The 144,179-nt window shown below is 36.2% G+C and overlaps 1 protein-coding gene across 3 annotated transcripts; it reads left to right on the top strand.

The window, feature by feature from the left end:
- Nucleotides 1-62,311: 62,311 nt before the first annotated feature.
- On the top strand, nucleotides 62,312-115,646 carry MDFIC (MyoD family inhibitor domain containing). 3 transcript variants are annotated; one of them, XM_050324800.1, is made up of 5 exons: nucleotides 62,312-62,384; nucleotides 64,406-64,561; nucleotides 75,733-75,864; nucleotides 99,095-99,370; nucleotides 112,072-115,646. In XM_050324800.1, the coding sequence occupies exons 2-5, from the start codon at nucleotides 64,471-64,473 to the stop codon at nucleotides 112,317-112,319; spliced, it is 747 nt and encodes a 248-aa protein (XP_050180757.1). In that variant the 5' UTR covers nucleotides 62,312-62,384; nucleotides 64,406-64,470; the 3' UTR covers nucleotides 112,320-115,646. The 3 variants fall into 3 exon arrangements, with proteins under 3 accessions (XP_050180757.1, XP_050180756.1, XP_050180758.1); XM_050324799.1 differs by lacking the exon at nucleotides 62,312-62,384 and adding an exon at nucleotides 63,879-63,943; XM_050324801.1 differs by lacking the exon at nucleotides 62,312-62,384 and adding an exon at nucleotides 66,228-66,267 and having other exon boundaries at nucleotides 64,469-64,561.
- The last annotated feature ends 28,533 nt before the right edge of the window (nucleotides 115,647-144,179 follow it).

The raw sequence follows: 144,179 nt of genomic DNA, 5'->3' as shown, positions 1-144,179 counted from the left end.
ATGTCTCTACATGTCAGAATTAAAATCTATCTTTTCCTTGAAATGAAAACCCTAATTGAAATAGATTTGTAAATGCAAGAATTCTTTCTATCAAAGACAGCATGTTTAATGTTTTTTTGTCCTTTTGGCACAACCCCACATAACAACTTGGAAGACCCTAATGTAAAATAAAGCTTACAAACACAGCCACAGCTAAACAAAGAAATTTTTGATGTGATGATGTCTTGATGCAACCATCAAGAAAGACAGAGAAATACAGATTTTATTTTAGTACTGTGGTTATTGAAGATGTTCCTTATGTTGCAGAAGACCAGCTCCATTTGGTCTATTGCTCTTTTTATTTCTCTTTTTTATTTCTCTGTAGATAGATACATTTTAAATGGTTGGCATAAAGCAGAAATTGATTTATGTTAGAATCCACTGCTGTGAATGCCAAAAAAAATGGAAGTGGTCCAGATTCAAGATTTATCAATTTTTCGTCTTTTATGAAAGATAATTAACATAAAATCCAAAGAGAATAGGCAAACTAGCGTTGAAGTAGAAGCAGAGAATTGAGTCACACCCATTCACTCCTTGCAGAGAGCATTGGAGAAGATGTTCTCTCCACTAACTTGGAATACTCTCATTCTGCTCATGCTCTCACACTCCCTAAGCCTCTGCTGACACCATCAATCTGCGAGCCTTCCTGTGCCTTAGCCTTTACGGTTCCTTTTCTACCATCGGCAAACGTCAGGCTCAACAAGCCACCGCCTGCAAAGCAATTGCATCTGGCAGTTCACATGAATGTAGCATCTCTTGGACATGTGAGGTACTGCAGACATGCAGCAAATTCCATCACATGGGGATCAACGTCTGCACCCGGAAAACTAAGCTGACAGGTACAACTCTAAAAATACTGGAACAATTTTTAGCTTTTTTCTACACGAAAGGAGACAGGTGGAAAAGCAGTAATGACAGCCCCAAACAAGGAGTGGGCTGTTTCTTTTTATTTAACACTTTTTCCTAATATAAGGGTATTTTATTTCCAGTCAGTTCATGAGCCTTTGCAACTTGTATTTTCCAGATTATTCTTCACAGAAAAGAAGGAATAGAATAAAAAAAATTACCTTTATGAGTGAAAACTTATACACATATGTAATATGATGTCTGAAGCATAGGACTTAAGAAAAATGGCAAATAACACAAAATTTGGGATTAACTGAAAAAATTGAAAGCACTGCAAGCAGCAGGACTTATTTTGAGGATTTCCCTTAGAAATAATTTTTTAAAAAAAAATTTTTTTGGGGGTGGTTTAAGTTCTTCAGATGATGCAATACTGAAATCTACCCAGTGAAAGCTCTAGAAAAACATTCTGAGACTGATAACCTCATTTGGAAAGTTTTGTTTGATTACAGAGGTTGTTCTTTTCATAATAACTTAGGTTTTCCATTAATTTCTCCTTTTCCTAGAAGTAAAATGTATCAGAAAAGAAGCTTAGAAATAAAAGTACTAAAATTAGAATGAAGTAGAAGTTTCAGGTTTTGCTTGTGGTGTTAGCCTGGTTTAGACAACGGATGGAGTCCTTTCATGTAGGAGTTCCTTTTTGTGTCAAAAGCTCTATTCAGTTATTTCAGCTAACTGAATCCATTTTTTGGTTTTTTTTTGGGGGGGGGGTGTTTTTTTTTTTTTATCCCTGTGGATATATTTTAAAAAATATTTTTATTGTTAATGACTTCACAGTTGCAACTTTACAATTACTGAAGGAATGTAGGTTTTTCTCCCTGAAACTGTAGTTCTATTTTGTACACTAATTTCTCCTTACATCACATTTTACACTGTCCAGTCTCCATCAATTTGGTACAAGAATGTAACCAAACCCATGAATCCAGATCCTTAATCACTTTCTAACTTCACTAATCTAATGCAGTACTTTTAGGAGTGTTTATTTTTAATGATATGAGTGCAGGAAAATGTTCTGTAATATTCACGTATATCCTTATTCTGGTCTTCTGAGTTTTAGAAGCCATGCATTTTTTAAGGACCTTTGTATTTGGTGTGTGAAACTTTTCTAAATAATTTTGAGAAGATATCGTATTTGGAAGAATAAACTATTTAAAGCTGCACCTTAACCTTAATCTTTACCAACTTTACAGCAAATAATTTCCCTCTGAACCACAGATCAGTGATATATTAAATTTAAGATTGCAGTTAGATTTAATTCTAAAACAAGCACAATACCAGAGGCAATCTGAAACTCAGGCCATTAATTGGATGCCGATTTTGTTTAATTTTAGTGAGAGTAAACTGTGAAGTACTGACAGAACACAGAACCTACTACATGCAACATTAACCTTTCTCCTGGCACATTAAGAGACAGGCCCTGGGGTAGCCACTTTAAGGTATTGACTTAGAGTGTTGTCATTAGGAAGTTGTAGGTGCAAAGTCCAACGAACTCTATGTGCACAAAGCCACAGGCTTGTCATTTTGTTTTATCTCCAGTGGCTGGAAATCTTACATTACTCAAAGAGTTAACCTGGTTAGACACATTTGAGAATTTTAGCCACAAGGGAGTTTTGTTTGCATCTAGGCAATTCTTTTACAAACTGATGTCTCTGAAAATGCTTCAGCCATGCTGACTTGCAAATTGAGCAATGCTATAACCCACATACCACTCATTCCAGTTCCTCCTCCTCACAGTGTAAATGGGTGTGTAAGCAATAGTTTTATTTTAAAGACTGTGCTTCATGGCTGCTCCTGTACTACATAGCTACCTAGCCATTATGCAGTACCAGGCAAAGGTATTTCTCTTGTCTAATTTGTCACATAATCACCACAGAAGACTGAATCCTTCAGAGGGCTGAAGGAGTCTGAGGCATCTAATAAATTCACCCTTTGCACGGAGAAAATGTTTCACAATGAAATAATAAAATGCTATTTCAGTTAGGAAAAAATGAGATAAACTAGTGTAGCAAATAAGTAAAGATTATACACATAGGCAACCCACTGATCAAATATTTCTTAGGGCTATCGGGAATTTATCAAGGATACTGAGCCAGTTAGATAAAGAAATTACTGAAGAGTGATTTACTGAGTTGTTTAAGAGTCATGTTAGAAAGATTAGTTTGCTCACAGCAATGTGCTAGCTCTGTTTTATTTAATGATTAGTTAAAAGCTGAGGTAGAATATCTCATAAACGAGCTACAGTCATTTATTTAACTATTGGCTATGCTTACCCCTACACTGCCAACCTGAAAATATTAATCATGTTATCAAAACCTTAGCTTCAGGAATACTTCCTCTACTCAGAGTTAGCATTAAAGCAATGCTGTACATTAAAGAAAACACCAGCATGTCTCAGGAAATTTCCATTTTAGTAAGAGACTTCTGCTGCTTGGACTTTTGAGTCTGTTGTTTGGACATTTGTATCTGGCCAATTTGGACAACTGGCCAGAATAGATCTGAAGAAATTGTCTGTACTTTGAGTCCCAGGAATCAAGAAAAAAGGATAATTATGATGTTGATTGCTGTGTATTGCTGAACAGGCAAAAGGACAGTGTGCTTCAGAGAACAATCTCCAACTGGTCGCTCCCAATGCTGACACGGTCCCCATTCTGCAGATCACTCATCCCCTGGGCCCTGCAAATTGGAGCAGCAAAGAATGACCACTTTCAAGAATCAGTATTTCCCTTAGCAATTCCCTGTCTGAAGTCAGTGCCACCTTCCTCTTTGCTGCTAGACACAAAGGGAAGCCTTTGGCCCTGATTAGCACCTATGATTTCAGAATTTCTGATATATATCACTTTCTTTCCATTGTTACTTGTGCTTAATGTTCCCCTTTACTTCTATGTATCATCATGCAAAAAGAGAAGTGGAATTTTCATTTGTGTCTTTTTTTAATAGGCATCAGAGGCTACTTTTTCTCTTTCTGCTTCAAAACATTAACATTTTCCTGATTTTTTTGTTTATTTTTAATTAAATCCACACTAGTTTCCTGAAATAAGGGAATCTAAAGCCATAAATTTTTGTTTTCAGTCTTCAGTCTTTTTATTCTCTTTCACAGCATAAGTTGAGATCTAAACTTATTTGAGACCTAGTTAAAAAAGTTTTGACAAAACATGCTTAAAAAAAAAAAAAAGAGAAAATGAATTTGCCTGTCTGTAAATGTACCTCATGACTAAGAAGTAAGTATTGACATGTTTGTTTCCTATAGAGCCCTCAAGTAAAAACTCAATTGCCCAAAACTCCTAATGATTTCTAGTAAACTATTATTAGGTAAGATTAGCTAAATTCTGAATACATCTCATCTTAACCTTCATGATATGTGCCTCCAGATTTTTAGGAGTTACATGTGAGAAAGTCATTAACTTCAATTTAGGAGCCATTTTTCTTCTAATTTGCTTTTGGATCACCCTCTAAGCTACGATGAAGCACAGGGGCAACTTTCACATTTGCCCACATTTGTGACACTAATTTGTTGATTTCATATAGATGAACATGCTCGTTACTTTCAAAATCATAGGAAGGGATCTCAGAAACTAAATGACACCAGCATTTCAGCAAATCAACTTAAATAGCATATATACATATATACATAAGTTCTGGAATGAATGCATTCTAATAACAGATATTTCCAGACTCTGGATTATGATGGATGTACCCAGCAGGGATAAATTACTTCTCTCCACAGCATGACTGTGCCTAGGAGACGCATGCTCTGCCTTGTGTACTTTTATCTTTCATTATACGTCACAGAATCAAAGCAACACCAACATATAAATGTTCTTGTTTGCTCGCCCCACAAAAAAGACAACATGCCACTAAGCTGGTCCTTGCAACCTAGGGACATACCCACTGAACTGTATGCCCTTCTTCACAGGTAAGTGCACAAGTGCATTTCATTTTGATGTTAGGTTTACTCTGCTGTGTTTTAGTTATTCACTTGGGGCTGGTATCTAACGTAGGGGACCTTGACAGTTAATGGATGGTGTACATGTCCACATCCCAAGTCTTATCCAGCAAACACATATAAATAGTGGCTGAGCCATTTAAAAGCTAGCAATGAGGAAGGGACGTCTGTGAGGTTATGTCTTTCTGCTGCTACCGTTATTACATGGGTATATCCATGAGTGTTTAAGTTGTGTTTCCTTGCCCATGGTTGGAAGGCTGAGACCAAGTTTAGAAAAGGAAAATATTGCTAAAGGCCAGTGAGTATCTTGTACTTGTTGAGACCTTTTAAGATATGCAGTAGCCTTCCAAGAGAAACAGCAAAGGTCCCTTTACTTGCAACATGTAAGTTTGTAAAACAGAGAACATGCAAGAATGAATCATTTTCTATTCTTGGGAAGATCCACGTCCAATAACAAGCCTCCCCTACCGTTAGTTTTGTGATGTTAGTTCCTATTTGCGTATCTCCATATTTAAGAATCTTGTAAGCAGTCAGTTCTTGAGGAGATTACATACTTTCTTAGTATCAGCAGGTAGAATGAGAAGTCAGCAGTAATATTCACCTTTCAGTTCCAATACAACATTATTTTGGTGAAAACTTCCACTTTGAACAGGCTTCTAATACAACCCTTCAGTGACTTGGGCCATAGGGCCATGAACTTCTGTCAAAGGAAAGGAAGAAATTTCACTGATTGTACAGATATTGTCAACTACAGAAGTGCTTGAACTATCCTTTAAAGCATAGGCTTTGAAGATAAAAACAAACAAATAAAAACATTTACAGCCATGACCAAAGTAGACAGCAGGCTAGAAGTACCACTAATACTGACAGAGTTCTTTTCCATACGGGTAACAAAAAATTCAGTTGTATCTTAAGTTTTTTGCAGTGGGGGCATAAAGAAAGGGTTAGAAGAAAATAACCTGGTATCAAATGATCATCGATTTATTCAGCTTGGGGCTGGGAGGCTGCATCCTTTCCCATTAGCACCATGCAGTGTGGCATGGGGGCCAACTGATGTGCCAGTGCAGCAGCTGCACTGCAATGCAGCTACCACCCCCACCAGCACAGCTGCAACCAAGCTTGTAAAGGATCTCAATTTCAAAAAGATAAACTTTGAAAAATTAAGGAAACTAGTTAATGAGGTCAACCGGATTAAAGAGCTTAGGGATTTTAATGTGGAGAAGGCGTGAAATTTCTTTAAATCAAAGGTGCGAAAACTGTCTGGAACTTGCATCTTAATCAAGGAGAAAATCTTGTAGGCAATGGCTCTGGAGCTGACTGGATAAATAACCACTTCTGAAAGGGCAGAAGAAATAAGCAGTTTGCCTAAAGGGATAGGGAGTATTCTATGTCTGAGAGGCCAGGAAACAGAGAAGTAGAGATAAATACCAAAAGTAAAGCTGAATTAGACCTTGTACATTGAAGCAAACAGAACAAAAATGGGGGAGGGGATGGTATTTCTTTTTTCCCAGCCATGTATGTATAAATATAAAAGAGAACATAGGAGACACTCAAACACAGTGCAGTGAATAGGGGGTCAAGAAAAAAATGGTTCATCTGTGGCACCAAACTTAAATCAAATGTATTACTTTCTGTAACAACAGAAGTGCTGACTATGGGAGGGGAGAACGGGCAGTAAATTAGAATACTCAGGCTAAAATTATGGCTAAAAGCCCAATACAATTACATCACATAGACCTGACCATTTCCATCCCCAAAATAACCAAATAAGTAAGTAAATAGTACAGGTGCAGTGGCAGTGATCTGAGTGAATCTGTAAAGTGGAGTGACCAAGTTGCTGACAGGGATCAGCAAAGAAAGCCTTTATATTTCAGATGATGGTGGGGACATAGGGTAGCTTAAACACAGAGGCCAAATGTGTCCAATTCCAGTATTATACAAGGCTGTAGGGGAAGTCTTGAAAGAGAAATTAGGGAACAACGGGTTCTGCATAAAATGCATAAAACACCTGAACCTTCCAAAGGGATGTCTTGCCTGTATAAATTTACCTGTTTCTCTGCTAACTGATTCCTTAGACGAGGGAAATGCATCAGGTCTAATCTACCTCTTCTCTGTGGTAAGCAGAGACAGAACCTGAGGGAATGGTCTGAAGTTGTGTCAGGGGAGGTTTATGTTACGTATTAGAAAAATATGTAACTCTCTTTACCCGGAGGATGATTGGGCACTGGAACAGGCGCCCCAGGGAAGTGGTCACAGCACCAAGCCTGACAGAGTTCAAGAAGCTTTTGGATGATACTCTCAGGCACATGTGTGACTCTCGGAGATAGTCCTGTGCAGGGCTAAGGGCTGGACCCAATGATCCTTTTGGGTCCCTTCCAACTCAGTATATTCTCCAATTCTATCAGGAATTCAGTAAATAATTTGATGTATTGACACTAACAAAGTGTTTCAATGATGTTTAGCAAAATGCAGCTAAACAGGCTTCTCAAAATAAGAAAGAATAAATACAGTAACTATCACAGAAAAGCAATTCGCTCTCCTTTCCACCCACTAACTCAGTTTATACTATTGGAAAAAGCAAATGTAAAGTAAGCCCACCATGTTTTAATTTTGTTTTGCACTGTAACATAGAGTTAAATGATTTTGAGAGAAATGTGTGTTGCATTAACCAATTTCATGTTATATGTATTAATGCACTAGCTGGACACAATATTGCTTGTTTTTCAGTAGAATTAATGAAAGAAAATGAAATTTTATAATTAGAAAAATATGTTCATTTTACGTGCATCATATGGAAAATAAGAGAAAAATAGTTATATACCCTCTTACCCAAATTAATCAAGCATAGTAATGGATTCCAGAAAATTTACGTTTTTCGTTAAATGTATTAACTAGAGAGGCCAGCTGAGATTAGTATAGGCAAGTCATCCCTGGACACTGTCTCATTTACAGCACTGCCTTGGAGAATAACGTGCTGGCGCATATTTCTGTGTTGTTGACTGTGGTTCCCTCACTCTCCAGATGGGAACATGTGCTCAATTTTTTATTGGTAATGGGTGTTTTTATGCTTCTACTTTCTCTGTTTACCTGAGTGTTTGCATGAAGTCTACTTATTTCTGGTTGGACAGCTGACTGTGCTCAGACACTTTTGGTAAATCAGTCATCATGTTTCTTGATTTAAAAAAAAAAAAAAAAAGGTGGGAAAAAGGGGAAAAATAAAAGAAAAATGAAAAATGAGAAAGGCTTCTATGTATGTAATGTCCTTTCTCACAAAGAGCCTTTTCTCTCTTTCTGCCATTACCTAATACTGTTTGGTATATCTGCATTTTACAAAGACTGGATTTGGGGAAACAGTCAGTGATATTGTGAAATTCACCTTCCTTAGCAACAACTCCTGAAAACTGATTCCTAAAGACTTTTCTCTCACTACAGTTTTTCCTCATATAGGGACTGAAAATGTGATGGGATATACTGAATATTTTTAAAGGACTTAAAGCTTACTAAAACACTTTGTAATTCCCTTGCTTGCTGGAGATGCTCTGACACAGATTATGTTTTAACGGATAGTGATTTGCTAATAAATACTTGGCAAACAGTTGGGAGGAAGAGATGTGAAACAATCCATTGCATTAGCCACATTTTAATGATTTTTTTTCCTTTCAGAGAGAAGCTCAGCAAAATTATAATTTCTTTAATAAATAATTAACAGTGTATTATTTCAATAAATAAATTAGTGTTTATATAGTAAAGAATACAAATGTTTTGTGCATATATTATGACCCACTTCCCCAGTCCTTCTTGGCTGTTTCCCAAAGAATTATTTTTAAAAATTAATGATGAACATCAAAATATTTCTGTTTATAACATCATATCAATAGTAGTTAAATCTATAAAATAATTCAATCGTTTATCCTTCTTATCTTGGGAATGTTTAATCAAGCTTGATATTTGCTTTAAATTAGCACTGTCAAATGTACATTAGTATAAAATCTCCCAAATCATGAAAGATTTATAATTTGAAATGCATTTGGATTATTCTCTAGTTAATCAGCTAGATAAAAATTAGTGGTGCTGTAACTAGAACAATTAATTGGATTTAAAAATTAAAAAATAACCAGCACATACTACTTCATGTACTGCTTCACTTTGGAAACACAAATAATATCTTAACTATATCAGAGGAATTTTGTGAAGTCTTCACTAAATTGTAAATCCCTTATTTTATCTTTAACAGGTAAAAGTTGTATTTTTTTCTAAGAGAGTTTTGAACAAGAACAGGAGGAATACATTCTTTAGGTAATGATTCTATAAAATTATTTATGTACTGCAAATCAGTTAACCACATATGCATCAAATAAAACCTGAAACTTTAAATACAAAGAGTTTCATGTTTAGTTTAAGATCTTCCTTTCTTCATCATTATTGTAGAGGTCTTTAGGAGGTGAGGGCCATTCACAGAATACAGTAACTTTGGTCTGTACATTATTTTAGCTAGAAACCCTCATGTGCTTAGCATCATTAATGATAAAAATCAGCTTGTAAGTAAATCACCAGACTGCTGTACCTCCCTGGGAAATTACTTCATTTTTGACTTGCAGAGAATGTCTGATGATCAGGATAGCCCCTTTCTGTGAGGGCTGAGCTGGACTGGTAGGATAATGGTGCTATGGAAAGCTTCAAAGGTAGAACTACCATCTGTGAGCTGTTCAGAAGAGTGAGTCATGGAGTAAGGAGTTTGGTGTCTGGCAAGTAGACTCAAGGGGGAAAAGGAGGTTTAAAAGGAGGCACACGGCTGTTCTTCCTTGGGAAGGAAGCCATGGGTGAGGAGAGGCTTAAAAATATCCTCTGCTCTTTATACTGAAGGAATGCCAGAGTTCATAGGTTGTGGAGGTTTGGGGAATGATAATGGAGAAACATACTAGAACAAGAGACCGCAAATAGTGTTCTGATAGTCGCCCCAGATCCCAGTGTCTCTCATGCCAGCCTGTATGTCACAGGGCAGTGAATATACTTCTTTCTGTCTCACAATGCATTTGTTTAAAGGAAACCATCAAGAGAGCTGCCATTTGGTGTCGTGGTTGAGGCAGGATGCGACATGGGTTTCAGGATACCAGCAGCTTTTTTATTGCAACAGTGCCGCTACCTTTATACAGTTCTGGGGTGACACATGTACACACAGCATTGGTTTACCACTTCATAACAACTCATGATTGGACACACAGCCACATGTCCTAACACAATAGGCTGACATTCCTAACAAGAAAAACACTCTGTGTTACAGTCCTACTGTCCGTGGTTAACCCTCTGCCAGGTGTAAGAAGTTCCATCTTCAGGATTTCAGCTTACTGAGAGCCCAGAACCAGCTGGGCTCCCCAACAATTTGGGTGAGTAAGACTTCAGCCTGGGTAAGGGTTTCAGGAAACCGCTGTGGCAGAAACAATCACTAATGTGTCACATCTCTTGTGCTCTCCAGAACTGTTGCTGGTTCTTGCTACTATAAGCAAGTATTAATTTATTATCCTTCCACTCCTCTGAACTTCCCAATATCTTTCCTTGTAGTCCAAAATCTTAAACTGAAAAAATGTAGGTCTTCGCATTCACAGCAGGATGTACTTTACTCATTCTAGCAGGCTAGCTATGTATGCTTTGTGCTTTTCAATTATTTAGGCCTCACAGATAAGTCAGAACCTTTTTATTCAAGCCTAGTCTTGTACAGTATTTTTTCTTCTCACAATACTGGCATTAGTCATCACAGGCAAGCTTATGGGCTAATACAGACCTTTGTTCACCTTCTAGCATCAGAAACGCTCTCTTGGGCCTTCTAGAGCATTGGAAAGTCTTTAGGGACCTTTTCCAATACTCCAAAGCAGTTCAGAAAATTCTCTGGAGACGTGGGAAATTAACAAGACTATATAGGAAAAATGGAATTTCCTATAATCATTACATATACTGGGCAGGCTCTCTGCAGTCAGATCTAGGTTTCATGATGCGAAAAGTGCTATGGCTTTTCAGTTTTGAAGGTATGTTAAATATTCACAATACAAAATAAAATGGATTTTTCTGAATGCCAAATTAAAATAAGCACCTGAGATCATCTACTGAAATGATAGAAATAGGAATCTCTATGTCCTGAAGGAACAAGAAGAATGCTGAGTTATTGCAATTGATAGAGCCACAGTAAACTTCAGTGTGGTGAGGATTCAGTCAGAACCCTTTGCACTACCCTGTTAGTGTACAGGATCTATAAACCTCTCCTAAATAGGCAAAGGAGCATTTTGGATTGGACAGTCTGGCCTGGCAGTGGAAGGTATACTGCTATGCTGCTCTGCCCTAGTTGGTGAAATGGGTCCTCATTTGACTCATGAAGTCTTGAATACTGAGTGTGCAATTCAGATCATCTCTCTCCTCCTTGACGAGTGGAATTATGTCTTGTGCATTTACAGTTAATGCCAATGCCTTTTCCTGGCTCTGTGACAGATAAAAGATGCAGGTGCCATATCCACAACTGCAGCCTTGCACACATACCTCTGCCTTCCCTGAGATCCAGATGCAGTCATAGCCCAGCCTTCAAAGTCAGGTGGCTTGCAGAGGTCTATCAAATGCTGTTGTGAGTTGGAGTAAGAGCTGAAGTTGTTTTTAAGCAACATAAAATCTTGGAAGATTTCAGAAGACAAAAAATAATTAGGATGTAAGGGCTGCAGCTGCAATCTGGCCAATTTGAATGTCCTGCCTTGGAAGTATTTTATTATTGGGAAATGATAGTGTTGCTAAAGGCACACGCTTACAAGGAACAAGGGAAGGCAGTGTTGAAAGGATGGTGTTTGTCCTGAGTAGTCTGATCTGTTCATGCCCGCAGCAGGAAAATGCCATGAAAGCATTTTTCAGATACCTATAGAAGGTACTTTATTAGTTTTGTGAAAAGTTATACTTGAATCTGTATGAGGTTTCAAAAACAATTAAATAGGAAAATCCTTTTATTGCCACTCTAGGTGAAGGCTGTCACATTCTCAGATGTGCTTCTCTTCCATTTCCTTGAACACAAAGGACTGCCACCTGCAGAAAGACTGTCTTTTAACCCCCACCATTTTGAATGGCCCCTACATTTCTCCTTGTCCTCCTGCAGGGGTCAGCTGCATGTTCCATGCAGTACCTTTGATAGGTGTCTCAGATTGGCTGACCTTATGGGTCTCAGTGGGGTTGGAAAGCACACTTTAAATAGAGGAGAGCTCTGGCCTTCTTCAGACAATGTACAAATATCCATGTGTACCCTCTACTGCTGGAAAAGAAAAGAAAAATCTCAGAGTATCCTGTTGATAGATTACTGTCTGGGATCTGCTGATCTGGCAAGTTTTGTTTTTCATGACAGTGAGTTCTTATGCATTTTACCAATTTAACAATAGAAAATTCTGGAGATTGGTTTGGGGTTTTTGTTTGGGTTTGGGTTGTCCCTGTCCCCATCCCCCTTCTTTATTTTCCATGTTTTGGTTTTCTAGAAGTACAATTAATTTTTTTTTAGAGGAAGGGTAGTAGTTCATGTTTCTGACATCAGTGTCAAGATATAATGGTTTTAGTTTTCTGCTGTTGTGTATTTGCTCTGTGGTATGGCAACTGCTGCACCCCAGTACTTGCTTCCCACTACTGCTGCTCTCCAGAATTTTCTTATTCCTGACCATCTCTTACTAAAACATTTCATCTTAGTAGGCCCCAAAAATGAAAACATCCCAGTTGTTTGTTTTTCTTTCATGAAACTGCACGAAAGAGGGCTGTATATCAGCAGCAAGCAGCTGTGGTACTAGTGCTCAGGAAATACCACAAAGCAGAAATATCTACTTATGTCGGAGACACTGGTTCTCTGTCCCCATCACAGACCAGGAAATAGTGCACATTCTCTCTCTTCCCAGTGGTATTAAGGTCAGAAAGTAAAAAGTGATCTTGAAAGTTAAGCTTAGGAAAGCAGGCTGAGAAGTAACTTTCCATCTCTTGTCCCCATCCTCTCCACTTCACAATCTCAATACCCAGACATGCCATTCTGTGCTGGAGGAAGGACTTTGCAGGCCAGGGTTTTTCTACCACTGTGTTGTACTTCAGGCACGGTGCAAAGTTCTCAGCTTTAAGTGAGAAGTTATTAATGCTGTGACATTTGCGCTGCAGTCATTGATCAGCTATGGTGTGGTTTTCTTAGTGATTTCCCAGTCAAGTAATCTGTAGATAATATAAGAGAACATGACATAGTTGTACTTTTTAATGACTATTCAACATGATTGTTTTATTGGGAAGGATAAGATCCACACTGAAACATACCCACAGTTCTTCACAGGTTTTGGAGATAAATGCACTTTTGGTCTGTGGGGTTTTTATTTCACTAATGAGTCTATAAAGGCAGGCTTTATTTCCTAGATGCTGTACTTGTTCCCTATCAGACCAGCAGGTGTATGATAGATCTATGGGTTTAGATGTCAATTTCATATTTCGAGTCTCACTAAAATTCAGGGTCTCTGGGCACACTTGGGTTTGGGTTCTTCTGGTGGCCATGCCTGTTTCTCTTTTTAGACAAAGTGCAGCTCAAAATCTCTGATTATACAATTAGATTTCCCAGTATGATTCTTAGCTCTCTTTCCAGTCACCATACTACCAGCATTTTGATATTGGATTCTGCTTCCATTGTAATTTATAGCCTGGACAACATCAGTCATCTACCAGTTATCTTTATTTGTTCTGTATTCCGTGCTTGTTTTAGTGGACCTCTTTGCATTTGAAGGAAGAAAAAAGTAAGATTTCAAACATCAGCCAGGCTTTACCTTTGTAATCCACATTTGTGATTCAGCTGGTACTTTTGGTTTTCATCAAGGGAAGATGCATAATATATATACTGGTATATATGAAAAAAAGAATCAAAAAGTGTGTGCCAGTGGTAACCTATAGTCTGAAAATATCGGGGGGGGGGGACGACACTTATGCCCAAGGCAGCACATTTACCTGGTCTGTTTGTAGCAGTGGGCAGAGCTGTGCGGTGCCTGGGAACAGACCAGACAGCCTGCAGTAGTGTGTTGGTACTCACACACACTAGAAGAGCAAGGGGGATGAGGAATATGAGCCAAAAAGCTGCAGGGCAGATATCCCTGACACAACTGCTCAAGCAGACTCATAAACCAAATTTGTCTCAGAGCTCATACAAAGTGTGCTTAGTTCACAGTTTTCAAGATCAATTGTTTCAGCTGTTTAATTTGGTTTTTGTTATTTCAAATTAATTTAGGTGAAGGTTTTCAGCTGAGGAGCATGCACTGTCAAACGAAAGCACAACTTTACCTAGGTTGTTCCAGAGGAGACCGAATATTTTCCATTTTATAAAAATACAGTGCTAAAAATGTTTATTTTTTTTAATACACTGTTGCCTATAAAGTAACAAACACAGCTATAGTATTTCAAAGTTTATTGGTCTGGGTAGACTTGGATAAAAGGCCATATGTTTCTAGTGGTATCTCTTCAGACCAATAAACATAACGTTGCTTTGCTCATTCAGAGCAGTGAGATTCAACTGCATAACCATTTCAGTTTACTACAGAAGCTTTTCTACAGAAGCTTTTACTGTAGAAACACACTTTTATCCATTTGTTACTTGCTTTGTTTCCACAATGCTAATAATGTCTTCCTACTTTCTGGAAGTGTAAGATGATTATTACAGCTAGCTGGCACTGCCTCAGAATGCCAAAGCCTTCTCAACACTTACAAAATCTGTATTGGGTATTATTCATTTAGGTTTTAATTATTAGCATTTATATCTGTTTTTACATCTTTTGCATCTCATTCAGCTGTTCAAAGGGGGTATTCCCATGCTGCCAGTCTAAAGATCTTCTGTTTGAAGGCACCAGCAGCCCAGGGAATCCTCTCATGCACTCTCTGTGGCAAATCCAAAGAGATGCCAATTGGGTTCTGCCAGTGCACATTAAACTGATACCATTTTGAAAACACTTTATCTGTGATCTTAAAATAATGAGTTCAAAAAGATTATTTCAGTGTCTTTCTAACATATTATGCTTCATCTGGTCTCTCTGTTAATTCTTTTTACTCATACACTCTATATTTCCCATTACATATTTACCCTTTACAGACTGATATTTATTTTCCAAGTAAGTCACGGGCTGTTGTGATTGCTGTGGCTTGAAACCTCCTCCAGAGGTTGCTAGAAAGATAAAGTGCAATTACCAGCATTGGCTGAATAACATAAACACTGTGTTAGATGATATCTACAACATTTTTTGAATAAATTACCCAACATTTCTGCTCCTCCCTTCCCCAGTTTCTTTGTATGCAGAAAAGCATACAAAGCTGCAGCTTAAATGGGGTGTAAACAAAGGTTTTTTTACTTTATCCCTCTATTTCAGGGTCAAAATTAAATTCCATTCTTTAAAACTGTCCTTTTGATAGATAATTATATATTTTTAGATCTCCAGGGACAAGCTCTCTGCCAAGTCTTTATTTTCACTATTCCCACTTCTTTTGTTCTTAGTTTCATCTCTACAGACTCTGCTCACATTGTACACGTTTGTTTTATGTGTATGGAAGATCCAAGAACTATAAAACCTACTGAACTAATTAGCTGCAAATGCCTACCACCTTCATCAAAGTACTTGAGACAGATTCTAGTAATTTATCTAGTGTGGAAACAGTTGTAGTGTTAAACTTACTTTTCGTTAGACACCAGAGAATCAATGGTTAAGTTGTGGGAAAGAAAGAATGAACTTTTTCTAAAAATACTTTTACAAAACTGATGTTGTCACTGTATTAAAAAAATCAAACAATCCTATCTTCATGTATGTTCCTTTGTTTTGTAATTTTTTTTTTTTGACTGAAGATCATATCTTGATGTACATTTTTACTATGATTAAGTTATTTAGGTATTTTCCCCCATATGGATTGTTTGATATAATCAAATCTACTCACACTGCAACCTTAATATAATTAAATAAAAAATATCAACCAACACAATTTCTTTTGAAAGTAGTCTGTTTTAGTTCCGTGGTTCACACAACTCCTTAGTCCTTCTATTTGGTTTCACACTTCCTTTAGTCCTTGAATTCTGTAGCTTGTGTTTATATCACATTATCAGCTGCAGAATATAAAGCCCTTTCTGTATGACAGATATTTTGTTCTAGACATTCTATTTAGCCTGAAGTGTTGAATAGCTTGTCTGATGTTTAACAGAAAGTAAGTTTCTGCATGGGTGTTATTTTAGAGGAGCTAGAGAACCACAAACATGCACAACTGCATACCAAACACCCATGTGAACTGAACTTACTCTGCCTTGACTTACTGATTCTGTCTACAGGCTTCCCATCCTTCTTCATAATGAAATACATTCAGAACTTAAGTTTATATGATTTCTTTAAAATGTCTTTGTCTTGTCTGGTTGAAAATTTTTGACCAGCTACAGTTAGTGAGTGAACTTACAGAAGACCATATTGCCCATGTTTTGCTTCATGGCTTTTATAGCTTTTTTACCTAGTGGTGGAATGTTCTATGGGATAGAATAGTCCTCTGTGATTTCAGAAATTTTTTGTGGGTGTTACTGGCTGCCACAGCTGCTGTGACTGCATAATGAACTGCAAAAGCCCTGCTATGTGGGTGCAGCATAGGTCAGCAGAATTAGATTTTCTGTTGATGAAGTTCCACCAGTTTCCTGAAAATAAGCTGAACTCACTTCAAATAGTAAAGCTTTTTCAGCTGTGGGGTTTAATTTTTAGGATTTTGTTCCCAAAACACACCTGTAGCAGTAGTATGTTCATGTAGCCTTGTTATTTTTATTTGCTGTCATTAAAGTATATCTATTTATAAAAACTGAACCCAGCTAGAGTAAGTATCAACCACGGCCAGTCTTTCATGCATTCCTTTGTACTCAAAAAGGAAACACCATTAGAAATTATTTTAAGATCACAACTTTGCATTAGGTTTAAGATATCTCTGGTTGGTATTTTCATGTTGCTCAGAAAGCCCACAGGAGTGTTGTGTGGACACAATCCAGTTACTTATTTGCAATGAAAGATGCTTGATTATCTGGCACATGCCAATGAAATGGTAGTCTCTATTTCTTTATTGAGCCACTAAGTGTTATTTTTGTCTTTGCAACAGGCAGCTCTTTTGCCTTTTTGTATGTTTTTTGTTGATAATTTTTCAAAAGAAAGGTCCTATTAGAAGCTAATTTCTTTATTTTAATTATTACTTTTTTCCACCCTCTGACATCTCAATATCAATTTGAAATGTTTTTGTAATATTGAGACAAGTGACACTGTGAGCATCTTTCAGAGGAGACAAATCAAAAATTGAGTGTAAATAGTAATTTGGAAAACCTTACTTTAAAAGTTCTTTTAATCATTTTGGGTACCTACTGTTCCTTTTCCCTGGCTAATTTTAGTGACTGGAATGCTAAATAGGGAAAAAATGTTGAAGCCTTTTTCGAAATCTTTAGCGGTCATACCAAATACTCTAACACAAAAAAGTAAGAGATGTGGTGTAAAGCTGGTACAAGGCTGAAATCCAGCAACATGTAGGAAAAAAAAAATCTATAAGAGGAACTGGTTCAGAAACATCATTTACTGTGCCAAGTTAACTTACTAGAGCTTTGCAAATTTGAAACATGTGTGATGCACACCATCAAATAGGGGATTTCTTAAATTACAGTTGTATGCTAATTACTCACTTTAGGCACTGGTTTGTCTGAAGCAGTAAATGATCCCAGACTTCATGTCTTAGCAAGAAAAAAATCTTACCACTGAAATGTTGGGGACTGTTAGTCACCAGTGCAGGAATTGCCACTTTTCTAAGTCTTGAACAGAAATGAATTCAATAAAATGAAACATAATGACAGATTTATAAAAGCAATGTTCCTTTACATAACAGATTTTCTATTCTAATATTTCTTTACTATAATCCTTTAAAATTATGTGAAAAATTTATTATTTAAGTGATAGTAAAGAATTCATTAGAAGATTAATAGTTCTGGTTTACCAATTCACTTACCAGGTCACTTAATTATTTAGTTCATTAATTCTGTAAATGTCAGACTTACCATGAACTCCAGTGATTTGCATAAGTAAGGTTATAGTTCTGTGAGCGATTGTCATCTAACAACTTTAAACAAGAATTTGGCATTATTTCTACATTCCAAATGAAAGAAAGTGTGTTGTCTACACACACACGTGCACAAACACACACATATACTAATGGGAAACCAATATTGCTAAATGATCTATCAGAATGGTTTGGTGGAGGGGGGAATATTTTTCACCAAATCATCAAGAAGATACCCTCCAAATTACACTATATGAATAGGATCTCCTTTAGGAGCCACATTTCTCATTAAAAAAATAATCAGTATTTGAAGAAAATATGAAACCTTCTAGAACCTCATTTATTTATTTATTTAAAAATGTTACCTGTTGGAATAGTAAGATGATGGTTCATTGCAATTATCAAAGGGATCCTAGTACTAAGGTTACAAATAAAACATACATTTACAATATCCTGATGCTATCCCAACACTAGTGTTTACATATATAGATCTGTATGTATACACACAGATGCATATGTGTGTAAACACAGAACATTGGAAAATAATCTGAGTAGCCACTAATTGTTATTGAACCTTTAGCAGTAGCCATCTAGGCAAGACACTGTACAAGATGGCATGATGAACCTTCCTTTAGCATAGGTGAAGTTTTCCATTCACTCGGTAAGCCTGAGTGGAGAACATCAATAGCTGGTCATTATGCACCATGTAAAATAATTTGAAGTCCTGTGATGCATACAGACTAAGTAAGGCCATCTTAAATAATTTTTATTGTGGAATGATTTCTTCCATTACAGATTCTATGCACTGTAAAATAGCATGGGGCTGTAACAGTCACAAGCCAGTGTGTACACATGTATCTTGCTGCAGTGAATAGTTAAATGTGAAAATGAATCCTTTCTGGCAAGCTAAACTCACAGCCCTCTGTATTAGTGGCATCTGCTCTGGCATGTGAATCAGCCTTGCTCTTAGTGGGTGCCTGCCAAGCAACTACAGGTTTCTAGGGGGTAAAACATAATCTGTTCAGACCCACTTCTACAGCCCCCATGAGTGGATCTATTAAGTACAATTAGTCTCATAATTAAGGGCCACAGTATTAGACACTTCAAGCATTATTTTTTTCTCTTTTTGACAACACAGAATCAATCTTGTGACAGCTTCCCTGCCATACATTCTTAGGTCCTGATAAACAAAATGCGAGGATTATAGTTAAAATGATGTGAAAGGCAGCAAAGCATTAGATGCTTTTACACAAATCACACTTATTCAGATCTATGGAGTAAATAGATATAAATAGAGGGAGAATAAGTCTGTCATGTATTATTTATATATAGATGTAAAAAAATGAGAGTTTTGGAGACAAAAATATTTGGATATTTTCACCTAAGGCATCTACATGTGTTGGATATTTCCTGATGGACTAAATTGCATCTTTTGCAGTGTCAGTTATTTTGGGAACAGCTATATGAGTTTTTGTATGGTCATTGGGAACATTCAGCAGTTGTAGTATGAGGAAAGTAGACTGGAAGTTTTGCAGATCGATCAGCTACTATACGATTTCCTGGGATTTTCGATGTGTGTTTACAGACAGAGAGGTAGGGACTGGACTCTTCTCAGTGACTTTGGGACACAAATGGCCGTAAAATTCCTACATCCTTTAAAAAGTTCTACTATGTTAAAATGGGGACTTTGAAGGGAAAGAGATGAACAGAAAAAAAGCTAAATCAGTGTAATGACATGTAATGTGACTCACCAGAGAGCTGGCTGTGAACAGGATCCAGAGTTTATGGATATTCAACAATATCTGGGGACAAACTGAAATGATTCTCAAAAAATGGAAGATGTCCTATAATCTGCCCCTGCTTTACTTCCAGCTAAAAGGTCAGGGTTTTGTCTGTTTGGTGGTAAGCAATAGTTAGTCAAATATTTTTATTAGCTCTGAGACTTTTTGGGGAGAAGAACAGAAACCCAACCATACTGAAAAGCATTGAAAAGGGTTTAAACATGTTTACTTATAAAATACTTTAGACAAAATAGTTTCAAATTTACTTCTAGATTTCGAAGTTTCATCAATGCTAAATGAAAATATAGCAAATCTGAAAATGCTGTAAAAATCATCCACAAGAGCAGATTTTAAAAATCACCACAAAATCAGATACAGTATGGTAGTACTAGCGGCCTTGCTTGAGCTTCTGGTGCTTCAGTTCTTTGTATGTGTTGTCCCTGTGTTATCAACAAGATTCTTTATGGAATTATATGAACAATAAAGCAGTTGTTAATCATAATGAGTTTGTTAATATCTGATTTAAAATTAAAATAGCTGCCTTCTCTCAGTTCCTCAGTTGTCAGGGAAAAGGCAGGTAGAAGGATGGGCTGACAGCAACCTCCCCCATTTAGGTGAGAGGAAACAAGTAAGGTGGGATTGTTGCCCTACCCTCTAAAACATACTGGCTGTTATTCCCCAGATGAGATTATTGATGAGTAGAGAGCAGTTTAGATTTTTCATTTTCCTACATGCTTTGAACAATGACTTGAATAGTGCAAGCAGAATGGCAAAATACAATACCAAATCCTCTGTAGCTCAGTCTGGTTGCTGTGATGTTCTATTGCTAATAAGTATTAATTTTCTGATTTTACAGAACTTGTACATGCAGAAATTCTCAGAATATTTCTGACCCTTAGGACATATAAGAACAGCAACCTTAAATCTGGAACTGTGGTACATTGGTGTTAAGCATGTCAAATACCGAGGTGATACTGCACATCCAAGGCTAGAAATAATCCAGTTTGTGAGGCAGCCTCCCAGCTGCTTGCAGATGCATCTGGTTTGGGTTGGAGGCTGCAGCTGAAAATGAAGTGTGGCTGGATGCAACTTCTAAATACCAGGCCAGAAGCCCAGCTGATGTACACTGGCACAGCTCCATTGAAGTAGCTACAGAAGTTTATGCCAGTTAGGCTATTCCTCAGGAGCTTTTCTGATGCGCTATCTTCATGTTGTTGGAATTTGTCTTTATCACTCTCCTGATAAAATAATCCTGATTTCTTGAAAGTGCAATATTAGCCTCCCTGATGCAGGGACTGTTTGTATGTGTGATTTATCAAGTAAGAAAAAAAGCTGTCAAAACAAAAATGGTACTTCAGGGAAGTACAAACCTCACACAGTTGTTTTATGTTGAATTATTGAGCAGTCTGCAAAAAATAGTAGTGTTGGATTAAGTGTGTTGTAATTTGTAGGGTGTATTTTGAAGGCAATGGACATAGACATTTCATCAACTTTCTATTGGAGGACTTCCTAATGACTGTTAACAACCAATGAGCATATATTCTTCACTACCTACTGGTCAATAGATTATTTTGGAAATATGCTTCCATCTATTTTGGGAATATAAACTGGGTCAAAGCTCTGCCTTTTCTATCATTGTGGTCAGTCTTAGGCATTTCTGGAGAACAGCTACTCAGGCTTCCTGATTCTAATAGTGCTTTGAAGGGTGAAGATTTAATAATGCTTGTAAATTATGCTGTACACAAACTTCAATATTATAAATTAAAAATTGAGACAATTTATGGTTTTACAAATGTTTTACAAATGTTTACATTTGTAAAATGTCTGCTGTTAACATTTTGTTCTATATAAAAGTTCTAGATTTCTTTTACTGTGAAAACTGAAACTTGAAGCAAAAATATTTGTTCTGAAGAAGTGGAAATATATAACATATTCAATTCTATTTGAAATGTTAGAGATAGAGCACCACAAAATAATAATTGGATTAGTATTCAACCTGTGACTATACAGACTATTGCTCAGATAAAATGACAAAAACAAATGTGAAAGTTCTATGAAAAAACATTCAAGGCTGTGAAAACTTAAATATAGGGGACATATTCTGTAGTATCTATTCTCCATCTTTCTATGGTTTAATCAAATACCATGTTAATAACTTTGATACTGTAAGACCTTTTACTAGCTTGCTCTGATGTTTTTCTGTCAAGGGCTAACTAATAGTTTTAGCTCTCCAAAGAACAACATAACAAAGATAAGGCAAATGCCAGGAAATGTATTCATTAAATAGTCAAGAGAATGCCAAGGACAAGCTCACTGTATAATGTGTTAGGAGAACATCAATATTTGAGAAAAGGAAGATGCTGCTTTGTTATAACATATTTGTGGAAACTGGAATAAGCATGTTTTAGGCAAGGCTTCTCTTTAATTATTGTCTGAGTTTCACATAAAGTCTGCTTCATCAACTGGATAAATATTTGACTGCTGTTCAGTAAATTGCATTAGTTTACTTTAACTGTATGCTCAGCCTTATTCAGGCATCCTACATTAGGCAATGTAGTGTGTAATGCATCTCTGCAGGTGACCAGAGCTATTCTCTGTATGAGGTAAATTAAAACTCATATTTTAAAAATTAAACATTCTTGCACTTCATGATTTCAATATTTAATTATAACCTGTGTCAGGGCCTAATCTCTGACTGAGTCAGGCATGAAATTAATCAAAAACGAGGCACAAGCTTAGCAGTTCTACTGCACTGTAAAAATAATTTTTTCAGCATTTCTGTGATTCTTACAGAAGTTTTGCGAGAACGATGCTGATGAACACGTAGTTAGGGAAACAGTTAAAGGTTTGTAAGTAGCCAAAACAGTGATGATTTTTGTTAGTTGCCTTGGAAGATATCTGGCAAAACACTTTACTCCTGAGGCATGAGTGCACTGAGGACATTGTAACATTACATAGGTGATCAGAGAAGGAAAGGAATCTTTGACTCTTTCTTAATCTATTTCAGGAAGAAAACTCAACTATTTTAACAAAGCACAGCTTTAACTTCCAGGATAATACACATAATACAGGAGCAGATTATTTTATGTGAAGCAAAGTATACTGCAGCTATAGATAGTGCCATACACTTCACTTCGCAAAGATCTTGTGCAAAATAATTTGCTGTAAATGTACTGTTTGTGCTTATATTTTTGACTGATGGAAAAGGCTGGTGCCGAGCAACACGTTTCTTTTTCACTATGCATAATAACTATATCTTTCCTCCCTTTAAATTCAGTGAGTTCAGTGCCAAACTTTGTAGCTAAGAAACAAAGGAAATAGTGAGGTGCTGAAAAAGATTGAAAACAATTCTCGAAGTCTCATAAAAGTCAAGCTTTTTCTCTAAAGTAATGAAATTATGCTTTGTTTTTACACAAAAAACATAGGTTCAGTTTATTTTGGTTTATTTTCATGGATTTGTGTTGGGTTTTGCAGCCTCAGCACTTCCTGAACCAAATCATCCATAAAAACAGGAAGTGCAGATGTGACCAACAAAAGTGGAAAATTTTCCAAATGAGCTTCTAAAAGCTGGCTGAACTATTTTTTGCATAATATTATAAAGCATATAAATATGTTTGAACATACACTGTAATCTTTCTCCCATTCTGGCTCAAAGCTGACTGCTTCTGAAGACAGTCAGGTAGCAGGACCTGCAATTATTTTATTTAGTTCAGCTCTGTATTCGGCTCAGGCACAGGCTGTCTTTGTAGTTTTAGGCTAATCATGTGTAACCTCCTTAGTCTTACCTGTTGTAAAAGAGCTTGCATTTCAGATGAATTGTCTGAGAATTAGGAGGGTGTTTGGTATATAAAAAATTTCTTATTATTGCTGGAAGAAAGATTTGGAAGGCAGTAGCTGAATGTGAACTTAACTGCTCGTTTGTTTATTTGGGTGAAGGAGCTGTTCTGCAGGCACACATCTTGAAGTGCTGCATTTTAAAAGGAAAGAAAAATTTTGCAGAGTTTATTTGCATGAGTCTGATGCCCAAGGTGGCCAAGAACAAGTCTAGTCCCTGGTGATAGTTTGAGAACCACCAACATACACTCACTTTGTCCTGTTGTTAAGATTATCCCTTAGCCCTAGAATCCCCCTGGATCTCATCACCAAAAATACCTTGGCTAATTGCACCTAGAAATCTAGCTGGCTTCACCTAACCAAGGCAGTTTTCTCACGGAAAACCTCTTGCTCCCTCAACATACACGATGTGGGATAGCTGGTGTTAATATCAGTGCTTTAAATGCAGATGGGATCACTGCTTTCATTCCCATAAAATAAAGTAAGTACTATCAGACTAAGTATTTCTATCCTGTATTCAAAAGCCAATCCAGTTGTCTTGTGAGGGCTGTGATGACTTACCAGGTGGGACTTACTAGGCCTAACTCTGTCTGGTTTCCTGGCCTTAACTGAACCACACCACCTACACAGGATTTGCAGTCATTAACGTACCTTCCGGTGAATCTACCAATAATTTTAATGCCACGTATTCGTACTTTAGAAGTAATTTAATTTTATGATAACATTAAAGAAAATACAGAAATATTGCATGTAAAACAAGCTATGTGGTCTAATGCACTGGTAAAATAAATTATTACAAAGCATATTTGTTTTTAATAATGTTAGACAGCTTCCATTATGTGACATGAATATTACATATAGTTGTTGAGCTGAATCTGTTAAGAAAGGTTTAGCAGCCATGCTGAATATATATTTTCAATAGACTGGAATAGAGTATAGAAAATCAGAACTACGTTTTTCAGTTAAGAGCATCTTAATTAATACATTTTTCTGATTTCTTTCAGGATTTTTTGTGTTGTTTGAGACCTGTAGTCTTTCTTGTACTTTTGGTTATAGGATAAATCCGCTTCTCATAGGTTTCTAATGTGTAGTGAATGAAAATTATTTCAATGAGTTTAGTGAGACTATATTAGCCATTGTATCTGTTACCATCACTCAAGGCTTTCCAGATTTTCCTTGGAGATTCCTCAGCTGTTGATCAAGCAGAGTTCACGCAAACTTCTCAAAATCAGAATCACGTGTCTCATGCATGCTACTCCCTTTCCATGTGGGAGGAGAAAAACTTAGACCCACGTCTCATCTCAAAGATATTTCCCTAATATGTTGAATAAAAATATCAGCTTGGAACAGGCCTAAATTTTAAGTAAACTCAAATAATTTATTCTTTCTAAAATAATGTACATTAGCAATTGTCTTTAAATTTTTAGACTTGAGTTGATATCCTAAAGAATGAATGTGCAGTTGTATTTGGTGGGCCTTACACAATTACACTTTTTAGAACTTATTTTAATTTTTTTTCCTCATTTTGAATTATAAAAAGTACACGGTATTCTGAATATAGCTGCTTTGCTTTTAAAGAAAGATTTGTGACAGTAAGGATATTTTAATCCGTATAGTTATATTGGTAACAAGTAGAAGAAGATAACTGACAAAAAATATCCCCTCTTTTTCATGCAATTCAAAAAGGTTTTTCTTAGCAACCTGAGGGTTATTTGGTGTAACACCCTATTTACTGGGAAACTTCCATAATTTCCTAATATTTTCATTTCTAATAATGGCATAAAACAATTATAGTTTTAGGAGTTCTATAGCCCTCACTGCTCTAGAGGTTTTCTAAATATTTTCATTATCTGATATAAAATGGCTTTCTGCTCAGTATACCATACAAATCTGACCATGAAGTTACTTAGTAGGGTAAGTGAAAGGTGTTGGTCTGTGCTTTTATTGCCCTATTTATGGATTGATTGCTAAACCCGACAGTACCTCATAACCTCATGAATAAATCATGGAATCATTCACTGTATTTATAAAAATGTCTGATACTTCTTTCCAGTTTCAGGCATTTGAACATCTTTGGGTGATTGAAATATATAATTACTAAATGACAAGCAAATAAAGTTATCAGGATTGGCTTTTGTTGCTCAAAATGACTGCAAGTAAGGGTTCCCCTGAATTAAGGAACCCTGAACATCAAAGCTACTTCATCTATGTTTACACATACACATGTCCATATTCTTGTACTCATCTGACTAGGAAGAAGTTTATGGGTTTTCTTCAAATGCAGAGGCAGCCTTGCACTAAGAGGCAAAAATCTCACATTTGAAGCTGTGAAGCAGTGCTATGGCTCCTTTCTAATGCTTGCCTTCCTGCACAGCCTTTTGGACCAGAGGAATGAAGCTTATATGCATGAGCAGTGAAGGCAGTTCCTTAGGCAGGCTGTTGGAGCAACAAAGCAGTACCACCATGGGGCAATGACAGCACTGATGACTGCAACTCTGGTCCCATTGCATGCTGGCTCTGCATGGTGGTCCTCAGCTCCATCCTGCTCCATAACATCAGGGTTGGAAACTAGCAGAGATGGCAGCAGAGCTGCTGCGCAACAGTACTGCGCTGAGTTCATACTCTTCTTGCCCCGTTGAACCTGGCACCATCTGGGGCTTGAGGGGGTAGCAAGATCTTGTTAACATGTAAAGGCAGAATCAGAAACATGACATATGTGTTGGGAAACCTAATGGTGTTGCTAGGTCCTGAATGCTTTATCATGCTTCCTTCGACAGTTAGGTTGATACTGTCAGCTATTTCCTGTTGCATGGCTGAGTACATCAAGAAAATGGCTACAGCCATTTTGGCAAATGCAATGCAAACATAATGCTGCTTTAATGTTCCATAGACCCACACACTTGTTTTAAGCTGTATTTTGCATCTTTTATTCAAAATTCCATCACTTCTGTTCATGACTTTACTAATGTGCTATAGAAAACTGCGGCAATGATAGACAGTGTCTCCATTTGAAACAAATTGTTAGTGCTACCTCTTCCTAGAAAACAGGCCCTGAACACTCAGCAATCCTGGAGGTCTCACTGAGCCTGGACTTGCTAGTGAGTCCTGCAGGTGGTTGAAAAGGTTCTGTAACAGGTGTCACTTGTACTTCAAATAACCAGTGGATCCTGTGGACTGTATCACAAAGCTATGACACGTGGCTGTTCCTCACAGATTGCGTACTTGAGCCAGTGAGAGATACCACTTATGCTGTCTCTTTGACAGCAAAGTGTAGGAATATTGCTACTGATTCAGTTCCTTCACATAACCAGGCCAAAACCCTGTTAACTCTCCTGTGCCTAGTGGTAGTTTAAAAAGCTGATTTTGTTGATTGAAAACAAGTAAAAAACTCTCATAACAGGAACTGTTGCTTTTAACTGAGAAGATTTGAGCTGGTTAATTCTTTGTTATATCTTTGTTATATTTTTGTTTGGTACATATTTGGCTGTAGATAGTCTAGTACTGTAAACAGGAAAAAAATAAATTAGTTCTCATTTCAGTGCAGTAAAAAATAAGTTTAGATGATTTATCTTGAAGGAAATGTAAACATTTCCATGCAAATTGGGTCAACCTGGGACTCATATGAAAAGGATATGGGAACATTTATTTCTTTGAATGTCAAAGATATCTAACCTAACAAAATGTAGATTCAGTGCTTCTGACAGGCACAGACTGTTCCTTGGAGATCTTGTGAACAGTTTCTCTCTGTGTCTGACTTACCAAGAATAATTCCTTATTTAACTCCAGCACTTGCTGCATTGTTTCATTCCTCGTGAAACACTTGCTCTGGTCCTATTTTGAATTGCTTTATGTCTTCTGTATCATTTTATTTTAGGTTTCAGGTCCCTGAAAGTAAATTCCCAGGACAAATATTTTAATATATGAAAGTCTGGATAAATAGATAGATGGATAAATAGATAGATAGATAAATAGATAGATAGATAGACAGATAGATAGATAGATAGATAGAGCTAAATTTAGATACACAGATAGGTAACAGAAACTTGGACTTAAACATCATGACATTTTTGTGCACTTCTGTCATCTCTTCAGTCCTTTTCAGATATGATTTTCCATATTTGTAAGTAAAATAGATAGAAATTCATTAAAAATTCCACATTTGCCATCTTTCCCTCCCCACACGTACTGTAATGTTGTGTGTGTACACTTTAATATTAAATCTAATGACTGATTATTTTTGGAAGCATTGGCAGGGTTCATCCTCCACCTGCTTTTCAGCGACAATTTCTATGCTATAGGCGGTTTTTAATAGTTCCTGGTACATGAGAACAGAATGGACTCCAAATGTAGACAGTTTAAAATGTATGAAGAAAAAGTTGCCTTCCTATGTAACACTCACTTACAAAAACACCAGGAATGTGTAAAAGGCACTTCTCAAGTAATATATAGGCAAATGCATAGTTTTCCATGTAAATGAGGAAAAAATCCTTCTGGTATTCTCAAGTTTATTCTCAGAGAATTGGACGTCCATTTTCATTTACATAATTTCAGTTACTTGTTAAGATTCTGTTAATATTTGGTGGGCAGAACCAGTAAGAGGAACAAATATATTTTTCTTAGAGTTCTTCATTGTTACTGTTTTTCATCTGATATAAAATATCTATTGACAAATGCAAAGGGAGATTCAGAAACCAAGTATGGTTTATACTACATTTATCTTAAAATAAAGAACCATTTTGTACCAATAGGAATGTTGTTATTAGTTTCTTCCTCTGCTAGTGTCCACCCACATCATGTGGGCAGTCTATTACTGCTTTTTGGATGATGGCCACCTATATCTGCAGTGTCAGTGGAAATATACTAAAATGAGTTAATTTAGGGACTAAAGAAGTTTGTCTCCAGATTTAAAAGCATATTATTATTTAAAGGCAAGGTAATGTGGGAACTCACTGAGGCAAACAGAGAGCATACCTCTCCTATGAGGGAAAAAAACTGCAGAAGGTCTGAGTTTCAGATACACATTTGGGACATTATTTGTACACTTAGACATAAGATTGCAATCTTTCAGGGGAATTTTTTTCTGCCATGGAAATACAGATTCGTGATCAGGTTATCTTACCTGTAATGTGTCTCATTTAGTCTTCCCTGAATGTGGATGTAGAGCTATGTGATTGCGTAAGACTATTGGTACTCTCCAAAACCTCTCAACCTTTCTGATGCTACCAGACCTTTGGAATATTGGATGAAACAAGATGAATACTGCTCAAGCAAAACTTATAGTAGGAAAATTACTAATACAAGGGAAACCCAGACATACAGTAGCCTTGTTAAAATTCTTGTTTTTCCTTCAGAATGTTTCTGGTCAGATACTCTGATAAGAAAAAAAAGGTAATGTGAGATTAAATTTGTGGTTATCTTTTATTTTTGCAAACCTGTATTATTTTAAAAATAAAATACCTTTCTATAGAAAGTTAACATGAATTACCTGTATTGTAAACTCCTCAGTATTAGTCGTAATTGAAAAATTAGTCTCTCTGAGTTTAACTTCTTTTCTCGTATTTAGGGTCAACAGAAAGCCAAAAGTGTAGTTATTTTCCTAATATGTCTTTTTACTCTACTCTGCTCTCAAAACTTATAATTCACATTCATTTTAAATAGCAAAAACTGAATAAATATACCTTCATGTGACTTAAAGAACATTAAAACTTCCATTACCCATGATTTATGGGAGTGATGGCAATTTACAAAACAAAGTTACTATGATGTGATGTGGTACTTCATTTCACATATTGACAATATTTAATGAATAGCTTCATAGAGAAGCACTTTTACATCATTTTAGCTACTTCCTCTTGTGATGAATCTTGATTAATATTTCTGTGGTGACTGCAAGAGTCAAGTTGGAAAAAAAGGTTGTAAGGAAAAGCCTGTAATATATGTTTAGCCTTCTTAATGCAGTGGTATTGCAACACATGTAAAGAATCAGGCTGAAAAATGTAAGTTGTCATGAGATAGTATTTCAAATGTGCAGTGGTCAATTATATTTAATTTGTCTAGAGTCACTTGACAATCTCTGTGAGTAAATTGCTTGTCATATGAAAGAGCTGTTTGTGTTAGAGCAACAGAAGCCCTCAGCTGGTGGATCAAGCCTGGTGGCTGCTGGGGTGGGTGCTGAACCTGGAACCAGTGGGTGCTGCCATCCCCCATGTGCTTGTGCATGTGACCACAGATGCTTTCTTACCACAGCAGCGGCTGCTTCCTTTACTGAAACATTGCTGGAAGTGTTTTATGCCTTTTATTTTTCTATAACAAATCAGCAGACAGGTTTACAGACTGTTCAAAACTTAAGACATGTAAAGCAGGTTTCGGCGGTTTGTCAATGGTCTCTAACTGGCTCCATTTATCAGCCAAATAGTAAACAAATAGCATGCTGTGGGTAATGTTTTGCTGTTGGCTTTGGTTTTAGCTTTTTAATATATGGCACGAAGCACACTAGAGGACCTTACTGACTGCCAGACTGTGAATTACTGATCTAATGATTATAACAGAGATTTCAGAAAGAGGAAGTCTGGTATTTCTTCCTACTCTTTTCACTGGCTTTCTGTATGACCTTAACCAGATTGTTTCTCTCCTCTCTGTTTCAATTAACTCACCATCTATATTATAAATATATTCATTCCTACCTGTCTTGGCTAAATATCAATTATTATTATGCTGTGGTTTCATATGAATGTGCATTTAATAAGTAAGGGATATTTCATAAATAAATTAATTTCAATGACTTTCTTTTGTTTTGTGCTGTTAGTTAGATGCTCTCTTCAAATCTGAACATGGTTGACTGTCTCCTAAATCTTAAATGATTCTTCTGTCTGACAATCAAAAAGAGAGGAATCCTTCCATTTGTCTCTAATAGGACCATTTTTAAGATTAGAAAAGCTGTTAGTCTGACGCAATCAAACAACCTTTATATGCCATTTGGTATGAAAAGTAGCAGTTCTCTTTATTTACTGGGTGCCCAGAATGCATCCCGTATCTTTTATTACAAGAAAGGAAGTTGTTCTACCTTTTTCCTTCATTTTCTCTGCTTCATTTTCACTGAAGGAGCCGGTGGGATATGCCCTTGTTCTCACATAATGGGATGCTATAGTGTCTGAAATTTTTATTCCTTTTTATTTACAGGTGATTGCATAATTTCTTCTATTCAACTAAAATGGGACTGTGCACTTAGGTTTTCATAATACCATGATATAGACTAGCAAATAAGCTTCAGGATCCTTATTTTCCTTTTCCTATTTCAAAGTGATCAGATCATCAGAAACTCAGTTAAAAGACTTTGCAAGGGGGTTAGGAACATTTATCAGACTGTTTCTTCAGAAAGATAAAGGTTAACACTCTTTTTTTTTTTTGTTTTGCTGTGGGTGGCCAATTATGAAGACCTGTCTTTGGATGAAAGAAACAGGGAGAGAGAGGCACCTGCCTACTTCAATCCACTTTATGCAGAAATATTTTGCGATGTGGATCCTGAGCTCAGCTCGGTCTTTGTTAGCTGTGCAAGTACTTAAGTTTCAGCCATTGAAGAGGGTGGTGTGCTGATGCTCCTGGGTCCAGACACTTAACACCTGTCTAAATACCAACAAAATTCTCTATCTTGAGTCTGAGACACAGATTTAAACTTCAGAATTGTTCTCAGACCTTACAGGAACTCGACACTGCAACAGATAATATCTGAAAAGACTCTGACCTGGCATATATCTCAATATGTAGGACAGAACCTCCTTAAGACACTGCAATTAGTGTAAATTGAAGCAGGAATTTGAAGCCAAATTTCCAAATCTAGTGCCTTTAATGTTCTTACCATCTGGCTTCTCAAAAAGAAGGAAGAATTTCCTCAATATTTCCTGTTAAGGCTTTTAAATGTGTTGAATGACTAAATATGGATTAGAAGAAAGGTTAAAGGAAGAGGAAGCAAGGGTATTCTCTCCTAGTGAACTTATATTTACATACCTGTTCCAAAGAATGCTTAATTATTTATATGAAATGACGGTCACTTTGAAGAGAGGTTATAACTGACAGTTAAACATACAGAAAATGAGAAGACTGAGCAGGAGACAAATACATTGCTGTTGTGCCTTCAGACCCTGTGATATTTCATCTACTTGTTTGGTAGGTAATTTCCTTTTGATTAAATGGTGAAAAATAAGTCTTTTTATATTATACATTTGAGATGGAAATGATTTATCCTCACCCCCTTTTTGAAATCAAGCTGAATGTCATCCTGATATTGCATGGAGGGGCAGCAGGAGCTGTGATCTGGTAAACTAATTTCATTTGCCTGATTTACATTTAGCTGCAACCCCTTCTTGTGTAACCAGCACTCCCAGTGAGTAATCAGGGAAGGAAGGTTTACCTTTGAGTTTATACCAGTATGGCTTAGGCTGAATTAATGCTAGGTGTGCAGAGTATCATCTAATTGTCTAGTTTTCCCTACAGGGGTCTATCTCTGTTAGGCAAACGCTGTGCCAGCCCAGCAATGGCTTGAACCTAACCTGGGTAATAAGTGCACATGAAATTTAGTAGCTCAGCAGAACCCAAAGCTTTTGACAATCAAATGGTTAACCCTTTCACAGATCTGTTTCTTGGGAATTGAATAAATGAGGGTATTGTAATGTAAAGAACATTTGTTGGCTGAAGGCCACCATGAGGGAGATTAGTGGGGGGTATTAAAGATGAAATTATAAAGTCTCGGTGAAAGAGATTCAGTTGAATTCAATGATAAATGACAGTGAAAGGAAGAGAGGGATATTTCTGAGATGAGCTGTATTTCCCTAAAGAAAAATACTTGTGAGATCAGATTTTTAAAGAAGGAGTATTCTTTTTTTATTATTGAAAAGGTTAGATTATATCATTTTTGAGAGCTCTGTTCTACTGAATGTAATAAAAATTGGCATTAAATGTTTTAAGTTTGTTGATAATTCCATACTATTCTGACCCACTTTATCTGAATATCTTAAAATTCAATTTCACTTGTAGAAGGTATTCTCATATTATCCTGCTGTATAGGCTACAAAAGGCTGGTAAATCCATAGATGTTCACGACCACTCATGCAGAAATGAAATATTTAACTACAAGGGTATCTTGTATTTCAGAAGTTATTTGCTGACACTTCATTTTCTGATCCTTGTAGTCCATACAAAATGATTTGCACATAGGAAGTATAAGTAAGTGCCTTACAAATTGACTTTTTGAATATTTTCTCACTACTTCTAATAGATTTTATTAAGAGCTTCCTACTCTAAAATGTTTCAAAAGTTGGGGAGGGGTTTATCATTTGAAAGCACATTGCATGTATTAATCTTAAAGAATTTTTCAGTTTTCTTCAACAAAAACAATAAGGAGGTAGGGATGTACATTCTCATAATAAGACATATGAAAACTGATGTGTATTTATTATGTTTATTAATTTATGTCTAGTTAAAAGAAAGATTACTTATAATGATTTTATTATAGGAAAATATCCTTACATATTTCATCTTGGTCTAAACAGTTAGAAATCATTGATTTTTTTTTCCTTAGTTTGAGTGGTTATGAATCTAACTAATCTTCCTTCTTAAACATCTAGAACAAATTACAGTGCACATTTTATCCAGTAAAAATTCAGCCTCATGTCATTCTAAATCACATTAAGAATCAGTTGAAGTTGGGGAGATGGATGTTGAACTGTCAGATTTTAGAAAGAGTAGAAAAACTTGAGATCAGATTTTCAGCCTACAAATTCGGATGGAAGAATTTAATCAGCCACTTTCCATGTGCTTCGCTGACTATCAGAAGTTCTGTCTGTCACATACAGATGTGGATGTGAGTGTCTGATGTGTGTTTCCCAGCTCTACCTAATTGGATAACTACAGAACTGGTATTAGAATAGACAGTTAATAGTCAGTACTGCAAACTGGACAACAGTCAAATTTGGAAGAAAAGCTATATATTTTCAGTGTACCTTCTATGACAATAAACTGAAAAAATATTTAGCACTGAGTCAGCCTTTTCACATTAGATTTTAGGCTATGGTTTCTATTATAGAAAGTAGGTATCGATTGTTTGTTTGAAACCATAAATCTTCGATTAACATGTGTATTAATTAGCCTTTATTTTTATTTTTGCACACTGGAATGGAAGAAGAATAGAATGACCCTTAGAAAATGTTAGGAAATGCCTACCTCACTCCAAAGATTTCCATTCTTAGTCATATGCCCAGGTAACCCATAGGGAGTCCCAAAGTGTTAGCCACTGTCATGGATGGAAATGTGAACATTACAAATTTTACTACTGTAAAACAGTTTCTGAGCCTGCCTCCTGTGTTATACAAAGGCTATTACCGCATCCAACTCTGCAAGCAGACTGTCCTTTACTATGTGTGTGATAGCATTAGCATCACAGATAGCATTCATTTTCTTACTGATCCCCACTACAGGACACGAAGAAAAAAGCTTCATCATTGAGGCAGACGCTGTTCAGCAGGATTTGAACATTGACAGAGCAGGTTAAATAGTAACATACATTTCAGACATTGTATTGTAAAACTCCTGTAACACATCTGGTCAGTGCTGCTGCTAGAAGTCATAGCCTGACTCCACCAGGCACACTGTTTTGCCTCAGTTCAGTTACTTCCATTTAAATACAGCCTAGGCAGAATGGAAAGGCAATGAGATTTTTGAATAATTTGCTGGAGGGCTTAAAATATCTTAGTAGAACAAGACGACTATCTAAAAAAAAATAATTCTCCTGGGTGGCACATTCATGGCTTCATGACTAATTTGAGATGGCATAATTTTAGAGATACTATGACGAGGACAGAGCTGCTGCATCCTAAGACTTCAACCTACTGTCACAATGTGAGGCTATAAGGACTCCTGAAAGGGCACAATACTTGTCATTTAAATTAAAAGTGCCAGGATGGTTGTCCTTGTTGTGAGTTTCTGAAACGGCAATATCTCTTGGTTTTTTTCAGATGTCACCAAAACCCATGCTATCATCAATTCAGCTATGGAGCATTTCAGAATCTCTCTGGGGAGATAAATTTTAAATCAAATTGTTAAGTAAAGTAGAATATTAATTGGTTTCTGGTTCCTATTTAGTTTTGAGTAGAATTTAAACCTTTTGCTTATACAACTCTAAACAGTTTGAAAACAAATTACTTGTGAGGATATTATCTCTCTGTGAGACGTATTGCCAAAATTGAAGTTGGAAGGATCTTTAAAAGTTCAGTCATTTGAGCAGGGGTTCTGGTACATGGTGTTCTCCAAAGTGGTTCTTCGAACTAATTTGTTGCTTTGGTCTGAAGCAGTGCAAACAGATTGGTTTACAGGCAACACAGAAAAATCAGATCTTAGTTAGGTTCTGAGGAAGGTGAATTATACATAAAATGGCACTTTAAAGTAGGATGGAAAACCGACAGGATTTTTTTCTCTCTTTTTTTTTCCCCCTCACTTTTTTTTTTTTTTTATCTGTTGTAGAGGACTCACCTAAAGAATTTTTCTTTCAAGATAAAGGTAAAAAAGATAAGTAAATGTGTAATTTAGTTGAGGCCCTCAAGTTAATTTTTTTAAAAGTTAATTTATTAGGGGAGGAGGGGAGAAAGGGGGTTGTATGCCTTCTCCACACAGTGCTCATGTTCAGTGTCATGGCTGCGTCTTGAACATATTCACACTTTACTACTTGTAAGACTAAATAAACAAAGAACAAGTCTTTTTAGGAATTTCCTGGAAATACAGTGTTTCAGATTCTCAACTTTGATAAGATTTGAGAATACAGTGGGTCTTATTAAACTAGTGATACTACAGAGCATGTCTGAAATATTGATACTGAGGACTTCCAAGCTGCAGCTGTATTTATACTGCATAATAGTAATAACAATAAATTAAAAAAATATTAAGCAGCATTGAAATGCAACTTCTCTGGCAAACAAATCCTGGGTTTCTGATGGATTATTACAGTTGTTCTTGTGATGAATGTATTGTTTTACTGCCTTACCAACCACCAGATGGTTGGGGTTTTTAGCCAGCAATTTATGAATATTAAAAAATATTTAATGACACTCTAATCATGCTTATGAGTAGACTGGATTAAGAAATAAGGTCTCAGCCACCAATCACCTGTAAACAATGAATAACCCCTGAGAAAGAATGCCAGAAAAAACAAGAGAGTGCATATACCTTCCTGAAATTATGAACAGATTTCTAACTTGATGGAAATTCAAGTAGTGTCAAAAGTTGTGCAAAGAAAATGTGTAGAAAGGCTATATATATAATAACACAGAAACACAGTTATATTATATTTAAATTTAGCATGACAAGAAGTATGAAGAAATTGAGTTGAAGTGTAGCTAGATATGGAGATGGTGTTTCATTGAAATTTTTCACCTCCTGCCTCGAAGCAGTCTTTAGAAAACTTAAATAAGAAGAAAATGACACAAATATTATAGTGCTTGAGTCACACCAGATTTAAAGATGACATTTTCATGTTTTCTGAAAGTGTTAGAGATCTTGAAATTATGAGTAAGGAGCTGAGTGCAGAGAAGTAAAGACAGCAGAGTAAGGTAAGTACAAGGGACAAAAAAAATCAGGCAAACACAGTTTTTAAAAAAAATATATAATTCTGTGTACAAGCTCTTTACACTCAAATAGAGAGAGCTCATCAGTCATTAAAACTGATTCATGGTTCCCAAAATAAGAGCCTGTTTTCTTGTGATTTTGCCAAGGCTGAAACATCTGTTCTAAGATTTCCCATACAGACTAAATTTTTGGAAAATTTCAATCCCAACAGATATGTTTCTTCCAAGAACAAGATTAGATTGAAAAATGTGATGATTTATCCAAGGCTACAATGGAAAATTGAAAAAGATGAACTAAGCCTGCACCTTAGACATTGGAGCACTGTGGCTTAGTCACAAGTTAGTTCTTCTTTACAAATCAACATGATATGTATATTTCATAATTCAGTGTGATTTACTAAAAATCTGCACCTTTGGAGAGAAGCGCTTGCCAAAGTTGTTTTGTTTTTTTATATTAACCTCTCCCCACTTTCAATATATAGTCGTGAAATTGCAAGAACATAACTAAGTAACTGTAGTATCTCTTGGCTGCTATATGTTGCTACCTATCAAACTGTGATAATGTGGAAGCTAGAAAGGAGGGAATTGATCCTGAAGGGTTTTTTTCTTGGTGTATTTCTCATTAATTACCTTATATAATACAAATGCATTTTTAGTTGTACAGTGTTGGAAAAATAGAAACTGTGTCACAATATGATGGAGCTGCAGAATTACTACTGGGGAAGGTTTTATTTTTCTCACAAGAATGGTAGTTACACTAAGAGATTTCAGTTCAGTTGTCAAAAGAGCTGTCTAGAGTTCACTGCTAATAGAATTGGAGAGGAGCCTTATGGAAAACCCAAATTTAGCCGCCTCTGTTAGGAGGAAGCCTGGATCATGAGCCTGGCTTCACACTTTGGGCCCATTTCCATAAAATTCAGAAAGATTTAGTTCAACATACACTGTTTAAGATGCATCTAATTCAAATAGCCTTCTATAGTGAATCTTCAGTGCATTCATTCTCCCACAAAGAGGTTCTCCATAAAAGCTCTCTCTTTCAAGCCAGATAGCTCCTACACATGAATAACTTTCACCATAGGAACTCACTGAGGCAGCAAACCCTGATCTTAGCGTCTTTTCAGAAATAACAGGCTCTTGGAACAATATTCTCTAAGACCCCTTCGGAAGCAATTAACTGCTTCCAGTACACCTGGAGCGTATTAAACCTGGGAGAGGCCTTAAAGCTACAGTTCACATTTCACTTCAGTCTGGTAAGAAATCAAATAACAGGAGGAATTTCAGAAGTCAGGTAATGCTTATTCCATATTTCTGGCAAGCAAAATATTCTATAGAAGGTGCTTGCTTCCTTTGGCAAGAGAAACCCTATTTCCAGCCTAGGAAACTTCATATTGTATGAATATTTAATTTCCCTTCACCTTAACAAGAGAAAATATACATTAGGACATTTTAAAGGCTTTTCTCAGTTTCCAGCTGTATGATCTATACATCCACAAAAAGATCTATGGCATCTGCTAAGACTGTCTGCTTTCAGAAAGGACACAGGTGTAGCTATGGCCACCAGCTTGTCACGTATCAAGTTATTAAGTGATAACGGTATTTGATTATATACCTTAACTCAAACAACAAAATTAATGACAGCTGTGTCTCTCTAAATATTCCCTCTTTGGCTTTGAGTCTATTCTCAGCACATGGATGATTTGGAGAAAAATATAATGAAATTATTTAGTAACTGTAAAGTGCATGTACATTCCCTGCTAAAGTTTGTGTCCCCTAGACTATACCAATTCACAAAGGGTGGTTATTACCTGGATGTGAATTTCTCTTTCTCTGAGAAAATGAAAAAAAAAAACCAACAAACAAACAGAAAATTCTTTGGAGAGATGAAAAGCAATTAAAGAAATTAAAGAAGTTTTAGCTTTGTTTTAAAACTAGGATAACGTTTTTGAGTGTTCCAAAGTCCTGATAGCCAGGGGACAAGAAATGGCAAGTAAGCACACATGAGTATGTGGCATAGAGCAGACAGTTTTTATATGCTGATCATACCAATGATATCCCTGTCACATTTGATCATGCTCTAGGTAAAATCTCAAAGATGTGAATGAGAAAATGCTGAAAAAACCACGACAATTGGTAAACTGCAGGAATCTGAGACAGCTAGAATCCATCTAATAGGGATATCTAACAGAAAGATTAAAATACTGATTTCTGATATTAAAGAGCCATGACTTAAATGCAAGCACAATGCACTTCAGAATGAATGTGCTGACTCAGTGTGGTTGGCTTTATTAGCTAATAGAGGCTATAGACAGCAGATCAGCCTCTTCCTGGTGAATGTATGAGAACTGACCCGCATTTCATTCTTGTTCTGCAACTGGTTAGGAGCATTTATACCTGTTTAAAGACTAATAGGGTGGGGTTTTTTGTAGTTTAAAGGCTCTATATAAGGTCCAGATGGTGTTCTGTGAAGTGGAAAATAATGCATGATTGAGAAGCCAGTGACACTATAGGACACTAAACTGAGAGAAGCTGTTGTTCAGCCTGGAGGAGACTGAGGGGAGACCACATTGCAGTCTACAACATCCTCACAAGGGGAAGCGGAGAGGCAGGTACCGATCTCTTCACTTTCATGACCGGTGACAGGACTCAAGGAAACAGCATGAAGCTGAGTTAAGGGAGGTTTAGGGTAGATATCAGGAAAAGGTTCTTCATCCAAAGGGTGGTTGGGTGCTGGGACAGTTTCCCCAGGTCAAGTGGTCACAGCACCAAGCCCAATAGAGTTCAAGAAATGTTTACACAACACTCTCAGGCCCATAGTGTGATTCTTGGGGTGTCCTGTGTAAGGCCAGAAGTTAGCCTTGATAATCCTGAGGGGTCCCTTCCAACTCAGCATATTCTATGATTCTGTGATGTAGATATATATGAAATTTGGGTAGATAAACTTTCATTTGGAATCCCCTAATATGTAATCCTGTCTGAAAAACTGGCTATTCAACTTTAATGTTCTTTGAACATATTTTAAATAGGCACAATATAAATGATATTCCCTTCAACTGGTACTTCTCCTGGGATTTGCATGCCTTACAGCATTTTTAATAACTTACAGACATTATATGAATGTAATGGAAAACTGTCTATTGTTCTTCCACTGGCCAAGGAACATTTTACCTTTATAAGAGTACCAGGGTATTTTGTGACTCTTTCTCTCTCTCTCAAAAAAAAAACAAAACAAAAAACACCAAAAAACCACAAAAAACCACCAACAACAACCAAAAAAACACAACAACAACAACAACCAAACAAACAAAAACAAACAAAACCCCAACAACAACAACAACACCCGACAAAGCCAAAAACAACAACAAAAAAAACACAAACCAAAATAAAAAAACAGCTCCAGAAGGCTGAGAGTAGAAAGAAAAATATAAAAAAACCCCAAATGGCACTGGTTTAATCTTAGGCAACTTTTCAGACCTTACTATTACCAATAACTATTCCAAAGTTGGCAAGGGATTGCTCTGTGTGATTTCAGCACACTCAGGAGAAAACAGAGTCAGTTTGGGAACACTGGGGAGAGTGAGTACAAGGGTCTCAGGGGTAAAATTGGGAGGTTATTCTCTGAGCATGACTGATAGCTTGAAGAGTAACATCAAGCTTTTATTTAACTGTATTTAACTTTATTTTTTGTTCTCATCCCTTTTTCTGCCTTTTTGATAATTAGCTGAACATTGCCATAATGGAAGTGTCCTGGAAGTAATGCTGTGCTGACTCATGCCTTCTCAATCTATATTGTGTCCTAAATTTTGAAAGGATTTTTGTTCACTCAAGAATTAAATAAAAATGCATAATCATTTCAAAGGGGTTTTTTTGTTTGTTTCTGATATATTGGGTAGATAATTTTAGAGACTTCCTGTAATCTTTTAGAAGTTCATTGTTATAATGTAACAGAAATACAGCTAAATACTTTAAAATAGAATTGAAAAAAACTGTGTAGGAAAAAGAGTGGTATATGAACAGCACAAGAGACATAAGAGAAACTAGAAGAAAAATGTTTTAGAGTCTTGTAAATTCATTTCACTACAGCTTTGTGAAAAATGTATATTTTTGTGAAATTCTGTGTTTCACAACTGAGACAGAAAAAGAAAGCCTATATATTTGACAATTAACTTTATCAGCTGTATATGTTTGCATTTGTAACTGAAGAGGATGTCTCCTTTTGGAAGTGTTCAACTACAATAATTGCTAGAAAGTTCATGTTCAACTATACCAATAATTTTACATTTCCCATGTAATGTTTCTTTCTTTTTGCATTAGATTTTCTGGAGTCCTTCTCTCCCATTCCCTCAGATTAATTTATTTCTGTTATTTTTTTTAATGAGAGTTTAACAGAAAAAAAGAAAGCAGTTTAGATCTAATCTCTGAGAAAGTGGGTTCATTCAATAAGAAGTTGTCTTCTTTTAGCTTGTGTTTTTGTACTTATGCCAGAAAGGAAAAGGATGTGGTGTTAAGGTTTGAAGATTATGGCTTTCATTTTGTCTGCTTCGTGTGACGCTTTGTAGCATTCTTGAAAAATCACATACAAAATAAAATTACTTTAGCACTTATTTTGGGTACTGGTTTTATGCCTTAAGAGTGCCCAGCAGACACTTTTCCAGCACAAATGGATTTTTCACCAGTCTTAAGCTTTAATGCTTCTGGAAGATGCTCTCCAGGTAAGACTTCAGGCCCTGTTTCTGTAATTTGATCCACTGGAGTGAAATCATACTAAGGCCTATTCACTTTAAATAACTTTCAGGTGCCTAATATTTTCGGTCAGATCTTCAAAGTTATTGTTCTACTGCTGTTGTACGTGTTCAAGGTGCTTCCTCTAAAGTACTTGGACCACAACTAAACCAGCCCAAGGATTTCACAAATTTATCTTTTTTCCTATTACATTTAATCATGTTGATAACCTGCAATTGTACTTACCATACACTTTCTTGCATGAAAAAGACCTACAAAGAGGTTGGTTTTGCTCTCAGTTGCTCTAACAACTGCATCATTGAGAATGCTCTCCAAAGACCTAAGAGACTAAAGAGTTTCTGCTTCAGAGGTAGGATTCTAGTTTGAGTCTTGTGCAGGTGAGTGTTCTAGTTGGGTCTATTGCAGTACTTACACTCTCTAACTTACAACTCCCGACTTTCTGTTGTGACCATAGGGATTAACCTGTGTAAGTGCTTAAAAACTGAAGGGAGTTCACAACTGAAAACCTCAGGAGGGAAAAGAGTCAGTGAGTGTCCAGCCAGGAGATGGGTGTTCCCTGCCTGGGAGTGCTGATAGATATCCTTACTCACATTTCCTACCTTGTGTCATTTCCCACTTTGTGTCATTTCCCTGCCTTTAGTGGATGCTATTCTCACAAGTCTCTTTTTTCAGGAGCTTCAAGACAGCAGGAGCCCATGTGCCTGTCACAGAGTTACAGATTCCACCGAGCAGCAAGGTAATTAGGTTCAACATTGCTACAATTTGCTTTGAAGTCCATTACGTGGACATAGCCTTGTTAGTTTATCTCTGAAGACTGGAGAATGGAATACAGGGATAATTATCGGAAATGGTAGAAAAGACAATCCCATGAAATAACATCAGGAAAATTAGGAGGTCTCAAAATAAAAGAATTGACCTTGTAATCTATAAATAATGACAAACAGTGGGATAAAGGTTGTGCTTTTATTTTAAAAAATACAACAAAGGATTAGACAATACTCACAGACAAATAGAAGCATAACATCCGCAGGAGCCCCAGCTGTCAAAGGTCACTCTGGAGCTATATTTTACAAGTCACAGGCTTCAAGTCTCCTTTGGTAATATTTCACCAAATAAATCTGAACTTCCAAGATTTCTCACTAACTGTAGCGGCTATTCATCATTCTAAATCTCTGCCGGCACTTTCAGAGCTTTTCTGTCACAGTCACTGGAGTGGCAGGAAATTCCTGTATGGAGCTTGTCTTTTTACCCAGCAGTTCCAATTACTTCGGTCCTTGACTGCCGCTTTGACAGCATCAGTTCTGAGCCATCCAGCAGTGTGATAAAAATTAGGAAACAACAAAAACAACACGCGTCTTTTGAATAGGGTATTTCTTAAAAAGTGTTTGAATATGTGTCAGTTAATTACCATGCTCTGTGGTCATAAACCAGAGTGGATTTCACCATTTGTATTTCTTTCATCTGTAGTCAAGCGTTTCTTCTTCAAGACCTGTCACAATAACTGATACAGTTTCCCTGTGACTTCCTTGTGAAGCAGTTGGGTTTTTTAACTGTTATTGGAAATATCCTATACTTTACAATGAGAATAAATGGATTTTTAAAAATAAACAAGTATGGTCAGAAATTCCTTGATGTTTTTATTCATCAACACTACTACATTTTAAGTGTGAACAACTTCAAGTATGTGCATAAAACTATTTTTAAAGTATTCAAAATCTGAAATAGAAAATAATCTAATTTCAAGAGAAAATACTGTTGCTGTTTCACCACTATGTGCCATTAATTAATAGTCTGTGTTTTGAGTGTAACCATAGCCTTAATATTCTTTGGGAACAATTTTCGCAATAATAAAATTTATTAATGTATTTGTGTCCACTGGGCTTGTAAAGACCAATTTTTAACAGAGTCTGAATAAAACAATGACAGTCCTGCTGAATTCTGTGAAACCTTAAGACTTCGCTTCCCTTTGTTAAAAATCAAAATATGTCAGAAATCTACTGACTCAGAATAAAATTGCAAGTTACAATTTCACCCTTGGGCTTAATCAAACATGTGGTGTAATATCAAATTTATTGTGTACTTTTGCTTTGAGCTTTACTGACATTTCAATGCCATCAGCAGTAGAAATTTTGAAAAATGTGACTGTCTTTTTCTGCATTTGGATATGGTGCCACAGTTCACCTCAGCTTTAACAAGTTTCATAATACTGTCCATTTTTAAGCTCATAGAGGCCATTTTAGAGATCATATTTGTGTATCTAAAGAAGCTCATATCTCACTAAGGTTATTATCATGAAAAACTACAATACTACTTTTCACATGCTACTGCAGAGTTGATTTTACAGTCCACAGTACTTGATTATCATGTTTATGAATGCAAAGATTATGTGACAGAATGTGATATATATCTAAATAATATACTGGATACTTTTTTTCCTTTCAGATATATAATTGCTGCATTTTAGACCCCAAAGTACAGGGTTTTTTGTCTTAATCAAACAAAGAAATAAACCTGTACAAAATGTATACATTCAGTATCACGTTGCAATATACTTTGTTTTTCAAGCAGATTAACAGCTTTCAAGTGGCTAGGGCACGTACATTATGCCCATGCCTGTGTGTAATATATTTATATTGTTTTAATATATGAACATAAAAATAAAGCAGAGGTTTGAAATCTTTTTTTTTTTTTTTTCTGTATTATTTATATTGTGCAAAGCACTGTTCTTCTATATCTGGAATTAAAGTTGAGTTTACTGCTACTAATGTCTTAATTTATTCAGGCATCTCAATTTTTTGAAAAGGTCTTAACAGTGAATGACATCTTTTTTTGCATTGATACATAAATAAAATAGTAATTCTTACTCTGCAATGCCTTTTCTTCAAGAACCTCACATGCACTGGAAGTTAATTTTTGCACACACTGCTGAACTAGGTATTATTACTGTATTTTAAAAACACAAGAGGTGAGCCACTGTTAGATTCACAGATCTAGGTGCCTAACTGCATATCTGTGCTCTCATGCTGTGGCAATTGCAGCTCTCCTGTGTATGGCAAACCTTGCTTGTCCCCACTGCCACTGGTACAAGACACATAGGGGTAGCAACTCTTTATGATGCTTGTGTCTCTAAAGACTCTTTGTCATGAAGCCATTCCCTCATCTGCCATCTAACCAGGGTGGTGTTTGCACTTTTTTTAATAGAAACTTCTACCAGCTAAGTACCTGTTTTCACATAGGTCCAGATGTGCTTGACTCTATACTATGACCCGGAGGACATCCATCTGCTGCAATATCACAACTGAAAAATGTGTTCAGGCACAATGTTAATGTAGAACTGATATAAAATTTGCTTAAGCATGCACAGGATCTTATACCATAATAGAAAATACGCAGGTCTCCTGAAAGCCAGAGCTAAAACTTCAGAGCTGTGGGGTTTTTTTGTATTTTGCTCCTGATGCTCTTTAGGAAATCAAATTCTTTATTTTCTTTCTGTAACTATGAAGTCCATATGAAATGCTACTTATTCAGTGTCTTGTGAATATCAGTGATTACCTCCTAACATAAGTGCAATTGAAAAGATTATTACACTCTGATTAAGGCTTGTTATTATTGTTTGTTTCTAAGCTCCTGTTTTTCTGTAGATCCTCAGCTGCTGCCTACAGAGAATGCTAGATAGAACATGAAACAGAAATGAGCTTTAAGTGACATTCACACTTCCTAATCTGAGCTATTTGCAATTACTTTATAATCTTACAAGAGAAGCATTAACAGCTTGAGACTACAAATGGTGCAGGTAACAACCACAAGAATGTCATGGAGAGCCCACTGTTGCAGGTCTGGTTGGGATCCTTCAAACTGTAAACCAAATGTTAAACATTCTCCACAACTGACTAAATTCTGAACTGCTTTTTATCAGTCCTCCTAAATATGGAATGACTCACTGTAGCAGTGAGCATTGAACACTATCACATCAAACAAACTCCTGTGTCCAAATTCTTTCTTATCTATTAGGCAAGTAAAATTTACCACTCTATCATGTACTACCATACTGTAGCATCTCTTAGTTTTCTCAACCTTTCTGTGTAAAAGTCAGCAGCCATCTCTATCCCATTTAACATCAGTTTTGCCAGTGTAATCCTGATTTCCTCTTTCTAGTCAGTGTTTCCTGTTATATGTGGGTTAATACTTTGGGCTTTTCCACACAGGTTAATATGTGGGAGTCATTTGTCATCCCATCTGGGGGGGCACAGGCTCCATACAGACTCTTTTAGGTTGAAGGATAATCTTGACATCTGGATGGCAGGTTGGCTGTGCTTATGAAAAGCCCAATACAACGGCTGTGGCCCCAACATGCTGTCCTTTATTTCCTTTTAATAGTCATATTTTTTGCTCCATATCCAACACGCCACCTCAGCAAGCAGCTCTATACAGGGATTCTGCCTGTCACTGCTCTTCACCACCACAATGACCTGACTGCCTGAGTATATTGTGGCAAGACAATATAGATCAGAGAAAGGTGTCAAAAGTGAAGTTCTGGGAAAGAGGTGAATGTGTTGCCATGTGAAGCAATACCCCAGTGGTTGCTGTGAGGGCAATAATCATCTGTTCATCTCTAGTCCAGAGAATTGCAAACTGGTGCTGACAATAGTGCTCAGCTCAGCAACATGCATGGGACATTGTCCCACTGCCACTGGCTGGAGCTGATGTGAAGGTCAGTTGCACTGATTCATATTAGTTTTTGGCTACTGTAATTTTCTATTTTTGGAATGATAAAGAATAATTTTAAGTTCCAATATGCTATCCTAGTAGCATCATATCATGATCTCCCACCATCTTCTTCCTATGAGTATGCCCTTTACTAGGTATATCAAAAGTTCATTTAATTTCCTCCATATTAAAATAAAAGGTGTTAACATAAATGTTATTGCAGGGAGAATGATAGCAGGCTTTAATTTTTTAATCTTGATTTGCAATCAATATAGGAAGCTTAGAATGACAGAGTGGTCATAATGTACCTAATTTCAAAATCACTGCCAGAAAAACAAAGCCAAAAAACACACTAATTTTGGAAAAAAAGGGACTTACAGCAGAATGAAGAATCTTCTAAGAAAGAAGAAACTGGAAAGGATACCCTTAATATGAATTCAAGACAAACTTGTAAAAGATGTAAAAAGAGATTTTTTTGAAACACACAATGAATAAGAATCTTGCAAGAAATAAATAAGTTTGTAGAGATGTTAGATTATCAAGGTAGGAGAAAAAAAGATAGGGGGAAGATAAAACTGAAACTAAAAGAATTTTCTTGTTCTGTGTTAACTGTGGAGAAACTTGGTCCCATGTCCGAAGCCCTTGAAAAACAACGAATCTGATTCAACAAAAGAGTTTACAGAACAAAGTTACAAAATTAAGATTAAAAGATAACTTAGCATGTAGGAAATCAAGAATTTTAGAGTAATTTTGGTATGAAGATGCCAGATTATTTACTACACTGCACAACCTATTGTTTTAACCACTTTGCAAACCAAGGGATGAAATTTACATATATGTTGCTGTCTTAAAAAATAAATAAATTCCAAGGAGGATCAATGAACCTACCTGTTCTTGTTTGAACTGGGCAATTACAAACAGAATAGAAGGAAAGTATTAGTAGACATGTGAATAAATATGATATGTTTGAGGAGAAGCAGTGTTGCTTTTGTAAAGCAAAGTCACATCTAAAATCTTGCACACAGTTCACTGGAGGAGTCAGCAATCACACAGACAAGAACAATCCAGCTGCGAAAGTTGTCTTGCAATTCCAAAAGTCTTTTTACAATGTTCCTTGTCCTTTCTAGAATGTTCCTGTAAAACAGACTATGCTGTCATTGGGTAACAGGGAAGGTCTTTGAATGGATGAATAATTGCTGAAAATTTGGAGACAAAATGTTTATACAGTCCATATAACACCACAAAATTGTGTGGTAGACCTGTGTTCTTAAACATATTGGAAAATTGTAATGTTGGGGCCTAAAGGACTGGCCCTGAGCCAAAGCTGACCTATAAGATGAACTCTTCAACTTAGTATTGCATTTAGCCATATATCTGCTTATTTACCAAGATGTTATATAATCCTTAGTAATGCTTTAAGAATACACATTTATGTTTGTTAGAACAGTATATTATTAATAATTAGTAATGCTTGAATGTGTTATATGCCTTTCCTTTCCAGTCAAAACCGTAGGCCTCACGTAGTCGCAGATGGTTCATTCAGAGACTAGTCAAGGCCATGGGGCACTGGATAGCAGCTGTCCAAACTGACTCCCTGATTTTGCCTTGGGCCCTGACCAGGCCCAAGGGAAAAACCAGGGGCAGAATAATGCCAGATTGTTTTGTCACACCCATTAAGTGCTGATTTGTTTAACACTATTATATAAGCTGATTTGTTTAACACTATTATATAAGCTGGACCCTCTCACAGCAAAGATGAAGGCTTCACCTGAGACTGGACACACTGTGTAGGGTTTCCCAGTTACCGGAAAGAGGCTGACCCAACCAGCACGGGTTTAGGAGGGGCAGGTCCTGTCTGACCAACCTGATCTTTTGTGATCAGGTGACCCGCCTGGTGGATGAGGGGAAGGCTGTGGATGTGTCTATCTGGACTTCAGCAAAGCCTTTGACACCGTCTCCCACAGCATACTCCTGGAAAAGCTGGCAACCCATGGCTTGGACAGGGGCACTCTGTGCTGGGTTAGGAACTGGCTGCATGGCGGGGCCCAGAGAGTGCTGGTGAACGGGGCTGCATCCAGCTGGTGGCCGGTCACCAGTGGTGTCCCCCAGGGATCAGTGTTGGGCCCAGTTCTATTTAATATCTTCATTGTTTATCTGGATGAGAGGAGTGAGTGTACCATTAGCAAATTTGCAGATGACACCAAGTTGGGTGAGAGTGTTGATCTTCCCAGCTGAAGTGTGATCTGGATGATGATAAATACTTAGGGTAATTGGTAATGCATCTCTCAATCATTATAAGACTTTTTTTGTAGTAATGATTAGATGCATTGCTCAGTGTATCCTTTCATACACCACTGTTTCTTTTGTAAGTCTTTACTATTTTACACTATAGTAAACTTATATACTTATTCTTTAAAGTTGGTGTCTGTATTCCTTAAATCCATTCTTGTTACCAGGCAGGGCAGAGGGTAGGGGGGCACAAAACAGATTGGCAAAACAATGGCAAAACAAAAATGAAATGGAACAGTGGGTGGAAAGTGAGATAATAATGTTTTCTAATATCACAAACTTATTCAGGACAAGAAGGATGAGGACCAGCTGAAAAAAGTTGTAGAACACAATACTTGGTAATAAAAAAACAGTGAAATGAAATATAAATAAATGTTAAGTGATGTTCTTGGGGAAAAATAACTTCAGCTTTAACTATATATAAATCCTAACTTAACATACACAACCTCTCACTCAGGAATGAAATCTTCAAGTTATAAATAGTGGATAACTTCAGAGAAACAGTTCTATGAAAACGTCAGCTCAAAACAGAAAATAACATTACACCTCTCTGTAACTCCACAGTGTGCCCTCATCTTGAAACTGTATATATTTCTAGTTCACTTTTCTCTACTCCCTCCCCAATCAGAAAGATACAGAGAAGACAACCAGGATGATCAAAAGCATGAAACAGTTTCAATAGAATTTTAAATTAAACATCTTAAGACTCTTCAGGCTAGAAAAAAAAAGACAAATGAAGAGGAATGTAACAGTAGTTTATAAAATTGTCAAGGTTATGAAGGAGTTGAAGGATTGTGTACTGCCTCTTCTAGTGAGAAAAAGCTATCAGATTAAATTTGAATATGGTAAGTTCGAAACAACAAAAAAAAATCCTCTTCATGTAATTAAGTTATTACAGGACATTTGAGGTATTAAAAGTTGATAGATGCTTGAAAAAGAATTGGAAGAAAACTCAAAAAAGCTACTGAATAAGAAGAATTACCTAGTTTGGCTAGTTCTGAACTGCAAATATGAGTGGCCTGGAGGAGTAGACTCGGGAAGTATAACTTAATAACTTTCTCCGCAGCTCTGCAGAGAGACATGGTTGATGAAACACTCAGCATGAGCTGGCAGTGTGTACTCACAGCCCAGAAAGCCAATCCGAAAGGAGCGTGGCCAGCAAGTCAAAGAAGGTGATTCTCCTGGTCTACTATTCCAGACCCCACCTGGAAAACTGCATACAGTTCTGGAGTCCACAACATAAGAAGAACATAGAATTGTTGGAGCAAATCCAGAGGAACTTGAAGTTGATGACAGGACTGGAGCACCACTTCTCTGAAGACAGGCTGAGAAAGTTGTGGTTGTTAATCCTGGAGAAGAGAAGGTTGTGCGGAGACCTCATAGCTCATAGCAGCTTCCAGTATCTGAAGGGGGCCTATAGGGACGACAAAGAAGGACTCTTCATCAGGAACTGTAGTGACACGACAAGGAATAATGGGTACAAACTGAAAGAAGGGAAATTTAGGATAGATACCAGTAACAAGTGTTTTTACTGTGAGGGTGGTTAGACACTGGAACAGGTTGCCCAGGGAGGTTGTGGATGCCCTAACCCTGTGTTCAAGGCCAGGTTGGATAAGGCCTTGAGCAACCTGGTCTAGTGAGAAGTGTCACTTCAGGTGTTGATCTTTAGGTTCCACACCAACCCCTTATCGTTCTATTATTCTATGAAATATAATTGTTCTTGCATAGGCACCTTCTCCTAGATAATGTTAGAGACAAGATAATGAGGTACGTTGACCTTGGTCTTACCTGGTATAGAGATGAATGGTTTATTATGTTCTCTACTTATTTTATAAATTTAATTAAATAAACCTTCCTTCCCTTATGTATCTCTAAACAGAATTAATAAGTGTTTAATTTTGCTTCATGTTCTATTTGGTACAGTTTTCTTTCTACAAAAGTTTATTTAATTTATTAAGATATGCAAAAGTACCTCAATTTTCATGCTGTGGATGGAGCATAGGACATTGTTATTGTAGAAAAAAGAATAGTGACATTTTGAGTTTGAGGTATTCACTGTAATATTGCTATTAATAACTTTTGTACTAAGATCTGTTTTTGTACTAAGATCTGGCTTAAGACTGCTTATGTTTGAGGCACAGATTTCTAGGTGTTTCTTTTTTTTAAAGAGGTCCATTAGCCCCACAAATTAGAATTCAATAACAAAGTGAAACATGATATATGGGCTACACCTATACAGACAAACTGATCATCCTTTGTTTTGCTTGAGGGTCAAGTTTGTCTGATTAATGTCTTTGCATATACATTAAGTTCCAAACTGAGCTAAAAGTACTTTTAACAGAGAAGCCCAGGCAGGAATGAAGTAGAAGTTTATGCAAGGCTCAACATCTGACCTTCCATAAGGATATGGAAGCAGTGTGCACAAGTGTCCTCTAGCTCTGGGCCACAGGGCATTTTTCTACTGTGGATCAGAAAGAGAAGGCCATCCCTGAGACCCCCTCCTTTCTTCCCCGTTTTCTTCTGTGGGTAGCGACAAAACAAGTCAACAGACACCACCAGGTAGTTTCTCCTGGACAGCTTGCTAGCAGTACTCTAACTTCCACAACTGATATCTGTTTTCCAGCATATATATCACATGGTATGCAAATGAACTAATCTTCAGAGCATTCCTATGCTGTAGGTAAATGTTGCTCTTCAATAAAAAAAACCCAAACAATGAGCCATCTTGTCAAAAGACAGGAGACAGGCAGCAACAGGAAGGCTTTTGAAATTGCCTGGTGGCTGGGCTGAGAATTCAGGAATTCTTTTCATTCCTGGTCATCTTGCTCTTTGATGTAGCCTAGAAAATGAAATGAGCTATTAAAATCTGGGTACATTTCCCCATTAAATTAGAAACATTTACAACCCCAGCATTGCACATAAAACATAGATAGCACTTCTCATGACAAAACTGTAACCAGACTTTGTTTCTTTTTCATTTTGGATAGTGTGACCTGTAGTCTCTCTTTCTCTATTTCGCTTGTGGTTTACTGCATTATATAATTGTTACATCCACTTAAAGGTCAGTCAAAGTAAAATTATATTTTGTTGGAGGTGAGATGTAAACAAATGTTTGATCTTGTCCTGCCGTTTTTCTTAAGCCTTCTGCAGGGCTGAGTTACAACATGCCCCTATGCATTAAAGGAGATATATTTTAGAACCCAGATTGTATTGTTCATAAATTCTTCAAGGTATCTGCAAACCTAGGTCAAGAACTATCATGTCTCAGGAACTGCCTAAATAACTGCCTAAAAAGGCAGTTATTGTACACTCATTGAGTTCTTTACAGTAGAACTGTGTTCAAGAGCAACCGGACACATATGAATATTTATTTACAATGTCAGTTTTCACCACTACTTCCACATGCTATCTTGAAAGTAATCACCTAACCAAAGACAGCAAGGAATTCTTACAAATCTTATTGCTCTATATCGTCAATCTAAACACCAAATATAAATTACTGAATACTGTTTTATAAGAACTTAAGCATTTTTACTTTAAACAGATGCTGTAGATATAGATGTAGTTTTTTTGCATTTACATAGGGCTGGTGTTATTAAGAATATCCACATGAGAGAAGGTTACAAAGACGATCCTTGTAAGAAGGTGAATCAGATGGCATATATTGTAATATAGGGTACGTTTTGCTGTAGCTGATTGACACGTTTAGAAAAGCTGATACTTTGATGAGAAGATCAACTGTACAATATTCTCCGAGAATCTTCTCCAGAGTCTCAATGCAAACTAACATAAGGATGCAACGTATGTATCAAGAGAAATAAACACACACTAAATCAGTCATTCATTTTCCTCAAACTAAGCTCTGAAAGCATATGTAACAAAACACTAGGAAAAGGCAGAAATACCAACTTTACAGAAACAGTCACATTTCAGACAAAGAAAAGCTTTTATATGAAGTCGTATCGACAGTCCCTGACATAAAATATAGATAGTTCCAGCTATAACACTCTATAACTGAGAAGGTAGCATTCCTAGGAGACAATAACTCAATTTAAAAAATCCTGCAGTTCAACAAGTATTTAGTATTTGTAACTAAAAATGCATATCCATTGGCTAATATGTAGGAAATATGTTTGATGATTTTATTCAGGTACATGATCAGGGCTTAGAATAAAGAGCGTCATATAAAATTGCAAAGGACTAATGTTGAGCTCATATACTGAGTCAATAATTTATCTTATTTTTAATAACTTGATCTACCTATACTATGCCTGTTTTTCTTCTGAGGAGAACTCAAATGTTCTATTTGTTTATTCTCTGTTCTTGAAATAGTCTGGGAGAAACTGAACGGCATTGTTCTACTTCTACCCCTTGCTATATGCTGGAGGTCAGGGATGTCTGTTTTGCACAGGGCACCTTTACTTTACTCCTCCTCACCTCCCTACAATGTCCAGAAGAGGTGGTAAGCTGCTTTTGGTCACATGAACCTTACTATGTTCAATGGGAATAGGGAACTGGTTGTGGTCAGATGTGGGCAGCAAGTTGCCATTTAGAAAAGAGTTCCCAACTAATGGATAAAGTATTTTTAAGCATGCTGGAATGGTTCCACAGCCAAGTTGTTATAAATGAATAGGCCTTTTTTTATAAGCCTTGATCTCTTCCCTCCTTCCTCCCCTTCTCCCTCCCTCCACCTCTTTGTGAGGATGAGTCAATATCCTTCTAATTGAGTGTCCTTTCTGGACTTTTTTCCCAGGTTTTAGGCTTTAAGAAAGTTCAAATCCTTAAACTCATAGCCCAAGTGACCAGAAACCATTTTTTTCTTTAACAGATTTACTGTTTCAAGAGGTTATTCATTTCAGAAGGCTCAATATTATTATTATGGAGTTTTTTGCTGCACACAGAAAATGTAAAAAGAACTCAGTTGTGCTTCAGTGAAATGGCATTATCATCCCAAGAATGAACAAGCTGATTTCTTATGTCCTTAACAAGAAGCCAGTCAACTTCTAAATAGTGTTGTGGGATTGTTCTGAAACTGTGGCCCAGTATGCTTTCAGAGATAACTACCCTACTATCTCAATGGTAGCTCTGATTTTGTCATCACATCCTTTCTCACTGCCTGAGGAAAGCAAAAGTGGGTAAAGCCATCTCTGTCAATAATACCACGGATGAGATGGGCCAAACTTGAATGCTGATGGTTTGGTAAGACTAAAAATCTGATAATGGAGCCTTCTAATGGAGACTTCTAAGAAGGTCTTGGTGAAGATCATTGACAGGTATGTTTACTGATTTTGAAAATTCTTTGAGAATTTTAACAAGTTGAGAGTTTTAACAAATAATTTCTGCATGGAATTCACTGGTACCTGCCTTCCCAGGATCCCAGGCGAATACAACCTTCCTGAGAATCAAATACTGCCATTCCTATTTCATAGACAATAAAAAGTAGGCAGGCAAAGATTAAGTGCTTTGCTTGTAGAAATAGTGAAAGTTTGTGGTAGATTTTAGAAGAGAGTTGAGGTTTCCTGTGTTTAAAAAAAAAAATTCATCTAGGGCTCAGAATTTATATGCACTGAGACCATGTTCAGTTTAAGGTTTCAGTGCTTTTTAGAGAACCAAAATGAAATCCCTCATAATATTAGAGTGAAGTTTTTTACATTTCTTTGTGAAGAACAGAATGTAATGATTGAACTGGATAAGCCATTTATGTGTAGGGATAGTCTCTTATATGGACCAAGTCTGATGTCTAGGATAAAGAATCAGATTTGCTCTTTGCAAATTAACATAAGATCTCACTGTGTGTAGATGTGAAGAAATTATTCCACACTTTTATTAATGAATTTTTGTACCTATCCCTGAAATACATGATATTGCCTGCTCTCTAAGACAGGCTGCTCTAGGAAAATCTACAGAATGATTCAACATGGCAGTTCCTCAGGTCTACCCTCTCACTATGTGAGACTGTGTGTGTAATGGGAATTGTAGAGCATCTCTGAGCAAAGAGAAGTGAAAATCAGTGCCCCTCTGCAATGTTGTGTTCCTTGGTCTTCCTTCCTCCTTCTCCCCCTTCTGAAATTACCTAGGGAGAAGAAACTAGACTTTGAAATCTGTAGCAAACCTAGCAACTGTAAATAAAAGTACTCTTTTGCTGTTCAGTAGTGTCCATCTCTTACCTTTTCCAGAATGCTATTAAAAAACACTGTAAATATATTCACCAGTTCAGATTTCCTTCCTGTTACCTCTGTGAATCATTACTAGTGGATATGAAATGAGAACATCAGAAAACTGAAGACAGAAAACTGTTGGGGTAAATGAGGCCTTCTATTCTTTTTCTCAGCAATGGTCAGTGAAAAGGACAAACATGATATATTTCTTCTCTGACTAACAGTCAAGGAAGTACTAGTTTGCCAGTGGAAGCAAAGTTATTTTCTTGTGTAGTCTGCTTGGACAGACCCTCCAAACCTGCCCAACTCTTCAGCATCTTCCTTCCAATTTCCTTCCTCATTTCCATTAAATGAAAAGGTTGAATTTTATACAGTTTTAGACCAATGCATATGAGTTTAGAGGAAGAGAAAAAAAGAGAGCGATGATCAGAAATATCACTAGGCATGTACAAATTGGTTTCCGCAGTTCTGGAAGTCATCAGATTACAGACTAATGTTCTTGGGTTTAAAAAAAAAAAAACAAGTTCTCCAAATTCTCAACTTGAACTTCCTCTTCAAGCTCCTGGGAGGGTTTTCCACCAGAACCTCCCTTCTAATTCTGTAATGGCCTTTCCCTAAGGTGTCACTCCTTACTTCATCTATATTGTTCTAGGTATAAATGAAATAGGCTTGTTCCCACAAGACTGGAGAATTGTAACCACTCTGGACCTGATTCCAACATGTGCTAACAGGCCAGTTTCATAGATGATAATTGTTAACCTTTTACAGTAGCAATATGAAAATGAGTCATAAATCCTAACTCAAATCACCTATGTTCATACTACAGTCTCAGCCCTCAGTTTCCATGCAGGTTATTTGTCCTTAGCCCTGCTCTTAGGGAGAGGAACACATTCCTTCTGAATTCTATATAAATTTTACTTATGCCTGCCCTTCATGGAACATGAGCAGAGGCCCTCAACTGCTTTCAAACCTTCATTTACCCAGAAAAATCTGTCTTTTTAATGCTGTTTGTTGAATGTGCTTCTCTTACTGGCTGATGGGAGAAACAGTCATGTGGCTGGAATATTCCAGCAATAAATAGCTCTTGTGATTATTGAATACCTTGGATCCATTTCAGCATTTAATCACCCTCAAAAGCCATAAATTGCTTCATATACTCCTTTACTATGAACATTGTCTCTTAATCAAACTGGACTAATAAGTTTAAAAAACAATACCCACTTATATGTGATTTTTGGTAGGTTATGAGAATAATGAGCCAGATGTACAGGAGATGTAAAGATCAATATAAGTTGCAAGTCCATGACTTAGAGCTTATACAAGCTGAGAAGAGCAGAAATTTGTGACATTAGCAGAGAAAGCATCCAGCAGGTTCATGATCATTTACAGTCACTATGAAAATGTTTACATTATTTCTAGTCCTTAGCAGTGTCAAAGACAAGCTTAGACCTGTTGACAGGAGTAGGTTTCGGTACGGGCTGATACTTGGTACTGCCTATATTTTTAGTTGGGAAGGTCTTTGTATCCTAACTCAGAGTTAAAAGTTTGCTTCAGAAACTCTTCTTGTATTGACTTTATAGTGTTGTGAAAGAGATTGCTTAAAAGGTAATTGACATTATTGTCACTTCTGAAGTTTAAATTTATGTATCAATTACTATTATATGTTATTTATCCATACTTAAAGCAAATAGTCCAAATATTTGCTTTTATTTTTTATTCTATTCAGGTGCTGTAAGCTTTCTTGGTGACAGCTGTCCATAAAAGTCTACTGTACACACACCTTACCACGGTTTATTAAGTGCATTAGAAATTAAAGTTTTTAACTGCTTCTACTACATGGGCTATCACCCAGTGCGACACAGGCAAACCTCATCTATGCACAGCAGCATGGAGTGTGTGTTTGTGTTTTGAACATAAAGTTGTAACGAAAATATTTTATGGCAGGATCTTCTCAGTCCCAGCTCAAGATCTTCAGATCTGTGACCTATGGTGCAGGCTCTGTTATGCTAAATATAACACTGACATGATTTGGTAGTGTGTGTACTCACAACTGGAAATTAAAAATCTAGGTTTTGCTAGGGGATTGTAGGTATAGCCTGTGTTTTGCAAAGATAAGTGAGTTATCATAAGCTGAACGAGTGTAAATGTTCTCATTTTGCACAGAGTATAGCATAGGTGACAATAGTACAACTTTTCCAGTTTTAGTAGAGGCACATCCCCTGTAACTGATCTAGTCATATGATCAATCTCCCAAATTGCACATGCCATGTAGAAAACTGATTCTTTACCAACAGTGATATTTTACGAGATTGGCTGTGGATTCATAAACAGGCAGAATATTTTAAAAGGTAACCAAAATCAAAAGACAGAAAGACTTAAGTAGAAAGAATCTAGTAATAAATTAATGAAACTAAACATTCTTTATACATTAAAAAATAAGCTTTAGTATTGATTAAGGCAGTGAGAAGTACAATTCCATCCCATTACTACCATATTATTGTCACTTCAACCTGAACTTGCAATTTTCACAAGTTTCAGCATTTATCTTTGAAACTGTCACCTGTCACGCTTAATGAAATTAAGTGACAATTGTATTTCTTTTATTACATTAGTATAATTAGAGTTTTTAGAAATGCACTTCAGGGTTAAAATAAATCATAGAACTTCATTAATTATTGCATGATAAGAAGTCCATCTTGCTGCTTTTTTTAATAAAGTATTTTAGGTTTGTGTTACTGTTACTTTGTCTCCGTTAATAAATATTGATTAGGATTAAATACTTTATAACATATCTTTTTCCATTCATGAGTTCTAGCATCCACCTTCACAAATGAGGATAAATGTATAATCTCATGGTCTAGTGTAGCATATCCTTTACGCATGCACACTGTAAGTGTAGTTAACTACGGGTGTCTAGACAGATACTTAGACAGACATTAATGGATACGTATAGAAATCTGTTGTCTATTTCTTAAACCCTTACTTTGTTTTACCAAAGTCCCAAATTGTATATTTTCCCTGCGAAGTGTAGAGCAAATTAATGTAATAGTTTACAGATTGTTGTATCCATGTGCCAAGATTCCTATTTTGTTTGCATCATTGTGAGGCCTAAGTCACTCAATTGCTCCCAATTTCACATTTGAGAAAACGAGATAAAATATCTCCTGCTTTATTTTAAAAAGCAATAATACAACTGAAAGTATTTTAAAACTAATAGTCAGTATGGTGACTATGCAGTCCTTGAAATGATATTGGTAATTTCCTCTTGTGTCTTTCTAGTTATTTCAGCAACTCTATAGGATGACGAAGGGAACTGAGCAAAAGCCAAGTGGTCCTTAGCTTTTCTTTCTCTTCCTCAGGAAAATCCCTATCCTAGCAACATAGTCATAGAATTAGATCAAACCTAGACCCAAGATTTGTATTAATTTCATTTAGCAAAGTACGAAACTGAGGCAGATGACTATTTTTCCTTCATTCCTTGTTTTAGACAAATAAGGTGTCTTTTTCCATTTTTACTTGCATGGGTTGAAAGAAAGCTCATCTATCACTGTAGACAAACAGTAATTTTTTGATCCAAATGAAGTTTTGCAATCATGTTATTTTGTAACATTATTTTTTAATTTTAGTTCTGTTCAATGTAGAGAATTGTATGTTCCTGGTTGGCAAAAGCCCCCATTATTTTAGGCAAGTATACAAACAAACAAAATCATGATAGTTAAAAATACTAGTAGAACTGACTGAGGTTTATTTTCATGTTAGTTTTTCCTGTGACTTGCATTATACATGAACTATCTGAATGAGCACTTAAATGATAAGACCTTAGTCCAGTCATTTATATGGACACCAAAATGAAAAGCTAGGAGGATATATTCAGGCATTGAAAGAAAATATTGATTATGAGATAGAACAAAGAGAGGGAAAAAACAATCTCATGAAATACTTTACTTCAACAAAACTATAATTCCCAGAATTACTGTGATACTGGTTATTTTATTTTTTTTTTCAGTTGTAAATGTATGAGTGAGAAATAACTGTGTAAGATGGCACAGTTGTGAGTGAGAAGCATGAGAAAATAAACTCTGGTTCTATGTATAGCAATGACTTTTTATCAAAGATTTGTCAAAGGTTGTGCATTCAGTATTATGGACTCATAATATGCAAATGCATTCAGCTGTTAATACACATTCACAGAATACATGTTAGTGATTCCAAAGGAGCTGTTACAATATGTGCTCTGAATATGTATTAGGAATAATACACAATATGTAAGTAAGAGTATAGTAAGTAAGTATATTATGAAAATATAAGATAAAATGCACAATGTTTTTAATACTCATTCATAGTGTACTCTCCAACAGCTCAAAAGGAGCAACTGTACTCCGTATTATGCATTCATATTAAAGATGCACAAAATTAACCAAATTTTTATAGAACTCAGGATGCATTACCATGATTTCACACAGCAATATATCACAGTCTTCTGTTCCACTGCATTATTAACCAATTTGTAAAACATGCTTGGTTTAATATTTTTAATTTTAAAATTTTGGGGAAAATTTGACTAGGTATTCTTTTCACATGGAAATATTTCTGGTTTTTTGTAGAATTCTAGATATGGTATTTTTCTAAACGTCATTTGATATTGGTGATTAGTTTGATACTGCTGAGAAAAGGTAATGTAAATTTCATGAATAGTCACAATTGTAAGGAATGTGCATAAAATACTAATGTAGAATAATGCCAGCTTCAGATACTTCTCTGTTTGCAGAAGCAAAAGGAGCCTTGTTCACCTGAAAAACATCAGAAATATTTGGCTTAATTTTTTTTTGTATGCTATAAATACAGCTCTAGGATTGTTAGAACTTAATGTTTCAGGTATATTCATTACCTGATTATAAATTTACTAAGTGTCTATATAGCTCACATGACAATATTCTGTGTTCAGCTAGCTTTTTAATCAATATTCCCTTAAAATTCCTGCCCCATTAGCTCAAAAGATGCTGTTTTCCATTGTTTGCTTTTGCTGAGATGATCTTTAATGTGAAGGCAAGTTCCAAATAATCTTGAGTGCATTAAAAAAACAGTACTGAGTTTGAAATATTTTTTTTTTGCTGAATTTTAAGTTTCTTCTGAAATCCCAAATAAGCTCTTTATTAATGAAGGAACAACATTAACTGCGAACTGAAAAGCTGAATAACTGAAGGAATATATGCAAATAAATTAACTGTTGCAATCCAGTACATTTAGTTGTAATTGAATACTGAATACTTCTTCTTGACTTATTTGTAGGAAGGTAATGAATTACTAGTTGACATTTTGTTGTGATGAAACGTCATTTTGTGCACCTGAATATATGATCTGTTATTTTTCATGGGGTCTATTACCTGCTTGAGTGAGCTACTTGCTTGAGCTTGCTAAGTAATAGTTGAAACTACCATAAGCCATGTCATATGATGTGTTTCGCCCTAAGCAGGACAAAGCTTGTCGAGCTGAATTCATCTTCATGCAAATCCTAGGCCTTCACTGGAGTTACATCAGAAATAATTAATCTCAGAGATTTGTTTTACTTAATCATTTATCAATTTTAATGAAATCTTTACCACCTGTTTGAGACATTTTACAGAAACAAAATATTTATTATACTATTATACTTACTATAAACAGAAAAATAAAATGGAGAAAAATCCCTTTTCCTATTTTAAATTCATGTTTACACTGAGTTTAACTCACAAATGACTGCTTGAGTCAGCACAAAGCAGTCATTAAGCTTCATAGTCCCTTTCTCCCCACTATGGAGTCCATCCTGTGGTAGAAAAACATCAAACCTGGAAAAGTACCATTTATGGCAGAAAACCCTCTTGCTTCCAGGTCAATGTATAGCATTACTGGAACAAGTTGCTTCTCCAAAAGAAAATGTATTTCTTTATTCTGTTTCTGGTTACGGAAGGATTTAAATCAGCATGTCTCTAATTTCATTTCAGATATTCAACTATTTATTTGCATGTATGTTTGTGCACTTTGGAGGTGGATTTTTCTTTGGTCTAGAAGAGGTTGATTGCCCTATTAGGACCAGCTGGTATCTAAGACTGTCAATCCCACAGCACTTTATGCTTTATGAAGTACAAATCCTCATCTACAACACAGCTGCAACTAACTCTGCTCTGGTACCTGAGAAATTACATGGCTTTAAACAGGATGTTTTGCAGAAGGGTAGTATACAAGCTAGGCCACCAACATCAGGCACTAAAGGTACTCCAAAGCAGGCATTTTTTTTTTTTTTTACTGTGCTTTTATGCATATATGGCACATATTTCTGCTTTTGATCTAAATAAAAAAAAAAAAGAAAAAAATTTCTAAGCTTCACTTGTATATTTTTATTCACTTTTTATTTTATAATATAATTTGGTTTTAACCCCAAGTTTTTTTATTTAGCCCTTTTAACTAAAGCAGTCTTCCCATTTCAGAATTTCTGCACTATAAAATATTTAGGACAGAGATCCTGCCATGATCCTAATACAGCAGTGAAGTTTAGAACAATATAGATATGTTAAAAATGCATATTGCGAAGTTGAAAATCATATTCTCAGATATAGCAGAAGGCTAATTTAAATTCACAGGTACTAAGGTACAAGTAATCAATCACAAAAAGATTCAATAACATTATTGTCCATTTTTCAAAACTATTTAAGTAATCCAGGGTGTTAAGACAGATAGAAAATATTTTCAGCTTCCTCTGTTCCTGCTGACAGAAGGAAATCAGCTTCAGTTAAACAGTAGCCTTAGGGAGAAAAGAGTAATGTCAGGATAGGGAGAAAATCTGGGTACCTAGACCTGCATAGATCCCTAATTAATAGCTATTGATCATATTTTTTATTGGAAGACTTATGCACAAATTTTCCAGAGCATTGTTGAGATGAGTATCTCTGCTCTCCACAACTTCCTCCAAAACAAACTATCTGATATTCAAAAAGCACAAAGACTAGAAGCTTGCCTTGGAAAATTCAAGCTAGAAATATAGCTCCAGATTTTAATAATGTGAGTAAATAACCTTTGCATCAGTTAATTTTGTGATGTTGTGGCTTACTTTAAACAAAAAACTTTTGTCTTTCTAAAACACTTCCTTTTGTTCAGTGACAAGTCTATCTTGACTGGAGGTAATATCAATTGTATGGCTTACGTAGGAACTCAGGCTAGCAAATGGTGATAAACAACTTCCTCCTGAAGACTTATGATTATATTCTACATTTTGTGCACTTTTAATGGAAATGTGTTTTAATTTTTTTTTATAGAGAAAAAAATTGGAGGTTCTTTTGTTGTTGGTGGTGGAACGGTTTTATTGTGAGGTGTTTGTTTTTTGGTTTTGTGGTTTTTTGGGAAATTTTTACGTGCCTACAAACTTTTATTTTTTCCATTTAAAAGCCTTTTGAGTTTCTCTTGACATCCATCCCAAAATCTGCCATTACTTGCCTGTAAGAACTGAATTTTATGGTCTAGTAATGGAAGACTATATTGGAATACTTATGTGCAACAGCCTACAATTTAGTTGCTATAGTAAGATGCAGTATATCTCATATTTGTAGGCAACTTGAAAGGCTGCTGGTGTTAATACCTCAACTGCCCACTTTCTGAGAATTTCCAACATTTTAGAATGATATATATTATACAGGAAATTAATACAACAATTATTTTAGATTAGCTGAGTGTTTGTTAGAAGTATGTTGTACTGTTAGGAAGTTTTTATGCAATGAGCTTTGCCCATCTGTGATACCTCATTAACAGTGACTGCATCTGGACCCATCTTTTTAGCATTATCACAGTCTCTGGTATGTAATATATTATGTATTGCACAATATTTTTAATGTGCTATTTCAGTGAATTGTGCTTTTTGTGTATTGAATTCTCTTATCTTTTCTTAATCTGATTTTGTTTAGGATTATCTCCCACTATATCAGATGCAATGTCTGCTGGAGATCCTGTTAATTCATCTAGTTGCTGTAAATTCTACAACTGAACCTTGGGAGGATGAGCTCATCCGATGGTCTTTTAAAAGAAGATAAACTGAAAGTCATGGAGTTTACCATATGGTTTCATAGATAAGGTTAAAAAAAAACCCAAACACCAATCCGGCACAGTATCAGACCTTCATAGGCATTTATTATCCAATGAAATATTTTGAAGGCAGGGTGTGGCTGGCTAAATTATTGCTCCTCCCACTGCTCTCTGCTATGTTTCCAGTTTCAGAGGGAAAAACACAAGCTTGTATGTTGAGAGTGAGTCATAACCTCTCTTCTGCTACTGACTCACTTGGGAGTTTGAGGTAAGTCATTCTACCTTATGTCTCAATCGCTCTGCCCTCAGGACAGCAAGGAGAGGACTATGGAAAGTTATGCAATGTTTTCATAGATGAGAAGTGTAGATACTGAAACCAATATTATTATTATTCCACAGTACAATAATAACTTTGTGTGCCCCCAAATGGATTTTTTTACACAGCTTATTTCCTACAAAAAACATTCCTTTTTTTCCCCATTTTGTTATATAAAAATTTGAAGAAAGACTTAGGTTACTGAAATGTTTTAAAATTACAGTATTTCTTAGAGAAAAGTGTATGCGCCTTTGGTCACACCGTTCTCTTTTGCACCAACAATATCAATAATAATGCTATACAATGGTGCAAAATTACTGATGATTTCTGAAGTCTGAGTTGACCCTGAAGGGTGTGGAGTTAAACACAGAACTGGCTCCTAGTCAGGTATTTACACGCTGTTGTGGCTGTTTTGCAAACATGGCAGTGAAATGCTAAACTTTAAAAAGTGAACTTTAAATACCTGAGCATATTCCTTAGCATATGTGATATCAGAATAACTATCCATCAATTCTAATCTCGTATGTTAGAATGCAGCTAGTCTATATCTTGGTTGTCTTCCTGCTTCTGTTTCCCAAAAAAAGTATCTATCTAAATATCTCACTGTAATGAAACATATCAGTAAAGTACACTTACTAAACCATAACAAAACATCTGCTTGTAGATTTGAAGGAAAATACATTTTTAACATGGACACACTTTGATAGGGCAAGGTGACATACTGTGACAAGCAAGGCAAAGCATGTAGGCTGGGGACACCAGCACACACATGAGCAATAATTGCAGTACTCCATGGTGTGGGCAAGAACGGAGAATGCGGCTGATGATCGCATCAGTCTGTGCCATGGGAAAGAAATGTATTTCCTATATGGAGAAAGTCCAGGTAACACTACTTGGCTGATGACAGCACAGGAAGCAGTTTGCACTCTAGGGTTTTACTTTTGAAAGCTGTTTGTTGTATTCCTCGTGTTTGAATACTTCTGTGTGCCCGCTGTGGAGTCCTTTTTATGGATATATGTGCATGTTACAAGTTCGGGACAGGGGCAGGTGAGGGGTGGAAGGGCAGGCGGGGGCCTGCGGCGCTCCACGTGCCGCTGCCTGCGCCGAGGCGCAACTGGTTGCGGGCGATGACAGCGCCGCGGCCAAGCCGGGAGCAGCGCTCCGCCGTGCGCCGTGCCCCGCACCGCTGCCAGCGCCGCACTGCCACCCCTGCCGGGCCGGGAAACCCTCCCTTTCACATTATCCTGGGTTTTTTCCCTTCTCGCCTATTTCTGCCTCACGGGTTTCGGTCTCCTGGGGGAATTTCCATGGCTGGCGGCCCGGCTGAGGGCAGCGAGGCGCCCCGCGGCCGGCCGGCCCCCCAGACCCGGCCCCGCGCAGCCCAGCCCAGCCCGCGGGCCCGTCGCTGGCGGGCGGCAAGACCTGCAGAACCGCCGCCCGCCGGAGTGGGATGTTTCATTATCCGGAAATGATGGAGAAGGAGTGACTGTGGCGGCGAGGGGACAGCGGGTGTGAGTGTCAGGCTGTGCGCGCCACTGCCCGCGGGAAGGCCCGCGGGTGCAGGGCGGGAGAGCCGGCGGCTGCCGGGGCGGGCGGCGTGGCGGCGGCAGAGCGGGGAGACAGCGCCAAGGCTCCCGCGGCCGGGGCGCGGGGGAGGGCCGTGCGGCGGCGGAGCGGGAGGAAATGCGGAGGTAGGGCGCGCCGCGCTGCCGGCCCGCTCCGCCGCGCAGGACGGGCCCCCCCGGGCACCCCCGCGGCCGCCCTGCTCCGGCTCCGGGCCCGCGGCCGCCCCCGCCCTGGCCGCCGCCCCCCGGCCCCACGGGCGCTCGCCGCAGGGGGCGGGGGGCGCGTCCGCCGCCGCGCCGCGAAGTTGCCGCCGCTCCCTTGCTCCCCCTCCGCAGTGCCTCGCCCCGAGCCGTGAGTTTTCTGCATAAAATACGTTAACGAGCCTTTTCATTTGCTTGTTCCTTCAGGGTCGCGTGTTAGTTTTGTTGGAGAGGAGTGCAGGCTCTCTGTTACTCGACGCGAGAGCTGGCAGATGTCCCAAGTGAGAGAACCTCTTCCTCCGGGGCCTGGCGGGCCAGAGCAAGCTCCGACTGAAAACAGCTCTTTGATCTCTCTCCCTCGAGGTAAGTTGCTTTAAAGTTTCTCTGTAATTGTTGCGCCTTTTATTTGAATGATACATTTACTGATTTGTTTTGTGAGTTTTAACCCCTCTTTTCTTTCCCCTTACCCTGCCATCCCCTCTTTAGTGTATCTCTGTAGCACTTTCACTTCACCTTTTTATTGTTTTAACCAGAAATTCCCATATATATGTATATTAAAAAGAAAAAGGTTCAGTGATCTCAGCACCGGTTTTCAGTACTTGAAAAACTGCAGTCGTTCAGAGGCAGATGCTGCTCCTTAAAAATCGCTTTCCTGTTTCTCAGTTCTGTGTTTGTGTTTAGAAGGTCTTGGCTCTTTCCTGTAAAGCTCTCCTTCCAGGTCTTGAAGTAAATTAAGGAAGGTTGATCCAACAGCAGGATTGTTGTTCAGGTTGGAGGTCACTTTGCTGTTTTTTTGTTAGATTACTCTGTGACGCTGTAGCTCAAGTCAGTTTCTGAGAATAAAACCTGTTTCATTTCATCTGTTCAAAAGATTGTTTAAAACTACATTCATCTTAAAGAGAAATTCTTTAAGTTATGTCTTATTTGCATTTACACAAAATATATTGGTACTCTGATCACTTTCATGTAGGGAAGTTTGACAAGGCGTATTGCAGGTTATCCTCAAAACTGGAAGTAGGTTTGCTTCTCAAGTCCTGGTCTGTTAAGATGAGGAAATATTTTTTTTTTTATTTATTTGTTTACAGCTACAACCTTGTTTTCCAGAATTCTACAGGAGTTTAAAAAGTCTCCAAAGAACAGACAAATAAGCTTGTTCAGGAACTGTAACTTTCTTCTTAACTGGTTAACTGGAGCAGAGCCTGGTGACACAGTTGTGCAACTGTGGATTAAAGATGCAGTCGTGCTTTTGTAACTTGGAAAATCAATAGCTATGTGAAATCAAAGCTGGAGACTCCTTTGAGAAACCAGAAAGTATCCGTAGCTAAGTAAAAAATGTTTTGGCAGGGAGACATGGCAAGTTGGCTTATACTTATCTTATTGTTGGTTGTTGTTTTTTTTTGTCCTAGAGAATGACTCATAACTTCTAAACAGTAAAATATAGATACAGAAGATCAAGCATGCAGAACTGAACTGTTAGAATCATATTTTTGCCAGAACCATCAGTACCTGTTTATTTTCAGTGTGTTGTTCTTATCTGTCCTGTGATCAAGTGGTGACACTGGTTAAATTCTGCATATAGGCCATACATCAAAGTCACTCAAGTAACTCAAGTAAGTCAGTGTGCTAACAAGCATGGAAAATGCTCTCATTCTCACAGTGCCACTTTAAACTGAATTTTTACTATGAACTAAAATCTTGTGTAAGATTTTCAATTCATGCTCTTCTGGTTTTTTTTTTAATGAAAAGTAAGTAAACAAATACTGATCTGTCTTCACTGACAAGTTATGTGCAAAAAATCCGAATGACACAGTTACAGCTGACAGCTTTCTTAGGGGTCAGTAAGGTATAAACAAGTGTAATGATTCAGGTTTGCTCACTGGCCACACCTTTTAAGGCACATGCTCAATTTTAAAGAATATGTACAATTCAAGGCTGTTTTTTAAACAGAATTCAGCGTTCAAATGCATAATTTTTATTCTAATGAACTTAGATTTAAGAATAACTGTGGGTGTTTGTTGCTTTTTTCTAGCTTAAGTCTGTTGGGGAAATGGGGGTGGAAAGAGGAAGAGGTGAGTTCATAACATTTCCAGTCTATATTCCAGCATTTCTGTTGTCAGCTTTGCAGTGTGTGGTTACAGGGTAAGGTAGTTCAGATATTCCAGGGCTGAAGATCTAAGACTAAGTCTAAGACTTTCAACAACCCCCATCCTTTTATTCTACCCCCAGGACATCTGATATTATGCTTTCCGTAGAATTTGGCAATAATTTTAAAAGCTGTGATTGAAATTCCTATTATTTCTGGAAATGACTCCATATATTCACAGTGAAATACCTGAAATCTATGTCCACCTATAATTAAAGATTCCTTTATCATAAAAAGATGGCTCATGTTGTATGAATATTAAAGTATTAAGGGCATTCTAGTGGGAAGGAGTTTTTGATTTGTAACACCATGCTTTAATGCACTTTCTATATTTGTTTAAGTGGTATAGACCCCTCATATCCTGAGAACAAAATTCTCTTCTTTTCTGTAGTTCTGTAAGGTATTGTCAAGAAATCCAGATATTCAACGTGTTCCTTTTGCTTGCTATCATATGCATTCCGATGCTGAAGATTAATTGTATTTTTCCAGGAAAGGAAATGAAATTTCAATTGCATTTTGAATATTCAAAAATAGCTATCCCACAACCTAATTAAAAATCGGACAAAAGTAGTCAAGCTTAGGCAGATTACGGGTATGTTCATCAGGTTGCGGACATTGTGAAAACTGTGGGTTTGAGACATAGTTTGGCCTGCTGCATAGGTGTGGCATGCTCTGGATTTCACAGTTGAAAAGAATTTTTGTGTGTTACTTTAACCAACGTGGTGTCTCAATGTCTCCCTCATCACTGTTCTTCCTTGTTAGTTCATTTTTTAATTAATGTATAAGTATTAGTGAGAATATGGGACTTTGCCCCTCCACAGTTAGTGTGCTGTGAGAGAGAACAAATGGAATCAGTGTCTCTTTTTTTGGCAATGAGAAAACTCAACTTCAGTCTTTAAACTGTTATCTGTGTCAGTGGAGTCTTCTGTTCTAAGATACACACTGCAGGATAAAACATTTAACCTAATTTCTGCAAACATGTTAATTGTTACCCCATCCTTCCAAAAGTATAGCTCTACTCATGCCCCCTTGTTCAAGCTCCTGGTCATACCCTCTCTCTTCTCCTGTAGCCCATTGCCCTTGGAACCAAATTATGACTGCTTCTACCTGTGCAATGTAGTCAGCAAATAGTGCCATATCTATGCTCAGACCACTGCAATTTGGCTGTGATCAGGTATTTTCTCAACTGGTGCGTACCAAAATAATGGTACCGAGGAGGGAATGTGACACTCTGCTCTAAGGAAAATGTTGGGTGTGTTAGAGGTTATGGTGTGATTATTGCCTGGGCTGTGGGTAGACTTTCTAAATTAAATCCTCTGCACTTGAATAAACCATGGAATATAAGAGTGAAATTCAGTGGACATGGAACTGCATGTAGAGAATCAGGCCACATTTTAGAAAATGTAAGACTGTCATCTACTAAGCATTTGGAATGCTTTTACCTTTTTATATTGGTTACTAACTGTAACCTAGAATAACAAATGAATAATATTTAGCTTTCTCAATTGAGAAAGAAAATAAAACCAATAATAATAGTAATAATAAACAACTTAATATTAAATTGAGACTGATAATTGTACTTCAACTATAATAACTATCATCTTTAGGTGATGGAAATACACTAGAATTTTTTATTTTAATGGGATGGGGGAGGAGGATGGACAGATTCAGTAGAAATATTAAGGGTCAAGTTCTATAAGTGACTTTTCTCTCTGGTGCAGATCATCTTGTGGTTGCTGGATAGCAGTGCAGTTCCAAGTCGGTATCTGAAGAAACCATATTCACCAACTAATACTTCCATGAGAAAAAAGTAAAAAGTACCCATCTTCAAGAATGTGATTCAAATTTCTTCATGTTTTTTGTGCTTAACTGTTTTCATGATGGGGAGCACTAAAAGAACCTGCTGGCTAGATGATATTGGGTGACAAAAGACTTAATGCAGGGAAAATTTGGATGTTCTTGAGGCAACAATGATTACTATCACCATAATTATTCCACTTTACCAGCAGTGTCTCAGTGTTATGAGTAATAGATTTTTATTTTAACCGTTAACCAGTGTACTCAGATTGCTCAAACTTACCAAATACCTCCTCTGTATTTGTGTTCCCACTTGCAGTCTGACAAGAGTTGAGATTTTCTGCTAATTTGTTTCATTGCTGTGTGCCAGTACTGAGGCATTTATTGAATATTACTGACTAAAATATCTAAAACTTTGATAAATAGACGTCTGACTCTAGTTTTTCATAAAAATATACTTCTGCTTTCGGTTTCACATGCATACCGTTCCAGTAAAGTGATTCATGCCCACATGGGTGTGATAGACTTTTATTTCATAGAGTTGACTGTAAAGGTCTCGCATCAAATTTGAAATACTTTTTTTTCCATCTCATAGGCTAATTTTATATCACAGTAATTCTTCTTAAATTCAACTCCAGACTCTCAGAAATTAGATTTTTCTTTGCTTTAAACTTTTTTTTCCCTCTAATAAGTGACATCCAGCACTGACTGTGTTATCCTAGTATTTTTATTTGGATCAGCAATGCAGTTTTGGAGTAAATCTGCTGTTTGCCTCCACTTTGGTTTACACTGCAGACTGATTCTAGGGAGTGACCTGGACTGAATTCCTTTTGCACAAAATAATGTGAAAGATGCACTGTAGTAAAGTGCCTAATACACTCTAGCTACTCATATGTCTTGAGTTTTTGAGATTAATTCTGAGAGCTAGTCCAAAGTAGAAATGACCTGGAACATGTATAATATGGAATGTGTCCTTAAGGTTGTGTCCTTTCACTGTACTGGTCCAGTTTTACTTGCCCATGCAGTTTCTAATACAGCCATAGCTGCCAAGTATTGTTTAGCCCTTCTGGGAAACTGGTTCTATATGCATGTAAAGCTTTGTTGGGTGAATGACATACATTTGTAACTGACAGAATAACTAGTGTGTTTATTTCTAAAAAAAAGTTTTCACCTATGTGTTTAATCTCTTTAATGTTTCTAATGATGCAGAGTACCTATTTGCATATTGCTATTAAATTTTAAGTTATCATGACTGACTCAAATTTGTTCTAGGCTGTCAAAGTTGTAGTGCATTTGTAGTTGTTCCATAGCATGCACCTGGAAAATTCTGTGTAAGAGTTTTCCAAGAAGCTCAGTTAAATTGCTCTAAGTTTTTCAGTGGCATTTTTGAGGCCATTGAATTTGCAATGAGACATTGAAGTGAAAACCATTGAAATGAAATTAATCCAAATAAAGTAGTTTTTTGTTTTGGTTTGGTTTTAGTTTTAAAACAATCAAACATCTAATTGGAGGCTTCCAACTCCATAATTTATGATTTATCAATATTAATTAGATGTAATAACCAGTCCTTAATGAAATGACATTGTTTTGGGCAAATCATGAACTGGAATAGGCATGCTGTTGCAAGAACTGTTGAGCTTAAAAGTTTTAGTCACTTCATGAAGTAGATGGTAAGTGTAACTGTTAATGGTTACATTGTAAAACCTGTTATTATCATGGTTCCTTTGTGTTATTGTTGCAAACAGTGGAATTTTCAGTAGGAAATAGCATCCTCAGTGGTTCCTTGCCAGTAAGGATATTAATGAACAAAGGAAGTGTTAAAAATTTGTCACGTTTTACAACCCCTCCCAACAACTGTAGACTTGAGACAGAGAATTGATTGTTATATTTCCTTTTGGAAACATTCTTTGACTTTTTTATTCCTCAGAGATCTACTTTTGTGTTTTTGTTTTGTGGGGGGGGTAGGTTTGTTGTTTGGTTTGGGGTTTTTTTCCTTCTGTAATTTCACTTTCCTTTGAAGGACAAAGTTTCATTTGGGATGGTTTGAGCTTTGCATATGTAGTTTTAAATCTGCATCTGCTTGTTCTAGGGTAACTCAAGGCTTCTGAAGGTTCATATTTACATCCCAACAACTGGGTCAAATGTAGGTGCTTAAATAAGCTTTGTCCTGTGCTTCCATCTTTCCTCTGCCCCTAAATAATGTAACTGTTGGACTGTTAGTGACTCTGCATTTTTGAAGGTCACAATGACTCCACTGTGCCAGTCTGTTTTGCTTATTCCTCTCTCCTTGAGGAGAATGATGCACCCAGGTTTCCAGAAGCCTTTCCCAGAAGTTGCTTTTGCTTTACTTGTTATTTGATGCAGTCCACCACATTGCTGATGAACAGAAAAGTAATGTGTCATAGCAGCAAAGCCTTCTGTTGTTGTGGCAACAGCATTTTAAATTCATTTTATATACCAACTCATAAATTTTATAGGCAAACTAAACCTGTTTCTCAAGTCCAATTTGTCATTTTACTAGTCATGCACTCTTATGGTTCACATGCCTCTAAAAGGCAGTATGTAGGCTTATGTGTCATCTAGTGAACAGAATTCATCTGTCAATCACACTCTGAGGACATGCAATCCACTTGTTTCCATGTGTATGTTACATAGTTACTGATGCATTAAGATATGATACCATGTTTGAACACAGACCCATTTCTGAATAAAGAGGTATTGTGGGGCATGTGGGGGCAGTTGAAGTGTGAAGGTACAAATGGACAAGCACAGAGAGAAGTTGGTTATTTGTCAAAGACTTGAGCTCTTTGAGGCATCTTGTGAATCCATTACCTATCTTTTATGTATTTTCTGTCAGCTTTGTGTATTAACTTGACCTCTACTCAATATGCTCTATGTTATAGCAAAAGATAGAACAAATGTAGCTCTGGAAAGAGATACTTCTGAGCAACTTTCAAAGGCATAGAAGGCAGATTTGGAATGAATCTGGGGAGATTTCCTTATATATTGTTTTTGTTTAATTCAACCTAAGTCTTTCTTGACAGTTCTGACTATTTGTTAAACTTTCTTCTTGATAGGGCTTTTGTAATAGTCTTATTGTTGATCCAGACTGCTGACATCATTTTGTTGGTGGAATCTTGTAGAATGTATTTGTGATGTTGCAAAGAAGTCTGTATAACCAGGGGCATAGCCTCCAAACTAAAACAGAAGTTAACAATCAATATTGCAATAGTCTCAAAGGTGAAAACAAGTTTTGATTCTATGAAATACATGTATTGCTGTGTAATTTAAAAATAAATATAACAAGATTAAGGTAAAAAGAATGCATGTACTATACAAGTGATTTATATATACTTCAGTAATTCCAAATTAAAAAAAAAATCCAGTAATTACCTTTATTCACTTATTTAATGAAGCACTAATTTTGAGATGTGATTAAAATTTTAATTTTTTTCCACTAAGCATCTTACCAGTGGTCTGTGTCATAGATTTGATTTGGCTGTTAAACATCTCGATTCTATACTTTGCCAGCGTGTCATATCTCTTATTTATTTAAACCTTAAACTTGCATTAATCTCTCTGCACAAGTAGAGTTTTTGCCTATGCTTACCTTCAGGATAAATCACAGGGTGTTCTGTGTGGGTGTCACTCCCTGGGGCTTTTGACAAGAAGCTCTTCAGCCCCAGCACTGCTGTTAGTTTAGGGAAGTACACAGCCACTCAGGTTGCTGGTTTGGGACTGAACTGTGGTAGGTAAGAAGTCTATGTTGCTTTTGTGACATGGCCTAGAGTAACTTACTGCAGTTTTAAAGAGAGATTGGATTTATACTTCAGCACTGCCAGACTCAGAGCATAATGAGTCTTTTCTTTCCATTATTTAAACTGCAAAGAAGAGCATCTCTCTTCTTCTTGGCTCTCAGTTTTGGAGTGGAAGGGTGTACTAAAGAAAGCAGAAGCTAAAACACTAGGAAGTCTTACACAAAAAATCTTTAAGGGTAAGCTTGATTGAAACAGAAAAGTGTTATAAATTTACTTGAAGATGCAGTAGAAAAACATCATACTTGTCTATAGCCAGATCCAGTCATTAGTATTGTCAGGTATAGGCTTCCACAAGCATGGCACATCAAAGAAGAGTAAGGTCTTTGTGTTGATTCTTCATAAACTACTATTGTCATTATTCTTATGCACCTAACATAAACATAATGGCATCAACAAAAGACAGACTCAGGCATGTTCTTGAGGCTGTCTTCATGTGTGATTGGTTGTAGTGGGTGTGTTGTAGTTCCACCTCTAGTTCCACCTCTAAACATCAGCTGTTTATTATAAGGGAATAATCAAATTCCTTTGTACTAAAACTGAGACATGGTACGCATTTAAGGAAAAGCAACGGAATCAAGACAATAGAGTGTGTCTATTTTCAGTGTTCTGATGCATCAGAAGTGATGTATGAAAAAAAAGCTCAGATAAAGAGAGCTTAAGGTCTCTTTCTGTTTCTAAAGCAGCATTGTACTAAGTTTGTCTGCGATGGAGTTAATTTTCTTCCTAGCAACCCCTGTAGGGCTGTGTTTGGGATCAGTGACTCCAACAAGGGTGATAGGACACCAGTTATTTGGCTGTCACTGAGTAGTACTTGCACAGCGTCAAGATTTTCTCTTTTCCACTTTTCCCCCAAAGTGACTGTGCTGGGAGTGGGCATGGGGTTGGGAGGGGACACAACCCAGACAGCTGGCTCAGGTTGATGAAAAGGCTACTATGTGCCATATAATGCCATACTCAGCAATAAAAACTGAGGGGAGGAGGTTTTAGAGGAGGTAGCCATTGCTTAGAGACTAGCTTTGGTCTGTTTGTGGGAGATGGTGAGTGATTGCCTTTGCTTCACCTGTTTAATTTTTTCTTCCTCTTTTCTTCACTTATTAAACTGTATCTTGACCCACAAGTTCCTTCTCTTGGGCTCCTTCTGTTCTCTCCCCTAGTCCTGCTGGGGACTGGGGAAGGAAGGATTGGCTGTGTGGTCCTTAGCTGTTGCCCAGGGTGAGCCCACCTCTCCATAGAGCAGGATCTGCTAGGATGAGGTGCTCCAGTGCAAGTTGATGAGGGGCAATTCTGGAGTACAAAATAAGATACCAAATACATGTTTAATGGTGTAGGTTTCTGTTACGCACTTTCATGGGGAAGTCTTCATGTGAATTCAATAGATCAAAAAAAGACATATTCAATGCTAATTGTTGTAAATCTTCTATAGCTTTTTAATAGTGCCTCTTACTTCTTTCTTGTTAACTGCTAATATAATTTACATGGTTTTAACCGGCCACTTACCATATCCAGCTAGAATAATTAAAGTTCACATGAAAAATACAGATACAACCTAGATAGTAAAAAAAAAAAGGGAGAAAAAATACTAAACTGAAAATAAGCAGAGGGATGAAAACTAAATTCAAATGAATAATGATGACAGATTGTATTCCACACTCCTTTTCAGATTTCTTAGATAAAATTGTAATCTAGAACACTGAGGACCCCATAATATTAACATTGTTGTTTCCTTAGTTGTTGATTGTTTACTACACGATACAATAGGGCTCTGCAAAGTTGCATCCTATACAAGAGAATTGTATACAATAATTCTGCAATTCTGTACTAGCACTGCTGGGTGCATATTGTAATTTTTGTGTACATAGTGCAGTAAAGTAATTTAGGAGCAAAATCTCCTAAAAGAGCTCTTTTAAGCTTAGTGTTTTTGGAAAGCAGAGTACTTTTAAACCAGCTCTTTCCAGGACACTACTTACTTTTTATTCAGTCTACTTCAGTGCACTTTTCAAACACTTTTGAAACACATTTGCACCTAGTACGTAACTGCACAAGCAAAATCATCATAATTCAATGCAGTCGCATTTGTATTTGATAGATAGGAGGTGGAAATAATTTGTATCTGATGGGTGTCAAGGGGGTTGAAAAACTCTATGCTTTTTGTTTTTTGTTTTTTGTTAATAGGACTAGGATGAGTATCTCAGTGAGATTAAGTCCTCAGGGCAAGGGCAAAACTCATTGAAGTCAAGCAATATCTTCCCAATAATTTCAAAAACTACACAAATCCCAGTGAAACAGTTCCTCTCAGGATGGGTGTGAGGAAATATTGATAAGCTGTTGAAGAAATGGCGGTTGAGGGAGGGCCGAGAGAGAAGTACCATGGAGGTAGCTGCATCACACATTTCATGGGTGGAAATGGATAGAAGGGGGAGCAGCAGTGCTTGAAGGCATGTTAGTATACATACAAGATGGCATATATTATTTTGAGTGATGTCCAGTGCCTCAGTTTAATAAGGTGGATAACAAAGGCAGAAAGTTAGAATTTAAAATCAAACTGCTGTGGGTTACATGAAGAAACTAACCTTTACTATGTCACAGTAGCAATAAATGGTTTTTCTGTGTCTCAGGACTGGAATAGTTGCTTTACTACAGGATATGATATCATTATATTGTGAGAAGGGGTTTATAAACATGTTCTTGTTTGAAACAAATAAATAGAGCTCACAGACTTTTCAACAGTTGCTCATTTAGATTTACTGTAAATATTAAATGTTGTAATTATGCTCAAAAAAAAAATGAGACTGAAAACATTTAATGTTTTACAGGTCCCATGAGGAAGTGATATAAGCTGATAATCTGTTGCTGTGAATAATGAACAAAGTAATTCCAGATTTGAAAATGTTTCTTTGAATGCCAGCAGGAATAATCTGTGGAAATCAAGAACAAAAAGTTCTGTGTGCATGAATTTGATTATTAAAACATTAATGACAGTGAAGATGAAAACTGTCACTTGCCTTGGTTTGAGGAAAGGCTGGTCTGCATGTGTTAACTGGCAAAATCGTCAAAACAACAGAATCTGTTATATTGTAAAAGAAGCTTAAGAATCCCTCAAATAATCTTACTGTGGAAATTTCCCTGAATCTTGTGTATACTTGGAGAGAAGAAATACTTTTTCTTTTAATGATAGGCTAGATATTGACTTTATTCATCAGTGGCTTTTAAAAAGCTTTTTTTTTCTAATGAAAAATAGATACTTGTGCTATAATAATTTTTTTAATTTCTGCATTAGTCAGTTTTGAAGTTTCAAGTATATTTGTCTTTGTTTAATTTATTATTATTATTTATTAATTCATTTACAATTGTTTAATTGTAAATAACAGAGAACAGAATTTTGTGAAAATTTTATAGTTTTTATGTGCTAGAGCCATATGTATGTGGGCAAAAAATAATGGGGGTTTTTTGTGTGACAAAACTATTCGAATTTTTATATGAAAATTTTGTGGAAGGTAACTAAAAATAAAATAACCCTCAACCGTAACTTGTTACAAAAACTGCTGAGTATTATTTGCAGGATTATATACAATATGACTAAAAGACTTTCTTAAACAGAAATTATTTTGATGTAGACCAGAAAACAAATTGAAAATCAGGTTTATTAGAAATTCATTCTAAGGAAACAAAATTAGATGCTAAGTTATATTTTATGCTCTCTTCATTTTCAAAAATAAGTTTTGCTCACATAGAGAAAAAATATAGAAACTAATATCTTAAAATTTCTTCTAACTTAGAAAAAACTGACCAAGAGAATACTGTGGCAGGAGATAAAGACATAAACCAGCCTTCCAGTAACCAAAGTATACAAGCAGAGATACAAGAGCAGTCCATCTGGGGAAATCGCACTGATGGTGACCTCATCACAAGTAAGTATTTCCAGAACAAATTGCTGCCTTTTAGGCTTGCTTTCGCAGTGTAATGGGATACTGCTTGTTGACTCTGTTAAATGTGTGTCAAATGCAATCGGGTTGCAACTGTAATGCACATCTACTGAATTTATTTCCCAGATTGACTCCTGTCAGCATGCATAAGCAATGAGTACAAAGAAAGGTGTGATTCGGGTGGTGCAGTATAGTATAGACCTCTGTAGCATCTACATTTTAAAGCCTTAGTGTTATATTCTTCCCTTATCATTAATAGTATAATTAGCAAGCACATGAGTTGCAGTGTGCAGCTGTGCTAGGTGTCATCACCCTCGATTTCCCAGACTTATATTTAAGTGGCAGAGTATGATGAAAGCAGTTGTTTGCAGATGCGCTGAGTACTGGTCAGGTGAAGGTTTTTTAAGAGTTTTGAATCCTAAAGTAGTTATTTCTTTCAAAACTAGAAGACTGCTGTAAGATGAGATTTTAGACTTATACCATAGAACTGTGGAGGTTTTTAATTAGTTCTTACAGATTCATATTCCTAGTGTATGTCTTGAATGCTTTAAAACATAAAAAGGTATGCAATGTTATTCCCATTTTCCTGTCTTGAATTGAAGATCATATGCTGTCCAAATTCTCATCCACAATTGCACCCTCCTAAGGCAAAAATATTTCTGTCAACTGCCAGAGCTAAACTGCTCTAAAATTCTGTGAATGCTTGAACGTTAGTTGCTCAAGGGAGGGGCAGCATGAGAAACTGTTCTCTAATTATAGGGTGTATTCAGAAAGCAAATGGACTAAATGCCGAGTGGTACTCCAGCTCTCCGAGGTCGTTGTCTGATCACACACTTCAGACTGTCTTTACACTGCACACAGACTACCCTGTTCACAGGGGGGTAAATTTATATTTCTGAACTTGCTGTTCTCAAAAGTGAAATTTTTGCTGGAATTATCTATTTCTTTTCAGTTTGGGGTTTTTTGGGGGGGAGAGGGAGGGTTGTTTTTAGTCTTATCTATACAGTCAGCTTCTCCTGAGCTTCGTGTTAGCATTTGAAGTTCTTTTAAAATCTTAGTTATCCTCTTTTTTCTAAATAATTAATCCAAATAAATACTTATATACCTAATGTATTGAATAGTTATCTAGATCCTTTACAGGAAATCTAAATTTAGCATGTCAGATATTTATCTGACAATTTAAAATTAATTCTCAAATGGCTATAAAGAGGGAGGATTGTCCTGCACAAATTGAGAATTTACCTAATCCCAAAAGATTATTTTTTTACACTTAACTGTCCCTGGACAAGCAATTAATTTGCACTTACGTTGAGTACATGGAAAGGCGTGTGTGGCATCTTCTGCTTTTGGAATAGCCTCCTTCTCATTCCCTCTTCTTAAAAGCTTCCTTATTCCCAGACTCATGAGAAAACAGATTTATTTCATAGCAGTTAGCAACATGCCTGAACTATGGAGGAAAGGACCAAGGACTGTAGGGTGGTGCTGTGCTTCCTCGAATCTGTTCGCCAGGAAGACATACTATAGCCACTGCACTGAGGGAATGTGAGGGAATAATACATTTCTTCAGCACATAGTAGAAATGGATGCAGAGTGTGCAAACTCCTGGTAAATTAACCTGATGATTATATTTAGTTATATCTCTGTGATGGGAGGGTTATTTGCTGCCAAATTAAAAAGAAAGTAATAGGAAAAAGGGCAAAGATAGGATAAAATTCAGAGGTGTTAAGTACTGCTGCAGTGTGCACGACTGTGCTCCTCCTGGAGTCACTCGTAGTTTTACCTTTGACTTTGTGAAAAGCAAGTTTAGATGAAAGCTGTAAATTTCTAAAACACTTAATCTTGATAATTGTGTAGTAGAGGCTTTATTATGGTTCATATTTGATTGGATGCTGTGATGCAAACCTCTCTTTTCTTCAAATTAATGATTTTTTTAACCTTTAAAGTCTTCTAGATGGAAAGAACAAAAATTATGAAATTAAAGCAACTTTTTCTTCCTTTTTTTTTTTGATAGAGGAGCTATGGAAGTTTGTTCTACTTTTAAAAATTGAGATACAGTGCTTGACTCAATTACAAATACTTGTAGTTTGCAGAAGTTTTACAACTCAATATACCTAGTGATTGTAGTTTGCAAACTAGAACAAGTGGAGCAAGAAGCAACTTTTTTATCACAAACATTACTCACATATTTCACTTTAAGTAAGTATTGAGGCTCAGAATGGTCTTGATTCAACCAGATCTATTACCCCACCAGAGTAAATTTTGCAGATTATTGCATATTGAAAGAAGCTTTCTGTAAATTGTTTTAGACAGGGCATACTTCAGTTTTCTTAGGTATTAACAGCTGTTCACCACTATCCTAATGATTCAGTTAATTTTTTTCCCATACAGATTGTTTTCCACCCCCACAGTTGATACTCCATTTATCTTAGCATTAGTTTTTACTTTACAAATGTTTCCAGCATTTAATTTCCAAGATTTTCCTTGTTTGCAGCTGTTTTATCCTGCTGTTATATGGAATTAGATTAATCAGTCAGTTTTATTGGCACACCAACAATGAAGTCCAGTGTTGGAGCCCCTGTAATGATTTCATTATGTATGATTTGTCATTTGCACTTGTGAACTCCATTTACCAGGCAACACCAATAAACTAAAATGCTGCCCTGGTTTTCCACAGTGAGATGTTTTACCCTGCTCTGCCCTTTCAGTCCTTTTTGCAAGGTCCCTTTTTTTAACCTCTAAAGATTTCCTTCAGATTAGCCTTCTCCCCACCTCCTTTGGAGCATCCCTTCTCCCCATGAATAAAAATGTTCATAAGATCCTGGGTAAATGGTTAATCTTGAGGGAAGCTTCAACCAAGGAATTAATTGTTTTCAAAGAGAGCTTGCGAATCACAGAGTTACTGTATACTGATATACAAACAAGGAAGAGCTATATAAACAGGAAACAGTTGTATTAATTTTCTGTATCAATTGTTAATGTACTTGCATAACTGTTACTGGAATACTGTGTTCAGTTGGAGAAGGGTCATGGGAGAACCACAAATATCTCAGGAATGACTGGAATAGCTGAAAACATGCCTTATTGTGGAAAACCTCCTGGAATTCAATCTGTATAGTGTTAACAAGGGGGATAAAGAGGGCTTTGCATTGTCCCTGAGAAGCATACCACAACAAACAGAAATTTGGTAAGACAGTTCTTCAAGTGTAGCAGATAAAGGGAGAACTAAATATAATGTCTGGAAGTTCAATTGGACTAGAAATAAGTGATATATTTTTTAAAAGAATATTTGAGAATAGGAAGAACTGCCAAATATTTGGTGGGTTTAGGTGTGTTAAATTTGCTTTACTCAACACACAGTGTCCATTGCTATCCATATCCTTCAATTTTAAAACCTGAGTAAAGGAGAGTATTCCCATTGTGGTTTCCCTCAGTTGGGATGACCTCTATATTTTTCAATGCAGATATTCTTCAAGAAAATATTAAGACCTATTCCCTTCTCTTCATAGACACACATATATTTTGTATTTTATTTCAGGTTGTAGAGGTTCTGCTTTTCAAAAGAGCTTTTGAATAGCTCCATCTGCCATCTTCTTTTGCAGTGCATTTTAAATATCTGCAAACACCTTCTGCCTATTTTCATTCTATGGTCTGGTGGCCTGTAATGGAGTGGTTTTGCTTCTGCTATCACTCACCACTGACAAGTGAGGAAGAGCATATGTTAAAACAGCAGCAGGGTAACCTGTGGCTATAGGAATGAAGCCATAGGAGTTTTTGCTACTCCGTGTTACCACGATGCCCTGCTTTGTTCTCTGGAAGAGGCTGGGGATTTTTTTTTCCCTCTTAGAGGAAAAAGGCTATAAAGGTGGATTTCAGAATATTTAGGGAGAATTTTTGCAAAGGGCACTAGGTTATCATCAATTTGTGCTGTTATGCAGGCAAAGGAATGTTTAGGAGGGAAGAAAATGCCAGTCTTGAACACTATTTACTTGTGAGGGTTTAATCTCCTTTCTGGTACTCAAGCAGAACCTTAGCTATGTGATATTTAAAAAAACAAAAAACATCTACCATAGATTCAAATTTTCATGAATAATTGATTAATAATAATCCAATTCTCAAGATTAAATACCTAAAATATGCCCATGTTTTATAGATAGAAAGGTCATTGCTATCCATCATTTCCTAGCTTCAATTGCCTCTTTCTCCTCCATGGAACACCCTTTTGATAAGTGTGGTTCTTCAGAAAAAGGAATGCTTCAATCAGCTTTGTGTGCACACTATTTTATTTACTATATTCATCTTTATTTTGTTTTGTTTTATTGAAATATAAACCTAGGTATTTTTCTCTTTTGGGTTTCTATATTTTTATGTTGACATTTTACTTTACATGATTATTTATGTAATATTAAGGTCTGGAGATTCCCTTTATTTGGTTAAGTGAGTGGTTTCTGTAGTTTAAATTATGCTGTTTGGATTTGGGACTTTTTTTCCCAAGAGGAAGAAGATAATCTGCTGTTAGAACTATTTTTACTGTTTTATAGGGCATAGTCATCTTACAATTACTGTGATTTCAGATGATCCTGTTTATTCTGTCTATAAAATAATGCAAAGTGTTAGAGATAACGTAAATGATTCTCTTCAAAGCTAGAAATTATGATAAATACAGTCTTCTTGCAGCATAATAAAGTGTGTGAGTAAAGAAATTGTGCAGAATAGATTAATGGAAATTATTCAAAAAATATTGCTGAGTCTGAAAGGTGTATTCTTTTAGTTAAAGAAGTGATTTATGTACAGTGTTCCAAGTATAATTAGGTATAAAAGAGTGTGAACCTATGAATGAACCAAACTTAAGTCAGTTCAATACAATACTTACATACAACAACACAGTATTTGATATTTCAAACCTTCTTTAAAAAAGATAAATCTTTGGGGAATCTGGCTACTCGAAGTAATGGAGGAGTAAAGGTTCTCTCTGAGAGCTCCTTCTCCAGAGAGATTGTCTAATCCTCTCCCCAGCAGAGAGCTACCCTGTGTTACTTCTGTTTCTCCTCCCAGCCTGGCAGATCTCTTACTACTTCTGTTCCAAAAGTCTTCAGAAAATCTCTTCTCATGCCTATTGAGAGGCCTGGTGAGTTGCCCAGCCATAGCCTTTTCATTTCATTATCATTTTCACAGAATCACAGTATCACAGCATATGCTGAGTTGGAAGGGACCAACCCTTAGGCCTACACAGGACCATCCCCAAGAGTCACACCATGTGCCTGAGAGCATTGTCCAATGGCTTCCTGAACTCTGTCTGGATTGGTACTGTGACCACTTCCCTGGGGACCGTGTTCCAAACCCACCCATGCTCTAGTAGAGAGGGATTTTCACTGATAGCTGTACCCTAACAGTTACAGTCTTCAGGGTCTTTGGTATTAGGCTGGAGAAGTGGTGTTTAGAGGTGACCTTATCACTCTGTACAACCATGTGAAAGGAGGTTGTAGCCAGGTGGGGGTGGGCCTCTTCTCCCAGGCACTTAGCAACAGGACAACAGGACATAGTCCTGGGCTGTGCTAGGGGAGGTTTAGGTTAGACATTAGGAGGTATTTCTTCAGAGAAAGGGTGATTAGACATTGAAATGGACTGCCCAGGGAGGTGGTGGAGTCACTCTTTCTGGAGATGTTTAAGGAAAGACTGGATGTGGCACTTAGTGCCATAGTCTAGTTGACATGGTGGTGTTTGGACTTTATGATCTCAGAGGTCTTTTCACATCTTATTGATTCTGTGATTCTGTGGGATTCTGTGTTTACACAAGTCATCTGTGAAATGAGAGGAGTGTCACTGAAACTGGTAGTCCCTTACTTGTAAAGAGAGCTGCTGAGATGCAGATGTTTTCTCTGTAGGCTTTTCCCTTCAGCTCTAGACTGAATGCTCTAAGGCAGTGCAGTTAATGATGAACTGAGATAGATGAGGAATTTGTATACTCTGTGGTGACTCCATGTGGAGAAATAAACTTATTGCTATTGTTGATCCATTTACAGAACAGTAGTCAAACTTCAATGAAAACTTTTAACTGCTCCAGATGACCAAAAGATGCATGTATTCTGCATATCACTAGTAGCCAGAATTACTTGGAGCTTTTCACTTTCTGTTTTACCTTACTTCTGACTCTCAAACTGTCATCTGAATTTATGGTCTGAGGCTGGGGAAGTCTGGATGTCAGTAATTATCAGTATGAGACAAAGGTGAAATTCTTTAGTAACGTTAAGATTACTGTGTTGGGGCCTGAAGTAAATTGTATCTTAATTTTAGAATATATTCCTTTGTTGTATTGGTACTGTTTTAAGAATATTAGAAGAATATTAGAGGAATATTTATATTCTTTTCCTGATTAGTTCCACATATGGGGGAAAAGTACAATATGCTTGTAGTAATTCCTTAAAGAGGAAGAGTAATAAAACTTTTGACTGCATTCTATGTGAAATATTATACTACAAAACCAATGAGTCAGTGTGGTTTTAGGCTCCTATTTTCAGTATAAACGGTATTCAGTTAGCCATATTTAGCAAAGAAAACACAAAATTACAAAGTGTATGAAAGTATCATCATGCAAGTTGTACTTTTATGAACCTGTCTACTGGCAAAAATATTGAACTTAAACCATGGCAAAAGTTCTCTTTTTCTCTTTTTAGATTTAATTTCGTATTTACAATCATGCATGTGAAAAGCTTGGAGTAAGTTTATGAAGCTGAAAAGTAGTTCTGTGTGCTGTGTGTACATCAAAATAATTAAATGAATTCTTCAAAATTTTAAGAATCAAAATAGGTTTTAATCTTTTGATTTTTTTAATTTACTCATAAAAAAGTGAAAGATGAAGAGAGACTCATGGTCACAGCAGAAGCCTTAGCTGAGTAATCATGGTTAAACATTTTTCTTCTTTATATAGCTATGCAGAGGAAAGAAAGGTCTGAATACTGCTTACTTCTTCTGCATTCTGGCAATATCTCTAGTGCAAAAGTACCCACAAGTACCTTTCCCTGAAAGTATTTTTATAAAAGACAAGGAAAAACAGGAGCCTCTGACCTATTTGTGTGTTGTTGTGGTGGTGGTTTTCTGTTTTCCCTTAAAAAATTCTTCATGATCCAAATCCAGAAGAGCCTTCTGAAAAACATTAAAATGTCAAACAGCTGTGGTCACTCAGGCTATTTCTAATACTGGTTTTGTTAAATAATTTTATTGTTGAGGTAGGCCTCCAGACATTTAAGAGAATGGTGAATTATTTGCCACCTGAGCCTTAACTATTTTTAAACTAACTGTAGTGTTCTGGCATGTGAGAAACATGTTTTTGTACAGAGACTACTCTTCAAATTTGTGATTATAAACCTCAAACTTGTGGCATTCTAACACAAGAACTTTCAAATTCTGAGTTTATGTCTGGGCTCATGAATTTTAGTCTTAAATTCTACTTTTAAACCTCCTTCCCTCAAATTCTGTGCAGTATCTCAATTATCATGTTTTCACTTTGAACTATAAATATTATGACACTTGTTTGGAGAAAATTTGGCAATGCTAATGTTCACTACAGCAGAATCTCAACTAAGAGACTATTTCCTGTTTCAGAGCTTCTTCAAGCTTAAGTGAGTTTTGTTGATTTATAGCTCAGACTTTAGGTTATAATGTTTGCATAAAATGTTATGAAGTTTGCTTTTGAGACAAGTCAAGTATAGCAAACTGTTAGGTAAGCCTGTAAAAAAAGTGGCCTGTGAGTCAGATTTGACCTTCAGGGCAAGATTTTGCCACTGAGAGATGCCTAAACCTTTTGCCAGTTCCTTGGTGGAGCAGGGGCAAGCCTGCCTTAAGGTATGGGTAGCTCTGAAACAGATCTTGAAAAATCAAATCTCAGCCCATTAGAAGGCATCTACCTTTCCCATCTCCTTTCTTTATTAGGACAGGTGCATATTTTAATTGTATTCTGTAAGTTGCAAGATGAAATAAAATTCACATTGTGACAGAAAAACAATGAAAGATTCTTATGCTGACCAGAACTGGTCATAACAGCAGTGTCAAACCAGAATGAATATCTTCTAGGCCTGTACAATTCAGAAATACAGGAGGTCAGTGAAGAATGCTCTTTTTGCTTGAATTTCAAAATGAAGGAAACTAAGTTTTGGTGAGGAGATTTGGGATAAGCCTGCCTGGAAAGGTTTATCAGTATTATATTAACTCAGTTTTTCACAGAGGTGATATAGAAAAATATTTGGATGATGAGGTAGGATGCATAGCTACCTTTGGATAACACACATCTAGTTTTCTTACAGGTGATTTTATCAAATGACACCATCTCATTTAGTATTTTCCAGCTTACTTTGTAACTATGACTTTGTGAAGTATTTCCCTACCTCAAAAGATATTATTTTTACTGTGTGATGAGTTTTTAGTGATATCGGTCACTATCATATTTATAATGTAAAATTGGTATTGATAAATATTTTGGTACAGTAATAGGTCTTTCAGTGGGACTACACATGAATAACTCTGAAGCAACCAGTAGTGTACAGTAATGCATCTGAAGTAGTTGTAAGGATCTTATACATGTTTCATAACAGTCTTCATTACAGCCATTCTGTAAGCTCTTCTGTGCTGGATCAAATTTTGGAAACTTGAAACTTGTGTGATTTTTGTATTTGCCACAAATAAGACAGTGTTTAACTTTGGAGAGCTATGGAAAGGAAAAAAAACAACTTACCACACCATTTAAAAGGAGGAACTCTAATAAAATGTATCTTTTTTTTTTCTTTTTTTAATCCCTTCCTCTTCTTGTTCCCCTCCTTTGATTGTTACTTTTTCTACTTCTCTGTCCACTTGATTTTCTGATTCCCATGTGTAGCAGAGTGTTATGCCTAAGGAATCTTTTTCCTACAATTTAAATTATAAACTCAATCTTAATTGTAAGTAAATTACTATTTGGTTTTGACTCTTTGTGTATTACAGAGCATCTGCTACTCTGACTCTATGAGAAGAACAGCCTAACAGCAAGACCTCATTTGCTGTGCTGTGCTCCCTTGCTGAACAAGAGAAAATAACCTGGCAAAAGCTTTTGTTCGTTATCACATCCACACCAGGGACTCTGCTGGCATAGCTGAAATAGGGCAAGAAGTTCAGGTCATTAATATTTGTGGGACAAGTCCTTATGGAAAAGGAGAGAAGATTTGTTTGGTAGCACAGGGAAGGTTGTCATAGAATAATACACTTTGCATTCAAAACTTAAAGATAGAAATACATTCCGCAAGACTGTAATGCAATGGCACTTCAAAGTTTTGATTTTTAAAAATCCTTTAGATTTTGGGGTAATTTTGGAAGAAAGTAAAGGTTATATATGAGGGATATGGTAGAGAGTGGTGGCTATTAGGGTGGAGTCAAAGTTGGAAGAGTGCTGAAGGTTTGTTCCCATTTTTAATAAATTATTCTGCATCCTCTTCCCCATATTTGTTTTATAAAGTAAAAATAGAAAAGACTGACCCATCCCTGTTATAATTCTGACTCTAAGCCATTTTTGTCTTTTCTGTTTATGTTATTTTCTCTAGCGCTACCTTTCCCTCTTGTTTGTTTGTTTGCTTGAACAGTCCTTTTCTTCTGTTTGCCCACTTTTTTCTCGATTACAATGACATATTTATAAGCAATGACGGTAAGGTTGGGCTTGGAGACCGACTGGAAATATTTTTAAAGTGCTTCGGTATAAAAGCCTGTTTCACCATCTGTGTGTTAACATCAACATTTAAGCTGTTTTGTAAGTAGTAATGAACCTTCTTAATAGAATAAATATTTTGACTATTGGAGAACTAACGGTGAATTATACATTAGGAAAAAATACTGTGCAATTCAGGCAAAAGAACCCAAGTAAAACTTTACAATATACTATGAAACTTGGCTTCTAATCATGTAATTATGTGAGATTTAAATTTTCATAAAATAAAAAAAAATTAACCCTGTCCTAGTTTGTAGCTACTGACAAAAGTGGAAAGGTGAAGACTGAAAATTAAGGATACCAATAAAAACAATGTATTTAAAAATAAGATATTGATGATTTTTGAGTAGTTTGGCTTCCAATACTGCACTGTATAGAAACAGAAAATTTTGGCTAAGTTATCGTAATTAAATATAAGGGGGTAAGGAAACATTCCCATTGTGAGTTCTTAGTTATATCATTCCAAGAAAATGTTATGGCACAATAAAATGTAGCCAGTTTTGCTGAAGGAACGTTAAGGAAAAGGGTGCTGGAATTAACTCCAAAGGCAGGGCTATGACAGCAATGCAAATAAAATGGAAGATGTGACTCTTCAGCGGAGTGGAGAAGGTAGTATTGAAAACAGTGGGGTTCTGTCCTTGTAGCAGCCACTTCCTAAGCATTTTTGTTTGGGGCTGAGAAATGCAAGAAGTGATGCTGAGACGTTTCCCAAGCAGAGAACAGCTGCCCAGCACAGAGCGATGCACTTTGTCTCACCCATCACCAGCCCGGTCAAGCGGCTGTTGTTTCTGATGATGCCATGAATGCTTTTGTGGGGCTGGAGGCTTGTGTAAACAGCAAAAGAAGGTTGTTTGAGTTTGATGTAGTTGCTGTCTTCACTATGAGATTGTTGCTGTATTTTGGATCTTTTGGGGTAAGAGAAGCTTGCCGACTCAGCTGTGACTTTTTAAAGCTGTAGAATTGCAAAAGGACAAAAGAAAAGTAGCTCAATTCTAATACTTTCACTTAAAATGCTGTTTCTTTTCTGTGAAATCCTTCAGCTTATTGCAAAACCTTGTAACAAAATGTTTTTGAATGTATAAATGGCACTTTTCTGTATTGTGAATAATACTGACATAGCACAGATTTCACTGCTGTATCTGCACTCCATTAAAAGTAAATTGTGATTAATGTGCAAAAAGATTTTCTTTTTTCTGTGAATAAAAGGAAGTCTGTCTTCTAAATAAGACAAAACAAAAGACTTTCAGAAAAAAAAAGATCCTTTTTTAGTCCAGAATTCCAAGCATGGGCCTTATTCAAATTTAAATGCCACTTATAGGTATTTTTAAACAAAGAGTGAATTAAATAAACTTCAGTGGGTCAAATTACTTAGTTTTATAGGTTGAAAGAAATATTTTTAATATTTTTAATAGAGACTTGAAATTACTTCAAGTGTACTACTGAATGCTTTTAAACATATTGAAGTAAGAATAGCTCCCATCTGAATGTTAGAGATAAAAACTAGTATTTTACTGATTTATTCAGTCACTTCTGCAGTTATAAGGACTTGCAGGTGCTACTGGCCTCTACTATGTTCATATCATTTAGGCATAACAATTTCATAGAGAATTATATCTTGCTTCATGAACAGAGTGAAGAATCAGAATTCTTCACTCAGTTGTGGAATGAAAGAAAAATGTTTTACAGGTGATTTCATTCCATTAAGACAATTTATCTGTTACTTCAGCTAATCTGAAACTTCCTTCTTTGCATTAATGCATTTGTTTCTCTGAATTTTTGTGCTTGTAGCTGTTGGACATTATTTTTCTAGCAGGAAAGATTTGTAACTGTGTGGCTTAGATATCAGAGCTTTCTTGTGAATTGTTTGAGCAGCTTATGATTTGCTTCCTTTCAGGAAACCAAATGCATCATTACTACAGGAAGTTTGGTCTTCACCAGACACTGTCAGCACTCTGACTTCTGTGCTGCGTGAAAGGATGTGCCCATGAGCAGCAGGCAAAAGTTCATTTAGCTTTTTTTTTTTCTTCTTGCTATATTGAATTCGTGTAATGGAGGTTGTGAATGAAAACTGTCCAGGATGAGTGGGTTTTTCCAGCTGAGTCAGAAAGAGGTCTTCCTAGATCATTTTTGTATAACACAGTAAATAAGCAGTTAAGTAAAAAACATTTGCCTTTGTGCTAAGTATTGATGACAATGATTTCATGCTAAGTGAATTCAGTTTTGAATTGAGCACACAAATCTCTTTGTTGAAAAGTGTTTATATTCTGATAAATAGTATTGCCTTTCCCTTTAGCAGATGAAACTACTGTTTTTGAGTAGAACAAAGTTAAATTACCTGAGAAGTGGGGAAGGAACAAGGCAGTGAGCTGTGATACAGAAATGCAGGCTTTAGTCTTTAGTTGCTTGCGGTTTTGAATCTAGGAAACTAAAAAAGAGAATTTAAGTTTTTCAAGGACTCTGATAAGAGGACTTTTCAAAATGTTTTCTCAAGAATCTTATTTGTACAGCTTGCAAAAAAGCATTTTGATTGAGGGAAACCAGTTGATATAATCTTTTTAGATTTCAACAAAGCTTTCAATACTGTCTCTCACAGTATCCTTCTGGACAAACATGTCATGTTGTAGATGAGCAATTGGCTCACAGGTAGAGCACAGAGGGTAATAGTGAATGGGGTAACATCAGACTCGTGGCCTGTCACTAGTGGAGTTCTGCAGGGCTCTGTCTTAGGCCCTGTTCTCTTCAACATCTTCATAAATTACTTGGATGTAGGACTGGAAGGGATACTGAGAGGAGCTGTTGACTCCCTCAGAGGCAGGGAGGCCCTGCAGAGAGAGCTCGACAAATTAGAGGACTGGGCAATCACCAAACATTTGAAGTTCAACAAGGGAAAGTACTGGATTCTGCAGCTGGGATGGGGCCACCCTGGGTGTTTGCACAGACTGGGGAATGAAATGCTGGAAAGCAGTGCCACAGAAAGGGACCTGGGGGTCCTGGTTGATGGCAAGTTGAAGATGAGTCAGCAGTGTCCTGGCAGCCAGGAGGGCCAACCGTGTCCTGGGGGCATCTGGCAAAGCATCACCACCTGGTCGAGGGAGGGGATTGCCCCGCTCTGCTCTGCACTGGTGTGGCCTCACCTTGCATATTGTGTGCAGTTTTGGGCACCACAATATAAAAAATGTATTAAACTACTAGGGAGTGTCCAAAAGAGGGCAACAAAGATGGTGAAGGACCTTGAAGAGAAGCCGTACGAGGAGCAACTGAGGTCACTTGGTTCCTTCAGCCTGGAGAAGAAGAGACTGAGGGAAGACCCCATTGCAGTTACAACTTCCTCATGAGGGGAAGAGGAGAGGCAGACACTGATCTCTTCTCTGTGGTGACCAGGGACAGGACCCGAGGGAATGGCCTGAAGTTGTGTCAGGAGAGGTTTAGGTTGGATATTAGAAAGAAGTTCTTCACTTCTTCAGTTCTTCAGTTCTTCACTTCTAGTTGAGTGCTGGAACAGACTCCCCAGGGAAGTGGTCACAGCACCAAGCCTGACAGAGTTCAAGAGGCATTTGAACAACGCTCTCAGGCACATGGTGTGACTCTTGGGGATGGTCCTGTGCAGGGCCAGGAGTTGGACTGGATGATCCTTGTGGATCCCTTCCAACTCAGCATATTCTGTGATTCCATGTTTTGGGTTAGATTGTGCCATATCACCTCAAGGCACACCAAAACAGTTAGTTCAAAAGAGGAAAAAGAGCTCTCATTTCTAGCTCATCCTGATGCTAAGCTGTTGTGTTAGCAGCGCAGAGCAGCCCAAGAGACAGCTTTGGTGACAGTAGCTCTGCCTGGACTTTCTGTGTGTGAATCAAAATCTGGAGTCCCTGGACTTTGGGATGGGGAATCCCCACTCATCCTGCCCACAGGCATAGCAGCCATGTGGATTGAAGAGGATCCTGAGCCCATCTGCTAGACCTATTTGCCATGAGGGAATTCCTGTAGCTGAAGGACATCCATATCGGAGTCTAACCCTTCTCAGTGTGTTTAATGTTGTCTGTGCAGATACATGCTGCTTCTCTTTCTCATCACACTTGGCTTTTTAAGGATCAGGAAATGGATGGACACTTGTTGCTCTCTTTACTATGTTTCCACATCTTTTTTCTCCTACTGACAATCACTCTATTAACTATGCAGTCTGTAGTAATGAAAAGTCAGGTGATGAAGAGTTATTGTTGTGGACCTCAAGTCCTTACCCTGCTTCGTAAAACAGAATTTTCATTTTCCATTATGCTGCTATTGCTGAATGTGACTGATTTTTGGCCTGAGCTCCAGAAGCCTCTCTGACCTCAAGCAGAAGGGGAGCTATTGGTTCAGCGCTAGATCACTGTATAAGTATGATGTGGTTATTATCTATTATCTTTGTTTTATTTCACTGCTTATCAACTAAGATTTATCATTTAATTCTTTTCTTACTTATAAAATTTGTAGCAAATACTTCAGATCTAGTGGGATTTTGCTTGTGATTTTTTTTGCTTCTTCTTCCATACTCTTTTGTGCCCTCACAGACTGAAGTGACTCAGCTCACTATGTATTTTTTCCCTTTGTCTCCTTCCCCTCCAGTGCTGTCTTTTTCTGGGTGGTTGCTATCTGCTCTTTTTTCTTTTGATGTTTCTGCCCTACTATTTTTTTAATAATGTAAAATCGTAAGTTTTAGACTGTTCCTCATAGTTACCGTCCATTTGCTTCTCCTGTTCCATTTTCTTTGCTGCTGTGCTTGCTTGCTTTCTTTCTTTGGTTTTCTGGAACTTGCTATCAGCTGATGCCAAACTTAGCATCAGCTATAAATTGCAAGAAAGAATATCAGAGAGAAAATAAGTGCAGCAATGGATTTAGAAACTCAGTTATCAATGTATCTGCTTCTAGTTTTGTACTGATGTTCCCTGATACTGTACTGTGTTTCCCTGATACCTTTCTATATTATCCTCTCTTTGTTGCTGTCGTGTCTTTATTCCTATTTTTTATTTCTGCATCTGGTTAGTATTATTAATAGTAACATTGGGTATTACTTACAATTATAGAGATTACAAAAGACAGTGCACTGAGAGCAGGTGGTCACACTTGAGATGGAACTTTTTGGGATCTTCTGAAATTCTGTTACTTACGTGAGTGAGGAAAAGAAATCAAGGGAGCAGTGAACATGAAAGGATTTACTCATTCCAAGCATTTGCTTTCATGTTCTTTTTAAAACCAAGCACAGCCAGTTTATATGCATTTTTTGTGTGAGTCTAGCTGAGCACTGTAATCTTGACATCTGAAAACTCAGTATATATAGTCAGTGGAAAATAAACTTGACCTCTGTATATTTTTTCACTCAGAGGCAAATGGTGAATAGGCTAGCCTTGAGAAGCTGTTTGCCTCGCCATCCCACATTCTTTCCTGTAGCGAAACAGTGTCTAGTTTGTCAGTGGTTGCTGGGGTTTTGAGGAAGGGAGCAGGAGATGCTGTAGGCAAAGGGACCTGTTTGTGCACTTGCTCAGGTTATGGCTGTTAATGACATTGAGGTTATCTCTCCTGTCTGGTACATCCTGCTGTGCCGCTTATGAGGCAATACCCAGCAAGTGATATCCTGTTGTTTGTAGCTTCTCTTTGATATTTATTATTTGATTTGGGAACAAGTAACACAATGGTGAAGGTGCATCAAAACTGTTTCAAATATTTGACTTAATGTCTTAAATTCCATGGGACACCAGTGTGTCTTTATACAATGGTATAACTACATGTTGTCGTAGGTACTAATTGCATAACTACTATAATGTCATGCCAACAGCTTGGATTACCTTTTTTTGTGTGTGTGTGTGTGTCTAGTGGTTAATTAACCTGCCTTTTAAAATTAGAGCTTCAGAAGCAAAGCATTCTGTTCCTCAATCAGATGGGATTGTATTAGATTTGAACCCCTTGTATCCCATAGCATTTCAGAGACTGTCTTCACATTTATGAAATTAGTAATTATTTGTGTTGGAGAAATAGATCAATTTCATCACTTTAAGAATTAACAAAAAGCTAATTATCTGATTCTTAATTCATTGATTATTTTGTTCTCAGATCCGGTTTCTACAAGCCACTGGGCATTTTAAAGCAAGATTTAAAAACAATCAAAAACCCCTGCCAATTAGATTAATAAATTACCTGTGTAGAAAATATGGAACAAAATAACTAAGCATTTCACCTTTAATTAAAAAAACTACCTGAAATAAAACAAAAACCCAACAAAACCCGAACAAACAACAAACTAGCAGCAGTAGTAATGAATATACTCAACACCATAAATATGCCCTAGGAGTGTTGGAATGGTGACCACGAGTAAATCTACCATTCCACCTCTGTGAAACTACTACTACTGCCATATATAGTTGTAATGCTATGAAACGTAAGAGCAAATACTGTGCAGTTTTTTTCCAGTCCTAACAGAATGGATAGATAAACGTTGCAAGTGGAAAGCTTGCAGTAAAATTTCCCACTTCTGAACACAGCTTTATATAGAAATTTATTCCCCAATTTATGGGCATTTGTTACCTATAATACCCTGGTTTGTGTTTGGCTCTTGTATTTTTCAGTGGTGAATTCCTGTTCTTTGTTCTCAAGAAGTGACAAACTATAATACAGTAAGAACTATATGTAGGTGTAGCTTCACAATCATTGCATTATGTGAATTATCTTTATTTCTAATTATATTATTATCTACCAAGAATTTCCAGATCATCTGCAAAGTTTATCATAGTTGCCAATATTTGCAGTCTCAGAAAAAACATTGCTGATAACAGCAAGATATGTGTATGATAAAGAAGGAGAATTTACTGACAATACAGTGGTAATTAGAAGCCAAAGGGTATTTTGATTCTGAGATAACTGTTACAAGATAGGTAACTAAAAATTTTAGGGATTTACTCAGTTTAACAAAGATTAAAAATTTGCTGTTGCTATTGTTAATCAGCAGGCATTTATTCATTTTGCAAAATCGCATCAGGAAAGAGGATTTGTAAATAGAGAAATTCACTCCATATTTTCAGTGGGAATGCCTATCAGCTTTGTAAACCTCTGGCTACCAGCCCTTTTCATGCTTCCCTGTGGTAACTGGATCTTTCTGGGTATGTCAAAGACATCTTTATACAATTCCTGTAACCCTTCAAACAGTGCGTAAGGTCCTGCAGTGCTTCCAAAGGAAGGCTTTGGTGTCTTTGCACAGATGTAACAGTACTTTTGGCACCATCTTGTGCACTTGTATTGCCTTCTCAACCCATAAACATGCATGCATACACGTGTTTGCCATTCTTGTCCACCCTTCACCAACTGGGAGCTAATGGGATACAATGTCGTTTTCCTTTGTCCTCTGTCAGTCTCATTGCTGTTATACCAGGTGTTCCCTGGATGTGTTGTCAGACGTACTTTAACAAAGTGTTCTCAGTGTGGATCCTGTAAAACTCGTACCAGCAATTTTACTACAGTATTTTCATTACAAAGGGCATCTTGTTTCATAATAATATGTTGTATTCATTTTGAAGATGTCCTCACATCTTACAAGAAGCAATTCTAAAAAGGTGGTAGATGCTGTTAGTTGGTACTTTGTTTTCCTTGTAAAGTCAGCATGGTATAAAAAATTCAGTGTAAAAAAATGATTTTAAAAGGTAGATGGTGCCTTGATGGTACCTTGTTATTTAGTTAATGTATGCCTTCTGTGATATGGTAGCTGCAGAATATGCTATTTATGTCCCAGAAAATATTCAAAAATAATTGCTGACAAAAGCTACTTCACAAGTTGACTCAGAGGTACATCTTGTAATCTGAATGTTAATATTCTAGATAGCTAGGCAGAGAAAACTGTTGATGTAGTTTGAAGATTGTGTAGAGACTAGTCAGGATTTTAGTTAGAGAAGTGGGCATTGAGAGGGATTGAGATACTTGAGTTCTCCCAGCTTCACTGAAATTTTATGTCTATTGAGTGTATAATTCATACAATATGTAATATTTTTGAAAAGGTAAGATTTTTTGCTAATCAGTTGGAAATGTTGACTTTTATATCTCAAGGATTTATGTCTTTTCTGGAAGCAATTTAGAATCACCCTAATTTTACTCTAGAATCCAGGCAGCCCCTGGTTTTACTGTGCAATTCTTGATAATCTATCACCTGCTTTATTTTTCCCCTTAAGCTTAGGTTGGTGTTACAAAGAAGCGCTGTTAAAAAACAGAGGTCTGATTCTTACCTCCGTTATGTATTATCTATTTCCATGTGATCCATGCAGAGGATGTAGCAGCAGCTACCACTGAGATCAAACAGTTTTTCCAGCTCAAATTATGATGTAGGTCTTGGCTTTCAGTTTTAATGGACCCAGTCAGGACCTCTGTATTTCCAAAAAGGAGATCATCCTTTTATTGTGGTTGCAGCTGTTTTGGGAGCAGAGAAGTGTTGAGAATGTTGTGAAGTGAAATGATATGTTGCATTTTCTCAATAATACAGTTTTTACACCCAGGAGTTGAGCATTTTATTCCTCTCTCATTAACCTGCAAAAATATTGATTCTGTGGCCTTTGTTATCATAAACTATTGTGTCATAGATGAAGGCAAACAGCATTCTTACATCTCTGGGTGTGTAGTCAGATAACCCAGGCTGCAAACTGGAAAGTATTTTTCCAATCAGGCTCATTGGCCAGCCTAGCAAACTCCACGGGTATCTATATCAGCTGCCTTGGAATTGCTTTTGATGTGATTAGGCTACTAATTAGCTGTCTCAATTCTTTTCTCCCTCCTGATGTTTTCTTTTGGTTTACTTTGACTCAGAGGAGTCTGCATTCAGTGCATGTTTGTTTTTGTATTTTGTCTAAAATCCTCAATGATAGGTTAGACTGTCCTCTTTTGGTTGAGAGTTTCCCTCTGTTGACATATATTTTTCTGTTAAATGGGTGCATCAGGATTTTTTTCTTAGCTGGTACTTTGCAAGGTGTAAAAACAATGTTTGGTCGCGGTGCATATATATGTGCGTATTCGTTTAAAGTGTGCTAAGGGTTTTACAGTCTGAAAGAGAATGTGCATAGTTACTTCAAAACCATAATAAATGTTTACTACTCAAATTCACCAGATAGTAACCTTACAATTAAATTGCTATGTAAAGTTAGTTATATAACAGCAGAAGTTATTGTATTAAGGCCCACTTTGCAAGGAAACCAATGACAAGGAAGCCGTGAAACACGCTAATAGATTATATGCTATAGCAATATATTGACTTTTTATTGCTTTTCCACAGGCAGCAGATTCCTGTACAGTTATTATTACCTACATTATCTGCTAGTTTCCTATCAAAAAAGATTCAGTCTATTGAATCATTAATCTAATATTTATCATTCTTATTGAAAATCCACTAGTGTTAGCACTGTATAAAATATTGACTTAAATATACTGGTTTTGCTAAAGATTAAAAGCATATTAACCTGAAAAGCACAGTATTTCCTAGGACATTTTAAAACTACTCATTGTGGATATTTGAAATGACAATTTTTCTATGTTGTCTGAGGAATGATTTTTTTCTTAAATCTTTAACATATAGTAAGTGACCAGTCCCATCCTGATTTGAAGATGCTGAGTGTTCATCCAACACATATTTGAAATTTTGATGTGTATTGCATTAGTTACTGAATATCAAGAATAAAATTTTTGCTCATACATAGAGTGTAAAATGGGATCTTTTGTAGCAGCACACGGTCTGTTTAGAATGATATAACAGGCGCTGAATGTTCAGATATCAAACAAAATGCCATCTTTCTGTAGAAAAGAGGTGTCAAAAAGTTTCTTTGTACCTTTAACGCATGTGATTATGTAGTACAAAATGCAGAGTTTGTAAAATTTCTTGAATATACAGGCAAAAAATGAATAATTCAAAACAACTCATAAGTTCTACATTCTATTGTATCTTTTATAACGCAGGCAGAAGATAGCATTGTGTTCCCAGTAGAGCTGAATTTGCACAAGTTACACCTCGGAAAATGCCAGATGGTCTATGGTCTACTTTTGAGAGCTGTCACATATGTAAAGATTTGAAAAAAGAAAGACAGCTGAATGAGAGCAGTGGATCATTAAAGAGAGAGTGAGAGTCCCTGGGTATCACTGTGTTTTAAGAAGCATTGTGTCATTCCTCATATTACACCTTTTTTTTTTTTTTTTTTTTTTTTAAGATATACACAACCTTTTAAAAATAAGGTAAAAATATTTCTGTTTTAAACTGAGGTGGTTGTGGTTTAATCTGTCAATTGCTTTTGTTCTTTATGCTAGAATGCGGTCATATGGTTCCTAATTGGTTTCAAGTGTGTTTTAACCATAATATTCAAGTCTCCCTAGTGCAAAATTATCAATAAAGTTAAAATAAATTTAAATTGAGATAACTAATCCATTTGGGATTTTATTCCATTTTGATTTGACCTGGATATAACATTTGAATAGTGTAAAGCCAGTCAGCTAAAAAGTTGTATGTTAATGCTAGAAGACTCAAGTACTTTGGGAACAGGGTAAGTTAATAAAAAATTAAAATTAGAAAAACATAGTAAACTCAAAAACCCTTAGTAAAAATAATAATAAAAGCAAACCAAAATTGTTTAGATTTTCCAAGACTTTTCATTCACCTACAGTTTGACAGAAACACACCTCATTTTGAAGATTGAATTTTGGATAATTTGTCAAGTTATTGTATCATAGCAAAGACCCAAAAATACACAAACAATTGTAAGCTGCCACCACCAATTTAGCTGGCTTGGAAAAGGTCATAACTGTCAGTTTTAGAAACTGGCATCAGACACACAGACTCTTTAGAACAGTCTTTTAGAATAGTATAGAATAACTTTTGTTTATAGAGGAAGGTTAACCCCTCCCCAGCAATTCTACTTTATTGATGGAACTGCACCACTTCACAGTTGGGGATCATAGGCAGTGCAGACTGAGGAAACATCATTACATGGACCATGAAAAACACTGTTCCTTAATTATGCAATTTACATTTAAGTGGGATAATGAAAATAAACTTCTTGGGTGCTATGGACGTAAACACTGAATTTTAGAGAGTAAAATTTTGATTTCTGATGTTGACAGATATTTTTGACTGTGGTTAGCTCTCCATTGCCTATTTTTAAAATGGAACGAATGACTTGATTTTTAACAAAATAAATTTTCCACATACATGGAAAGGGAATCTACACAAAGGGTTCCTGGTAGTATATTTTTAATGATTCTTATTCATACAGGAAAAAACTCCCTAAAAATTTGTTTTGGGACCTTTATATAAGTTTGGAGAAGTTCATGAAATATATACTACAAATTCAATTTCAAAGTGAAGAAAATACCTTGCTTCTGTTTGTAGGTTTTGCAAACACTAATGCAAAACTGAAGGAGAAACATTTTCAGAAGAAGCTTTGAAGAAGCATTTTCAGCATTGTCAATAAAAAAGTCTTTGGGCAACAAATAATTGTTCAGTTATCAGATAGTGTTTTGCTCCTACTCTGTTGGCTTGGAGGTTTGTGAGCAGTTACTGCTGGTAATGGAAGTGAATGATCTTTAATCTTTGTCTTCCCTGTAAAATCTTTGGGGAGGCTAAAACCTAAACGTTTCCCCCAGCCCTCTCTTTATTTGCAGAAACAGAAAATTATTACTTTAGTCAAGTAGGTTCAAGCATGGTTACTTTGACCTAGATTGATGTGGGCATTCAAGTCTATCTTCTGAAAATCTTAGTGGCTATGAGCAAAAAAATCAAATGGCAAGAAGAAAAAATGAACCATTTCATACTTAAACTATTCACCTGTTGAATGTGTCTAGGATGTAAAGTTTAAGATTTGTATGAAGCTTAGTCTAAAAAAGTTTATGGTAGTTTATGGAGGAAGCAATCTGAGAATGATGTCAGTGTCCTGGATAAAAGGGAAGCATTGAAACTTCGTTAGGCAAATTTAGAACTGAGAGTCTTTTTAGAGACCATGCTGGTCTATATGATCCAGTCATATTTGTCTGAAAATTTGGTAACTTGTACCTGAAGTGATCGGTAGAGATGTTTCTTTTTAGAGAAAACTAATTAAAATTACCTATCTGTTTTGCTACCTTGGACACAATGTAATATATATATTATTGTGTACTGTGAAATCATCTGAAAATGGATGTGAACCATCTGAAAAGAGAATTAACTGCAGCACTGTTTTTCTTTACCCCTGGCACTAATTTCTCTTCAGTTGAGTCTCTAGTAGAATCTCGACTTTCTCCTTGATATAAAATTTATAAATAGTTGGAGATTGGACTGTCTGAAAACCTCTTTATGTCCAAGCATGATGCAGTAGTGTTTTGATTAGGAGAGGTGATTGAGCCTGTTTTTTGATTGTGAAATTTTGTTGTGTTACTATGTGTATAGTTTTCCAATGAAGTCTGCAGTTTTTTTCTAAATAAGAATTGTCAAATTGAAATCACTTTTGTATTACAAAGCTTTACATAACAAAAAAATCCTGCATCTTTTCTTTAGTTACAGACTTTAAATACATAGGAAGTCTCTTTTCTATGTTATTATAATTATGCTTCTTTATTGATACAGTAGCTCAAGAGAGAATGATCAAGTTTCATGCTTACTCATTAGAAAGAATTTATAACATGTAGTCTCAGAGTCTTAACTAGGTCACTGCAGATTCTTGCCTTAACAGATTCTGTATTTTTTTATTTTTGACCATTTCAGTGTGTTGCCATTAAATTCCCAACTGGCCCATTACAGCTATTTCTAAAATTGTGGTTCTGAGTTGAGGAATATGGAGGAGGGAACTCTGGCTTGCCACAACTGTTTGAATGCACGTGCCTTCTGGTTACCTCCTCCACAAAACCAGATTTTGATTGGTTTTGTAATTCCCAGCAATCCATGATCTTTATGAATTAAGCTCAAAATGTTGTTAGTTACCTGGATACTCCTATTCTTCTTTAATGTACTGGTCTGTGATGGCTGTGTGTCAGGGGACCCCTACTGTGTCACTAAGGTTATTTTCTGAAGACTGACAGGTTGGCCAACCTGCAACTTAACTTCTGTTACTGCGGTCTGTATATTCACTCCAATACCTTTTTCTCTCATTTGATTGTATTTCTACCATTATTCACTTGGCTCCCTTAGTACAAGTTTATCTCAGTTTTGCTACTTTGTTTACCACACTTTTTCCTTTCTTCAAACTGCTTACCTTATTCTCTCTATGTAATTCACAGAGTCTTGCAAACCTTTCCTTGCAGTGCCAAATGGGGAATCTAGGCCTCATGCATACATGATGTGCTTTTTGAATACCTAATAATTATTTTTAATTTGGATATATTTTTTGCTTTCTTGTTTTGATGGGAGAATGTTAAATTGTTAGTCTCTTGTTAGATCAGTAAGAGCAATGACAGTTCCATTCCCAGTCTAACCTAAAATGTTCAGTTATCAATTTACAATTTAAATTAACCCTTTCTTTCTTTCCTTTTAAGCGCAACCTCAACGTTTGCCTCAGCCAAATACTTCAGCACTGGAAAGGGGTGAGGAAGAAAGTGGCAAAATCCAGAATGGCCACGTGGGTCTGAGTAATGGAAGTGGACTTCACAACGGGGTCAAGCACATGCCTGCAGATAACAGAACACTTTCAGCTCCTGTTTCAGAAAAAATGCACAGAAAAATTCAGTCCACCTTGTCTGTCAACAGCAACAGCAGCAAGAAGAGTAAAATAAGCTCTGTGTTTTCCCAAAAGCCAGGTACTTCACCAGAAGGTAAGCTGATATTCTTAATTTAAAAACCCCAAATTGAATAAAGACCAACCAAGCCCCATTCTCACCAAAAATTACACAATTAACTGAAAATAATTGAAGAGTGTGAACTCATGCTCCAGAAACAAATAGAACCCATTATAATAAAAGACATGCTTCGTTCCCAAAAGAAAATAATAAGTATTTGAAGGAAAGGAAAGCAGTTGGAGAGTTCTTGCTTTCAAACATTTGATCAATACAGTCTGATAATGCATAAGTCTCTGTAGTTAGTATCCTGAACTGATAGAAACTCCTGTCAACATTGTCACATATACATCAGAAAAAAACACTAAAGTACTACTAGTTCAAAGCATAGTAAATATTTAAATCCAGTAATGGCAGGCTCCATGAGGGTAGACTTTGCTTTTGAAATATTCTGTTAGCAGATATCCTGGCTAGCCATGAAGTCTGAACACTAAATAATAAAATTTCAACCTGTCCTTCGGTGTTTACCATGCCTTCTGCTATATTTGGGCTGTAAATAATGTGCATGAAAATGCTTCATAGTCCTTCTGCACAGCTTAAATAAGAAGAAGTAAATAATTTCCCTTATGTTTTAGCTCTATCTCTGTGTTCTCGCTGCTTGCAAGTACACTCATGGTCCCAGAGTTCCTGAGTCTCTCCTTGATCCACTGCCTTCCCATTAGCACTAATATACTCGATGAGCTTTGCTATTCCTCATTACGAGAAGGGTACAGGTGTGCTGTAAATTTTTTTGGTTTGAGGCAGGCGTAGATGTGACTGGTTGAAAAAAACCCTCCATACTGTGGGTACAAACACAGATTCTTAGAGAAATGGGAGACAGTACTGTTCAGTGAAATGGGGAGGATTCTCGGCCTAGATGAAAGGAAGAGGGATCAGAAGGACTGCATGTAGTGGCCTGAACGAAGTCTACTGATGTCAGTGGAGTGACTTCTCTTGAATTCAACTACTTCACTCAAACTTACTCAGCGAATCTGTGTAGTGATATCAAGAACAGCTTCACTCAGACTGTTCCATGGGCTGGTCTCCCTTGTTGTTGTTTATTTTTATGTTTATTTTCAAGAACCTACTGTTATTTTTCTTTTGTACTTTCAGTCCTCTAATGTTTCTTTCCAAAATCACAACTTCATACTTCCTATATTCCCTTTTCTGTTATGTGAAGTTTCTGTTATATGGAGTTCACCCTCCAGCCTGATATTTTTCTTATATGTTTTTCCTCAGTGCACTTTCAAAAAAACTAACTTAGGAGATGTGGATCTGTTCAAGTGACTGTACAAAGTGCAGGCCTCTGAATTTAAGAAATTCAACCTCTGAAAAAAAAAAACCTGCAGAGTTCTAAAGAGACAGTGCCTTTCCTGTCCTTTCCCCTATACAATTAATTACGGCAAACACTTTTTTTCTTCTAAAATTATATTGTAATAAATACAGTTGGTGGGATTTTTTTGTTGTTTAATAACCATGAAAATAATTATGTCAAATTACTGAATATTTGAGAAGAAAATGAATAAGATACCTTCAGATTTGGCTTTAAATTCTAACGTCTGATTTTAATATCCAACACATGATTGTGTTAGTTGCCTGAAACTGCCAATATACAGTATTTTTATGTACAGTCAGAAATGTTGTTATTTTTAAAGGCATACATGTGTAGAATTTAGATAATTGCATAGTGTTGTCACACTGTATTACTTACATTCTTTCAAAGTACAGAAATACAGGATAATTCTTACTGTTACACTTGGTTTCTTGAGTCACCTAATAGCTAAAATTAAATTTAGTTAATATTGTACATCTAACCTTGTAATACTCTCATTTTGAAAGTGGGAACCTGGATATATGCTCTCAATAGCTCGACCAGTGCTGCTAATGTCTGCAGCTCTAAGTTTTCTGTTAACTAATCTGACTGAAGCACAAGTTTTATTGTGCAATGATTAAAGTATGTCTGGTGTATGGGGATATGCCAAAAAAGAGAATATTTGTTTTTTAAAGTAATTTTCTGTTTCTGAAATTTATTTTACTTTGCAGTTCTCTGACAGACATGTTTTATATTTGTGCAACCACATCTGCATGCACACATGTACAACCCTTCTGACAGTTTCTTCAGCTTTTAACGTACCCTGTGGGGGCTTCATGGGGCAACTATAAGCTATAAGGGATACTCTTATCAAGCTGTTGCCTTGCAGGAAGTATCATTACATACTTTATCTGTCCTATGATCCCACAGTGTATTTTATAAAATGCACAGTCAGAGACTCTGGCAATTATCACTTGAAATATCTAAATATTTATATTATATATATATATAAAATGATACAAATATAAATATAAAATGATTTATCCATATTTTTAAAATAATTTTGTTATTACTATAAGTCATGTTAACCCCTTGTGACTACTTCTGGAAGATCTACTCTCTGGTATCTAGTACAAAAGCCTTATATAATTAACCAGGTTATTTGTTTGAAGGAGTTTAATTTCATTTGAACCATATATATATATATATATATTTGATTAATACATCTAACTATACCAAACCAGAAGGGTATATCAGTAAACTCAGTGACTGAGGATTGCATAGACACTCTTTCAAAATGGTATACATAGTTTAATTTGAACCTAACTTCTATAACTTCGGTGAATGATGAATCATACTTTTATGGGCAAAGAGACGTTTTTCTGAGCCGTTGCCTCGTCTGATCCAATGATGTTTCTGTAGCAACTATTGAAAAGACTTACAGGAAGATGGAAAAGATAGGAAACGATTGGAAATTATTTGCAACATTGCTTAACTACTTGGCTTTGCTTTAACTTGTACTATGTTAACCTCAAGCCACTGGTTACTGCTGAAGAGCTGCTGGGTTTGAATTGACTTGAAGGTGTGTGTTTGTGTTTGGACATATCTATATAGTAATATAACTTCTATGCAGTATCTTATGGAGAAAGAGACAACCTATATTTATTTTGAACTGTGAGTATGGAATGATGAATCACCTGAATTAACTCACCAACTTAGTTTACTGTAGCATCCAGAAAATTTTAGTAGAAAGAAGTGCAGGTAAACTTGTACACTTACAGATATTTCAATTAATTTTATTTTTGCTATTTCTTGTGTAACATCTTGGATTTTATAATCTAATTAATAGAGTTTTAATAATTAATTCATAGATTTTCTAATTAATAGATTAATTAATTTTCAGGTTAAAACCTGAAAATACACATCCTGTATTTTCACTGCATCTGCCTTGTCTCCCTCCCTGAGTGTTCTACTCTGTTGTCAGTCAGGAGAATACCTGAAATCAAGTGAAGGAAAGTGGCCAGAGAAAAGAAAGAGATAATGTCCTCAGAAGGAAGAGAAGTGAGAATTCTGGTTGTCAGGTTGAGTTTAGAACATAGAAAAGAGAAAATGTTTTTCACCTTTTCTTATTCCCTTCCAAAAGCTGTATTCTTCTTGATTCTTCTTAAAGGACAAGATATGAACATCTCTGGAGCACCGCAGCTATTTGCAATGCAAAGGAAGTCCAGGTCTGGTACTTACTTTGCTCTAAAATATCGTATCTGTTGACAGAACAGAAAGCCTGGAAGGGCTTGAAGTAGGATCGAATCAAGAAACATTTGGGCTTTCCACCCATTCTGTGTGGGAGCTTATTTGGACTTATGCTTATTTAAAATGTAGCGTGCTGCTTCATATACTGCACGTTTCTGTATATGCACTAGAAAGCTAAAAGAAGTTCAGTATTACTTTACCCTGGATATCTCATCTTCCTGTGAAGGTCAGTAGTGCTCTTGTTGGCCTCCAAAGTACTAGACAGTCCTAATGCAAGCTGTGAAGCCCTTGATCCCCCCAAATTTCCCCCACCATAGTTAAGAACTTTTATTAATTGTTCCAGCTGCAAAATCCACTTCTGCTGTGGGTCACATCTTACAAACTTTCAGAATTGAAGCTGCATTGGAAATGCTTAAAATGTAGCAGAAATTTTGGTAGCAGTAGTATAAAAGCATTAAAACCTCCTTTTTTCAAATGAGTCAGTTGTATATGACCCTGGGATTAGCTTGGTTACAGCATGGTGCTAATAAAACCAAGGTTGTGGGTTCAATCCCTATGCAGGCCATACACTTAAGGTTTGGACTTGATCTTTGTGGGTCCCTTCCAACTCATAATATTTTGTGGTTCTGTCATATGCAGTTGTGTCAGCATTCCAGAATATGCTGTTTAGAAACACATCCAGTGAGACTTAGGAGGGTGTGAGTGTACTCGCTAGCTCTGCTTTTCCTCTGCATCTATTATTAATCCATATTGTCCCTGAAGAAATCTTACTCAGCTCCATTACTTACACTACAAAAAGCCAAAGTATTTATGAAATAGTAGGAGTGTCACTCTTAAAAAGCAGTTTTTAAACACTGTTTCAGTTCTAAAGATTTTTCAAAGGTACTGGATAGGTTTCAGTATATATTGGGAATTAAAAAAAAAAATTAACTCAAAGAAATTTTAATAATATTTTAAGTTATTGATGCCATAGGTTTCGCAGTTCGTCCAAAATTCTGGTTGGTAGGCCACTAACAAAGAGAATTGTTACTGTCTTGCATTTGTTATGAGTAGTGGGGAAAAACACCTTGGAAACATGAAAAAGCAATTGTAGATGAGTAAAAAGGAAGACAGCCTAGCTACTGTGTTCAGAAGCATCTGTATGTGTCCTGAGCAACTTGAAGAGAGGAGATCTGAATGAGACAGCAGTGAGGCAGCAGAACGTAGATTTAAATGTCAGGAAATGAAGAAAAATGAGTAACTGAATACCTACGTATGTGTATCAGAGTAGTAGAAGGTATGTAATAATGACATATGCAGATTTGGAGGAGGAAAGGGAAGAAGTTGGGCAGGGGGAGGGATGGAAGAGGAATTTAATTAAGGAGGTAGACAGGGCCAAAGTAGCTACTTATTATTTTGTAAAAAACAAACTGATTTTTCCTACCAAAACTTATGAAACTTGATGTTATACAGTTTTTGAATCAAAGCAACCCATTATGAAAAGTTGAGGATGGAGAGAGGGAATACAGGGTTCAATTCAGTTTTGAAATGGAACTCTTGCTCTTGGTCAAGTTGTTGGGACCTCACAAGTTACTGTGTTTGTTAGGGAAGTTCCTACAACTCAAGTGATTTGTGATAATTTGAGTTTAATGCAGTATTTCACATATTCAAAAGGCTTTGAGCATACACAACTGGTATATTCATTTGGAAACAGTAGATGGTTAAACAATGCTGAGCAGATCATGAGCCTGCCTCCTCTATGTACAGTGAGATCTACTCTTCATTCCATCCCAGGCTTTCTAAACCAGAAAGACACTAGAAGGTATCTTCTTTACAATGTTTTGTTTTTAGGATAGGTCTTTAGGAAGTGTAATAAGGCTAGATGCAGGAGTGATGTAGATAAAGAAAGCCTGCAGCATAGAAGTGAAGCTCTGGGAAAGGACAGGCAATACAGACTTGCCAACACATTGAAGTTGCCACTCGTGCTTTTCCAGAAGAAAAACCTGAAGCAAGCTTCCTCAACTTTCTGGGCTGTATATCTTATGCTACTGAGCTTAGAGATATGATGAACAATTTCACCCAATGTGTGGGGTTTTTTTAAATCCAGTGTTTAAAATTCAACATTTCAGGGTGCATTTGGATGAGACTTCCCTTACCTCCTCCCCCTTCTTTTTAGTATAATGCAACTTCATCTGTTCTAGATGTTGAATCCAAGCATGGGGTTTGTGGGCACTATTTAACTCATGCTGCTGACTACATTAATTTATTACAGTTTCCCAAGTGATACTCATGGCTTAACTGAAGACAAAGCAAGTCCACCAAATACCCTTTATGTTAAGCCAGAGTCTTAACAACCACTAGGTGTATATCCATGGAAAGTAGTGAGTAGTCCTAGCACAGTAGCAGACTTTTATTTGAACTAGGAGTGTTTTACTTTGGTTTTTATAATTTTATATAAACAGAAAAATTGTTTTCAGTAAACTGTACATTCCTTTTGGGCACATGATTTTCAGTAGGATTGGGTTGGGTTATTTTCCTCTTGAGTGACACAAGACCAGCAGTAAGTTTTCTTTTATGAACTCTTCAGTCATTTGATCAGTATTATTTACTGACATTGGGTAAGAGCAATGAATAGCATAGCATTGCAAAAATGTCTGCTGGCCATCTCTCTCTCAGTTTTTCTTTGTTTTTTAAGCATACATACACTCTGAAATCCATCCCATAGCATTAAGTGGCATTTGGGCAGCTACTTGTTAGTATCCTGCCAATCTCTCTACTTAGGCAAAAATTTTCATTAACTTTTAGAAATTGATTGAAAGTGGATTTATGTCTGAGCAGGAATTGCTAAACAGAGGGTTTTTTTGTTAGACAAGGTTGTATCAGAACAGAGTTGTCAGTCAGGCAGTGGGTAAATAGCAGTATCATACAATCAAATGTGTGTTTTTTTAAGAAGGCATTTTGAAGAATGCTGTGTTTTAAGCATAGTTTACCTTTTTTTTGCACAGAAGTCTTGGAAGATAATTTATATATTGTTTAAGAGGAGTGAGTGGAAAACAGGGCCTGTAACAAAAAAAAAGTCTTCCCACAGCATCCATTTTAAAAGGTCATGGCCTAGCTAGTGTCTAATTGGTCTCAGTATTTGCAGTGATGAGCAGTGGCAATGAAAACTTCAGATTCTAAGGAGGTCTTAGGTATTGGAAATTAGCAGATTTCTTAGTATATCTGTATGTTTGAAATGGATCATTTTACTCCTGAGGTTATATCTGTATCAAGAGTTTGGAATATAAGCTTTGATGAAAGTTTTCATGTGTTTTGCAACTGATGTGATTTGCCTGATCAGGCAACATTTTAAGTTTCTGATCAACAGAGATAGCTTTTATCTGAAATGCCAAAATATCACATATACTAGGCTTTGTAATTGTGTTTTCCCCTGTCTAAAAAAAAGTTGCTCTATTATCTAGAGATAACTGTACTCCTTGCAACGTGTCAGTTTATTTTCCTACCTTTCTTATTTTTCTGGGAGCATTTTCCTGGGTACAGTGGATTTTCTCAAAAGAAAGGGGATGGGTAGCAGAGGCTGCACATGAACCCCGTACACTGCAGGATCGGTGGGAGGTGTGAAGGCTGCGTGCCACTGCTCGGTAGTTTTACGCCTCACCTCTGTGCAGTGCATGCTCTTAAGAAAACTGTACCGGGGTGGTTTCTTGTTGGCTGGCTGTGCTGCTTTGGCTGTGGGCTGTCTCAGCCGTTGGCGCTGTGTATTCATCCCTGCCGCTGCCAGCCCCACACCGCCAGACTGCGGGATGCCTGTAGCGCCTGCTGGGGCTTCTGTTCAGGGCTCTGCAGGGGCCCGGAGTAAACCCCCGCTGAAGACCTCAGCTTCACTTTGATTGTGGGTTTGCCCTTTTTGATTCTCTCTGTGAGACAGCAGAGTGCCTGGAGATTTGTTTTGAATTGTCTGAACTTGGTGAATATAGTTAGTAAGAAGCTGACCAAGGTCACCATTCTGTAAGTGAGTTTATTTACCATTGCAGACATGAAAACCTTTTATCATATGTGACCTGCCTGCTTAGTATGAAAGCTTTTTCGGTCCGTTTGTGACAGGTTGGTGTCAAACATTATAAAAGCAGGACATATCAGCCTGCACGTGCATTTCTCTGTACGTTTTTCAATTCACCTTTTGTGTCCCTTGTACAGTTTCGATGGTCTCTTAAAAGTCTATTTCTTAACTAGAGCTGCACCTTTTCATAAAAGTGAAGAGGATGTGATGAAAGGGAAATTGAAATTAAAAAAATATGTATTTCAGTATTTGAAAGGAATTGGATACCAGGTTATGCAAAGATTTTAGAAGTAAAAAGTGGTATGCACATGAAAATGTTTAAAGACATGGACAACCATAAAAATTGTTTTATTGTTGATATTGTTTCTTTTCCTTTAATGAGCGTAACAGTTATAACTGGGGTAAGTTATAAGTGGGGCCTTTTGGGCTTTGAATAATAGTGTATAAACAGTTTGAAGGGACTTTAGGCCTATTTCTTGTCTGGATATTGTCTGTGGTTACATTTATAACCCCGTTAAAGTAGATGTTATATGTACTGTATACAATCTTTGGTTAAATCTGCACAAAGTAGCTGAATGTATGTTTCATATAAAGCAGCAGAAACTTGGATGTATTGGTTGTGTTTTGTTGTCTTGGCATTGTTTAACAGATTTGTTGAAGTTTCGTAACCAGTCTGTAGCTTTTGGGGATGTACCAAAAGACTAAAAAACACTTTTACTTGCATTGGTTTTTAAAAATGCCGTATAGAATGACCCTTTTAACGTCAGGTCTAGCTTTCATACCAGGCAAAATGAAAGAATAATTGAAGATAAGCTTGAGTGTCTTAAAGCTCATCTTTTTTCCCCAAATGTGACTTGGTCTAATAAAATATACTATTGCTGCCTACAGAACAAGCCTATTGTAATTTATGCCATTTAACGTAGCCTTGGGGAGCTTGGATCATAGACAACAAATGTGGTACTGTACTTTGGTGAAATCAAATGCATTTGATAAAGGAACTAAGGTAGATATACTAGTTTGGAATATTTTTTTTCTTTCAAAGTGTACCCCTATACAGTGTTTGCACCCCACATCCTCACTTTTGTATAGTGCCAATCTGTAGTGCAGCATTTCTCCATTAATTAGAAAAAAGTGTTATATAAGAATTGAAAAGTAATGGAAATCTGAGACTGCTGTGGTGTAGTGTGGCAGTCCTCAGGAAAAGGTTATCTTCAGTAATGGTTGGCCTATGTAATGAGACTTAAATATATTCACAGAGAAAGAAATTAGTTTAGTTAAAACTCAAACCTCAAGAAACTTCAGAGTTAACTTATTATCAACAGTACTGCATCCTGAACACCAAGGCTGATGGAGCTTGGTCCTCAATAAAGACATACCCCTAACTCTTAATTACATTAATACATCTAATGGGAAAAGAAGAATGAGAAAATCTCTAATTCTTAAAAAAACCCAACCAAATAAAAAAAGAACACAAAGAAATAGATAATTTTAAGATAACACCAGCGTTATCTGTATCATTTCTTTGTTAGAAAAGACTAAAATATACTCACAAACACATTGTCAGACATTAAAGTAATTAAGTTTACAAATATATAAATTATGTTTAGTTCTAGTTGGATTAAAGTGTTCCACTCCTCATTCATCTGAAAAAAAAAATTAGGATTTTGATGTGGTAAGGTTAAAGAGTGGAAGTTAAATATAGTCTTTATTTTTAACATGTTGAAAAAGTTTTGAAATTTGGAATAATCTGTAATTTAAAATAGTCTCCTTGGTCTTGTAATCACATAAAAATTACTGAAGTGTCTTATGCAAAAAGTAAAATATATTGTAGTAGTCCCCAACATAGTAATGAAAAACTTGTGGTCATGTCTTTTGGAATGAGCTTGATATATACCACCTTCATGGCTGCATTCCACTGATCATGCCACCCAGCAACAGCAGTCAAAGGAAGTGTTTCTTAGCTGTATAACCTTTTACTGTGGAACTGACAGGTTGCTGCAGGAATATGGGTATTAGAAAAGGATGAGTTTTGTGTGGCATGTAGGTTTGTTATTACTATGAAAACACACTGTGACTGTATTTTTGTCTTATAATTGCATCTCTTGATAAGAAGCTAAGAAATAGGGGTAATTTATGGAAGAAATTATTCTTCCACCCATTTTATCCAACTGTATTACAACCCTTTAGAGTCATGATTCTGAATTCAGCAAGTTAGGTAGGTCTAGGTAACAGCATGCTTTGTCATGTGTTAAATAATTGCTACCTGGATAGCTATTAAAAGTCAATAACATGAAGAACATAAAAGCATGATTATTTCAGGTTTGTCCTTGAAATGTGGATCAAAGTTTATGTTCATTGTACAAATGAGTCATTGCAAGAATAAAGAGAGCAGTAAAGGATATCTCTACTTTATGTTAATTGTTTGTGGAGGTTAAGTAAAATTGTTATATAAAGATTTTCTGAATAGAAAATTAGTTTTTCCATCTGGGGAGAAGGAAATAAAAATAAAGAGGGGTAAAAAAATCCTTTTGGCATTTCAGTCAGTGAAGAAGAGATGGAAAAAGAGACCCTCTACAGAGTTTCCATAATAACACTAGTGGCCAAAATTTCTTACCAGGCCTTGGACAATTTTTGATAACTTTTACCTTTGAAATACTTTTATTTGAATCAACACATCCTCTTCTTGTAAGTCTTGATTTGATGAGTTTTGTAGATTAGGTGGGAAAACTTCTTTTGTGGGTCCAGAAAGTGCTTTCTGAATGTTGTCCCTTTTGTTTAACCTATGAACTCTGTCTCTTGCCCATCAATAAATACATGTAATGTCTGTGAATGTCTACTTCTTCCTGCAATTTTTCATATCCTGCATGAAGCAGGCAAGATTCATTTGAGTATCTTATTTTCAATACCAAAACACATAAAGTTTTATTATGGTGTACTAAAGCATTTGTAGAACAACATTTGTTGTTGTGATAGCTTCATTCAACTGTATTTTAAGGACACAAAATAGTAAAACCTCAATTCCTCAAATATGAAGGCTTCTTAGATAGAACTCTTGGCTTCTTTATCTTTTCCCTTCATATTAAAAGAAAATCTGAAAGGAGATTGTACCTGAACAAATCTAACACCATCTCCATGACAACCAGCTGATTAATCACTATCGGTCTGGCTTTGGTCCTCTTCAGTGAACTGATACTCCCCAGCTTTTTTTAACATGTCTTCTGTGTTTTCGATGAAGGTCATTTATTTAGTGACAGTTTGACTTTGTGAAAAACAGCCTTTTAATGCAAGCAACAACTTTCTTTAAAAGCAACCTTATCTTACCCGTGGTTTCCTCTCAGTTTTACTTCCTGCACAGTAGTGGGGAGTTTTTAAGGTTAGGGTTTTTTTCCCCCTTCTTGCTTTTTCTGACATTTCAGTTTTCTTTTGAGCATAAATGTTCATTATGAGTGTCACTAGCTGAGACTTAATGACATTGCAGTACAGGTATATCCAAGCTAAGTGTTGTATCTAAGTAGTATAGTAAGTGGGAGTGGGCTAAGAGCTCATGTAGTTACTTTGCTTCTTGGGAGAGATTTTGCAGGTCTGAGCCTCTGTTGCTGCATTGCTGTAAGTATTCATGCTTGCTTGTGTAAAGTCATCACTGCACTATCTGCAGTCAGAGTTTCTGCAATGTTAGATGTATTTTGAATCAAGCAAGATACTTGTCATAGCTACTACATAATTTTTTTCTTTTATAAATTTGTTTAGAAGGCATGAGAATAGTATAACTGTTGCAAGTAATTGCAAGTTTTCCCCTATGACAGAAGTAACAGCCTGTGAACTGTAAGAACATAACATCTATAGAACATAACGTGTAGGTGGTCAGACCAATTGCCCATGTGGCTCAATATCCTGTCATTTCTAACAGCGTCTCATAGAAGATCCTGGCGATAGAAAGGGTGAGATTGTGCAGGATATTTTCCCCAGAACATTTTCCCAATTTTCACCTATCTGTTCAAGGTTTACAAGCAGTAAAAAGAAGAATGAAAGCTGACTCTAGGAAGGAAGTATTTCTCCATCCTGAACACTTCTGTTTTTAAGTTTTCATTCTCTTTCTATTGACTATTCACTGCCTCTTAAAAATTAAATGTGTTTATACATATAATTATGTACAACTGAGTATACCTCTTACTCCTGCAGTCTCATTTTCACTGGCACTTGTTTGGTTCCAATCTTTGTGTTTACCTGTCATGTCTCATGGATGTATGCTTTGAAGTTATTTCATATATTTACTCTTTGGGTGCTGTATTTTTTGCAGATGGTTTGTGGGACACCTTAATTATCTTACATCATTTCATAGTACTTATAAGACATGGATATTGATGTTCAGGTGTAGTTATAAACTCTATTGAAGATTAAAGTAGTACATTAAAAGGTTTGCCAATAGATTTGTGTAGAAAAGCAATAGAAAAATCTGTTTTGACTGAATATATTACATACTGTTGAAAGTAAGAAATGCATTAAACATGCTGTTAAGGTGTTTCTAAGGTGCACAAAAAACAATACAGAAAGTAAAAATGTTGAGGCAACTCCTTTATTTTCCTTCATAATTACCAAGCAAACAAAACAGATTTAGAAGGGTCAGATGCACTGGGAGAGGCTGAAAATAATTTTAGGTATTTTCCCTCACTAGCTGTTTTTCTAATTTTATTATTTTCAATCACTTTGGAGAAGAAGTTACAACTGAAGGTAACCGATACAGATATTTTACATAATAAATGACTGGAGGAATTTATCTAAGCAGATGTTTAGTACTTGGGATTTGCATATAGGGAAGTGGTGACAAGAGACTTGCACTAAAACCAGTCGTGAAAGTCCTAAATTGTAGATGACTTATGCTGCAGAAATGATCATGAAGATGGGAAACATTTTTTGTGATGTTAGTTTATATCTAGTCTGAATAATTTTCATTCAGCTACTTATTTGACATAGTGATATATCTGGATTTACAATAACCTATTAATTATTTCCTCTTTTTTCTTCTTCTTTTTTTGTTTTGTTTTGTTTTGTTTTGTTTGTTTTGCTTGGTCATGATGTGCTACTGAACTATTATATATGAAGATTGCTGTGTTCACTGTATCCTGGCTTGCTTGTTCTGTGAATTTTTCACCCTCTGTAACATTGTTCTGGGACAAGCATCCTGTGGCATCTGCACATCAGAAGCCTGCTGCTGTTGCTGTGGGGACGAGATGGGAGATGACTGTAACTGCCCGTGTGATATGGACTGTGGCATAATGGACGCATGTTGTGAATCTTCAGATTGCTTGGAGATCTGCATGGAATGCTGTGGGATCTGCTTCCCATCATGAAATATGTATCCCTTTTTATTTTATTCTCTGTAAAACTGGAGAGCTTTTCTTTAAAAACATTTAAAGAAAGACAAGATAAGATTTTCACACAACCAACTGGTATTGCACTGCTCATTCCCTTTATGTTTTTTTTTAAAAGCAATCCTCAAATCTGTATTCTAACACAGGTTGTATAGTTTTGTATGTGAAACTAAAGCTACATTCCAGCTTCCTTTTGTCTTTGCAAATGGAAGACCTTGTTGAAACCAAATTATAGGCCTGGTACCACAGGCTGTATGAAGGCAAAATTGCCATTTGAATTGAGTGATAGGTTTTTGGTCGGAGAACAGACTGCAGAGCAAATCCTTACCTACTTTAATATTTAAACATTCAAATGCCTTCATGCATAACATGCTTTTATGGACTTTCTGAAAATCAAAACATCTTTATTTCTATCTCTTTGGGTTGAAAGCAACTTTGCTCTATTATTTTAAACTTAATTCAAATGCCAGCATCAGAAATATACTGTTGTTTTTGCTACAGTGGTCAAGTTAGCAATACTTCTTTTGGTTTTGATATCTCATTGGATTGAGAGAGAGATTCCTGGTATTTTCCGTTGTCAATATCGATGCTATCTAAAAAACTGTAGTTAAGTGTAAGTTTTGCCGTGGACTAGAAGGGTACCAGGATTTCTTTGTTATCAATCAAGACAGAATAGAGAACTTATATTTTGCTTCAGTACTATTATTACTTGAAATGCTTCTTTTTAGAAAGAGACTTTTGAAATCTGTGTAGCATGAAATATATGCTTAGAGTAACAAATAGACTAACATATCTTCAAAATTTGGTTATAAGGGGGAAATTATTAGAAGTTAACTCAAGAATCTAAACCTGTGCTTTAAGTAGCGCAGTCAGTGTTTGTGACCTTAGAGCCAGTGTCACAAAAGTTAGTATTTATTTCTTCACAGTGTGGGAAAGATCCACAGAGGGTAACAGAATTTAACTCAAATATAAAGACCAAATTAAAACTCACTTGACCAAGGAATTCTGTCATTGAATGCAAAAAGCAAGTGAAAAAAAGTTTACTCTCAAATACATTTTAAGTGTTATTTTTAAATAACTGTATAAAAAAAGGACATTTTAAAAATGTGTGGTAGCCTTTGTAAATAAAAGGATTGGGATTTAAAATGTTTGAAAAATACAGTGAGGATCTGTTGGGCAACCTTTTCCCTGTTACACCATTAGGGTTTTCCAAGAAGTACCTCTCTTTGTAATTTTAATTGTGAAATGAATTTGTTTCAGCACATAAAAAGGTTTATCAGATTCCCAAATTTAGGTAATCAAGATACCCATTTTCTTTACCACCTGCTAGTTTCTTCCCTCCATGTCTGTAGCTCATGAACTTTTCTTTGTAAACCACCTATACATCTTGATCTCACATACTTAAACTTTCCTATCCATACTTCAGAATTCCCATTTGTAGATTGCTGGATCTCATAAATTTAGGCCTTGTTATAGGAATCATCAATAGCCAATAACATATATGTGTTGAGTGAATTGACCATAAATGTCTCTTTATTCTTTAGTGAATTCAGTTTATGCAAATGTGACAAGCTAAAGATCACAGGAGTGTGAAGCTAAGTCAACAAATTGTCTAATATTAACCAAAGCTTCTTCTTGTGAACACTGACTAGTAGTGCCTACTACTGCAAGTTATCACTGAAGGTAACATAACCGAATCCTCAACTATACTGGGGAGCTGGGAAGTGTTACATTTTGCCTTAACATATGCAATATTGTTGTGTACTCTGATACCATGTGGATTCACCCATGTGGATTCATGCAGAGGGTGTCCTAGTCTGTTTTTTATGATTTTTTTTCCGTATATTGGGCCAAATTCTGATCTGTGTGGCATCAACTAAGTGCATTTCGGTTCATGTCAGAATTTTCCATTGGTTTAGCTCCAGTTAGAGAGAAAAAAAAAATATGATAATAGGCAGGCTAATAAGGAATCACATAGTTTAACTGATAAATTCCCAGTGCTCAGAATCTGGCCCATGGGGCTCAATTATGACTCCTAAAAGTCTGAACCACATTGGGAAGGGGAAAGAGGTGCCTTGGTTGAGTGGCGTTGCCTGGAGCCATTTTACCTTTGTAAGGCATAATGCCTCTGGGGAAATTGGGGGCATCACAGTAAGCACTGGGACTCAATGCACCTTGGGAAAAGTCGAGACAGTGCTTTGTCCATTGTAGGTCTGTAGTTGACACCGTCGTGGTGGGACACGTTCTCTGGGGCTAGGCAGCACCATGAACTGTCTTTCCTCATGTCCTTCTGGTAGCAGAGAGGTGAATTATGGGTGTTTCTTGTCTAAATGTGCCTTTGGGGACAGAGAAGTGGTCTTCCAGTCTCTTGTCCTACTCCAATATCCATGCCTGCTGGAGCAGTTCCAGTTTTGTACTTGGAAAACTGCACAACTTGTATATCATGCTTTTAAAATACTAGGTCTTACTAAACATTACTTTTACCACACGATGATATGGTTTAAAAAATAAAAAAAGAAAATACCAATCTAGGGAGTCCTTTTCCTGTGTAAAAGTTATCTATACAGTTTGGCCTGCACAAACCCTTCTTTCTACTTACAGGAACTCAGAAGGGTTTTTGATTTGTTGAAATTATAAAAACCTGGAAAATGTATTTTTTATTAAGCATTTACTTCCAGTACTGTTAAAATACAAATAATAATTACAAAAACTTTGTTCATGCATATATGCATATGTGTTCATACTCTTTGTCACACACATGTATAATTCACACATGCAGACATGTCTTTTCCCACTTCATTTGTGAAATACTAGGAAGTGAAAATAGTGTTATTAAACCTCATAGTGATTAGAAGTATCGAAGTATTACAGACAATTGAAAAAAAAATTGTGTGTTTTGTTTGACATTTAAATGCAATCTGCTACTGTTTGTCATAGAGATATTAGCACTTTTGAAAATGTATCTTAGTAGCAGAGAATATTAGCATGTAGTTTAAGGAATTCCTTTCTATATTTATATTCTTAAATTCTGTTTTGTAGTTTTCACTCTATAAACAATCTTGTAAGCACCTTGTGTAATTAAAACAAGCAGAATTAGGAGTCAAATGTGAAAATAGAGTTTAAATAAAATTAAAACATCAGAACTTAACTGTCTATTTTATAATAGTTCTTGTGAACTTGTACAGTGTTTCAGTATATATTTCTGCAAACTGGCCCATTTGAAAAACTTGCTGTTTGTATTTTATATCAACTGGATGTGCTACTTGCAAACACTATTTTGAAATAAAGATCTTTATTTTGAAACTTTGGGATATCTTTTTCTTCGAATCTTACATTGTTACTCCTCTGAACGTTAATTTCATATAACTTCGTGGCTATTTGTGATTTTTCTTCCTCAAGGTGTTATGTTGGTCTTTGAGTGATTCATACAGAGGATGAATCAGTGTACAGGAGTTGTCTTACAGGTGGAGCTAAGCCAACTCAGGTACTAAAAACAAGATGAACCAAGGGTGTAGTTGGTTCATAGTATTGCAGAAGACGTACTAAGGTCTAATTGTTTGTGTGGCCTGGGAAACAAAGGCTTGCACACAGTACCACTATTTTAAATTAAGGTATGTGGGCCATTAGAGGGTCTAAAAAAATTGCTTCTCTGGGCATTGCAGAGGAAAGATGATAAAACTGACAGAAATTATTCCAGAGTGTGCATCATGAAGTCTTGCCATTGAGACTATTCGCGAAAATAATTGTTTTGATAAGAGAACTAATAAAAACATAGACAAGCAGCACCATTTGAGAATTATTACAGATGTTCTAGCCAGTAGCTATAAAACATAATGTTTCTAGAAAAAAATGGCTGCTGTGAAGAAGTATCAGGATCATTCAGGAGCTTTTTGATTGACTGATTACTCAATTTCAGCCATAGTACTCAGGTTAAGAACTGTTTGTTGACTTTGATGAATCACTGTGTTTATAATATTCTAAATGATAAAGTTTTCTGAGCTCTTCACATATTTAGTTTTTTTTAATATTGTCTTAGTGGTTGCAATATTCTATCTATGTTTTTGGAGAGCAATGCCAATTGCATTGATGTATCTCCATGATAAATCTCATATTGTCTGCACACTTGTAACTTTCTGGAAGGCAACATATATATCATCAAATGAACCATGTATCTGAAATCTTACTCTTGGCCCCAAAATTAAGCTAAACATTAGGGAAATATCTCCCTGGTGTCTTTTCCCTGTTCTTCTCTTTATTTGAGTGCATACACCATGTGTTGGAAGATTCCATATAGTGTTGATGGTGACACTAGTAGCTCTAGAATCCTACAGGCATTAATCATACTTTCCCCCCTACCTTCTAACCCTTCTGCCAGTTCTTGGCACTTCCAAAGAGAGCAGGGGGACCTTACCGCAATTTCAGCATCAGGATATTGAAAGAAGTTCAGTAAAAACAATACTGTGCACTCACCTCTGTGATGCACTGGTTGAGTGTGCTCACTATGCTTGAATTTGAAGCTGATTGCTTATACAAAGCACTTGCTTATGCTATTTACCCGTGATTTCATGCTGATGGCATAAAAGGATCATTCTTTAGAAATATTTTACTATAGTTGGAAAGAGAGAACTTTCTCTGAATCATCATTCTGCAAGAGTTTAATTAGGTCATCTTAATCTCTATATGGTTTTTAATGATAGGTTCACAGAACGGCTTGGGTTGGAAGGGATCTTAGGCATCATCTAGTTCCTTCCCTCCTGCTCTGAGTGGGGACACCTTCGACCTGCCAGGCTGCTCAGAGTCCCATCTCCAACCTGGCCTTGAACAATTCCAGGGATGGAACACTCACAACTTCTCTGGACAGCCTGTTCCAGTGCAATGCATACAATTCTTTTTATTTCTTTTATGTATGCATGTTATAGCAATTGTTAGTACATTACCATGCAGTATTCATAAAAATGGAATGTTAGATGAAAGATTGTGTAATACCTTTATATCTTTAATACTATCTTACTAATTTTTATTCTGATATGCATGTGCTATTTTAACTGACAAAATACTCCACCATAATTGAGGCTCTTTATATCATTTCAGTAGGGTATATGATTGGTGCCCAAGCACTACACAATCCCTCTTCAATCAGTGGTGTAGGATTCAGCAATCCAATTTGTCTCATCTCCAAGTTGCATGAAGTGACCACATTGTGAATAGGCTGTACTCTGACTTGTATGTGTTTCACGTTACAATCTACTTTTTTTGTCACCAAATCCACAGTGCCTGCCTTAGTTTCTTTAGTTTTATCACAAGGTGGTATATTTGGCATTGTTTTTCTTTTAAATCTTTTTGTTAAAAGAGAAGAGAAAGGGCCTTCATTATGGAGGTCTCTAGGACAATACCACGATACATGTTACATTGTAAGTTATTTCTTCATCTTTTCTATATTCACTGCTATAAGCAACTTCTAATCAAACAGACTTGTAAAAATGATGTCTTTGGAACTCTGGACTTCATCTAAATAACTGTAGCTCAGTAGTGGTTTATGTTTGAATATATGGAAATCAAAATGCATTGATTCTGTCTTGCTCAAATAAAGAACCAAAAGTTCTATTGAGATGGATTTTGCAGAGTCTTGCAGACTGGCAATATTCAAAATAGTTCTGCTTACAAGAATAAGACTAGTACATTAGTTTAAAATTGATATATTTTACGGTAACATATATGTATATATGCTACTTTTTACACTCTGTGCTACTTTCAGTTACTGAGGACTAATAAGAAAAAACAGGGAAAAATAAATGTATTAAAAAACATGGGTTTGCTTTCCACCCTAGGAAATGCAACTCCATTTGTCTGTTTCTTCATGTGATGAGGAGACACCTTGATTACATATTTAATGTAGACTAACAGCAGTGATTTAGAATCCAAGGTCATTAGAAGTAGCGTGTGAAGGATAAAGGGAAATGCGGTGCAAGGATCCTACTACTACTGACAACTGCTCTTTCTGTATAAGTAATCTGCTTTACAACTATCAGGCTTTCATGGGGTTAAGTTTAAGAAAATTAAGGTATCCATGACTGAAATTTTATATTCAGTCTTGTTTCTTCAGAAAGAATAATTAGACATATTTACACAATTACATTTTTAGTAAACTATTATGTCAGCTTAACTGTAACACATATTCTGGTTAAAGTACATTAAGCAGCAATTCAGAAGTAATTTAGCTGCTGAAGGCATTATTTTCTATCTAATTATTCACAAATTAATGAATAAAATTAAATTCCAATCACTGAAAAAATGAAGCAATGGTGAGAATCAGAACTACAGATTAGTTAAAGGTATGCAGTGCATAACAGAATTAAAGCCTTCTTTTATTCAAATTCAATGCTTAAAAAAGAACAAATCCATCATCTTGAAATTTGACTTGTAGCTTGACATTAAAAATAATATGAGTAGAATTTTCAGTGGGGTAAGCACAAAACTAGTTCAAGTAGTGTCACTCTCAATTAATGTACTCAGGTGGTGTGCCCATTAAAATTCCCACTTGTGGGTTCAGCTCTCTATGCAAATGGGGTCATTACCTGGAGAATTTAATTGGGTATGACACTGGGAGTAGGAATTTTCCTTTCAAAATAAACCTTCTTGCATACATTTTCACTAGAAATTTGATTGTTACATATACTTCATATTGTTTGGTTCTATAAATATTTACCAAATTGAGAATGTCCTCACTTATTTAGTTTTTTACAGGTGATTCATAATGCATCAAAATGATTTTTAAATTGTTCCATGTATTGCATATGCAAGTCTTGTAACAAAAACCTGTGGTGAAAATGTATTTTTGGTGTTTCACATCTTTTTAAAGTTGATAGTAATTTTTATAGCATCTGAAAGCAAAACTGTAACATTTTTGTAGTATAGGTACATGTAAATGAAAACAGATTATTTCATACTGAACTCGTATCTCACAAATTGTTTGAAAAAGACAAAAACATACTGTGTTTCTAAGTAATATTAACTTCCAAATTTTGCTGGCAATTACTTGGCATAATCATTTGTATAAATAAGGCTAGTACTGAAAGAGATTAATCCCAAAATGTGCGCACAAATCTTATAGAAAAACAGGAGTACATGGTTGGAAGAAACTTCTAGAGAACTTGCAGTTCAGCAGTCTAAGCTGAAAGAGTATCCAAAGTCATGCTCTTGGGAACCTCTGATGGAGGGAATTTTGGACACTGGAGATAGCTGTCACCAGTGCTACAGTAGTCTTATAGATAGAAAGCTTTTTTCTAACATCCCATTTAATCTTATTTTCATTTCTGCAAGTAAGACTGATGTACCCATGTTCCATTCCCAGTGGATGTGTAGAACAATCACCATTCTCTTGTATCACTTTCATATATTAACCTTTCATATAGTTTATATACTCCTACCTGGTTTTTTCTTGCCTAATCCAAAGAAATTTAGTTCCATTTTCTTCAACCTGTCTTTTTCAGTACAACATTCATTTCAGACATTAATAACTGTATGAGCTATGCTTCTCATTTCAAACTATCACAAGACTGAGAGAGCAGGGGTTTTTTTCTGCTAATAAGAAACAGAGATGTTGGATGGTATATTGAGGTAAGATATATATTCATGTCTATAAACATGCATGGATTTTGGTAGCATGAAAGGTGACAGTATTTCAGTTGCACCTTAACTTCTGTAAAAGGAGCAGTACGAAGAATCAACATTATGATCTTCTACATAAACCCTTGAAAGATTTTCATGGGGTTTGTAGAACACTTCTTAAAATTTCCAGGATGTCTTAGGAAATAAACTGAGAAAATGAATCTACCATGTCATTAAAGCTTATCTCCATTTGTTACTTTTGTATTTTCTCTCCATCTCAGCTTTCAGCTGCTTGCCGTTTCTTTTCAGCACTCAGTTTACTAATCCAGCATCCTCTGTTTTCACTAAAACTTCCTGTCCCATCCTGTTGGTTCTCACTGCTTCTTTGATGCTTAATACATATTTATGAATTAAAAAGAAGCTACTGAAGACTGACGTTTTTAGTATAAAATTTACCTGTAACTTTGTAGTAGTCTTGCGCTATGGTTTTAAGAGCATAGGTGAGTGTAGATTTTAATATAAAAAAGCTGTATTTCAAAAGGTTGATGCTACCTTACCACTCCTCATGTTCAAAAATGGTAATTAGAAGCTCATTTTATTCACAGGCAAAAGCATTAGAAGCTTGATCTGAAAATAATTGCAAATTAAACTATGGGAAAAGTACTACTGTATGTCAATATAGTTTTATTCACTAATGAGAATAAATTATTCACTAATGAGAATAGAAGTTTGATAAGAATTGTTGTATAGCCATAATATACTTGATTTCTTAACAGTTTTGACTGAGGACTTATATGACATCCTGATTTGCCATACTATACTTTAATATGTGCAGGTGATGTAGACTGAAGCCAAGTAACTGATAGGTCTCAAACAGCAGTTGTCAAATGAAAATATTGTTAAAAGGGTGATTTCAGAGAGGTTCTGAGGAAATTGGTACTGTGCCTGCCTCTCTTCAACATTTTTATCACAGATCTGGAAACATTTCTAGCAGAATTTGTAGATGAATCAATAGTTGATGGAACAGTAAATTAAATACATGCCTTTTCACAAGGTGCTTATTTAGAGCAATCTGAATCTGGTAGGATGGACCTCTTCTGAGGAAATTATTTTCCATGCTATGAAAGGGAAAGGAAATATTTAGAATTTACTTCATAGTAAAAAAAAGATTAATTTTAAACGCTTTGAAAAGATCAGAGGGTCATAGTAAAGAAGGTACTGAACAATGGTTTTCAGCTGAAATTCTGCAGTCTTCTGTGGTGACCTTTCAGTATTTAAATGGGTCATGCAGTAAGTGGAAGCAAGGAAGAGCACATTCTAAGGAAATCAGTTTCAGAACACTACTTTCTGTCCTTCATGTTTTGAAAAACAGAAAAGTCCATAACAGAACAACAAAAATTACTGAGAGACATAAAATCACTTTAAAATAGAGGATTGCAGATCTTATTTTATTTAGGTTTATCCAGCAGAGGACTGAGATGTGACTTCATCACACTTTACTCGTATCTTCACAGGCACAAATTACAGTGCTTTGAAGCTCTTATTCTGCCAAAGAGATGTAGAAAGAGGTAAAATCTAAAGCAAAAATAAAACTGATGTCCAATTTCTTACCTGAACGTATCAGTGAAGATAGTAATGAGTTGAACAAACTATCAAACTCAGCATTTGATTACGTACCTCCCGATAGCCTTGGCCCACAACTGATGCTTTTCTTTTACCCTTAAAAGTCTGTGTGCATACATACATACATACATATATATATACCATATACAGAGAAAAAAATGTACTCAGTAAATGCTGAACTGGATAGAATTTCGTTCCTTTTCATATTAGAGAAGTTAAATGAGATGGTGCGGTAGTACCTTATGGATTTGTTGTCTAGTGGCAGGAATAGATTATCCTAACTGCAAATGGGGTTCATAGAATTCTTACTTATGTCAAACATTAAAATAAATAGAAATAAACGTGTTTTTTTTTTTAAAAAAAACGCTTTTATTGGCACAATATCTATATATTTTAGATGTAAAAGGAAAGTAGTGGTATTTTATTACTTTTTATCAACTGTGCTCAGAGAGATTATCTAATGAGGAAGTGATGTTTTCTGACCTGTGGTCTGCAAGGACGATAAATGTATCAGATCCACAGTTCTCCTGGGTCCACAAGGTGGATTGCTTCTCGACTGTCTTCCCATAATAGGTTCTACAGCATCTCTGTCAGTTGGAGTTTTATTTGCTGGGATTTTTTTTCTTCTTTACCCTTGCTGGTGGGAACATGAGAAGTACCAATATATGTGTCTAATCTAATAAAGTGGACTTTAAATGGTGCTGGGGCTTTTTTGCCACTGCAGGATCTCTGCAACACAAATATGTATGTCCTCTCTCACATAAGCTCTCTGGGATAATGTGGTGGTCACAGATGATTAGATGATTCCCATACCAACATTCAAATATAGTGAATGTAGGTTATAATTCTGGACTAATAATTCAAATAAAGATTAATTTCTATTGCAAAAATGTAAAACACATTAAATGTTAATTTCAAGGGCAAAATGAAATTGAAGTCCCTAAGAAAATACCTTAAATTGGATGAATTACCTGTAAAACAAATATCATAGATAAAAAGTGAATTTGCTTAATATAAAAAACGTTAATAAAATGGGCTATGAAAGGAAGATAAGCACCAGTGCTAAGATAAATAGTCCACTCACACTGAAATAAAGCATGAAAGTTCATCTATGCTGTAAAAGTTTATGGAAAATTTACAAGATAAAGTGCATTCCAGTGTATTAAACAAAGGGCCAATGGGATTTGTGTGTTGTGAGCTGCCAGTAGGCTCATCATAACCATTACAAATCTACTCTGAAATGTTAAAAGAGCAAAAATACAGAGCTAGAAGGTCTAATTCCTCTGGGCAGGGGAAAGGAAGTGGGTACTGACTCTTTTCTTTGTACACTATCCTTCCACACGTTGGAATGCAGGAAATTATAGAGCAGGTGGAGAGGTCAGACGTGTGTAGAGACTTCACTGCATATTTCACTTCCCTGCTCCTTAGTTAGAGGTTAATATAATGCTGTGTTACATTGATTCAGAAATAGTTTTGCATTCCCCTACTCCAGGAGAAATTTAACTCACAAACTATACCATTAGGTTTATTTATTTATTTATTTCCCTTAGGCTTCCTTGGTCCTGGGTTATCCTTAAGGGAGTCAAATGGTAAAATGAAAATTGACCCCTATGGAAATCATTAGTAGTTTGTTAGACTGCGTTATGAGACATACGGGGCTTTATCCAATGACCAAAATGAATTTTACCCTTTTCTTATCCTGGTTTCCAGAGAGGAAAGGGCTTAATAATCCACTGTGATATATATGCTTGCATGTGTCTTTAGCCATTTTTTTGTTCACTACTAATAACTTTTAAGCCTGCTGGTCACATTTAAACCAAGTGAAAAGTGAGAGCAATTGGAAAAAAAAAAACAAAACCCAAAGCAAAAACAAAGGAGAGTGGGCTTATTCTTACCCCACTGAGAGGACACTTGCAGAATTTGATCAGCTCTTGTAAGCTGTCAGGGAATCCAAGGAAGGGAGACTTACTAAAAATGTTTAATTGTGGAAAAACCTACAGCTGAAATTCACATTTTATTAAATGCACAGGAGTCAAATTGAAACTGAAATCACACATATGAAAAGTAATTCTGCTGCTCATGGAACAAGCTGTTTTGCATGATTTAAGCTTGACTCTCGTAAATATGAATAGTTTAAATTACTTTCAAAATAATTAATACTTCTTTGTCTCTGGTTTTGTAACGTTTACTTTTGGAAAAGTTATGGTATTTCCCTTTGATGATTCAAGTTCTCCCCGCCTCCCACCCCCACCCCCAGCAAATAGCTTTCTAAATCCGTTGTTTGAGGATAGTGTTCAGGAGTAAAACTAGAAATGACTGAAAAAATAATTTGGTAGTGGCCAAGAAGAAAAGCCTGAAGGATTGAAAAATAAACTATCCTGTTATTAACACATTTGCTTGTTTATTTTCTTTTTACCAACAACAGCTTTTAACTCAAGACTAAATTTTTAAAGTTTTTGATCCACATACCATGTTGAAGCAAGTTTTTAAATTAAATATCTTCTACTTAAATCAATAACTAATATAGTGCATAATTGTGCTCACAGTTAGCATTAATAAAATATTATATGTGTAATTTTTACGACTAGAGGTATCGCTGTAGTTGTCATATTTTACTGTACACATAGCTTGATTGTTGCAGAGTAGACATCTGCCAGAAACATTTCAGTATAGCATGATGAATTTACTGTAACCCTGTCAAAAACCACATAGCAATGCCAAAGTATTGCTTTGAATATAGGTTGAAAAACAGAAATAAGTGTGTTGAGGAAGGTTTTCAAATTCTCTCAGAATCCAGTCATTACTGCTGTTATGGCCAAGCACGTAGGAATGCTACTGCTCCATGGGGGATTCCTGGGACGAGAGCATTCCTTACTTAATCAGGGTAGAGAAAAGCAAGGTCCTGTTGACTGTAGGTGCCCTGCCTAGGCTATCAGCACTCAGATGAGGATGCTGGCGCACAAAGGGCAAGCAATTTGCAAAAAAGTGTAAAGTCTTTTTGAGGCCTTTTATTAAAATTAAAATGGAAAGGGCACAGTTGTTTGTGATATCTTCTGTGCTGAATGTATTTAATATACTTGGTTTTTTACTAATTATGTATGAAACACTTTATCCAGTGCTGCTTGGGTTAACATGCTTATTAAACTCTTGTGTTTGAATTATTTGGGCCCAATTCTGAGCTCAGATAAGCAATAGAAGAGACAATAAGGAAAAGTACATGCTGACTGGAGGCTTAATGGAAATTCCCTAGGATCCTGACATTTCAGGAAACAGTGTATCAGGAAAGGTAAGTACTCCTACATCTTTCAGAAAAGATGCTTCAGTGTTGTATGTAGTTTAAATAAATGCAAGATGTCTCATTTTTTTTTCTCAGGTTAGATCTTTTTGTATTTTCAGTAGATGCCAAAGGTGTTCTATCATGTTTCAAATAGAAGCTAAGATATGATCCTGGGATGTAACTCAAACACCACATTTGTATATTTTATAAAACTATTTTTTATGAAAGGGAATTATAAATCTTCAATCTGCGTAGGCCCACTGCCTGCCTACCTGTATGAATATTGCCATAACCTTCAGGCTTGAATTAAGGGGATCATGTCAATATATAGTCTTCTTTAATCGACTTTTAAACCATAGACAGCAGAACTGATTGCTCACATGTAGATACAATTAGCATAAATGACTATTTCCTGACATTAATATACTAAACAACAGACATGCATTGTTTTCTCTATTATAATGTTCTATCATTAAGCTGATTTCAAATACTGAATATAAAAGTCTGATGGCAGAGTAGCAAGGGGAACTTCATAGAAAAAAACTTCACAGTTGAAGCTAATATTAAATGGAGGAACCTGTATTTTCCTCTTTCTCAGAAATGTACCTCAGAGTGCTGGGACAGATGGAGCCAGGCAGTTGGAGAGCAAAATACACCAAAATCCGAACCAAAGTGAAACCAAAACCTCCTGAAAGGTGATAGCCTGGAAAACTGAAAACCATGTTCAAAAACAGCCAAAGGGAAAATTGCTTTGTTCCTTCAAAGATCTTTGGTGAGGTATGTGGGAAGGTGTCTGTCTGTAAACTTTCTTTTCAATATCTACAATCACTGTATTTATATCTATACAATGTATTGCTCTGTGCCTGCAAATGTTAATATTTATACTCATGTACATATACATGAGTTCCTCTCTAACTAAATATTCTTACTTGGACTGTTCGTGGCTCACATCCTACTTTGCCTTGCTCCTGTGAATAACCAGCCCAATGTGCTGACGGACTGACAAGACACCGTATTCTGCTACAGCTGAATTAGGGCTAATACACATTACGCACAGTGCTGCCTGACAAATTGAATCAGCTGCTCTAAGTGATTTTGCCTGTTTCAGAGTACTGGGAAACTCAAAGGGCATCAAGTCAAATTACACATTGATCGCTGTTTGCCCTGTAGCTTTTGCACACAGAAGGAATCGCATACAACACTTAGAAGATTAGCGGAAGAGACTGCATCAGGGGAATATCACATGTAAGCATGTACAATTTGGACTTCTCTAGTTGGTAGCAACGTCGCAAGTCTAGCCATCCAGGAAAGAGCAAAATTTATGTTAATGTCTGCTTCCCAGTTGACACAGACATAGACTTCATCATCCCTTCTGTAGAGTTTCTAATTTCCAACTTAGCCATACAGTAATTTATGTTTGGGTTAGGATTATTTTTCCTTCTTCAAATAGAACAAAATGTCAGAATATCACAAATTAGAGTTATGTCTAGATTTTTTTTTAATGTACAAATATAAATCCATTATGTATTAAAATTTATGAGCTTCTCTATATTAGAATATTTTTTAACAACAGTCATCACTGATCTATGACTCTATGACCTACAATTATCCAGAGTTTGGGTGACAGGCCAGTCGTCAGATGCTTGAGAACACAACTTTTGTTTTCAGTCTTTTCTTTAGGACAACACAGGCTAAATGGTTCCTTAAAAAACAAGAGCAAAAAAGAAAAGGGGTGGTTTAGGTTAGACAGTAGAAAGAAATTCTTCACAGTAAGGGTGATTAGATATTGGAATAGACTGCCCAGGGAGGTGGTGAAGCCATCACCCCATGAGGTTTTTAAGGAAAGACTGGATGGGAAACTTAGTGCCATCATCTAGTTGATATGGTGGTGTTGTAAAGGGTTGGACTCCATGATCTCAAAGGCCTTTTCCAACCTAATTGATTCTGTGATTCTGTGAACTATTTATTCCAATATCTGACATTTAAAAGACAATGCAATATACTATACAACTTACAATGGTACACCAGGTGTATGCACTAAGGCTTATCTTTATGTCATTAGCAGTGCTGGGGCCTCCTGCTTCTCTTTGTTGTGCTAACGAGCAAATTATGCACCAACTCATAGAAGAATAGAGTCACACATAGAAGAACAGATAGAATCATCAACCTCGGAGGAGACTTTTAAGATCGTCAAGTCTAACCATCAACCCAGCACAACCTCTGTAACCCCTAAACCACTAAACCACATCACCCAGTGCCAAATCCAGGCATCTCTCAAACACAATCAACTCACAGCATGTTTCTCAGAGGAGTGCCATAAATATTACTAAATTTTTTTAATATTAATAAAAAATATTACTAAAATAACTTAATTTAAATGTATTGGATCTCAGTTTATTGATTTGTAACTTATATAGAGTAGGATAAAGTTCAACTTGAATCTATGTGTTTCAGCCTTTCTGCATGGTGTTCCAAGCATTTAGTCCACTAAATGATCATGAAGTTTCTAACTTCTGTCTATTGCTATGTAAATCAATATTTGTTCCAGTTTTCTTACAATTAGTTACTAAAAGCACTAACACAATTTCTCTAAAATTTCATTTCTATTTCTAAGAAATTAGTCACTTCATTTCTATTCTTGGTGTACTGTCTTACAGTCATAGACTTGGTAAACATATCAAGAAAACATGTTCTATCCCTACTTTTATGAACTGAGGTTGCCAGTCAGTGAGAGGTGACAACAAATGAAGCTGAGAGATTCATATTGTTGTGTATGTACAAACTTCAGGGTTGCTTCCTGTCACATTGGGTGTTTTGAACACATCCTTTACTTCTTTTACGTAATGCTTGCTACTCAGTCATGATCAATATTTTAGGAAGAATATGCTGCTCAGAACTCTTCCTAACACAATTGCTGTTTGTTTGCTTAGATTGAAAGCTTTTTTGTTTGGTTTGTTGTTTCAGTGAATTCCATCCACAGAAGGAAAGAAAACTTTCATTTTCAGTAGCATTCTTCACCAGATATGAAGGTGGTTTGGATTCAAGGACTAAAAGTCTTTTGACTTGACTACTACTGTTTACCGTCCCCCCCATTTTGTCTTCCCTGGTACATGTGTTGTAAATATTTATTTTTTGTGTTGCATTGATTTCTTGTTATAGCTACTTTGGTCTTGAGCCAGTGTTCACTAGCAAAGCAAGAAAGAGATATTCAAAGATATTATCTAATAGATAATATTTCATCTTGAAAAGTAGCCAGTGCTTATCCTGAAGTGTTTGAATCATGTGCTTGAGGCCACAAAAGACCTTGCAGAAGCGGCTTATAGTCCTACATCTGTGTGCAGGTCTGTCCCCATAAGTTTGGTCATACATTAACTGGTCAATTTGTTTTCTGCTTAATACCAAGTGTTTCTTACTTTTCATGAAATTATTAGACCCTTAAACTGAACATATAGCTTATACAGCTTCTTTTTTTTCTGTTTGTTTGTTTGTTTGTTTGTTTGTGGTTTTGTCGTTTTTTAGTTTTTGGTTTGTTTTTTTTTTTCTTATAGTGCTATGTTTATATATTAGACTGTCTCAATTTGGTAGGACCAAACTAACTGATACTTAAAGAAGCATTTTTAACCTGCTAACTGATGTTTTGTTATGCCTCAAGAATGGAGATTTACTTTGTAAAATTTCCAGAAGAGGCAACCAAAATAAGAATCCACCAAAAACTGGGAAATTGTCCCAATTCTCCTTTTATTCTACTGGTGATTTTAACAAGAATACTGGTGCTATTTTGAAATCAGAGAAATTAGAGAAATTACAACACTTATGGGGCAACCAACTACCTTTCCCCGTCACATGAAAAGCCACAGATGGTTCAACAGTGATTTGGGGTTTGCTTTTTCCAGTGTAACTTTGCTGTGTTTATTTATCTTAATCTTAAATGTCGTTATTTATTTATTTTTCTTTCCAATTTGTTGCACTGTGAAGTATTTAGGCCTTTTTCATGTCTCTTCATGACAGTCTTTTGTCTATTTTCTACACTTCATCACACCATCAGTCTCTCAGAAAGGAGTTAAGTGGAACTTGAGCACTTTTCCAGTCAAAGTAAAAAACTATTCTTCCTGCAACCTGTATTTCAACAATGAGTAAAGTGAAGTTTTGTGGTCAAATTAAATAAAAACACATGGTTTCCTGCAGCTGGATTCTTAGTATTGCACTAGGCTTCCAACAGCCAGTGCCTGCAAGTGGCAGCTTTTAAACACTGGTGGTACCTCAACCCATGGTTTTGCAATTGCAAAACTCTCCTTTTGGTTACATTTGAGTTTATGGCTATCATTACAAAACTACCAAAATAGAAAGCACGTTTGAAGCTTCTTGCTTTTGGAATTGCTGATGGGAAATTATTTTATATGTACTTAAGGCAGAAAATCACTCGACGTTATTTAGCAGCATTGCTCTCCATTTAACTAGACCTCCCGCCCCCCTGTCCTGGAATATCTTCCTTTCTGAAATTAGCATAGTTCTCTAATAGTGGAGTTGTATAGCTTGTAAAAATTATGCTAATCTTGTTGTTTTAACAGCTGCATGTGTTAGTGTTCACTTCCTATGTAGATCTTTCAGAAGATGCCATAATCTTAAACCCTCATCTGAAAATGTTATGAGCTTGTCACTTTTTTTCTCTTGACTCAGATTTCAAAGAGATTTGCTTCTTTTTATCATCCTGTCTGCCTTCCCATTACAATTTTACATTATGATATTGAAGCAGTCTTTGATCGTTTTGTAGTTTGTGTAGGTCCTCGTGTAATGCGTTCACTTGCTTGTCTAGTAGCATGTTCACTTGGCTGTCTAGAAGGCTGCATGTCAGACACAACCTGCACAAGCACAGTCGCATCTGCCTCGCTTTTCTGAATAGCTGGTGTATTTTGCCTGATGTGCTATATAAATTGTCTGAGTGTTTGGCTGAGCCCCTTTTGATAATTAATATATTATTCACCTGGGATTTTTATAAATAAATTTACTTCACCTTCCCCTACTTTTCCTGAATAATAAGAATCGGATATGCACAGAGTACTGTCACTATGTCATCCCATTTTCTTCTCACCCCCTACACTGACATGATTTTACCACAGTGATAGAAAAATTGGTGTTTGTTATGCTACTGATAGTTAGCATATCATTGTGAAAATTACTGTTGTCAACAACGTTCACTCTCTTCAAGCACTCGTGTTAAGTTTCAGCATTCCTGTACTGTTCTATTAGAGATCTTTTGAAACAGAAAATGTGCTTATTATATTAGTAGAGGTCAGTTACATTTAAGTTATACGTTTGACTGAAATGAAGCAAGTTTAGTGAATGAGGAACAAGTGTGATTGTGAACCTGTGTGACAGAATCTGTTTCACTCTGTTTATGGGCAAATACCACAGACTGTCTCCCCACTGCACTCATTAGACTGAGTTTTAGAGGTTGTTGCCTTGTAAAGTTTATTTATAATACCACAGAGTGATGATTTTGGGACTCATTTTTTTATCAGGAATATGTGTGAAGTGAATTTATGTGTATTTGCATGTGTATTCAGAAGGAATTTAAAATTAATATAAATAAGACAGTTCTGCAAGCTTCCAGGAAAATGTTTGGGGTTTATTTTATATTTTATTTTATTTTATTTATCTATTATATTTGGAGGGGATGTTGGTTTTTTTTTCAAGGGAGGAGGTGGATCCTTTTGGGGCAAGGTGCGGGGGGTTTAGGGGAGGTTTTTTTGTTTGTTTTATGGTATTGCCTTACAGAAGAAAGGGTAGAATTTCTGGTTGCTGTTTAATACTTGGGACTAGTGATGGGAAACAGCCAGCAAAGTTCCTGTAGGGAGAGGAATGGGAATGAAAGGGACCTAAACTTTCATTTTGGCTGCATTCTACATAGCTTGAAGGCCTCAGGGAAACTTCGAAGTGTTATGGTGGGTAGGCTACAAAGTACTGATCCAGTCGGCAGATAACCAAAGCACAGCTGAGGGTGGGGAGTCTTGAAACTGATTAAAAGTAATCACAGCCCTGTGGCCTGAGGCATGCAGAAAACAGAACCATTAATGCTATCCGGGAATCCATATAATGTCCTACATAGCAATTGCCAGTAAAAGGAAGAATAAATTTCTCTAACACTTCTTGAAGCCAGGGAATTTCTGATTTCTGCCACTGTGGTGAATGAGAGAATTATCCCGAAGTGTCTCAAGTGTCAGCCCTGATGCTGGTAGGGAGGTGAGGACTCTGTCACTCAGAGTGAGCATTCCATATGCAAGGGGTGCCTTGACTTTTTGTGTTTCCTAATTTACAATCCAGTTTATATCCATCTTAATTCATATTCCAAAACAAGTTATACTGAGGGATACCAACATCTTATTTTGTGCTCAATGTATTGTCATGTATAGAATGACAGTGGGAGGAAATTGCTGAAAAATAATTGCAATATGATATTTCAATAATGGCTTGTACAGAACGTGCTGGGAATACCCAGATATTGTTGATTTCAATAAGAATATTTACTGTAATAAACACAGTAGAGCTATATTTTTAGTTTGATATAAAGATTTGTGGGAAAAAAAGATTAATTACATTACTCAGTTCTGTCTCTTGAATTATCTTAACCCTATGTGGTTGCTCTTAAAATTAACCAATTTATTATTTTCTAAAGAGCAGCTGGGGAACTATTATATATATAAAACTGAGAGCAATGTAATTACAAACAGAGGGGCAGAAGTAATATTGTATAGTCACAGTTTAGAAAACTGAGCCTTGAGTATCTTAATATATGCTTACATAAATGATTAGTGTTAGTTTGCTTCAGCATTTATCTCAATGGGATGTTTTTGCCATAGCACAATTATTCCACCTGTTGGTAAACCCATAAATCACTTCATTCATATTTCTTCTGTGATTTTTTCCTTCTAATATGTACCAGTTTTCATGCTTGTATGAAAGTAAGATCCTTATTTTCATGAACATATGAAAATAGAGCAAACCACAAAGGAAGTCAAGAGCACTTGGAATAGAATTTATGAAATGTAATTATTAAAAAAAACCCCCAAATATGACATTTTAGGAGTTTTTTCAAGTTCACATGTTTATGTATGCATTTGAAATATAAATCTGAGTTAGTCTTTGTGAAATATGGTTCAGCACTGAAAGATGTACATGTGTACCCTCTGAGTAAGTCTATGATTTTTGTGCTTGGTACACAAAGTAATTATGTGTGTGTTGGGTAATGATGCAACCATCGCCACTGGGTCTAATTAACCTACATAGATGCCATATACAGTATCTACCCATGTATTTTTAAGGGTTAAAACTATAGAGAATTATATTTTTTTACCATAGATGACCACTGCCTTTAAAAACAATGGTCATAGTTTTAGAAATTGGGGTATATTCACACTTCTTAGCAGAAATAATTCTGTACAATTGTCATAAATTGTTACTCTTTTGCATTATTTAGGGTAGCTCAGATAGCGTGCTTTGAACTAGAGGATTTTTTTCTCACTTTAATAAAAAGTACTGAATTTTCCTTATTTTTCCAGTGTCATACATTTTATAGTGCTTCCTTATTAATGCCTTTGTTTTAAAAATGGGGCAGACAGACTCCTGATCTCAGCAAATATCTTAGTGAGTATACTTTTGCTTTGGGGCAAGCACAACTTAATATTCATAAATCTTGAAATGCAGAGGCAAAACGTGAAGAGAATCAACGTAGATTCTCAAGCATTAGGTATTGGGGCTAAATATCTGATGTGAACAACTTATCAGAGGATTGGCAACATTATTAAAGCATCATGTAAGAACCAAGCTATTTCTAAGTTTCAAAAAAACTATGGAAAGCTCCATAGTACTAGTTGACATTTCAATAAAATATGGCTAAGAAGAAAATACCTCATATAAAAAGATCTCAACAGACTAACATAAAACGAAACAACAGAGTAGAAACCAGTGCAATAAAGTAAAAATAGTTCCTTGTAAAGATGCTTGAAATCTGAAAATCAATTAAAGCAGTTTTTTAAATTGACAAGCAAATAGTTTGTGTCATAAAAGACACAACAAATCATGTGGTGCGTGTATAGTTTGAAAAATGTTTATTTCTGATTGATGAAAATGTCTCAATAGGTCCCCATATTATGCTCTACTTGCTCCATAACCATGTTAACATTAAAAGTCATTGTCTCAATTTGTACTATGGATAACTATTTGAAGGCAAGTATAATAGAAAATAGTCCATAACAAATATCCATCCCTCTAACTGAAGCTCAGAGTTGCGCTAAAGATGACCCAAGAGAAAAGCAGGCTTTGTTACATATTGATGACTAGGAAGTCAAGACTGTGACAGATCAATGGCAAAAACCAGTTCCCATGTCAACATACCTTTGGAAAAAGCATTCTGCCAGCAGTTCTCTCTCTTTGATACTAAAGGGAATCTGCATTCTGCATTACAGAATCACAGAATCACAGAATATGCCAAGTTGAAAGGGACCCCAAGGATCATCAAGTCCAGCTCCTGGCCCTGCACAGGACCATCCCCAGGAGTCACACCATGTTCCCAAGAGTAATTTGTGGATGATATGGACACAGGATGGTATGCAGACGGTGGGGGGCAGTGTAGATACCAAAGTCTCCTTTAGGATAGGACACTTGATTATGGAGTTGTCTCAGCTACTTCAGAACCAGTGGGATGCTGGTTGGAAAAGTTCTGTGATTACACTTAAGTGACTTTGGGAACATGAGATGTTTTTCAGTGCATAATGTGTGTCCCCTTCTACATTTGATTCATAAAAAATATGTATTGCATCCAAGTCATTTATGAGGCACCTGTCCTGCAAACCTATTTGCAGGCACAAAATCCTGCTTCTTTAGCACAGTTCATGCCTGGGAACTTCCACATTTAATGACCTATGTCAACTAGACATTTTTTCATTATCATTTTAAAGAATTCTATTGAGGATGAACAGGAAGGAATGGAATCTATCTTTCTCAGCTGTGATGGTTTTGCAGGTCTAGCTGCAATAAAAAGCATTCAAACTTTTTTTTTTTCCTTAGTGAAGTCAGCAGGTCCTGCTCAGAATGCTCAAAAGGACTGGCCCTGTGGAATAAAACTGTGCTCAGAAATGGTAGCACTTCAGGATAGAAGAGGAAAAAAAAGACTCGAGAAGTGCAGGACTACTCCATTTTACCTGTGGCTCACTGATGTTAGATAGTGTAGTTTGTCAAACTCCTATTTCTTTGGTGATCACTAGTGATATTTTCTAGAATATATGGCTTTAATTCCTTTTCTTTGTGTAGATTTTTCCTTTTTTTTTTTTTTTTTAATTTACTTGAACTTTATAGAATAGTATTTGAGTAGGTTGATACCAAATGATAAACTACTTACACTAGTGAAAGCTGTAAATCTCTGAAAACAGGTTAAGTGAAATATGACACTGAAATGTGCATAGAGAGAGCCATATTACAACTTTTGTAAAGGTCTCGTTGTATTTAGCTTATAACTGGGAAGGCAAAACCTACAAAGTTGATATCCTGATATGACAGCTAATGGTACTAGAACTATGACTTGGCAATGTTTTTGCAGCACTCTAGGAGTATGACCATCCCAAATAAATATTGAAATTACTTTAATATTACTACTATTACTTATTATTATTATTATTATTACTTCTGAGAAACTACAGCTGTCTACATATGTGAACACAATTTTGCAAGATTATTCAGTGTTAATTTTGGAGCTGTGAAGATTTTATATTTTTATTTATTTTGAGTAACAGAGATTTGAAATGATCTTTGTTATGTGTGCTGTGAAAAACATCGTGATCTAGTAGGTAAAAGACTTCGTGCCTCATATTTCCTCTACATGTTTTTACAGTTTATTTAAACTTTTGGGGTGTGCTAGTGTGGTTTGGCCTACCAGCAAAATTCAGACCTTAATTTGTGAAAATATGCTTTAAGTAATTCCCTGGCATTTCAGTAAGGCGACATGGGCAAGTTTATGAAAAACATTAATCTTATTCTCGGCAGAAAATATTTTTGTCCTTAAATCCCCAGGAATGAATATATGTTGTTTAGCATATGGAAAAGTGCAGAAGCCTTTCAGAACAGAGTTAGGGAGACGAGTAATGTAACAAGGACAACTTTTAGCCCGGGGAGTGAAGAAGAACATGAAGACCTGTCAGTCAACCACGGACTGCCACCTGGTGCTCGCAGGGGTAGGAGTTGCCTGCCTGGGCTCTTCCTAGCCATCACCTTCCATATTAATTGAAGTCAGCAAGAGAGCTTGCCCATTTCCTTGGTTGTTCATAACTTTAGAACTGCATGATCCAAATTAATACATTTCCTAGGAATGTAATAATGTAAAATGACAAAGTTTGTTAAGAGTAAATTGTATCTTTAAATTATTTAGAGGTCTTAACTGTCCCTTAAAAAAATCACTTTCATAAAACACATAATTGTGTTTTTATAGAAGAAAATATATTTTTCTGACTGTGTGACACTGTAAAAGTTTATCTAATAACTGTTTCTGGACAATCCTTTTGAAAAAAATATGTGTGGGCATGATTTTACTTGGCATGAGTTGTCTCAGATTGCTTCTACCAAAAGAAGTAATCTGAGACAACTCAGATTACTGAGAGAACTCAAATTGCAACTCAGATTCAAAAAGAATGACCTAATACACTGAATCCTGTAAATATTTAAGATGATTCCTTTAGTGTGTCAGAATCCCATAGGTTGGATGGATACATCACATTTTACTCTTTTCGTATAAGTTGGGGTTCATGTTGTTTAACTTCAGCCATTACAGTGGGCAGCTGGCTCCTTCTATGATCTGCAGAAGCAGAGGGGCACTTCCAGAGAGCAATGTATCTTATATAAAATTGGTCTCCTAAGACAGAAGATGGAATCAGCTCTAGAAATGGTCATTTCTCCCATTGACTGTAGCCCTAGAAGTCAGATTAGAAAAGTAAAGTTAATGAGAGGAATTTCACTTAGTTTGACTTAGTTAGAAAATTCTACTTTTTGATACAAAGAGCATATCTCAGCTATGACTGGCTGATGCTACACATTAATTTTCAATAGATTTCCCTCCATGCTGTGAAATAATCATTTAATAAAGCTTTCAGGGGCAGTGTGAACCTTAGTAATATTGCTTTAATAGATCTGTTGCCTGGGAACTTAAATCAAGGCTTATGTCCAATGCCAGTATTAAGATAAAGACTCCCATAGGCAGCCTTTTCCCTTATGTAGGTCTTAGACAATATGAACCAGTTTTGGTCATATTTTTGTTACTGGAAAAGTTTACAACAGTGCTCAGTGCAGACCTGTGCTGGGGAAAAAACCAACATCCCAGTTTAGAAGATATATATTTTAAAAAAGGATAATATTTCCACTGATGAAATCTGTCTTGTTTGATCGGGTTACAAACCTTAAGAGGAATTATTGAAACATACTGTGTTATTTCTGCTCCTCCTGTTGCTTAACAATTTTGAAAGTGGTATGTTTTAATACAGGAAATACTAAAGTGCTTTTATGACCTTGTTATGTGAATTAATGTTAAGTAAGTTATGACTTTCTTGCAGTTTTTAGCCAGGGAATCAGATCCTCCTATCAAAAGGGTCTGGAGACAGGTCACTCTGTTGGAGCTTTAAAGAATTCAGCATGAAAACAGCTGTAGCACCATAGTGGGTGTTGATACCATGTTTTTTTTACTCTCTACTTACCTAGTGCTAAGAGCTATGTTGGAGAGAACCTTTGCATCACTTCTCTGTTTAGAGACAAGAAAAATAGTTGCATCTTTGGGCTCCATGAAGCCCAGCAGTTCCTTTGTGATGAGGTTTTGTGCAAAGTCTGCAAATAGATTAGGAAGACACATATGAGAAATACTATATGCTTTCCAGCATTTCTGCAGTGGAAAGTGTTAGCCAAAATGTTCATCACAAATTCTTGATGAAATAGGTTCCCTCATAATGATGCTTAACTTCTGATTGGATGAGAACGGTTAAATTCTGATTGGATGAGACTTCATTCTTATTACATATAAGCAACATACATATGAAAGTAGAAAAGCTTACCAAAATTTACTATTGTTATTTTTAATAGTATATTTTAAAATACCTGGACAGAACATTTCCTAGACATACACATCTTTAATAGCACTAGATTTGAGCGTGTAAACACACAAAAATTCAGCACTGTGTCTAGAATCCCCAGGCTGAGACTAATATATAATTAACATAATCAGTGTTTTATTGTTCTTGTAGCAAAACAAATTCAATAGCAGTGGAAAAGTGTAAAACTTGAAAGCAGTTTCCAACAGGACAAATTTAAGATTTGATCATGACATCTTAAAAGACTGTACAATTAGAGGATTAGAGGTGTAGGACTGTCTCATAGTTGTCCCAATAATTAGCAAATGCTTTAATGATATTTTAATCAATAACAAATAAATTTTAAAAATCCCTATGACTTTATTGGTCTTTGAAATCTTGTGGGGGGAAAAAAAAAGCTAATCTCAATCCTTGATTTCCCTTTTGACAGCCTCTGCAAGTGAGCTGGAAAGTGTCTGTTAAAAAGGTATATTTCAACTGAAACAAATTCCCCTTGCTTTTGTCTCCAAGTGAACTGCACTGTGAAAGGACATGAAATGTGAATGCACTGCCTGAGAGGTTTACTGTAAAAGATAATGTACAGTCTGAGGGTAACTATTAACATCTCCAGTGTAGAGCAAATACTTAGAATGGTAAAAGGTTGTTGTTCAAGAAACAAGAAGTAAAACAGAGCTTTAGTGTTTTTTAAAGGTTCTCTGTAGGCATCTAAATTTTTCATGTGAGTTGTCTTTGTTGTCCTGTTAAGAGCTGTTATTAGAACTGCGTGAAGAAACTCCTAGTCATTCAGGTGTGTGAAGTTGTACACAACAAAATATGTGAGAAGAGAGGAAAATGCCCTTACATTCATTAGTGATTATATTAACTAATATATTCTGATTTTTTTAATTATGCTTCAGTTTAGCAGGAGTTTCTTTTAACACTTTTGCGGATTTAAGTTTGTTTATGGATCAAACTTTCAGAAAAAAAATTTAAGTAGTCAAATTTGTATGAAACGTTGTATGTTTACATTTGTGCATGTGATTTTTCCACATGGGGGCCTGGATGGTTACTTCAAAGTTCATGGAAGTTAATGGTAAAGTAATCCACATTGTTTTCAGTGGATTAGGCGAGGCCTTATGTGCAGATATAGATAACTGCCATCAGGAATTTGAACATACAAACATTGAGGTAACTAATATTTCATTTGTCTTTATATATCTGTGCTCCTGGACTGGACTCCTGAAAAATATCAAAAATCTTTCTTTCTTGATACCTTCATGTTGTGATGATAGGCAAAAAAGAAAACTATATTGTGTATCCTAGTTAATCACCTAAGTGCTGACCCTTCCTTTGGGATAGAGGATGAACTGAATGATCTCTCCAGATCTTCTAAGTTCTTTTCTATTATTTTAATTGTATAGGTGTAATAATAGTTGATTAGTGGTGCTGAAAGGAGGTAAAATATATGTGCTAATTTATGTTTTTTAAGTTTGATTCATTCATCCATCTCTTTTTTACATATTTTGGTGGCAAAATACCCTTAAATTCTTTCATTAAGATAGCAATTTAAAGAAAGACATTCAAAGTTCAAAAGTGGATTTTTGCAGCAAATTTTTATGCATTCAGTGTAATGTGCCATAAAGTATGATTACAGATGGAGTCCTTCTACTAGGGGAAAGTTAGGGTCACAGAGTAGACTTTTATCATTTACTCTGGACTGAGTCCACTGACTTTGAAGAAGTCCATGTAAATTTAAAATATTGTACTTCATATGTGATTACAGATCACAGACTGGCATTTCTTGAAACTATTATTTAAAAAATATGAATATGGTTAAATTATTTAGAATTACAGAAATATATCAAAAGATACATGCTATATTTTATTATTTATTTCACTGAACTGATCATGGAAATTGAACCAAAATCCCTATTCAGAACAAGGATGTTTTGTTTTCTTTTACAAAACACAACTGTAGCTTTGATTGCTGAAATTTTGTGGGAAGTACATGGAAGTAGAGAGAAGAAATGGGACTGAAAATTTCTGTTTCACCACTCTTCAGAAAATGGTGTGAAAGTCTCCTAAAATAGATCCGTGAAATAGCAACAAGGCCTGGAAAAAAAGAGCACAGAAGAGATAGAAAAAGTAACTTTCTAATCCAAAGAAAGTTGGTTTTCCATTTCTTTTCTTTTCTTCCTCTAGAACAGTGTGTGGCTGAAGACCAGAGGCAGGACTGATCTTATCTAGTGCTGTAGATCCATGTCTGAATGAGTTACCCCAGCAATTTCTGGAGTCCTTAGAGAGAAACAGGCACTTTGGGTGAAATTTATGTGTCCTGTTTTAGCAGAATTGTGGCTCATAGGTGACTGCTGCTCCCACAATGAAGACGTCATGAAGACACATGAGGGGAGTCTTGGGTCAGAGGAGTGTGAGAAGTTCTATTTCACTATTTGTTTTTCTTTTCAGTGGCCAGCTGAGATAGTGACCTAAACCCATTTCTTCATTCATGGAAGAGATCTGGGGTTTGTATTAAAAAAGAATGTAAGAATCATGTGTCAGAAAGCTGGAATGCTGCTACTCCAGCACTTTTAGTACGGAGATTAGAAGGGCGGTAGGTCATCTTCCCTGTCTCTCTACTAATAAATGGACAGCTGCATTGCCTGGCTATATCACATCTTCTGGGGATTTTCTTCAGTCGTTTTAGCTAAGAAAAGCTACTATTGTATGCATGGCTTGATCATGCAACACTCTCCCAACAAAGGAGACTTGGAGGACAACTCTTGTCAGACAGTATGGCAGGATTTCCATATGAAAATATTTCCACATCTTACATTTTGTTTCCTATTTGAAATTTTCTGTGGGAGAAATTTTCTGACTAATTCTGACTACAAATATATTTCAGTGAATTTGTTACAGTATTCTAGCCTGTATCCCTATCCCAATGGGGAAAATAGTTGGAGTTGTCCAAAATAACCATGATGAATGGAACTTCAGGCTTATTAGGATATTAAAAATGCTAAATTCAGCCAACATAAATTATTTTATTTTAAACACTCTTTGTTTTGTACAATTTTTTTGTTCAATAAAAACAACTCGTATAAGTAAAACTGAATATACTTACTCAAAACTCATTTGATGGAAAAAGCAAAGCATTGTTTAGATAACTTTATTTTCTGCTTGATAAGCAAAGTTTTGACTTTTCATTTGACAACCAGGATATTTTAATGTAAATTGTTCTCCCCAGGGATGAGAAACATTTCCCACTTGTATGTAATTTTCTATATTTTAAACAGGAAAACAACCATTGTACAGATTGTAAGAACTGTGAAACAGTTTTATTCTTTTCTAACCCACTGCAGATTTCACTGCTGGAAAAGTAAGTACTTTATTACATTAAGTTAATTTAGATTAATCATATTGTTTTAAAGTTAAAGCTGTAGAACATATTACATATCTTAATTACACCTCCTGGTTATCATAGAATAGTAACAAATTTGCACTTAGCTCTCTCAGAAAATCTGGTCTCCCCAACTTACCATCTCAGAAGAACAGCAGGATGTGAATTTTACACACATTTGTGATTTGAGGGGATCCTCCTGATTTGCAGTGCATTGTTGCTACTCACTACTCTCCTTCACAATCTTCTTGGGCCATCGGGACATATTTCACCATAAATATGTTGTAGGCTGAAGGTGTTTAGAGGCCCTGTGCTATTCGAGTTAGCACACAAAGCACCTACTGTAGTGCAGCACTGAACAAGTGGGTAATGATAAACCCACAAATTGCATTGTTCTCAGGGAGGAAGAAAAAAGTGGATCTGTAGTATAAGAATGAAGGATACACTGGAAATATACAAAAGACATGCTCCAAGAAATATAAGACCAATGAGAAAATAACCATGGATTTCAGTTTCTATTGGATATGGCTCAGGAAGATAACACAAAATTAATACTATATAGAATATGATTTATTGCACTAAACATGTACTTTAATATAAAGAACATAAAAGTAAAAATGTGTATCATTGACTGACTTCGGTTTAGTTTTTGTGGTTTTTTTTTCCTTTGGATGACAGCAGTATTGCTTTTCCCATTAAAGCTGACTTCTAATCATTAATGTGTATGTATCTGAAACAGAACTGAAGTACGTATCAAATCTAGTTACACGTGAAATGTAAAAATCTTACGTAGTACTTCCAGCATGAGGGTAGAGTTTGTGGGAACTTTTTATTGTCAAAGAAGTGTGCAAGCAAACACAATTGTTCAAAAAAACCTTTGAATAAAAATGCTATAGATAATGCTTTAAATTTTTAAATAGTTTGGGGTGGTTTTTTTCTGTGATAGTTCTATTCTTTTTGATGTTAGTGATAACGTACATTCTATTGATCTGCCTCCCCAATGTACTGCCGAAGTTTGGTGGTATATCTATTAAAATGTTGCTTAAGTTCATCTACCTTGTTTTTTCTATACTAAGTTATCTGCTCACAAATCATCCTGTGTTGAGAGGTAGCAGGAAAAATACTCAATATTTTCCACTAGTCTTGAAAAAGCAGTTAAGAAATATTCCATTTATTCTTCCTGAGGCAATGTTTACCTGTTTGGATATTTTGTATTATTTTTCCTCTCAATTTATAGTATTTTTCAAATTTTACTTATTGCTTTTAAAGTATTTCTATGCTTGCTTGTGTTAGATATTTGTAATTTCCTGTGAATGATAGATTATACATGATATTGAAACAAATTGCTGGAAAAAAAAAGAGAAAAAATCAGGATCTGCAGCATCATTCACATTTTCACACTGTGTCATCTATTTTTTAAGGCATTCTTATGAGAAAAGTACATCTATGAAATTACATTATTCTTTTAAAACTTAAAGTATTAAAAACCATTTTTTCCTGAAATTGGTGAAATAGTTCAGGAAAAATCTGTATAATTATCAAAGGAAAAGGAATACAGTCTTTGTTGCATTTTTATTGTATATTTAATTGTGCTGCGGTAGGTCATAAATCTCCAAATCTCTTCCAAAAAAATGTTCTAAAATACCTACAGATTGTTTCATTTTACACTGTTTACTCTGAATACACAACCAATTACTCTCACTATGTGATATTCAGATAGATTTTTGCATGCTGTACTCAGATTTTTACAAAGTGAACATATTTGTTGTACTGCAAAAGAAAAATCCTATTGCAGGTTAATCAACACTGGAAATATGGTAAAGATTCATTGAATGAAAAAATTATTATCTACTGTAATTTAGGTAGGAACATTTACATTTTAAATTATACTTATGTAGGTGTGAATAACAGTTCTATAAAATCCTTTGGTACAGATGTATTGCAATAGAAAATATTATAAAGCTTTAGTTATGGACTGTGCATACTCGATATTTCTTAGAAATTAAGATTATTAAAAAACCCCAAACATAAAATGCATACATAAGAAACCTTTAGTATTATAAGCATTATAATAACTAAATTCTGGAAATTCAAAGTCTCAAACAGTTCTATAACTCATCCTATTCAAACCTCATACAGCACAATGCAATTTTTACAGTGCCCTTTGTGATAGTATCCTGGAGCGTTTTAAAATGAATAAAGTTAAAATTAGCAATGTAGCACTCAATTTCCTAAAGGAGTTACTTTAGAAAAACTAAGTAAAATCAATGCCTTAAATGTTTGGATTTAAAACACTGCCGATTGAAGCTCTTTTTATTTCAAGTAGGAAAGTATTCCAAATGTCCTGAACGAAATGTCTGAAGGCTCTACAGGTTTAGGATATCAAAAAAAGTATTTAAGAATTATAAACCCATCATCTATTAATCTCTGAGTGCATACTTTCCATAGGCATGAAAAGTACATATAATGGCTAGGTACAGCTATGCAGCAGTCTCTGCATCAAATAGTAAGCTAGTAGTTTATTTGCATTTCTATCACACATTTCACCTGAAGACCTCAAAGTGGTCCTCTGTTAATTCCAGCAGAAAAGCATAAAACACTTAAAAAATTACCACAGTGAACTGCAGTAGTATGCTGGAAAAAGGAGCTTTATATGAGCAGCAGGTGAGGTGCAACCCTCCAATGGACCACAGGGTCAATTGCACATCAGGTGGCATCACTTGTGCAATGGGCCTCTTTGTAAGTGATTTTATTGAACTATAGTTCTGAAGATGATTGTTGCAGGTCCTGTATTTACATATAGAATCACCATTTACAAGAAATGGTTTTGTAGAAAGTTGGCAATTGCAGTTGTAGCAACAAGCCTTTCTTAATTTTTTGGGTGATGAAAGACCACTAAAACTTTGGCAGTCTGAAAAGGTAGATATGAAACCCTTTGCTGATGGATCTTAGCCAGGGAGGTGGCAGGAGAGCTTGGGAGGGAAAAGAAATCAGACAAAAACTTTCCAGGAGAAAGAAGTTGTCTTTACATTGGAAAGAAATGGAGTATCAGAACATTTCATTGTCAGAAGGAATGACAAAATACATTAGTGTTGCAAAAGTTACAGATCCAGAAATTATAATCTGCAGATGTTTAGTGTAACAAGAGACTGCAGATGAACTCTTGGGCTGCTGAAGTTCATAGCAGTCTTGCCACTTACTGTTGTGTGATTCAAGTTTTCCATACATTTCTGAGGTACAAAAAGCTGTTTGAAATTTGATTTCTTTTGTCATATTCTGAATGACCAGAAAATAATCCAAGGAAACATCTAGAGAAACTCAGCTCCTCTATAACAAGAAGAGGATTTTAAAGAGAGGCCCTTATTAGTTGGTGCAATCAGAAAGAAGCACAAGCACTATACCCTTCTTCTTTACCTTCCTTGTGCAGCTGGGCTCTACAGAAAGGTTGCCTGGAAGAGGAACAAGCAAGCATAGTGTCAGTTACAAATGGAGTCTCTAATGAGTATCTCGTTCCTTATCTCCAGACTTCCCTCTCCAAGGGTATTTTGGCATTGTGCTTTCTTTATAAAAAAGTTTCTATATTAGGTTAAAATAACACAAAAGTTAGCTTATAAATTTCTGCTACATCTAGCAGAAGCAAACATATTAGCTTAACAAGATAGTAAGCATGGGCACTTTAAAACATTCATTCCAACTAGGGATTCCAAATCTTGTTTTAATTTTTTAGGCTTTTTCCCATTCTATCTATCCACAGTGTGACATCTTTCAAATGCAAGCCCTCTGTCACCTGTTCCATATCATTAGTGTTTAAGATGATTTTGTGTGTCTGGTTGTAT

Source organism: Myiozetetes cayanensis, unplaced genomic scaffold (genome assembly GCF_022539395.1).
Source record: "Myiozetetes cayanensis isolate MyiCay16 unplaced genomic scaffold, myiCay2020 scf3, whole genome shotgun sequence".
NCBI classification, from domain to species: Eukaryota; Metazoa; Chordata; class Aves; order Passeriformes; family Tyrannidae; genus Myiozetetes; species Myiozetetes cayanensis.
The sequence above is the reverse complement of the archived record's forward strand: the minus strand, read 5'-3'. Positions and strand labels throughout refer to the sequence as shown.

What these genes read in the sequence shown, in the direction of transcription:
- MDFIC (XM_050324800.1), top strand. Translation starts at nt 64,471, where the DNA reads ATGTCCCAAGTGAGAGAACCTCTTCCTCCGGGGCCTGGCGGGCCAGAG. An exon ending in TTTGATCTCTCTCCCTCGAG is followed by an intron (nt 64,562 to 75,732) that starts GTAAGTTGCTTT and finishes CTTCTAACTTAG; the next exon opens with AAAAAACTGACCAAGAGAAT. An exon ending in TGATGGTGACCTCATCACAA is followed by an intron (nt 75,865 to 99,094) that starts GTAAGTATTTCC and finishes TTTCCTTTTAAG; the next exon opens with CGCAACCTCAACGTTTGCCT.